The sequence below is a fragment of the Ammospiza nelsoni genome, chromosome 5, assembly GCF_027579445.1.
Source record: "Ammospiza nelsoni isolate bAmmNel1 chromosome 5, bAmmNel1.pri, whole genome shotgun sequence".
Classification (NCBI taxonomy): Eukaryota; Metazoa; Chordata; class Aves; order Passeriformes; family Passerellidae; genus Ammospiza; species Ammospiza nelsoni.
The window spans coordinates 57,067,536-57,211,714 of record NC_080637.1 but is presented as its reverse complement, the minus strand read 5'-3'; the positions used below and the strand labels follow the sequence as shown (position 1 = coordinate 57,211,714).

The following is a 144,179-nucleotide window of genomic DNA, read 5'->3' as shown; positions in this document are numbered from 1 at the left end:
TTTATCATGCTAAAGTGCAGGAACGAAATGTATTTAATTTGTTAAAAGCTCCTCCTAAGGGAAGGGAGGATGAAGGTGAAGGTGAGAAAGACTTTCCCAAGAGGGAGGATGACTTCCCCAAAAGAGGACTCAAGCTCAAAAAGCATGTCCACTCAGCATATCCCCCTCCTAGTAGTCCAATTTCATGCAGAACTAAGAGGCAAACAGTGTTACAAGCCCCTCTGTGAGAGGCAGTGGGACTAAAAAAAATAAAATTAATGATAAAGTGCAATTTACCACTCTTAATTTAAAAACATAAAAAAAAGCTAAGAATTATCACATTGATCCAATACTTACTACCAAACATCTACGATATGTTATCAAGCAACACAGTCCAAATTAGGCTGACTTCCAGTTACTACTAGGTGCTTTCACTGAAAGAGAAAAACAACTAATCTTAAAGAGAGCAGGAACTTTAGCAGAAGATCACTACAAGAACAAGTAGCTAAATATAAAATAATATTTCCCCCTCCAAGACCCCAAAAAAATCCCAATATATCAACAAAAGCAAACAAATTAGCAAGTTATCAAGAGTAAATAACAACAAGAGCAGAAAGAGCTATTCCAAAAACCATAAATTAATCTCCTTCTATTCCCTTAAGCAGGGGCCTTCCAAGACTCTGTCCAAGTTTCTAGAGCATTTAAGAAATGCTATGCCTGGCCATACATCATTGGATCTGGGGTCTGAGATAGGGATGAATCAGCTAGTTAATTAATTTTTAAGACCATCTACTAGAGATATTAGGTGTAAACTTCAAAAAATCCGGGGACTGGATGAAAGAAACCTCAAAGTCTTGCTAGAAGAGGCATAGCGAGTATTTAATAACCAAAAAGAAAGACACAAACAAAAAAATAAAAAAGCTAGTAGCAGTGGTACAGGAGGAAAAGCAAACAGAAACACAAAGACCACCCAGACAAAGTCCACCTCACCTAGGCAAAAACCAGTGTGCAATCTGTAAAAGAACTAGTCACTAAAAAAAGCAATACCCAAAACAAAGACAAAATAACCAACAAATAGTTGCACCCATACAAAACAAATAAAAAAGATCAAGAGATTCCACCCCAGCAAATCCACTAGTTATAACAATAAAACTAAAAAAAATAAAAAAGTAGAATTTTTAGTTGATACAAGGACCACATATTCAGTTTTAAATAAAACTTTAGTACCTATAGAGAATAATTATGTTGTAGTACAAAGAACAACTAGCCAGTCTGAGAAGGCATACTTTCACAAACCTTTAAAATATAAATTAAAGAAACAATGAAATATTTGCAAGTTTTTATATATGCCCAATTCACTTTTTATATATGCCCAAAAACACTTTTAAAGAAAGACTTACTAGAACAGTTACAAACAACCATTACATTCAAAAATGGGGAGGTTACTCTAGAAGTAAATAATCAAAAGTACATACAAATGTTAAATTTAACATTAGCCATTAAAATGAAAGAAGAAATTAGTGAAAAGATATTAAGTCAAGTATTTCCTGGGGTATGGGCTTCTAATATACCAAAAAGAGCAAAAAATACCCCCCCCATAATAATCAAGCTTAAAAAGAGATAGAACCAGTAAAAATTAAACAGTACCACCTAAAAAAGAAAACAAAAAAAGAATAAACTCAATAATTAAAAATTTTCTACAATAAAAATTATTGAAAAAATACGAATCTAATTTCAATACTCCATTTTAGCCATTCAGAAACTTGATAAGTCATATCAAATAATACAAGATTTAAAAGCTATCAATAAGACAACAAAAAATTTATATCCTATAATAGCAAATCCATGTACTTTACTAACTTAACACCTAAGTTAACCTAGTTTGCCTTTTCAGATCTAAAAGATACCGTCTTTTACCTCCCTGTCCACAAAACCAGCCAAAAAAATTTTACATTCACATAAAAAGGCTCTAAAAGCAGGCACAAAACCCAGCTCACATAAACCATGTTGCCTCAAAACTTCAAAAATTCCCCCACTCTATTTAGAGAACAACTTACAAAAAGTGTAGAGTCCTAAGAAGCTCTACAAAAAAAAAGATTTACAGTACATAAATAATCTTCTAGTAACCACTCAGAAGAGGGAGGCATGTGTACCCTAGAGGATAAACCTTTTCAATTTCTTAAAGCTCCAAAGTATCAAAGAAAAAAAAAAAGCACAAGTAAAACAAAAACAAAAGTTTAGGACCTTTCTGGTGTTTCCAGTTTTCAGAGCTGTTAAGGTAGTTAAACCCTCCTACACAACCTGGCTGAAGGCTCATTTGGTGGCTGCATAATCAAACTAGTTGCTCTGTGTATTTCCCTTTTTGGCTTTTGATACTGTTCTTCAGCAGCACCATGATCCACTTCTTCCTGCTGCCAATCTACCTTTTTAAGCCTTTAACAGATCAGAATCCAGCTTGTTAAAACAATTTGTGAAAGCATTTGGTGACATTCACTGCCTTCTTGAAGTCTGCCAAAAAAAAAAAAAGAAAATTAATAGTTACAGAAGCAGTCAGAGCTGCAATGTGGGTAGGAAGTTATTTGTATATATATTTGTATTTATCTGGCTAATATACAATACCTGAGAATCTGAGTTGGCCAGGGCAGCAGAGTTATGTTAATTCTGTTATTGGGAGAATAAATGACAGAGAAAGCATTAATCTTGCTTATATTTCTCTCAAAGACTCTCTGAAGTAATTTTTGTATCCCTTTTCTGTACTTCTTGGGTTTTGGTGGTTCCAGTTTTGGGAGTCCCATTTTTGTGTGCCCTGTGAATGGTAATGGGGAGCCAGGCTACAAATTAACACTCAACTATTACAACAATTAACATTAATTAATAATAGAATCATGGAATGGCCTGGTTTGGAAGGAACCTTAAAGACCCATGAGCAGGGACACCTCCCACTGGACCAGGTTGCTCAGAGCAAGGGATGATCTCCTTCCTAGACTATAAGCACTGCATTTGGCTCACTCTGCTTTCTCACAGTCAGTTGAGAAGAAAAGGAATTGCTGGGTGTGATTCATGGACAGCCTTAAATGTTAACCAGACAGCAATAGATCATGTTGCAAACCAGTTTGCCCCAGTGACTGTAATGGGAGTTCAGACCACTGGCTGAGCAGTTCAGTGAGTCCATAAATCACTGGAGATATCCACAGTAAATCCAACCTCTTGTTTCAAAAACCTGTGAGAGATTAGGTACAGGTTTCATGCAGATTTTCAGCCTTATGAGGAATGCCAGTGAATATGCCTTTGAGCAGGCCTAGATGATCCGTGAAGTACCTGGGAAGCTCTAGAGCACAATATTTGAAACATCTGCAGAAGAGCCTGTGATTCAGTTGATGTAGTGGAATTTCAGAATCACCTTTCAGGTTTTAAGTATCTTTTTCATTTTATTGGTCTCTGTATAAATATCAGAGTCCTTTTTGGCTTGTGCTTGATGGTTCATTGCTGACTTAAATAGATAAATGAATGCATTGCTGTATGGGGTTTTTTTAGGGATAGATCCACCAAATGATGGGCACTGAAGTGCTCAGTTACTGCTTCAGCTGGGGCCACAGAAGGACCTGGGATGGAGTGCGTGGTGAGATGGAGAGGGTGACATAGTTTTCTCTATTCTCTAATTCCCTTCTCATTAATTGTGTTAATGTTGGATCTCACATTTTGCATGAGTCAGGAGTGCTGTAGTGATAAACATGAGTTTCTAGTCAAGCACAAGTGCAACAAGAGAGAGGATGGAAAGAAAATGTGGAAAAAAGCACTGTAGACTCAAGTGAGGATGGAAGAAGGAGGGAGTGTGATGGTTCTGTTCTCTGACCTTCCAGAGATCTCCACGGAAATGATTCTATCAAGTTAAAAAATAAGAAGGCTGAGCTACATGCTTTATTAAAAACACACCAGATTGAGGTGGAAGAGAACACTGCTTATAAAAAAAAAAGAAAAAGAAAAAAAAAAGAGAGTATTTTTGTCAAAGATAGGAGGTGGGAGGAAAGTCCACTAATGCTTTGCAACTTAGTAGTAACAGGCACCCACAGGAGCAAAATATATCTGTGTGCCACTGTGCCTGAGGAGGAATGAATGTGTGAGTGTAGATGTGGGCTAGCTTGGGTATGGAATTGAGGGGTTGTAATCTTTGAAGAGTTGGATGGAAGGGATTGTTCTGCTGCCTATGAATGAGCAAATTAGCTTTTTAACCTTCTGTAGGGTTACTTTTTCTCTTGCCCTTTGGAGCACCGAGCCTTAGTAATCACCAGGTTTGCTGGTGGCTTCTGTGTGTGAGGTGGCCTCACACAGATGAAGGCATTAGAATAATTGCTGGCACTAATCTCCTAAAAAAGGATTGGGAGGGGATTAAGAAAATGTGTTTGGGGAAGTGTAGTCCATGTGCACCATCACAGCCATGAAGGTTAATCTGAAGTTCTTGTTGGGTAAGAGCTGGATGTGATTGGGCAACCAGAAGGACACCCCTGTAAGTGACAAACAAAACCTGCTGAGTTTTCTGGTGATGTAAAATGAGTTCACAGCAAGTAGATTTATATGCAGTTAGTCCCTATCTCCTAAAGCATGCACAACAGATGGATGCAGGCACCAACTTCCCCAATATTTTAAGTGCTCCTACAGAAAATCAGTATTTCTTCAATAGTCACAGAATCACAAAATGGCCATGGTTGGAAGGGACCTTAATGACCATCCAGTTCCAGCCCCCTGCCACGGGATGGGGCAGCCACAGCTGCTCTGGGCAACCTGTGCCAGGGCCTCACCACCATCACAGGAAACAATTTCTTCCTGGTATCCAATCTGAACCTGCTGTCTGTCAGTGTGAAGCCATTCCCCCTTGTCCTGTCACTCCAGACCTTGTCCAGAGTCTCTCTCCATCTTTCCTGTGGGCTCCCTTCAGGCACTGCAAGGCCACAGTGAGGTCACCCCAAAGCCTTCTCCTCTCCAGGCTGAACAATCCCAATTCCCTCATCCTTTCCTCCCAGCACAGCTGCTCCATCCCTCTGCTCCCCTTGGTGTCCCTGCTCTGGCCTGGCTCCAGCAGCTCCCTGTCCTTGCTGTGCTGGGCCCAGGGCTGGATGCAGCCCTGCAGGGGGGCTCAGCAGATTCCCAGGCTCTGTGGCTCATGTACTTCCCATATATTTATATCACTGGGTTTCCACCATTTTCCCTATTGGACTCTTCATGGTTTTCCTTCTTATGTCACCAGTGAAAATAAACTTAATGTTTATCCTCTAAGTTCACACTGCTCAAGGTGTATCAATAATGGCTGTGAAGCTGCTTGAGTAGTTTGTTTCTGTTTGTTGGGTTTTTCTTTGTTTTTTGTTTAAGAAAAAGGAGGGTGCTGTGTTGTGGAATAAGTAAAAGGGGCTTTTTTACCTATCAAGGAATGTTGCTCTCCCCCACTGATGCACAGAGGTAGGAAACAAATGTGGAAGGAGAGGTGCTGATGGTTGGTTGGAATGTTTTATCTGAGAAAGAGCCCAAGACTCTCTTTCTGTTCAGTTGTCCCCACTTCTGCATCACTCTGGAGTCTTAAGGATCTTAATGCTTACATTTTTAGTCTAGGAGTGTTTTTCACAGACATTTGCACTTGCTTTTGCCTAAAGATGTAAACAGCATGGTCTTGAATCCTCTGTGCTGACTGAGAGCCCAGCCCAGAAAATATTGATCCCATGAGAAGTCTTTGGATTCTACTGCACAGCAAGACAGGAATATCAGCTCCTCTGATGCCTCTTCCGTCGTGAGAGAAATGCATGTGGAATATTCCTTCTTGCTGTCTTTTCAACAGATGGAAAGCTCACAAACAGAAAAGCATGAATTTTAGATCTGAATAGGGGGTGGAAAAGTAATAACTCGGACAACAAGCCACAGTCATTGTCATTCCAGGAGTTTACTGTTATTAATTGTCAGCTTCTGTCCCTTTTCCCCCCCCATAATAAAGACTCCAGAAGGCTTTTCCAGTTAGTGAACAACCTGTTCTACACAACAGGGAGTAAGGAAGATGAATTCATCTCTATCTCAAACTTGGATGAGGAAAGAGTGGAACATTTGGTCTGTAGTGAGGGGACACAAGCTGCCTCTTCAAAAATTATCTTCCACAAACTCCAATTAAGTGGAATGCTGGCTTTTGTGAAGTTATCCCTAGGCTGGAAGTGTGTGTGTGTGCATTTTTTTTTTTTTTATTTTAAAGCTGTGAGGTTCATGCCCAAAGCACAGGGTCTTAAAAGCAACATTTAAAAGGTTGAAGCATTGTTTGAGACATGGTCTTTGTTCAAGCTTCTCTTGTTCTTGCTGTCTAGGCTGTATATTTTGATCCTGCTTGAGCGCAGAGGTGGGACCAGATGACTCACTGTGGTCTCTTCCAAATTTACCTATTCTGTGATATTTGTCTGTGCTGGTGACATGACTTCTATTTCCTTATAATTTTTTGATAAGTGACCTTAAGAAAATGTGCTGCTAACAGTCATATCACTCATTTGTCTTAGTCTTTAAACAGAAATTTCCCTCTCTACTACTTTTTCTGTCTGTCCATTCACATCCCTTGTGATGATTGTTTGGCTTGTGCACTTTTCAAGGAAGATGTGGTCCTGGGGCAAATTCATTTGCTCCAATAATCCATTAATATTGCTGGTCCTTAAGCATGGCTTAGGCTTTCTGTGGCCTGTAGTGCTGTGTTTTCACGAACAGAGGGTCTTTTTCTTCTTCAAAAGCATCAGCTGTGTTTCCTGGAGTATCAAATTAGCAATAATTTACTTAGGGAAAACATTGTGAGTTACAAAGAGGGATCATGTCTAATTGCACTGGCCTTCTTCCATCTGGGATTTCACCAGCCTTTTGCCTGTGATCCTTGTTGGATCAAAGCTTCCCTCCAAAGTGGAAAGGACTGGAAAATGGCAAGAGGGAGGAGGATGCCATACAATTCTCAGTATCCTGAACTAAAAGCACCCTGGTGGCATCACTCTGGTATCCTGAACCTGAAAGTCACAGGAGTCCTGTCAATTTAAAGGGCAGCATCAAATTCCAGATGTCTGAAAGGCCAGGCCAGGCACCAAGGTACTGTCCCATGGTTTAGGATAGGCATCCTCATATGTTAAATTTGCCTATAGAGTGATTCCATGGTCTGTTTTGCACCATGAATATAACTGAGTCTAGCAGTGTTTAGAAAACAGCTGTTGGCTTCTCTTTAGATCCTATTTATGCTCTAAATACCATGGACAAGTGCTAGCTATTAACAGGAAAATTGTACTGTGGTTTCTCTGAGCCTTTAGAAGTATGTCAGTGCTCCACCTCCACACCCTTCCTCCCGATTTTTGAGTCCCTCAGCATTTGGACACTGAAATTTTGTGAGTCCTGCTATAATTCATGTATCCTCCTTCCTTAAAGGCTATGGACTCCTACATTTCCAGTCCAAAACAGTAGAGTCCTTCTTATGAAAATCCAAAAACATTGCTAAAAGTAGAGGTAGAAATGCACAGAATTCCAATTCTAGTCCAGCCAATAATGTTGCTGTAAACAAAATTTATCCAGTAACTCTCAGGATATCCTTATCACAAGCTTTAGAGAACTCATGAATTAGCTGTTTAAAAACCAACCAAACCAACCACTGTGGTCCCTTCTAACCTGACCTATCCTGTGATTCCGTGAACTGGTTTTATTTCCAATTCAGCACAAAGCTCAGGACTTTGGGAGGAGGGTGGATGAGTTGAGTTGGGCTCACCTGTCTGCCCCCTGTGGCACCTGCAAGCCCTGAGCTAGCTGACATTACTTCAGTGCAGAATGCTGAGACAAAATCAGAGGATGAGCAAACCCTGGCGTGCAGCCTTTGCATATAATCCACCTGTCCAACAGCACTGACATCATCTCCTGGAGAAGGAACTGAGAGGAACTTCAGTGTAGAAACCTCAGAGGTCAGTATAGCTGTGTTGGATTGGGTCTCCTGCCCCTTGATGGGGGCTGAGATCAAGTTCTTTCACATATTTAGTACCTTTTACATACACAGCAGAAATTTCGTTTGGAGAGAATCAGTTTTTGAAATTTGACTTTGGCTTTTTCAGTGCTCAGTTCCATTTTAGTTCCTACACCAATCCTGCCCTCTTTTGCACATTCTTTGGCAAGATGCAGGAGCTCAGTGCCTGGCAGTGAGTGTTTATTGGCTCCAGAGAAGGTGGGCTGAGGGAGTGCTGGGGAGTGACTGGGAGATGCTGGGAAGTACAATGGGAATGCTCAAGGAATGTGCAAGCACTGCAGAGCTACGTGCATGGTGGTGGTGATGCCTCATGAAGGCTGACCTAGAACAGAGGTTAGACAGAGTTAAAGAATAAAAGTAGGTATTATTAGAAGGCCTCAATAGATCCACCTAGGACAGCACAAGAGCCCAGCCTGTGCTACACCCCAGATGAACCCAAAATTGTCACAAAAATGGATGACCAGTCACAAATTCTCACACTTTTATAAGTTCTGGTCCATTAGCATATTTGAGCTAATCGTATAATTACAACTCTAGCCCATGAAGTCCCATCCTTCTTGTTTTTCTCTCTTCAGTCCACCATTGTTTATGCTCTTGGGCCTGAGATCTGGCTTGCCTGTCCTTGGGTCCCCAACTAGAGAAGGAATTGTTTTGTCTACCTATTCTGTGAAGAGAGCTTACTATCCTCTTATATGAAGCCCAGACCCCTAAAGCAGCACAGAATCTGAAAAATATAAAAGCTAAAATCTGAGGCATCATTGGGGCAGGGATTTCTGAGAGATCCCACAAAAAAATCCTGCAGTAACACAGAATGGGAATGTTGGAAGCGGAAGTGAAGTGAAGTGAAGTGAAGTGAAGTGAAGTGAAGTGAAGTGAAGTGAAGTGAAGTGGAGTTGTCCTGCAGACGGCAGACAGTGGAGATGGATCCCACAAGGTCTTGTGGGACAGAAAACCTTGTTTTTAAAATGAACTGAGCATGGTTTGTTCTAAAAATGATCAAGATTGATGCTACAGAATCCAGCAGAAGGAAGACTTTCAAAGCAAATTAATTAAGCTGGGAAGAAGAAAAGTAGGATGAGAAGGTGCAACAAACATATAGAAGGGCTGCATGACAAATGTCTGCATCATCTGTCTTTTTGCTTTAAATTCTGTCATTTCTGTGTTTTCTCCTGAATACCAGCATTAGGCAAAAGAGAGTTATAGTGTAAGTTCTTGGGGTGGGTGAGTAATACTGTATTGCAAAGCTCCACAGGGAAATTTTGCCTTTGTTGTTTGCATTACCATATTACCCAAAGGTCTTTGGGAATCAAAACATTATTTTTTTAGGCCCTATGTGGCAGAAGTTTCTCCACTATGAGCAATAACTCTATAAAGAAAAAGTGCAGTGGTAGGGAAGATAAGAACTGGAAGCAATACTAAGAAAATCTGTTATGCATATTAATATTGCATAGAAATTTTTGTGGGAGATGAAATTGGATTTTAGATTATTTATTTCTGAAATAAAAAATGCTGTGCTGAATCTATGGAGATAGCTGTAGATAATTTATCTTTCTGAGCTCTCTCTTTTTTTTTTTTTTTTAATTTTAATGCAAGAAATATGCTACTAGTGCAGTTCCTGGACTCTGTAGACAAGGGAATGCTGATGGCATCCTAGAGAAAAATCCTCATGTCACTGGAGGAAACTGGAATTGTGGAATATGCTGGCAAACAGATTTTTTAAAAAGCCAAACAGGGTGGGAAAAAGTTAGTGACTTACCATAGAGCCACTGGCTCTAGGTCAGATATAGGTCAGATTCCAATAGGATACCTAGGCCATTGGTAAAGATTCCTGAAGGGAATGGATGGCAGGTTTTATAATCTTAATTTCAGCACAGCCATTATCTCTGTGGAAAAGCTGCCTTCATAATAAATGAGATTTGTATTTGAGCAGCCAAAATTACATAGTGTTCCATCATGAAGTTCAACTTTCTCCCTCTCCAGGATTCAGGGGATACTGGATTTCTGAGGGACAGACAGAGCAAGAGAGGCTCCTGAAGGGAATGTGTAGCTCCAGAAGTTGTGGTGGCCTGGCTCATGCCATGCACTGCAGTACTTGCAGGGAGCACTGGGTGTGCAGCTCCTAGAATGTGCTTTTTCACCTAAAAGCAGCTTTTTTTTCACTCCAAAAAAGTCCATCTCAACCATGTCTGAAATTAATCTGAGAGACCTTGGTCACAGCAAAGCATAGACATTGTTCCACCATAACTGATCTTGCCTGCTGCTGGATTTGGGTTAAAAGTCAAGCAACCCAGAAATTACATTTATCCATTTTGTTGATGATATGGCTGTGAATTTGTCCCTGAGAAGAGAGGGAATTGTCTTTCCTGCTTATTTAGTTGAATACCCACAGTTCTTTGATTCCTTTCTTTAGAAACAGGGCAGGACAGTTCCTGTAAATTTAAGCATGTCATGTAAAAATCATGAGGAAGTACAGGCAAGGCTTTGTGGCCTGCACTGAGTGGAATTTGATCACTGTTTATTGTATTGACATATTGGAAGAGGTTTTGTTGTCTAATGTGGTTGCTGACTGATGCTGGCATTAATGTATGATTGCCTCGGAAGGTTTCCTGTCTCCACAAGATCTCAGAACACAAAATTATGGCAACAAATTTTAGAGAAATGAAAGGATTGGCTTCATGAAAAAGTACAAAATAAGGCTGGGGTAGAGTTAGATGGTGATGAGAAAATCTTATGGACTCCAGTCTTCAGGAGCTCCCACACTCTGGCCAGAAATCCACAATATAAAAGGGAATTGGGGAATCTATTCAAGGCTCTCTGTTTAAACTCCTTCTGGGCATTGATTCCTTATCTGCTTCCCTTGTGAAATCAAGGCTTTTACTTTATTAGGGGTTATGCCTCGATAAAGCCATATCTGTGGAGGGATATTTTTTTCTCTTTCTTAACTGAAAGCAGTTCAAATCAGGAATATCTCAACAGAGACCCAGGAATAGAGAGTCTGCTGCTAAACCATTCCTGCTGTAATGGGTTCATAGGCAAAACTTGTTGCCTTTTCCACTAATGCTCAGGAGAGGTCATTTGCCTAGTAATAAGGACTCAGAAAAAATGTAGAATGTAATATTACCTTTATTATAATTTTCTGTTTTGTTTGGGTTTTTTTTTAGATGCTACCTTAGTGTGTCTGTACTTATATCTATAGAATATTACAGACTATCGTATAGAAAACAACACCTGCTGCCTAGGGTTGACCCAAAATATCATCTGTTTACTCCTTAAATACAGTCTTTGCAACTTGAAATGTTTTGTATTTAAGCACCTAGATTTGTTGAGAGCTGCTTCAGCAATTGCCACATGAGAGCATTTGAAAAAAAAAAATTGAGGGGAAATTTGACTTGCAAGAAAGTAGATTTGAGGTTAGAAAACAAAGAGACATTTCACCCTACTTAACCTTTCCAAAATGCTTTCTATTTGGTTTGTGTCAGTTCCTGTCTCCAGTAGCTGGCACCTTATCCTTAGAGCATTCCCACACATGGAACAGACTGTGAAATTGAACAGAAAGCCAGCAAAAGGCTTTACAATACTTTAAAAGACCATTTTAAGTGGCTTTAATAAAAATATGCACTGTAGTGACTGGGTACAGGCTCGTTCAGCCAAATACACTGATCAGTGAGGGGTTACATTTGACTGACCCTTCTTTACACCCTTTCATGTCCTATTTTTTCCTTCCCTCTTGTTTTGCCCTGCCCCACTAAACATTCCTTAAGTTCAGTCTCTCAGGTCCAACTCAATGTCCTCAGCCATCCTGTTCTTGTTTCCACCTTCTTAGCAGTTACAAATTCCTCTCCAAAGCTGTGCCTGATGATCCTTGGTGGTCCCATCAATGAGTGCTTTTGTTCTTTCCCAGTGCCTCTCTCTTTCTTGTGCACCTGGCTTGGGTCTCTGCATGTTCTTGTTTACAAATTCCTCCTTCATTTAATATTCCCTTGGATGTGAAAGGTTTCTTGAGGTGATAAAGCAAAGGCCCTCACCTTCCATATGACCTTATAGTGGTGGCTTCTGTCTTGTACTGGAGCTCTGGATGTAGCCCTTGAGTGCTTCAGGAGCTGAACAGGGAGGCAGAACATGTGCTTCCACCATTTCCCCTTCATCACAACTGATTAAACGTGTGTTTAATATGGCACTCACAGCACTGCACAGTATGGGCAGTATTTCAGCATGTTTTTTGCTTGGCTATCTCAAAACCTGTCATCATCCTTGAGACACAATTAATTTCTGAAGCAATGCTCTGGGCAATGATTCTGGTGCTGTCACCCTAAAAAACAACAAAGTCTAATTGTGATGGGAACAAACTTTCAAAAGAGAGTTCAACAGCACCAGAAACTCGCCTGTTTTATACAGTTATAATCTTTTTATTTCGCCTGGATAGAGAGAATCAAGTCCTTATTTCCTTCCATATTTACATATTATTGTTTTCAGCAGAAAATGGCTGGAGATGGCCCTTTTGAGAGCAGTGGTTCAAAGATATTTTCTCATCAGCCCGAACAGAGCCTTAGACTGGCTCTGAATGGGAGAGCACTCCTGAGATTGTTGTCTTTCTCTTCCACACAGATCATAAACCTGAGCTAGAACCACCAGTGCAGATCAGAGATTAAAATCTGCCCTTTGCCACCATGTGCCTGTTAGGGGCAAAAGGCAGCATGCTTTCCCCGTGGAAAGAGAGGCAGAAGTGTGCTGCCAAGCTGAAACAGAAGAAGAGCTGTAATGAGCCTAAAAGAAGTTGGGAAAGTATTAACTTACACAAGTGACCAGAATCTGTAACTGATATGGAGCTGAACAGCATCTGTGTCCTCTCCCTGCTTCAGGGCCAACAAATCTCTTCACTCTCACAGCAACAGCCACACTGAACAGACCTGCAGGAGCTTTCATCACCTCTGCCAATATGTGACCCTCGCCCTGCTGCTCTTGTTTGCAAGGACTCTATTTTCCATCACCTCTCTTCAGGCAGGCTGGACTGCCCTTCATTCTTTTGATGAACTAATTACACCCTTGGATGACAGGGCAGTGAGAGGGGAAGAAATATGGGGAGCTAAATATCATCTTGTGAGCAGGATAAATACATACAAGAGTTGACTTCTGAAAATGTCTCTATTTGACAGGAAGGGGGAGGATTTGACATCCAGCTTTCAAAGCCACATTGCAGAGGAGGGTCAGAATGGGTCAGTCTACTTTCCCTTCCAGGGAAGTCTTCTGGAGCCTGGGAAAGAAAACAAGATATGCTCTGCCTCTGGCTCATCTCGTTGGTTTGGAAGGCTGTGACTCCCTGTACTTCTCCTGCACCAGAACTTCTCTGCTTTGCAGGAGCTAGGCTGGGAGTGTAATTTGTTATAAACAGTCTCTCACTTTTCCAGCAGCCTCCCTTCAAGCCCTGAAAGGCCACAATCAGGTTCTTTAGTCTTGCCCATTTCCTTTCAGGGTTGGGTCAGAGCTCTTTACCTTGGATTAAAAGCATCTGGAAGAATCAGGGTTTATCATAGTCAAATCCACTGTTCCTGTATAATCTCTGTGTCTAATAACCATTCCTGTAATTATCCCAGTCTGTGGGAATAGGACTTTACTGCTGCTGCCCTTGGTCTCTAGCTAGACAACTCTTGTACAGAGTAAAGAAAATATGCATTTCTGAAAGTCCAGTGACTCTGTTGCCCTTTGAGTCTTTAAAGGCATCGATTTCATCAGTAGGATTGGTCTTCAAAAGTGTTTCAAGCATCCAAGAGCATAAAATCCAGAGCAAGACAAAATGGTTTAAATTTGAGGCTGTCCAGGTGCTATATGAAGACTCCAAAGTCTCTCAGATTGCTTAAAGATTGCTTGGAGCTAATTGGTTGAGAGTTAGGTGCCTTTGAGAATCTGAAAGTACCTTGACCTTATTTTAGACCCTACATTCTGAGTTGACACTTGCATGTAAAGCCATTTTGGTCTTCTAGGTGGAATTCCAATAGAAAATAACAAAGCAGGCTGCCAATGATACCTTCAAAGTAAAAGTAAGGATACCTTCAAAGACAGTTTATTTCTTGTTCATTTTCCTATAACTGATAAAAAATTATAATGTTTTACCAGTTCAACTACTTTTTTTTTTTTCATGGTGTATTACTGTCCAATCAGAAGTTTTTTGACAAAGCAACAGTTCACCTGAGAAAAATTTGTTTCGTTTTCAGGAAAAGTGGGACAAATAATTGCTCTGCTTTTGAAACCTTCTCCTTTTGTTAGTGAAGGGTGTATTTATATGCTAAGTCTTTCTTAAATTATTAGGTGCTTATATATAGGGTTTTTTATATGGACATGTCTATGTCTTGCAGCACATTTGGGGGCAGTAATTTTAAAAAGAGGGGTTTTTCCAAGGGAGAGAATTAAATTTGCATTGTCTGACTTTTATTAGCATAGTACTCTATATCTGGCATCACCTTTTCAGTGATAAGACTTCATACCTTTGTCTCACTGTGTGGAGCAGCTTGTCATATGATTTTGTCTTGCTTTAGAGAATCAGAGCTTGCTGGTGCTTCATTTGTACTCTAAGAGCTCTGGAAATCTTTTCCCCCCTTCTAGCTCAAGGTTGCTCCAACTGCATTGCTGATTTTATTCTGTTCTGTTCAAAGAAATCAAAGAGAAAACTTTACAAAGATTTCTTGGTGACTCTCATCCAAAGTTTATGCCCTGTTGTGCTCTGAGTGGGTAGATTCAAGTTTTTTCCTTTATAAATTGAACTGAATCACACCTGGCTGAGGTTATTCCACAAAGCTGAACCAGACTGTTGCTTGTGTGGAATATTGATTCCAACAAGTGAAATGTTCTTATGGAGCTCTAGAAGGTGATCATCCCCAAACCTGAAGGGCTCAAACTTAATTTGAAATTGCTGAATAGAATTTGTGTGATACCATCCCTTCCTGGGGACTAGGAGGAGATAAAGCAGCTGTACTTGCACAATAGTTCTGCAAGGAGGTTAATCTTTCTGGCTGATATATTCCAAGGCTACAGAAAGACTGGATAAGATTGACTTCCAGAGTGCCAGTAAACAAGGCTGTCTCTTCTGGTTTCCACCCTTATTTTCAGCATTTTTCCTTATCAAAACTAGGTACCATCAGACAGAGTCTCTAGGGTGGAGAAGGTAAACAGATTTGTGAGGCATCATCATCATCTACTGTGTTTTGTCATGCCAGGACGGAATAGGAAGAACGAGTGATAAGAAATTTATGTCTTGTATTTTATTAGTCATCCAAGTCTTCAATTATTAGTGCTATGCTAATGAAGTCTCTTTGGATTGTCTGACAGATCTTATGATAAACTCCTTAACAAGACAATAAAACTGGGAGGATGTCAATTGGGTAATTAGCTGATAATCAATATCCAGCAGCTGTGACAAGATGGCAGGCAGATATCAGGCCCTGCTCCAGGCTCTGGGTACTTTGTCGGTTCAAGTTTCAGGGAAGATTTTGCCAAAACAATAATAATTGCATTGTGTGACAAGAGTTGGGATAAAGGAATAGCAGCCTAATAGTGACATTAATTTTAACTGAATATGTAGAAATCCTTTCTCCTACACCAATCATTATGAAGTGGTTGATCTTGGCAATTTGAGGTTTTTCTTGACATGGGCATTAGACAGGGAAGATCTGAAATGCCCTGAGTAGAACCTTAAACTCCTAAATCTCCAAAGAGCCAGGGATATCAGCCCGTTTTACATTAAACATTTAATTATAATTTCATGGATGCAAACCTCATTGGATGGTTCCTCTACAGTCTTAGAGGCAACTGGAACAGGATTTACTTCATTTATGTGTAGACATCAACAGCAAAGACAGACGTAATTCTGGGCAAGATAACTCCCATGATATCCAGAAAGAAGGAGTAGGAGTTGCCTGGTGTAGGGAGCTGTCCCCATTCTGATGGAGATGTGGTGCATCCTGGAAGTCTCTGGTTCTGTTCATTACCTCTGGAGGTTAGGATGGCCACATCAAATGCCTGAAGCTCAGAGAGATGAACCTCACTGTGATTAAACGCATCACAAATACCAATGAGAATAAGAACTTGCTTGGAGGGACTCTGTGTGTGTGTGGCAGATCCAATGGCACAATGAGGTTTTGTGTAATAATACAAAGCTTTGTAAAATTCAGCTTATTCCAAGTATAACTTGGGGATAGAAAAGGGAGAGCATAATTTGTCCACAGAATGGACATTTAAGATCATCTCATTCCAGCCCCCTGCCAAGGACAGGGACACCTTCCACTATCCCAGGTTGCTCAGAGCCTCATCAACCTGGTCATGGACACTTCCACAGATGGGGCAGCCACAGATTTTCTGAGAAACCTGTGCCAGGGCCTCAGCACCCTCCCAGGGAAGAATTTCTTCCTCATACGCAGTCTAAACCTGTTCTCTGTCAGTGTGAAGCCATTCCCTCATGTCACTCCAGGCCTGTGTAAAAAGTCCCTCTGCGTCCTTCTTGCAGGCCATCTGTTACCTTTCACTGCCAATCCCAATGAAGATCCCAACATGATTTCTCTATATGATTTTCCATTGTGTTCCATTGACTTGGGTTAGTGAGAAATATACAGTATTGTGGACAGGATATTTCCTGTGAAAATTAGGACTGAACCCTATTCTTGATTTAACCACCTAAAAATGTGTGGGGTTTTGGTTTTTTGGTGGGGTTTTTTTTGGCAAAATTCATGAATGTCACAGAATTCCCTCCCATCCTAGCTCAGGGAAGTTCAGGGGTTTCTGGACTTGTGTGAAGTAAAAAACAGGCTGGAGGAGACAGGGTGGGCAGGCTGTGCCGGTAGCATTTCCCTATCACGTAGCAGAGGGGGACATTAAAAATGCCTCCTGCAAGTTTCTGCCCTTGCTAAAACCTCTCCTGAGGATTGTGCTGTGCTGCAAAGCATCTCAGCAATTCCTTCCCTGCAGCTTTTGCCAAGCCTGGCTTGCACTGGCCAACTCAAACCAGAAAAAGATGATCACTGCCTTCACAGAACCTCCCAGAGGCTGACAGACCATGGCTTGAGAATCAGCTTAAAAATAGGAAATAAGGGTAGGGGAAAATAAAGAAAAAAAAAACACCCAAAAAATGGCAACCCATCAGAAGCAGTTTCCACAGCTTCTTGCATATTAAAGCAGGTTAGTGCTCCACAGTTGTACTGCTGGAAAAATCTGACAGGTTTGCACTGAAAGACACCACTTAGAAGTGTTAACTTCTTTTATCTTAGCCTTATGGAGCCTTTTCACTGCAGACTATAATGCTGGCTACAGCCTTCATCATTCATTCTTAAAATGTGAGGTTATTGTGTAGCTACATTGGATACTAAGGAAACAGATGGAGCAAGGAACACAGTGAATCACAGGGAATCTGTTCACGAATTTTTCTCACTAAGAGGTTTTTTCCTTACTGAGCCTGCCTTAACATCAGAGCAAGCTCAAAGCATCATCTAAATGCCAGTTCCACTGCTCCCTGGTCGGGATTCAAAGCTTCCAGATAAATGTTGGATTTGTCCGTTTGAGTTGGGAGCCACCAAGGAGAAGCAGCAAATTGTTTCTCACTGACTTTAAGCTGGATCTTTGTTCCTAGTCTCTCCTGAAAGTCCCAGCCTTGATTTCCCTGATGACCTGCAGTATTGTGCATTGTAAACCTCACATGCAGACCTGCTGATGTCAGCCATAAGAAGGCACTCCCAATTCCTAACAGAAGCCATACCTCATATCTAAATTTACTGTAATTCCAGACTACCCATCAGCCTTCTGGCCAGCTGCCTCAGGGCAGGGGATGGCTCTGTGGTTATATAGACAGGGTGGTTGGAAGCACCAAGGGAGGGCAAACTGGCACAATTCCCACAGTCAGAAAGCCCAGACAGGATTTCCATTGCTCTTCAATCAGATAGGATGGAGGAAGAATGTCTCTGATGATCTCAGCTGGGAGCTGATAACCTTCCAGAGCTGGATAAATAATAAATGGCTCTGGTGATGGTTGTCTCTGAAATGTGCTAATAATTTTGGTAGAATGTGCTGGATGGCATGGGTGTATATCTGTGCCCTCTAGGTGATCTAGAGTTTGTCACTGGTGTGTAAGAGAACAGAAAATGAGGGCCTTTTGTGAATCCAGTGGTTATTCCCTGGAGGACATGATCAAGGGAAGCATCACCACCTCTTGGTGTTCTCAAAACAGGATGGCTTTCAGAAAGTAGAAGCTTTAGCTCAATATCTCTCATTGTGTTTAATGAAGAAGCAAATGGATGAAATGGATGAAATTGGAGTCTGTGGAACACAAAGAGATGGCACCATAAGATCAAATGGCTCCTTTGTGCTTACATCTTTCAGAAAATCTTTTGCCTGTATTTTCTTTAAAGAGTTTGGAGCAAAACATTTCTAGTCAGCTTCTGAACTGGTGAAAAAAATAAAAGTGATTTTTTTTTCTTTCTATCATTACCCATTCTGAGAAAAATGTTTTGGCTTGATTTGTTGTCATCTGATTTTCAAGTCCTTTTTTTTTTTTTTCCCCATGGCTCATATTGCAGTAATCTGTACCCTTGGAACAAGATGATCAGAGCTTAATATCTGCCCTTACTGAACTAATCCTCTTGGCTATGATATGTGGCAAAGTGGCAGCTCTGAAAGACTTTGGTATCATCTGCCCTCACCCACTGGGTGGGATGTGGTGAGGAGCTGTGCTGTTTTGCATGGAGTGAGAGCAGAATATTCCCTGCTGTTCTCTCTGCAGGAGGGAAGGACTTTGCACCACCCCTTCAGCTGGAACGTCCTGCTCCTCTTGGCTTACCTCCACACAGGCTGGGGATGGGGGAGAGGGAATACGTCAGTCTTCCCATCCATCTTCAATTCCACCTACATTGTCTTTGGAACGCAAGGTACACTCAAACAATTTTAGGCCACGAGATAAAAATCTAAGGCCTTTTTTCTTCCTCTCTAGCAAGGAAAGGACACCCAGCTTCTACTAAGAGGGGACAGAAATCTGTGTTGGTGTCAAGGCTCCCACTTAGCTGTCACAGGTAGCTTGTTCTTCCAAAAGGCTCCATCTCAGCTGACTCTTGGTGTCTCCTGAGGCAGGAAAAGGCAGAGTTAACACATTGGCAAAGTCAGAGCTGGAATCCTGTTCTGCATAAGACCATAGGTTTGCAGTGTCAAGGGTCAGGAATAGACTGGAGGAGGTGCAGGAAACCTCCTTCCCATTCTTTGCAAGGGGTTGGAATACTGTCCATTTGCTGTGCTGAGGTGGTGGCACAGTGGAAAAACTGTAGCTCTTGGGCTGGGCAGACAATGTGTGATCCTGCCTCAGGCTGTGTGTCTGTCTCTGCTTCTCTGGAGTCTTGGCTCTTGCAGTCATAGAATCATAGAATCCACTGAGCTGGAAGGATCATCCAGCCCAACTCCTGGCTCTGCACAGACACCCCAACAATCCCACCCTGTGCATCCCCAAGAGCATTGTCCAAATGCTTCTGGAGCTTTGGCAGCCCTGGGGCCGTGACCATCCCTGGGGAGCCTGTTCAGTGCCCCAGCACCCTCTGAGGGAAGAACCTTTAATGATATCCACCCTAACCCTTCCCTGACACAGCTCCAGCCATTCCCTGGGTCCTGTCCCTGGTCACACAGAGCAGAGATCAGGGCCCGCCCTCCTCCTTGTGAGAAAGCTGCAGAACTGCTGTGAGCTCTGGCCTCCATCTGCTCTTCTCCAGCTGAACAGAACAAGTGACAGCAGCCCTCCTTTTGTATCTTCACCTCCAGGCCCTCACCATCTTCCATAGCCTGGCTGGATCCCTCAAAAGGAGTTGGTACTTACACAGGCCTGTTGCTTTATGTGGCACTGTTTGAGATATGAAGTGTGCCAAGTAAACAGCAAAAAAGAAAAAAAAAAATGCCTTGTCCTCTCCCTGTTCTTGATCCTTGTAGAATAGGTGGTGTGACAAAGAATGGGGCTTTTCTTCCCTTTTCTCTGTGGTGGGTTTTGGTGATGGCGTTTCTGGATCACTTGACATATCTCTGCCACCTTTGAGACCTTCCCTTAGGATTCATGTCACTCCCCAGTAAGACCCTCTGGAAGCTGGCAGGAAGCAGTGCAATACCAAACCTGTTGGTGACCTGGACAGATGGCCAAAGCCCTTTATAGACCCAAGGTGGCAGGAACTCTGCTCCTGATTTACACTGCTGGAATTTCTGTGGCTTGAATGGAGACTTTCCTCGCCTATGAAGTGATGGGAGAGCCAGGGTGAGCATTTCTCCCCTTCTCTGGCAGGTGGGTGTTGTGTCGCATGAGGCTTTGGTCCCCTGTGTCACCGTAGTAACAGCAAGGCATTGTTTCCTGACAACTGTCAGGGTTGCTAAGAGAAAAGTCAGCAGCTTTGGTAGATGTGACATCTCTGACATCCTCCACTCACATTACATTGGGATGGGTTTGATGGAGAGAAGACAACCTGGTGGCCAAGTCTCATCTCTTTTGACCCGGCTGAATGCTGGATTTCAGAAATAATTACAGTGTCCATAAGGCAATGGAACAGCCTGCCTGGGAGATGGGGAACATGGATCCTCTTGTTTGACATGCTCACCCCATTTAATAACTACAAGTGACACTTACTGCCCTCTGCTAGGAGATGAAATGATTTCTGGGAATAAAAATCATTGTGAAGGTAATGAGTGCTATCACTGGTCTTTGATGCTCTGGTTCCCCGTCCATTTCAGAGGTGGCTTCACTGAGAAAGAAACTTTCCTCAAGCTGTCTGCTCTGACAGTGATTCATTCTTAAAAGAGTTTGCTTCCTAAACCCACCTGTCCATGGGGGGAAAGCTGTGGTTCGAGTGAGACGTGTGTGAGTGCGGGTGGGGGAAGGAGCAGCAGGTTCCCTGAGGTATTACTCCAGCTTAGCTCAGTGGAATTCAGTGCAGTTGTACCAAGGCAAAACTAAAAGCAACACAGTGATGAATTGATAAATCCTATTTGCTCGCATCTGCCCACTCGGAGGCAGAGCTGGGGACATCACTCGCTGCTGCTGCGTGCCAGAGCATGTGCAGAGGGAGCTGTTGTGCTCTCTGCAGTGCTCAGGAGACAGATGGTGGAGCCCACCCATTCTCCACAGAGAGGAGGATTTCTGCAGTGCCGTGGTGCTGGCAGAGGATGCAATAGCACTGTTCTTACATTTCACAGAACTGACGGGTTCAAAAGTGATATTTGATATTTTACCAGCATTCTCTTCTGGAGCCTTTTTTTTTATGTTCCACAGCTGCCTGCACAGCTTTTGGCACAGCACTGATGGTGAATAGGTATGCTCTGGCTGGACCAGCTTTTCCATTTAGGGTAAGAGTTGGACTGCAGGGGAGAAATAATCTTGGCTGTTGTGGTGCTTTTAGGAGAGGAGAACCAGTGAAGTGATGTTCTTATCCGTTCTAAAATTCCAGCAAACCCTCTGTCTTAGCACAGTATGGGAGAGCTTCTGTTGGCTGGAAGTTGGGGCAGATCAGATTAATGGAGATGTCCTCTCTTCCCTAAATGGAAAATAATTGATTTAGCTGTACAAGTGGGACTTGTGACAAGAGAATGAAGCCCAGTATGATTTTGCAGAGGCCATCAGAAGTCCTGGGGACATTCTGAAATGCTCAGTTTCCCACCAATTTCCTGCAGCTGACAGCACATTTGCATTGACCTTGATGACAGTGCCAGCCTGGCAAATGAAAAGGAGATGCATCACTAAGAGGAGAATTAAATTTGCAAGGACTGCCTTGTATTTCATTTTCTGTTACTGCCATTTTTTATCTGTCCCAACTAATCCTTGTGTCCCTAGAAAGCCTGCCCTAGTGTTCCACTTTCTGCAGCAGGAATGGTGTCTGTGCTCACAGCAGGGGTGACTTTCTCCAGCTCTTTTGTCAAATGCTGTCATGGACCCCCTGAGCTCCTCCTTCCTTTGCCAGCTGTGGGGAGTGCGCAGCTCACTGATGTGGAGCCTTCTGTCTCCTTCTCAGAGCAAGGAATCAGCCCTGACCTGACTGGTGCCTCTAGGAGCAGCTCAAGTGGAAGCTGTTCCCAGTTTAGCAGATTCCAACACAGGTTCCTCTGTGGTGGAATAAGGGGGGAAGGTAATCTCTTCTCTTGCAGCTGTCACTTCAGAGATTTTCAACCCTCTGTCTTATATAAACATGAGAGTACCATAGGCACAAGAGGTGTGGGTTACAGGTGTGTGAAATAGCTTCACACAGCCCTTGTGTGAAATGTGATATTAAAGATATGTGATATTAAAATGTGCTGTTAAAGAATGTGATATTAAAGAACCTATCATCTTCTTGATATTTAAAAAAAATGTACAATCTTGGCGTAATTACCAGTGCAATAGTGACCCTGTGGGTACATCCAGATGTAATTAGTGTTTTCTTCTTCTCCTCCCTTCCTTTTTGGTTGTATAAAACATCACTGCAGCTCGTTTTTCAGGGTTGTGTGCTCATTATTTTACAGGGAGTGGCTCTGCTCAGAAGTCTCTACCTGAAATATCCTAGAACGTGTAGTTGTTTCTTAAAAAGAAGGAACAAGATGATCAAGAACAGTCATCTCTAAAGAACTGGTCCAGTAGTCTGAGCAACCTAGAGCTGTTTGGAGTTGCAGAGGCTTAGTGTTCCTGAGTTGCAGGGGAAATAAATGATTGGATACCAGACCTGAGTCCTTGGCTTTTGGAGCTGGGCCAAGACAACTTCCTATAATTAAACTGCAGTCATCATGGGCATGACGACAGCTGGGCATGACCAGGTGATCCAGCAACCTCTCCTGTCCTCCACCAGAGATGAGGATGGAGACGGGACAGAGCGAGAGGGGAATTTAGAATGAATGTTGTGACAGGCTGTGTCCCGCTCTGGAAGAGCCTGGGCTCCTGTGCCCCTCTGCTCTCTGGCAGACTTGGCAAGGTCACGGCAAGGCTGCCCGTGCTCCCGGAGCCTGTTCCTGCTGGCAGGAATGCGCAGTGCCCGCGGAGCTGGGCTCCGGCTCGGCACAGCGCTCTGCAGCCAAGGCTCGATGACTTTGCAGATGCTGGTGCTGCGCACGGAGTGACCTGAGCTGAGCTGAGCCACGATGCAGTCCCAGCCCTGGAGAGCTCTGCCTGCAGGAAAAGCCAGTGGAGCTCAAAGTGGAGTTCCTCAAAAAGGATTTGCTTTACAAAAGGCTTGGGATTGATGCAGCTGGCTGAGGTGAGGATACGTTTGTGTTGCAAAGGCAATGGGAATGTTCTTTTGTTCCCTGTGGAGACAGAGGAGCTTGGGAACCATGAGGAAAACTTTGCCAAGAGCTCTGTGGGTAGAAGACATTTTGTAGCAGCAGCTCCATCTCTGTATCTCCAAACAGACCTAAGTCAGGGAAATTCGAGCACAGCAAAGTCCTTTTTTTGGCAGTATCCAGCAGCATTTCCTCTCTGGAGAAGTCCAGGTCTCTAGTTCTGTGCAGAGAAAATGTCAGGGTTTCATCTGTCTGTCTCCCTCCCTCCTACCAGTTGAGAAGGCAGCACGTACCTTTGTAATAAAGGATTAACTGTGCTATCAGATCTGTATGCCATCCCCACATCCAAGCGCAGTCACACCCTGAGCATAGGAAAACATGCTCACAGAATAAATCCAGATCAGGTTTCAGGCTGCTAGCTTAGCTGCGGCCTTGACTTCTTGAAGCTAGAGTTTTGACTTGCTTAGCAACAGTAAAGCTGTGCTGTGGGTCCAAAAACCAGGACTGGAAAGTGCTGCTTCTGACCTCTCACCTGAAAGACACAGCTTCTGAGCTGGCTGCCACCCTTTGTTTCTCAGTTTTGATTGACAGAGAATCATCATGGAATCCTACAATGGCCTGCGTTGGAAGGGATCTTGAAGATTATCTCATTCCAGCCCCTACCATGGACAGGGACACCCTCCATTATCCCAGGTTGCTCAGAACCCCATCCAACCAGGCCTTGGACGCTTCCACAGGCGGGGCAGCCACAGCTTCTCTGGGCACCCTGTGCCAGGGCCTCAGCACTCTCACAGGGAAGAATTTCTTCCCAATATCCAATCTAAACCTACACTCTTACAATTTTAAGCCACATGCAGCCTCCAGCAAAAGCCCTCTGGTATTTCACCCCTTAAGCAAGGCTGGGAATGTGATAGTTGCTGTGGGGTGGAAGAAAACCTAGGGAGGCAGGGCAGTAGAAGCTTGTTTTGAATCTGTGTCCTTGGATGCCAGCCCTAGGCCAAACCTAAGGAAGGGGACATGGTGACTGGGCAATGTGGCAACAGGAATGGAAAAGAGCTCTGGGCCTTTTCTTTTTACAAGTCTCCCTAGCAGTATTCTGTAAGGACTTGGAGTTCCGTCATCCCAAAACACAGCATTTCCAAGCCAATGCTAAATATGCCCTTGCTTTGCTTACCACAGGCACAGAGAAAAGAGCCTGAGAAAAGCAGTAGCTCCTGCTGCCAGCTCTGGAAAGCAGCAGACTTCTCAGATGTCAGGCAGATCTGAAACATCAAAGGGGCTTCTCCTCAACTAGCTGACCTTTTATTACCCATATCCTTCCACTAATACCCAGCAGATTATCTTTGCCTTGTTTTTGCTGCTGTGTCCCTGACCTGTGGAAATCCTCATGCTGTGAACATGCTCCATGATGGCAGAGAGGTGGAATTTGCAGTGACTGCTCTGCTTCAGGTGGCTCCTCTGTGAATTTTCTTTTGGATTTGTGTGACTGGAACTGCCTCCAAGCGTGTTTCACCACCCGCACACCTCCATCTGATCCTGAGCTATAGGTGAGCACCAGCTCAGCAGACACTGAGAGGGGGTTTAGCCCAGGGGAGCTGTAAATTGCTGTGAGTACAAGGTGGCTGTGCTTACACATGATAAGCTGCACCACCAGACCACCAAGGACAATCACTTCCAGTGGTTTTCTTTCTTCTTTCAGCGAAATCCAGGGGAGTGCTGCTGGAAACAGGTACAAAAATAGTGGGTTTGGGGAAGATGTTGCTGGTAGGTGCTGGATGTAACCATGACCATGAGAGGAGGCAGTGAAGGAAGGCCAGCACAGAGGTGAGAGACCCTGTGCTTCCAAGCACTGCTCTGATGTGTCTCAGATGTCAATCACTGACCTCATCACACGGTTCTTGTGGAGATGGACAATGCTGCCACACACAGACTGCCTCTGTCTCTGGTCTTGGGGCTGTTTGCAGCTTTCTCCTACCTGGGTCTGCTGCTCTGGTCCTGGGCTTTCTCCAAGCACTGCCTCCCACTGGCTTTGTGCTGCTCTCAGTTGTTCCTCTCTTGTGTTAGAATCTGCTGGAATAACCTGTACTGCATGAGCAATTCTTGAAATGTGCATTGAGTGTATCCTTAAGGCAAAGGACAGGCACTAGCAGAGAACCACCAGATTAACACCAGTCCCTGCAGGGATCAAGGGGCAGAAAATGCAATGTGTTGTCCAGGCATTAGGAAACCCTGGTTTCTAGGGGAAGGGGGGAGTGAAAAATGTGGCTGGATGGGCCTTGGCATGCTGGACCAAACAGTGATGATCAGTTCCAGTTTTCCAGAGTCAGGATCCTGGAGGACTGTTGCATCCACTAGCTATCATGCCATGATGTGGAAACCAGTGGCTTGAGGCTGTGTCTGCAAAATTACATGTCTGATTCACTCCCACTGTCCTTTTGCAGCCCTCAACATCCACACAACTTGCAGCCTTCCAGCACCTGAAGGGAGTCTAAAGGAAGGATGAAAAGACTATTGACAAGGGCCTGGAATGACAGGACAAAGGGGGAAAGGCTTCACACTGACAGAGGGGAGGTTTAGATTGAATATTAAGAGTGAGTTTTCCCAGCTAGAAGTTAGTTTTTAATGCTGGACTAAATCCTTGAATAATGAGGTGGCTTCTACAGCATAATGGCTTCTACCGCATCTTTGTTCCAGGAAGGATAGTCAGGTGCTCTACAGACAGCAAATCCATGATGATTTTTATTGTTAACAGAAAGACAGATAACAATGGATTGTAGTTACCTCACTTCTGCCATCTCGTAAAGAATCCGGGAGCTGCTGGATGAGACATAGAAATATCAGGCAAAGTTGTACTTGTAGGCATGAACTGCATGAAAATTAGCCTGTTAACTTGGCCTAGTCCCTTAAATATTATTGAAACAAAACTGGAACAATCCAGTTGGGTCATGCAGTGAGATGTGTGATTTATGAGGGTGAAACCAGCTCAACATCATCTTAATGGCATACTATTAAATACACACTACTAAATTTGATATGTCCAGGAGCACACTGCGTGAAGGCCAGCATTCCCAGCTAATTCAGTGGCTTCCACTGTTTTTCAAACATATTTCATCACCATAGAAAAAGAGAAGAAGCACTGTTTTGGAAGGTTTCTCTGCTGGCTACAGATAAATGTAAAATTGAACAGTCATAGCTAATATAATGTTATCTCACAGAATCTCAGAATATCCTGAGTTAGAAGGGACCCACAGGACCATCAAGTCTGACTCCTGGCCCTGCACAGAACCAGAGCCAGGGACAAGCATGGAAATGCTTAGACTTTCCCTTCTGGAGAAAGGAAGGGCAGGAAATGGTGTATGACTTCCTGTCCTTCATCTACCTAAGTTTCTGTGAGGTGACCTTTCCAATGCTAATTGAGTCAGAGTCTGAGCTGTGACAGGAATAATTCTTGAATGCAAAAAAAAGCAATAAACATATAGACACAGTTCTGAAAGCTTAAATTGCTCTCCCTGATGCAGAGGAATATCTGTCCACTAAGGTAAATGACACCAAACAATGCTGGATTCCTGTCAAAGTGGCAGCTGATGGCCATTCTGGGAGTGTGACTACCAATGGTTCAGAGCTGCCAGCTTTGGCCAATTTGTTTCTGCGGCATTCAGGCAGCAGTTCAAGTTGGCCTCTCAGCAGAGCTCATTCCAGGGACTGAGGGGTGGAAAATCTTTTGTCCATATCTCCACTGCCATGAGCAGGGACACCTCCCACTCGAATTTCTCCCATGCTCTTTTCATGGGAATTATATAAGGACAGGAGCTTATAATTGTGGCTTCCAATTTTCATGCTTCTCATGAACAACAGCCAGCAAGGAGAACGAGCAAGTGGTTTATTGGTATGGGAACTTGGAAAACCCATGGTGTGCACAGCACTCTGCATCCAAGCCAAGTGACATCTGGTGATGCATCAGATGACACCTGGAGTACAGGGGAATTTGTGAGGATCACCACAGCATCCTAGAAAGTGCCCTTGGACCTGCACAGAGGACCTGCTCCATTACAAAGCCAACTACAGTTTCTAGGAATGATATAATCATGTGAAGGGAGACCAGGCTTATATTACCAGCAGCCATCATTTGGAGGATGCAGCTGAGCTGTAAGCAGATAGCATTAGCAGGGTGAGCCAGAGTTCACCTGGGTTACAGGCCTCTGTGCACGGCATTAACGGGGTTTGATGCAGAGTAGTTGGAGGGATGGGAAGCCAGAAATTCCCTGCAGAAGTGGGATGGCCAGGAAGTTCTGTGTCTGAAGCACGGCAGGAAGTGATCAGTCTCTAGGGACAAATTGTCAGAGTTGCTGGGTTGGATCCTGGAGAGATGCACAGCAGGGAGGATCCCTGCTTGCTACAGCAGAACTGGTGTGTGATTCTGCTCTGGCAGAGAAACCACAGCAGGGTCTCAAAGTGCTCCATTTGGAGGAAGGGGTGCCTTGGTAGGGGTGGGATTAGTAGGATGCTGCAGGGAAAACATGGAGATCATGGAAATAATGTCAGCATCAGCAGATCTCCATCCCCTTCCTGCTCATCCTTGACAAATACACTCCATCTAGATTCTCTCCTCATTCCCTGCCCCTAATGGTACAGGGAGAGTCAAACAGTTCTTATTTTATATACCTGCCCTATGACTCCTGAGGGGGAGGCAGTTTGTCTCTCATTAGAACTCTGGAAACATGGGGAAAATTAATTTAAATACAATGTTTTGGGGTCATGTTCTCTGATGGTGCAAATCAACACTGCCTCAGTTAATTCAATTAGCAGTGCTGACCCTGGAGTCATAAATATTGGTGAGTCTCTCGCTCTGAGCTCTGTGGCACAGCATGTGGAAGATTTTTAAAAGAGCAATTTTACACACACACACACACACACACACACACACACACACACACTCACTCCCATTTTTCACAGAATTAAAAAAAATCCTAAAAAAGTTGTCAGTCTTTGGGCCAAAGTTCTGGAACCAAATATCAGCTGTACTGACTGCCAGACTGCATCTTAGAGCAACCTTCACTGGATGCACTCAACTGTCTCATTCAAAGGACCTTTTTCACATTAAAAATCCCCTTGAGTTTGATTAACAAGTGACAAATAAGCTGCTCCAAGTCCTTACAGGAATTCTGAAGGATAGATCAGTGTGGGGGCAGGCAAGGACTTTCATTTCTTCTTAGAGGAAATCCTGCCACCTCCTATGCATGGAGAATTGCAACAGAAGGATTCATATCCACAAAAGAAGTGTTTCCTGTGCATTTGAGATGGCAACAACAGACAGGATTCCCTCTCAGCACACATACATCCTCTACAAATGCATGGGAGTCCCAGAAGGTCTTAGTGTCCACTGTTTTGAGAGGTTTATTATTTTGGGGGAGGGACAGACTAAATTTTAGTTTGTAAGTGCAGCAGGTCTCCTCCCAGACACTGACAGTCAAAAGCCATGAGGACTGGATGTCATTTACTGTAATTTCTCACAAGAAACTGAGGACCAGAATAATCAGTGTCAGGTGCTGAAGTAATAACGGCTTTCACAGTAACAACCTGATTTTCATTTCTAGTTCCTCATGCCTAGCTCACTTGAGCAGCTTCAGATAAATCCTAATTATTGTAGAAAAAATTCTAAGTCAACTTAGTCAAGTGGCAGAAATCCCAGACTGGTAAAAGGGTTGAAAGGAAAGAAAGCAGTCATTTCTACGCCATCTTTCCCTCAAATATGCACATAGGGGGAAAAAAAGGAAATATGATAAATAACTGGTCTTCATTCAGCCTTTACTTGAGAGTTTCCTTGCCTAAATTTAATAGTTGATCACAACAACAAATATCAGCATGAACAATGGCACAATGGCAGTCATGTTAAATATCCAAGTCTGTTTTTCAGAGAAAGGTTTCTGGGGGCATTTATCCTTTCTTTTCCCATTCTCTGTCTCTGCAGTAGCAGAAAATGCAGCATATTCCCCTGCCCTGTGTGATTTTTAGACTGGATGTTGCGAAGCATTTCTTTACCAAGAGAGTGGTGAGACCCTGGACCAGGCTTCCGGAAGGAGTGGTCAATGCCCCAAGTCTATCATGGTTTGAGAGGCATTTGGACAATGCCCTTAACCTTTGGTCAGCCCTGATGTGCTCCAGCTGTTGGACTAGATGATTATTGTGGGTCCCTTCCAACTGAAATATTTTCGTTCTCTTCCATTCTATTCTTGCAGTCATTGTCTTCTCTGTGAATAGGGGAAAAAGAGGGAATGAGGGTCCCAAGGATATGGCTGTTCCCTGAGGCTGTGAGCAGCAGATTTCAAGTGAGCTGGATGCCAGAGCAGTCCCCACATGATGTGAAGGAACTGCAGATCAGCAGTGGAAGACATTGACAGCACTGCAGAGGCTGTAGTCCCAGGACCTGCCTGACTTGAACCTGGGTCAAACCAAATGCATAAGCTGCTCATGAGCTCTAAATCTGGTGTTTAGGTTTGAAAGCCAGAAGGAACTTTCCTTTCTCCCTGCCTTCCCCTTCTCCTGCATGCAAGCCTTTTGCCTCAGTGACTTTGCTGTGTGGGCTGGGAGCAGGATGCTGGGAGTGGGATGTCAGTCTCTGCTTCCCACCCTGCTCCAGGATGGGAACAGGAAGGGTGCCATTGTGGTGAGAGTGCCATCACTTGCCTGTGGAGGCTTCCACTTCCAGAAAAAACAGAACCTGTGTTTGCATGCAGGGCATCTCTGTTTTATGTGTTCAGTAGCCATACTCCATCTGAGTGTGCATGCTGAACAGAATGCTGGTAGTAGCAGAAATTCCATCAGCTTGAGGAGAGCTGTCCCTTACCTATATCCATAAGCTAAGAAACTGAAATGGGGGGGGGGGGGGGAAGAAAGAAGCTTGAATTTTTTCTAGTGTCCATATGTTTTATTGCATGGACTCCAGCAGATCAAGGGATGAGATTCTGCCCCTCTGCCCCGCTCTGCTCAGTCCCCCTGCAGAGTGCCTCCAACCCTGGGATCCCAGCACAGCAAGGACAGGGAGCTGCTGGAGCTAGGCCAGAGCAGGGACACCAAGGGGAGCAGAGGGATGGAGCAGCTTGGCTGGGAGGAAAGGCTGAGGGAATTGGGATTGTTCAGCCTGGAGAAGAGAAGGCTTTGGGGTGACCTCACTGTGGCCTTGCAGTGCCTGAAGGGAGCCCACAGGAAAGATGGAGAGAGACTCTGGACAAGGGCCTGGAGTGACAGGACAAGGGGGAATGGCTTCACACTGACAGAAAGGAAGGTTAGATTGGATATTGGGAAGAAATTGTTCCCTGTGAGGGTGCTGAGGTCCTGGCACAGGGTGCCCAGAGAAGCTGTGGCTGCCCCATCCCTGGAAGTGTTCCAGGCCAGGTTGGATGGGGCTCTGAGCAACCTGGGATAGTGGAAGGTGTCCCTACCAAAGGCAGGGGGTTGGAACTGAATGATTTTAAGGCCCTTTCCAACCCATACCTCAGCCCTGGGTGTCCCTGTGTGCAAGGAGGGCTCCGAGCAGGGCCCAGGCTCTGCTCCAGGGCCCAGCAATGGCACCAGAGGAACGGGCAGGGACTGAGGCCAGGAGGTTCCACCTGGACAGGAGGCAGAACTTCTGTCCTGGGCAGTGACTGAGCACTGAACAGACTGAACAGAGAGGGTGTGGAGTCTCCTCACTGGGGATATTCCATAACCAGCTGGACACAATCCTGTGCCCTGTGCTGTGGGATGGCCCTGCTGGAGCAGGGAGGTGGGACCAGCTGCCCCACTGTGGTCCCTTCCAGCCCGACCCATCCTAGGATTTTGTGATTCTGTGAGTGCAGGTGTTCTCACAATCTGTGTTAAAATCCTAATTTAGAAGCCACTTATAAACTCAATGTTAAATTCTTGGTGTGTTGTACAGAAAGTGAGGAATGAGGGGAAGTCTCCAGAGCACAAAGCTTTAGCTTGCAGTCTCCAGTGAGACAGGAGGAACACCTTCCTTCTCAAAGAAGGTGTAACAGGATCAGAAAACGTGATAGTATATACATTTCTGTGGTGGTCTGAGCTTGTCTAAGGGATATTGGTGTGAATGTCCATCTTGCATGTCAAGGTAAGGACTTTCTAGAAGGGCTAAAGCAAGCTGCTCATTGGAGAGTTGGTGCTGAAAATTAAATTTGGGTGGTGGATCTCATCCCTAGCTGTGGTTTCTGGATTGTTATCACCTCCCTTTTTTCTGATGGTTCCCCATGTTTTTCGAGGGAGGAGAACAATTTGCAGTGGAGGCATGCTGATGTGCTCGACCTCCATTACCAGAAGGTTCATTTTTGCTTTTTATTAAGGACAGGAGTTGAGTGCTCCTTCAAGTGCAACAGTATGGCCCCGGTGTCCTGTGAAACATATGGGCCCAGGAGAAAGGCCTGACCTGAGCCTCAGCTGGTGTCCGCTGGCATCAGACCAGCCCCACGTGCTCAGAGCAGCTGAGGGAGCCTATCTCTGTGTGCAGAGCTAAGCTGTTTGCCTCAAGGGCAGCCTCAGCCAGGCTGAAGGACTTAGGATGAGATGGATGCTTCTGTACTTCCCATGTAGTTTTTTGAAATGTTTGCATCAGTCTACTGCTGTAGCCTTGAGAAAGAGAGGAGGGAAGCCTTTCCTGATGACTCCAGGGGTGTGTGTATCCTTTAACAGCCCCAGGAAGAGAATACTGGCTTCCCATAGTAAGGGCTTCCTGGAGGGAGAAGCTGATCAGCTTCCCAGGGTCACCAAGTCCTCTGGCACTTCTGCTTTGTTAGGATGAGTGTGCCAGGGACACCAAGGCTCGGATGGTCTCTGTTACAGCCCCAATTCTACAGCTGGGGAGAGGCAGCATAATTCTGCTTTACTGCCTTCCCCTGTTTGAAGGCTCAGCCCAGAGGATTTGTTTATCAGCTCTTCCACATGCCACATTTCAGCACGAAAATTCAGCGTGTTACAATGCCAGCGAGAATGACATTTAATTTTAGCAGACACCTCCTTGCTGTGTGTGGGAAGATGGGCTTTGCTGGGCGCTGAAGCATACAATAAGGCTGTTATCGAACATTCCCATGCTGGTGGGAATTAGAAGCAGCAGTTTTAAAAATCAGCAAAGCTGTGCTCACTTTAAACCAGTCTGCTTTCCAAGTCTTCACCAGGGGCATTTTGCATTTGCTGTCCCAAGAGACAAATGGAGGACTGAGGGTCATATTTTCTCTGGAGCCACATCAGTTAATATCTGCTGGGCCCCTGACTGGGAATGCTTATTCCACCAAGTGTGTCAGATTTGCTGCCCTGTTTTGCAGTAACTCATGCAGCGCCTAAAGCAATGCATAAAACCAGGGCTGGATACACCAGTGACCAAGCAAAAAAAGGCTCAGTTCCTTGGGAAAGAAGGACTTTTTGGATCACCTCTACGGAGAGGGAGAGGAAGGGAAAGGAAGGGAAGAACAGCGCGTGAAGGAGCTGTGCAAGAGCGGGTGCAGAGGAGGATGAGTCACCTCCAGGCTTCAGCTTGGGTGGCAAGGGAAGCGCTTCCACCTCCAAAACACCTCCTCCCCTTGCTTTTTCACTGCCTTGCTGAGCTCAGGTTCTGCAGTGACCCCCAGATCTGGGCTCAGAGAAGGACAGTGGCAGTGCCCCAGCATGGGAAGGTCAGGGCAGGAAAGCACAGCACCTCCTGTGGGGATGTCACAGCCCTGTGCCATCAGCAGCTGGCAGAGGACTGGCCACGGGGCTCTGGGTACGTCTGACTCCCTCATGTTTTATGTAGTCACTTAGCACTCAGCACTGGGGGAGGCAGCACCAGCAAATCAAAGCATCTCCAGGTCTTTACACTCACTTTGCTTGCTTCATGTCCCACACAGAGAAATTACCTCACAGAGCCCTCAGCCAAGAGCTTCACAGCTGCATATTGCAAGTGCTGCCTCAATACCCAGCACTGGGGCAGCAAAAGGGATATTTCCCCTTATTTGAAAAATGACACTCAGGCATAAAGTCTCAGCTAATTGTCTGGGCTCTTCTGGGTGCTTTATTTTGTCAGTACAAAACCAAAGCAGTGCTAACTAGTGATTCATGGCAAAGCTGACAGGCATGGTGACTCAACTCCTAATAACACTGGTTTGTCTCCAGAGTTCTGGGGTTGCTGAAGACATCCAACTTTCAGGTGGGTAAATTTAGGTGAGAAGAATCATATCCCAGGAAGCAATTTCTGCTGCCATCTCTTGCCTTCCTCTGCAGACATCTCCAGTGAGAGGTGTCCAGTGACTTGTGAAGAAATGTTCTCTTCACAATGAAGCAGCAGCTCTGAAATGAATATTGTGAAATGTCAGTGGCTTTGCCCATGGACTGATGGCCAGCTTGTAAGAGAGTAATTATTAGACCTGGACTGGGGGATGTCAGGCGTAGAAAACCACAGTCTGAATGCTCAGCTTGTTTTTACCCATAGAAATTCACTTAGAGACAGATCTCAGGGGTTACTCTGAAATCCACAGAAAAGTTGTTTCTGTACAAGCAGAAAATTTGCCGAGCAGAGCAGAGCAGAGCAGAGCAGAGTGATCAGGTGGCCAAATCAATATGAAAACTAGCCAAACCAAAACAACCCCCCCCCAACATGCTATAAACAGCACCATTGTTTTGGAAATACCCACCTCTTATGATTACTTTAGAATAAAAAAGTATTTTTCTGATGGCATTAATCCTTTATGCATAGGTGAAGTACTTTTTCCAGACCACTAACACCAGTGAAGATGTCAGATATGCTATGCTATCAAAACAAATGCACAAACACAGTAGATGTGAATCTTTATTCCTAAATTTCTATTTATTCCTAACTTAAAACCAGCCAGCTGGGTGTCTGTTCAGTAAATCCCAATCTAAGCAATATTACACAAGAGATCAGTCCATGGGTTTTAAAGACAGCTGAAGAAAATTGCTAATATTCATAAATTATTTGCTTATTAAGTGTTTTCTCTTACTAAACTGCTGAAAAGTTTCTTATTTGAACTTGTTCTGCCATTTAATATCAGAAGCTGATATTAAATATGTAGAAACTTCTTTACAATCATGGTGCAGGTTTGTACTCATGGTACTCTTGTGCCACTGACATAATGTAGAGTTTGCCAAATGTGCAGCACATTACAGGCCTCTAGTGGTAGAAATGGAAAAAAAAACAAACTAGCTTAGGATCCATCCTAACTGCAACAGTTCCTGATGGTACTAAATTCCAGTCTTAATAAATTATGTAATGCTTTCTGTTTATAGATTCGGCCTTGTAATTTGCTCACCTGAGGGAAATGGAAATTCAGCAGAGATCAGAGATGTCAATGACAATTCTCTGTTAATCTGAAAGAAAAAAAACCCGAGAAAGTAAACCAAGTTAAAAAAAAAAATAAAGAGAAAAGCACATGGTGCATGGCCCTAGTCTTGCTCAATTAATTAATTAATTTAATTGCAGTAGCCAAAAGAGGTAGAATGCTGCGAATCTGGCAGGTTACAATCATGCCACACCACACCTGCCTGGGCTCCAGACTTGCCACCCTTTTTTCTGCCAGGTCTGCGTGGGCACAGGACTCTGCCACTCCATCTCAAAGCCTGGCTGCTATCACCTCCCTGTCAGATTCAGGTGAGAGGTGTCCAGGAGCATCCTCCTTTCAGCCCTTGCAAAAGGAGCATATCCTCCTGCCAGGGTTGATCTCGCAGCATTTAACATTTGATTTACTCAGCACAAATTTACTTATTTTGCACAAAGCACAAGGCAGTGACTAAGCAATCACCACAGGGTTGTTTGGTGATTTGATTTTGGTTTTCTGGGGTTTTTTTTGTTTTGTATTGTTTGTTTTTAATTACAAATTTTCACTAAGATTACTAATAATATTCTCAAACTCTTCATTTCTGAGATAAATATGCAAACTTATACTACTCAAAACTCTCAGCATTTTACTATGTTTTTAAGGGAGTTAACACTGTGGAGAGGAGTACTATATGTAAAAAAACAGAAAGGTGAGAAGTGACAGAAGTGATTGAAGTTTTTTTTCCCCCTTGGGTGTTCTTTATTGGAAAATGGGGTTTGGTCACTGGTTACTGCATTTTGATGGAGGAGCAGGCAAATCTGAAAGGCTTCAGAAGAGATCAAATGAAACGCTGTATACCTGGGGACTAAAGAGCTGTGGAGGAAAAGCTTAAGGTCATAAAAATCTCTGTATGAGCAAAGACCATGGAAGAAATTATGGCAGAAGAGGGTGAAATTCTGTTGAGGGTGGCATTCAAATCACAACATCCATATTTGGCAGTGAATGCATTCCTTTAAGCATCATCTTGGGCTTAAGCATCTTTAGGCCCTCTCTTGGATCTATGGAAGGGACTTGGTCTACTGGAAACTGTCCCTGTCAATGGCAGGGGTGTTGGAACTGAGTGATCTTTAAGCTGCCTTCCAACCCAGGCTATTCTATGATTTACACTCGCCAGTCCTGTCCAGGGGATATGTGAGTTGGACCATTTTGGTACAAATAGTGCCAGCATTTCTCAAGCATTCCCTCTCATGACCCACAGTGAAAAAATCTTTAATTTAGCACCAAAGTCCAGTTGCAGGGCATCTTGAGTGACATCTCACAGCAGTTCTGCAGCTTCCTCAGAAGAGGAAAAGGAGGGGCAGACCCTGATCTCTGCTCTGTGTGACCAGGGACAGGACCCAGGGAATGGTTGGAGCTGGGTCAGGGCAGGGTCAGGGTGGGTATCAGGGCAATTTTCTCCCCCCAGAGGGTGCTGGAGCACTGAACAGGCTCCTCAGGGAATGGTCAAGGCCCCAAGGCTGCCAGAGCTCCCGGAGCATTTGGACAATGCTCTCAGGCACAGGGTGAGAGCATTGGGGTGTTTGTACAGGGCCAAGAGCTGGCCCCAATGATCCTAGAATCAAGAGAGCCTATGATCCTATTGCTAAATCAACTCTCTGAACAGATTTCTTGCAGCTATTAAATGTTCTCAAGTATAGAAGAAAAGACTGTGATGCCTGAGACATGGCTAAAGACTCATGGCTACATGGTAAAAAAAACCCAAAATCAGGTAATAAAATAACTGGCATAAGTCCCTACTCCACAGTTGAGCCCTGGCATCTACGGCTGATTTCCAGGTAGTTCAGAGAGAATGAATACTTGCCTGGGATCTACACGATATTCTGATAATCCATTTAATTGAAATATAGGCGCCCCAACAGAGGTGATTTCCTCATAGTGCTGAAGGGTGGGTTATTCTATTAATTTAGGGCCACAGCTGGTCTGTCCTCTCTATGAGAAAATGCTGCCATTCATGGGGTGGAAACCTTGCTGCACCCCTCCCACAGTGGTGAAGGAGTGTCACCAGCTCCCCAGGATACCACTGCGACCTCTCAAATGTGACATGAGGCCCTTGTCTCATCGTCTCTTACTGCTGGCAGCTGGTTTTTGGCTAAGACATTGCTCCTGGAAGGGGCTGGGCAGGTGAGGCTGTGAAATCCTGAAGTGAACACTTTTGTAAGCAGACGGAAGGAATCTGTTGGTGACTTGTGTGGAGGGCAATTATGGCACTGCACAAACCAGCGTGGTGACTGCCTGTGCTGGCACTCAGCAGAGTCCTAAATGCATGCCTTTGGAGATGCTTTTCCAAGGGGCAGCTGGAAGCCTCCAAATCTCTCTATCTTTCTTACCTACTTAGCACAGACATGGAAATATCATCCTGGAGCTCAGCAAATTATCCTAATTTCAGTGCACAATCTCTGAAGTCTTAAGGAAACCCATGAGCCATGTAGACATTCTTTTGCAAAAGGAGGCCCCTTTTTCTTCTGTCTACTTTCTTTATATCATTAGTTTGGGCCTTGCTAGCTACAGAGTCATTATATCATATTCTAATTGTCTAAATCTCCTGACAGAAAGTCATTAAAAGGCTTCCTTCATCTGCTCTAAGACAGATGAAGACAAATTGTACACTCTCCATTTTTTTAACAGAGTGTGTGACCTGCATACTCAGAACCAGGTTTCTTTCCAAGGTAAGTGCCTGCTTTGTACTCCATCATGTCTCCTGTGGCAGAGATCAGTGTTTTCCTCTCAGAGGGGTGGTTTGTTGCCTTCAAGCTAGGAGAATCCTCTACCATTGTGTTTTTCCCACAATGGTGTGTAGAAGATTGTGTCTCAAAGCACTGCACAGCAAGAAGGACTAACCCACAAACCAAAGCAGCATGTACAATCAATCCCAATGGATCAGTTCCAAACTTCTCACAGTGGTCAAGATAAAAAGGAAGGATGAAGTCTATTGAAGTACCTTGAGCTAGCCCACATCATCCCTCAGGATTTGGCCTGTAGCCTGGAATTATGGCAAGACTAGTGCCTGTAGGCCAGGTTAACTTTCCCTAGGACTTCATGCAGTTGCAGGAGAATAGAAAGCAGGAGGAAAGGAAATTCCTGTGTGCTACTCTGGCTCATTTGTTGCCGCCTTTACCAGGACTATACTTGCCAGCAGCAGCGATGATATTTACAGTTCTTGTCATGAACAGATTACCTTTCTGTAAGGATTCCTAAGAATAAAACAGTAATTAAACCTCATTATGCCTTGGGGAGTTGCAAAGGAGTCATGTCACTTTTATAATGCAGCTCTGCAGCTGTTTGACTGTGTATGGCACTTCTATTATTGACTGATTAACCACAGGCCCAAGGAATCTGAACTGGAGGAGTCCAAACCACATTCTTTTTCTGCAATAAATTGAGGGAGACTGGCAGTTTTTTCTCCAGTCAATCACCCACGCTGTTTTCAGAGAATCCCAAGATCGTTTGGGTTGGAAGGAACCTTAAAGATCATGCAGTTCCAACCCCCTGCCTTGGGCAGGGACACCTTCCACTATACCGGGTTGCTCAGAGCCCAATCCAACCTGGCCTTGAACAGAGTGATCATGACTTTGAGAGCAATACATAAAATCGAGCCAAAGTTTTGCCCAGTAGAGATGTTTCCATTTTTTTCCTGTGTGGAGGAGTTTGTTGCCTCAGTAAGGATTTTATGTCACTGTCTTTTGTCATGAGTTACTTTAACTCAAGGGGAAATTTTCTATTTTACACATAGATAGAGATTTAGGATGGATCATAACAAAACAGAATCTTTTTTTGCTATTGTAAATACAAGGCAATTTCAGGAAGGTGTCTGCTGTTCTCCACACAGTAATTGCTTTAGAGGACAGAGATCAGAACAATCTGTGCTGCCTATTGGCTCCAAAATACACCATTGGAAGTTGGAAAGTTGAACTGCTCATTTTCTGGCTCCTATAAATATCTGTTCTATTTGGCTTCCAGATCACCAGGAACATCTGTACCAGATCATTAGAGGAGGAAAGAGGATTTTGCATCCTCAATTTTTATTGCTGCCATAAATACTTAGGTAGTCATCGCACAGGGAATCAGACTCTGCAGAGCCTGCAATCTGCATGTTAGACACGATCCAGTGCATTGCAGGCATGGGCAGGAGAAAGGGAGGAGCGGGCAAAATGGGAATAAAAGGTTAAGTGGAAAGAGTTGGGGATACATCACAGTATGGTTGACCACCAGCAATTTGCAGGCATAATTAGGGGGAAAGGTTTGATGATAAAAAGGAGCCATACTAATTTCTGTGGGGACGTTTCTCCAGGTGTAGGGCAGGAACAGAAAGGGATGAAAGCATAGTACCATCCCAGAGGGATCCAGATCAGTTTAATCTGGTGGACACACCTTTGCAGAGGGAGGATGATATGGGTATCTGCCAGGCAAGCAAAAAATAAGGGAAGAGTTGTCCTAGACTTCCAGAATCCCCATGAGGCTAACAGATGTTGATGTGGTAATTCAGAGCATCTGATTTAAAAAGAGAATACATTATTTTCTTTCAGCAGCACCATTACAATTACAAGAACATCCTCTTTCCTACAGTGGGAACCCCAGACATTTGCAGGTGGTCCTGGACAACATTTGTGCACCATTTAATGTCTCTCTTCAGCTTCTGAAGAAGCATCAGTTATGACTGGCTTATTTGATCAGCTGAGTGCACATAGTGGAGGAATATCAGGAACTAGAGGGGAAAACAAAAAAAGGAAAAACAATCCTTATAATCCTTTCTCCAATGGCAGTGGATGTTCAGTGGCAAGTTCTATTAAGTGCTCTCCCTTCAATAGGAACAGCTGGTCAGAATTAATTTCTCAGCTCAGTGCTGTTGGTGGGTTTGTGTGGGAGTGAAATGGAAGAGGAAAGTTCTCAGAAGCACTGAAACATTCAAGTATCACCAAGAGACAGGTACATGGAGATTCTGTATTCCCTTTATTAACTGGGAAAAAAAGAGACAGCAGTCATCAGCAGTGTGCTCTCATTACGTGAGTACTGCACTAATTATAGCAGGAATTCAATCTGTGCTCTACCCATGGCTCCAGCATATTGGAGATGCCATGAGGTCTGGGTTTGGAGATCCACAGGCTATATCTATTGGATAATCAAGTTTGTTCAGTGTTCTTTGTAGAGCTCTAGGAGTAGAACAATATTCCTGGCATCCCTTGGATGTCTAAATGAAGGCTCATTACCTTCTCTTTCTTTTGGCTTCTTACTCCTTTAATGCCAACATCTTGGCATAAAAACCTTGTTGCTACCATGATGCCTAAGGTTTGGTTTTTGGTTTGTTTGGTTTTTTGTTTTTATTTTTGGAATAAGTTGTTATAAGCCAATTGATCAATACATAATCTTAAGCTCATTTCTGGGAGGTTTTGGATGATGCATTAAATTCTGGGATCAGCATTAAGTCCCCTCTCCTTGCCAGTCACAGTACAATTTTGAAATAATGCTGATTCAAGACATGCTGAAAAGACAGCAGATTTTGAGATGCAAGCCAAAAGTTTCTGAGTTCTCTAGGCCTAGGAGTTACTTGGGAATGTATTTTTGGAGACAGGGCTGTTTTAGGCTCCCACAACCAAGACTGATGCTTGGCCATAAAAGCACATCATGAGAGAAGGTTCTTATCTCAAATAAATGATCAAGTAAGTAGGCAAGGCTGACAAAAGGTGGGTCTAGAAGCAAAGAGGACTCAATTCAGATGCCTGTACATAGGCAGGTGTCCAGTGCCACTGGAGATGCCTTAAGATAGGTCTGACGGTAATTTACACAAGAGTTGTTGCAGTCTCCCAGTCCTATGCGCAGAGACAGTCTGCTCAGTAGCTCTGCCAAAAATCCCTTCCTGTAATCTCTTCTAAACCTTTCAAGGTCTGTGCAGTTGGTTGCATGGAGCATAAGCAAGGCAATCAAGAAACAGAATCCCTGTGCCAGAAGCATCTTCAGCTGCTTCACTGGGCCTCTTAAAGGCTTCTTTTAGATGCAAGTTTGGATTTTTTTCATGCACAAGAGCTTTGTGGATTAGACCCAGATGTACTGGAAAGTCTGGTGAGGTCTTCACAGTGTTTTAGTGTTGGCTGATTGTCACCTGAAACCACTGTATTTCCCCAGAAGCATATATAAACTGGTAATTGCATATTAGCAAAACTAACTCAGCCATTCAATTATTATTCTGTATAAATTCTATATCTGTGAAAACATCTATTATTGTTTTCCCCATTGTTGAGAGAGTACTCATAAAGCCAGCTGTCATTTATTTCTGTTGCAAGCAATTGAGAGCTGAGGTAGTTGTTAAAAAGCACGAATTAGAGGAGATGACATGAACCTCCCTTGGCAGCATATTCACAAAGATATCATTTCAGGAGTTCAGAGCTTGCTCTGGAGCACATTTGCCAAGGAGCAAGGTAGTGCTTCATCTGCTGGAAGTGTGGACAATACAATCCTTGAACTTCTCCTGACTCATAAATGTGTTATCCATAAGCAGTTTGTTTAGCAAGAGTCCAGATGTAGATATGAGCTGAGGAAGAGATCTGTGGGTTTGTCACCTTCCTTCCTGTTCTGTGGCATCCTCAGCTCTGATATTTACCTCTCATTGAAGCCAGTTCCATACATAAGTTACCAGTATTTTTTATTATCTGCATATAATAAACTACATCTGAATATCTGCATGCATCAAACACTTGAGCAGCTTGATCCACTTGAATTGCATAGGAAGCGAATTTGATGCCATTCAGGAGTTCTAAGGGTCAGATATGTGCATTTTTTGCCCCATCCCTGGAAGTGTCCAAGGCCAGGCTGGATGAGGCTCTGAGGAAGCTGGGCCAGTGGAGGGTGTCCCTGCCCATGGTAGGGGGTGGAACTGGATGATCTTTAAGGTCTCTTCCAACCCAAATGGTTTTGTGGTTCTGTAATCTGCCAAGTCTCTGCTGTGGGGTCCAGAGCAGCACCATGACATAGCCTGTGTATCCAGATGAGAGTGGCCCCCTGTTCCTTGCCTTTCTCAAGCATTAGAACAGGTCTCCTTTGGTAATCTGTCCTTTTAGTACAGTTCTGGTTGGAAGCAATACCAGTCACAGGACCAAAGAGCAAAAGCTGCACAGTCCAGAAGCCCTCAGGATTGTTTTCCTGCTGATACTTGCTATTGATAATGATTTTGTGGCAATCACTTCTAAACTATGCTGGAGATAGCCAGGTTTTTCACTGGTTAATATATTTTTCCATCTCGATGGAGTTGTCTGAGCTGTCACACATTCTACATAACTGAGTTCCTTATTACTGTGCCTGTCGTTCATATCCCTGCAATCCCCTTTTTTCTTGCCAAATCACTGAATGAAAAACCCAATTCACTTTGGCACTAAGAGCTCCCCTCATACTATTTCAGTGAAGGAGCAATGTTGGAGGTTATTTTTCTACTGAGTTCTTGCTGAAAGTAAAAGTTCTGAGGCTTTTGTGTGCAGTCCCTGCAGAGCTGCCCTTCACAGTTGTGCTAAAATTCATCAAAGGACACCCATTCCTGGAGTGTAAAAGTACCACATTGCTGAGGACATCTCTCCATCTGCCAGCTGTGCTAGTGAACATCTGCAACAGCACCACTGGGAATACTTCAGGAAGAGGGAAGGTTTTAAAAAAATAAAATATGTTTCATTATATTAAAAACAAAAATCCAGTTTATGTGAGCAATTCAATAGTTTGCCCCAAATGAAATTTGTGAAAATTCACTGCAGGTGATTATGTGTTTTCACCAGGGTAAAAAACATTTGATGGAAAAGTTTTGTGTCTGTAATTCTGAGTCTTATACATCAGTATAAATAACTCAACAAACATTACTTAAACTACCTTATGGATGTAATAAAATACAGTCCCATCTACATGTGACAGATAGAAAGCACTGATCTGATTTATCACTTCCATTGATTCACACAGATAAATCATTGAACTCTTTTTAGGACTGGGGCATCAAAAATACAGAAATGAAACCTGCTGGTTCATGAGCAATTAGAAAACTTCAAGGAAAGGTCTTAACAGAAAGCTCTGCAAGAAAGAAAAAAACAAACACCAAAAAAAAGTGTGTAAAGTTCACTATGATTGTAAAGTTCACTATAATTGTAAAGTCCACAATAATTGTCTCCCTGACCCTGGGTCAGCAAAAACCCAGTATGCTACCAAAGGTCAGTCAAACCCTCTTCTAGACTGAATTGCCATTCTAATGCCCTGACCCCCCAAATTCAAAATCTTCATCCTAAATCACCTTTCCCAAAAACATTTGTTTAAATACTTCCATGGTTTCCATAAATTACAGAAATGCAGTAGCTGTCCAACAGCATCAGCATGTGATATCTTTCAATGAAAAACTCCCAACACATGATCTGCCTAATTCCTAAAGCTGCTTTGAAAAGCTAATCTTTGGTGTTTTGCCCTTCAAAAAGGTTTGTTATGGATCTGGTGACAGACACAACACAGTGGTATGAGAATGGTACTACCCTCTAGTTTATTTGGAGTTTGCTAATGATCTGTGCCCACTGGAAAAAGAAGAGGATGTATCCACACCTCAGGTGGCCCCAGGTGACGAAGCTGAACCCCATCACTTGGCTTAGGGCTGTTTCTTGGAGAGTGGGGGCCCAGGGTCCTAGTTCTGCATTGGTCCCCCCACATGGGACTGAATCACTGCAGCTCTCTGCATTTTCCCCCGATGCAGTTGCTGGAGATCACTTGGTGTCTCTGTCACACCTCTCCAAATATTCTCCTGTCATTAAAAACAGTGACTCCCCCAGGGACACAGGCTGGATATGAGGGGATGACTCCAACTGAGTTTTCCCTGCCTTGAGTGACTGAGACTGAGTGAGAGTGAGAGTGAGAGTGAGTGAGTGAGTGAGTGAGTGAGTGAGCGAGCAAGCGAGTTTCTCATTGTTCTCTATCCCCTCATTTGGTTGTCTGGACTTATTTTGAGCACTCAAAAGTCTTGCTGTCAGCCCCTTGTGCTGGTCTGAAGGAGTGCTCCAAACAGACTGCTTTCCAGCTGCGATCCTTCATCTTTTACTGTCTGCAAAGCTGTCATGGCATGTCCTGCAGAAACCTGCAGAAGAAATGCTGGCCCAGGTCCCACTTGGCCAGGCTGGGCTCCTGAGCATGGCACTAAAGGTCAGTGGTTCACTCCTGTGGAATCCCGGGAATCTTCTTCATTTGTTTCCTCCTTCTTTACAGTCCCCTAATCAGATAAACCGTGTGGGGAGAGGCAAGAGAGTGGGGGGAGGAGTATGTGATGTAACCTCTTATTCTGGCTAAGTTGCGCGATAACCCCACGGTGCCTGTGGCTCGCAGTGGGGTTTAAGAGGCACCTCTAGAGGACTGAAGAAGATGGCCTGAAGATTCACCACGGCTGTGGGAGACCTTGCAGGGGATGCACTCACCTCCTTTGTGGAGAGGAAGGCTGCAGCTCCTTGTCTTGCCGGCTCCACCTGCGCCACGAGTGGCTGGGGACAGCCCTGGAGAAAGGGATGCTTGGAGCCACTTGCGCTGCTGCGGTGAGTCTGCTCCTCCTCCCTGCCTTTTCCTGACGGGTTTGGGGGGAAGGAAGGGGAGTGAGCTGGACTGCGTGTGGGTTTTTTTGGGGACTTGTAACCGTGTGGAATCCCTGAGGGATTGACTCTGAGCCTGCTGATAATCGCTGACTAATCCGGGTGCTGGCAGAGTCCACCCGGATAACAAGGGCATGTGGCTCTGAGTCAGGATAGGTGTGACACCTCCCAGGGGTCTCTGGCTTTGTGTCAGAGGAACACCTGAGAAGGATTAACTGCAGGAGAGAAATTTGGGGGTGTCTGTCACTGACACAATGTAGGGCATGGGTGTCACAGTCTGTGAGGAGGGGTCAAAGGAGAAAATGTACTTTTCTCAATGCCAGCAGGAGATGAACCTGGAGGACGCTGCCCCTCTGTATTTGCTAATGGAGAGAACTGGATCAGGTAGCTCAAGCTGTTGAAACTAACTGCAGAAAAGTGTTTTCTAGGAGAACTTCTAAGTGCTTTTGAAAACATCTCCCTACTAAAGGAAAGAAGGGAAGAGGAGGATGATCATAATATGTATGAGTATTCTACTTTATATACTATATTAAAGAATCTATACAAGATAGAACAAAATTAATGTATAAACTGGGGCCTCAGAAAAACCAAATAACCAGCTCTGTTAACACCTCTGGAGCTGCAGCAGTGCTGAATGAATCCCTAGCTGCCTTCCAGCACTGGGAATATCTAATACTACCTGTGGAAAGATGCAGTTATGACACTTGGTGTTTGTCCTCACATGAATGTTGTGCCCACACTGCTGTAGGAAAAAATGCCATGTGACTGATTTCCCAGTGGTACTGGCAGTTCCCTCCTGGATCTGGCAGATCACATGCAGCTGCTCAGAGTATTTTTTAGAGGTGAAAACTCCATGCAATATCAAAATCTGGGAATTAAATAATAAATTATTAAAATTTATAAATAAATAAAATCTGGAAGTTAGATAGCTAATCATTGGGGGGGGGGGGGGGGCGGGCTTCTCTTTCTTCCCTTTTGAAAGGGGACTTTAATCCTGGTCTAAAAGTTAATTTCTGTAGAAAGCAAACTATTATCCTTTCATTAGCTGTAGTTCTTTGTCTAAAGAACCTCCTCATTCCTGACTCAGTCAAGTTAATTTCTTTCCAGAACTTGGGATGGCTTCAACTTGGCAGAAAACTCAGGAATTCTACAACTGGATTCTTGAAAGTGGAGGTAGGTAGAGATGTTGTCTAAAATGGGAATTTCTGCATCAACAGCATGATCATGAAAACCAAACCTAAAAGGAATGCAATCCTTACCCTAGCCCACATTTTCCTAAATAAGAAGATTTCCACTTTTCCTTCTCCATGATCACAAACTTCCCTTAAGTCTTGAAATATATCTCACTGACCCTCCAGTTGGATCATGAAGGGACGAGGAATTTCCCAGTGGGCAAGGAGCAATAAATGCCTGAGATTGTTGAGTCTGGAGTACTAAAGAACATGATTTTTTTAAATGCATATTCATGTGTCATGAGAAAGCTGAGTTGACTAAAGAGTTAATACTTTGGGGGGTTTAAACTCTTTGTGATGCCAGGAAAACCTGTTATCAAATGAAATATTGGCAGTAACCACTCCTCAGTGCTTGAGATTTGGCAGCTTGCAGTGAGGAGACATCAGATTTTCATTAGTTAAAGGCTCAATTTGGTTCCAAAGGGCTGTGATGTATCTCTGGATGTAAAGAAAAGTCACAAAATGCCATGAAGGTAGAACAGCAGGCTTGCAGGAGGAAGACATGAGGCATAATGCTTAGACTTTACATAATGCTCAGTAAATGTTTCATGACTTAAATTTCACAAGAAAGTGTAAATTGTGATTCAGGACTTCTGATGAGCTGCTAAATCTAGAAATGGAATGTCAAAGAGCTCCTAACACAGCTCATAACACCCATCATAAAGAACTGGATGGTTTAGAAGGGAGAGGGACTAACAGAGTTGTCCAGACTGGTACGGCATTTATAAAAAAATTAAGGGGGTTGACAGAGCAGTGATCACACAGCAAAGGAAAGCATGAATGGTATCTGGGATGTTTTTGCTGATATAATATATCCTGGATGACAGCAGGATTAGGAGGAGGTTGCATGACAGAAAATCTCTTCAGTTTCCCTTTGCTGTAGGACCAAAGAGCTGTTACAGCAGGGTAAGTGTTTTGGCATTTCCTAGTGAATTCATGCTTCTTAAGAGAGCCCACTGTATGAGCAGATATAAAAATGAAGGAGTGGAGAATTTTAGATATGCTGAGGATTGTAAGGACAGGACTGAAACACCAAGGACTGAAACACTTTTATTATAAAATTGTAAATTTACACTCCTGAGGAGCCACTGTTTCTTTGGCTGCTCCTGTGCCTCCCTGCACAGTATCTGGGATCACTCCTTTCACCCAGGGAGGGCTCCAGTTCATCCCAGGAAAGATCTGCCTTCCAGTACAGCAGTCCATACCCAAAAATTGGGCTAAAACCTTTGTGCTAAATCCTTTTGGCAGAGTCAGAGCAGAAGGACTGAGGTGCAGCTTTGCAAAGACACAAAGACACCAACTTTCTTTCTGCAGCGAGTGCACCCAAGGGAAGTATTGAAATACAATTAAATATATCCACCCCTTGCTGTGTGGAGGTGCCAGCTGTGGCTGTGTGTTTTGCTTCTCAGATCCAAGGACAGACCCGTGGCCACTGGTTTACTCCCCACTTCCAGTCACCCTGATCTTCACCTCCTACCTCTTCATGGTGGCACTGGGACCGTCCTGCATGCGGCAGCGGCAGCAGCTGGAGCTGAGGGCTCTGCTACTCACTTACAACCTGGCCATGGTGGCGTTATCCAGCTACATGTTTTATGAGGTGAGGAGGCAGGCTCCTAGGTAAGCATCTGAGAAGGGTTTGAATTCCGGAGCCTCCAGATTCCAGGGTTTGAACAGCTTTTGCTGATGGATTCTGCTGAAGGGAGTGGAAGCTGGCTTGGACATGTCCATGTTTTGCCACAAGAGGAGCAGTATTGTCCTGCTGTGCTTGATTTCCTCCCATCCCTCAATATCCCTGCCATTCATGAAATTAACATGGAATTTCATTCATGCTGAATGAATGAATTGCAGGCTGAGAATTCCCCATTAGGCACAGATTTTGTGGAGAATGTGGAATGGTCTCTCATTTCGTCTCGAGTCTGGCTGGTGATGGATCCATCTCTGAGGATAAGAACCACTGGACTAGTGGAAGATGTCCCTGCCAAAGGCAGGGGTTTGGGACTAGGTGATCTTTAAGGTCCCTTCGAACAATCTATGATTTTCCAAAGCTGGCAGTTCTCTTCAGGAGTGCCAAGCACTCTCTGTCTTCCTGCTGCTGAGAATGTTAAGAACTTATTTTTCTGCTTGTTCTTAATGCATAAGCCTTTCTACAAGCCTTTCCCCCCAAGTTTATGTAGGCCACTGAAAAGTCTTTGAGGGAACATGGCCAAATAGGTTTCAAAAACATTCTGTTGCCAACAAATACGCCCTTTTAATTTGTATTACAAGTGTTACATTAACACTAATTGCTTTTGGTTTTTTTTAAGAAATGCTGCTCCATCTGATGACAGGTGTGAAAATTGCTTTTCTGCACTTGATTGTTCAGTTCTACTGGTTATTTGGTCCAGTTTTTGGCTTTCCAGTGAACAAGCAAATGCAACCTACCAGAACAGAACAGAAAGGAGAGCAGAGTCTCTCAGAGAAACTTAGAAGCCTAGAATTCAGTATTCCTGCTGAAGTAGTTTTGAGCCCTCCAGTGATTACACAGTTACAAATCTTCCCAGGCCCAATTTGCATTTTTTGAGATTTCAACCAGGATGTGAAGTACTTTGTTTTAGGTTTTTACCATTTGTCTGTGGATTTTCTGTCAGTACTATAAGACTGAAACCTCACTACCTTAGCATTAATATGTCCATCTTTTTCGGAACAGATGGCACTGAACAGAAATCTGATTTCTATTTGCTTTTTGTCTGTTTCAGTTTCTGGTCACTTCAGTCTTGGCTAACTACAGCTACCTGTGCCAGCCAGTGGATTACAGCCGGAGTGAGCTGGGAATGAGGGTACAGTTCTGGAGAAAGCTTGCCTTAGGCCCTGCCCTCCCATGGCTAGGCAGATCCTTTTGCTCATAAATAGCAATTTGCATGGCTAAGAAGGCTTTGACTCCAGTTTGTTGTTGCCTGTAAATCTATTCCACTAAATTGTCTCCTTCAACAGTTGTCGTGCTTTGCTTTAGTTCTCTAAAATTAATCATCTCAGTCAACCCAGCCATCTAAGTTTGCTCTTTGACCACTGCAGAGAGGGTGATCTTACCAGCTGAAGTATCAATATTGCAAATCAATTATTGAAACAGATGTGATTCTCTGCATGGATTATAAGGATTCTGGGTGATCTCTTTCCAACAAGAAAACTGATTTTTATATCCTCTGCCTTGTATGACAGAAATCTCACTTAACCCTTCTTTTAGCAGGGGGGTTTAGCTAAAACTATTTCTTGGTCATCACAGGGGTTTGGGTCCCACCAGCATCAGCTTTCCAAAAATGCTGTGTGAGTTTTTTCTCTTTGAATTTGGAGTTACAATACAAGCATCGTAGTATCTTTTCAGTTTTTCAATCTTGCCATCTGGACAAAAAAAAAAAAAAAAAAAAAAAAAAAAAGGGACCCCTTAATTTCCCCTAATTTTCCCCATTGCTGCAGACCCCGGGTGGGCAGCTGGGAAGGGATACAGCGTGGTTGAAAATGTGTTGATTTGGGGAAAAGCTTTAACCGCTGTGCCTTGTGCTGCCCAGCAGATGGCAAGAGTGTGTTGGTGGTTCTTCTTCTCCAAAGTCATCGAGCTGCTGGATACGGTAAGGAGGGCTCAGCTCCTCACCGGGTCCGGGGCTGGACACAGATACTTCTTTGGCAGAAAGGGGCAGCGTGCCAGAACTGATGTCCTGGGTTGATCACATTTTGATTCGCTGCCTGTCTCCGTCCCTTGGCTGCACACACTCCCTCCCCAGCACCATTCTTGAGGCTGGGCACAGTGCTAGGGGAGAGGCTTTACCCCTGGCTGCTGCCAGGTGGGTCCCCAAAATTTTAGCTGCTGGTGCCACACAGGTTCTGCTATTGCCTGGCTGGCTGATTAACAGTGGGGCTGAAAAGGAGCTGGACAAGTCCTGGCATCTCTGCTGCCATGGATTTTCCCAGAGCTCTGCACTAAAGGTTTGTGTCCTGGGGGAATTTAAAGTCCACCTCTTTACAGCTTGTCGTCAGGTGTCCTTCTGCACTGTAAATGAACTAAGTGACTGGACAAGGCCTCTGCTTGGCCAGCAGAAGACAGCTGTGTCCTAGCCTGAAATTTCTGAGGTCTCTGGGGTGTAAGTTGACAACCCACTGAAATGTGAATGAACATGTGGATCCTTCCTAGGTCTACTGCCAGGGTGTTGGCTGATCCCCTCTCTGTTTGCATCAGCAACAAAACAGCTTTTTGCCAGTCCTGAGTGCCTGAAAAGCAGATTCACTTTTTGTTGTGTGTGTATGAATGTGCATGGGGAAATGCAGTGACCTGACATGTATTCATCCGGCAAAACCCTTCTGCTTACTAATGCAAATTCCAGGAGGGTTTGGCCATTCAACACAGTGGATTTTCTATGGGTTATTGTCCAGTAGCAGTAAATATACAAGCTGTGTCCCGAAAAGGAGCAGATCCAAGCAGCTGTGAATTGTATGGAAGCTCAGTCAGAGTCTCAGATGTGTCCTCTTTGGACTTTGGGCCCTGAATCCAGACATAAAAATATCTGGGGCTTTGTGGAAGAAATTCTGTCTTCTAGCTCCCCCTACAAGTTCTATTGTGTTTCAGCAGTTTTTGTCAACAGCAGAGGAAATGGATTTGGGAGATTCAGACTCATAATTAACTATTTTTATAACTTTTTACTGTGAAATTTTTGTCTAGACACATCAACTCAAGGTTTTCCTTTGCCTGGCTTCTTTCAGGTTTTCTTAATTCTGCGCAAGAAACAAGAGCAGGTGACTTTTCTGCATGTGTACCATCACGGCTCTATGCTCTTCAACTGGTGGTCAGGGGTCAAATATGTGCCTGGAGGACAAGGTATGCTTGTAAGAAATGCTGCCACAAGAAAACCTTGTGTTTCTCACAGCTTTTTTGGGCCATAGAGGTAGCATTAACAGTGCAGATGGGCTGAATGGCAGGTAGGAAGCTCACCTACTTCCAAAGGCGAGAAAAACACATGCATTTCAGATGATCCCATCTGCTCAGCTTTTGGGGCTGTTTAGGCTGCCCTGTTCACTGCCTCAACCAGAATAAGAGTGTGCCATCAGAGCGGGTCCAAACAGAAAAAAATAACATCCCACAGAAGGTCACTGTGTATCTCCTCCCAGAGCAGCACTCCCTCTCCACTCAGAGGCCCTGGGGCAGCAGGCCAGGCTCTGTTTCCTGCTGTAGCCGTGCCCATTTCTGGGCTGCATCCAGAATGCTGCCCCTTTTTGCACAACTGGAAGAGAAGCATCTGTGTATTAAGCATCTGGGTACCCTGGTAGGCCTTATAAAGATGCTGGGGCATTCTTTTTTTGGGAAGTCATTTTGGCTACACAGCCTTGACACCAGAATGGTGTGAAATGCTTACGTCGGACGATCAAAGTCTCTCCTCTGCCTTTGAAGCCCTTCTCTGTCTCTGAACACTTGATATGGGATGGGTATATCATGGATACACCAACCTTGGCAGTGTTCCAGGCCAGATGAGATGGGGCTTTGGGGCAACTCTAGTGGGAGATGTGCCCTGGGGGTTGGAGCTGATGGCCTTTAAGGTCCCTTCCAACCCAACCCATGCAACGACTCTGGATGCTGAAGGAAGGGAGAAGCGGATGTGCTTCCACAGTGTCCTGGTTTTGCATGGGAGGTATGAGATCCCAGATGGAATGTTCATGCACAGAGGTGGATGTGGTGTGTTTTGGAAGCATCACCATAGTGGCTGTTAGCCCTTCACGGGGTTAGCCTGGAATGGGTCGTGTGCCTTGTTCACCCTCACTTTCTCACTCCTCAGCCTTCTTTGTTGGGATGCTGAACTCCTTTGTCCACATCTTCATGTATGGCTACTATGCCCTGGCCAGTCTGGGACCGCGGATGCGCCAGCACCTGTGGTGGAAGCGTTACCTGACCATCCTGCAGCTGGTAATTAGCTCCAGGTGTTCACCCCTGCCCTCCCACGGCTCAGGCGTGATGGCCTCTGCTGTCTGTCACCTCACTGGCTCCATTTGCTTGCTGTCCATGGAAGGCAGCACGTTCCCAGGTGCCCTCATGTGCCACTCTGAGAGGTGAAGCCATGGGCGACCTGCTTCAAATGCTTTCACAAGACTATCAGAGGCCTTCAGTGACCATCTCAAACTAATTATCCACAGCTTTGTAATAGGAAGGGAAGAGAAAAATTAACAATTGGATTCCTCCTTTTTATGTTGTATATGGAGCAGTGAAAACAGAGCTTGATGTGGAGAGGTAGGGACAGTGGTTCAGGGAAACTGGATTCTCAATAAGGCAGCAGACTGGGGAGCCTTGATTCAGTTCCTTCAAAAGGAAGAGGGTCTCTAGCTACAGGCAAACAGGCAAGTTAAAGAGAAATGTGCGAATTTTACTCTTTCTCTAGAAAATCCCTTTGGATTTTCTTTCCCTCATCTCTGATGAAGTTACAAATCTGGAAAACCCCATGTTTTTTTAAAGATACAGCATAAATGCAATGGTCCAAACAAGGACAATGGTTGTAGGAGAGATTTTTCCACTCAAAGAGAGGCTTTGCAAACCAAAAGTATGCAGTTACAAGGGAAGAGGAAGAGGATATGTGTAAAACACTGGTGCAGTGAAGACTGCTCCAGAATTCTTACTTAGCCTGCATGGCAAAACAGAAAAAGAAAGCATTGCATGAAATAAAAAGGTATTTCTAATGCAAATTATAGCAAAGGAAAAAAAATATTTACTAGCTCTTTGGTACGTAGAACTCATTGCTTCAGGGTATTGAGACAGGTAACTTAGTAAAATACAAAAAAATATTAATGTTGAATGTTTAAATGAATAAAGGTAGTATCTGTATTTCCTCTCTGCAAGTCAAAATACAAATCAAAATAATTATGGGTATAACAACCTGATTACCACTGGGTAAGAGGAAACTACCACCTTCACTTTTCATATTCCAGCATCTCAGTTACTGCATTATGGCAGAGAAATGGGCCAAGGGCAGGAGAGACAGAATTGGTTAAACCTTCAGGTTTGATGGACATCTCTCCTGGTGGGAAAACACTGCTAAACTTGAAAGGAAGGTTCCCAGGGATGTCAGGAGAGGCAAGCAGGTGATCCTGTGGGTTGAGGTGGGTTGAGGACACTGCTAGGATGTTGTGATAGCTGTGATGGTCTCAATGGCCAGCTGAGGTGTATCTCATGAAGGTTCCCTAATCTCACTGCTTCTTTTTTCCACCTCTTCCAGTGCCAGTTTGTGGCCATTGCTGCTCATTCCTCCTACAACCTCTTCACAGAGTGCCCGTTCCCTGATGGCTTCAACACCGCAGTCTTCCTCTACATCCTCAGCCTCCTGGCTCTCTTCCTACGCTTCTACTATCAGACCTACGTCAGGGGAAAGCGGGAAAAGCTGACTTGAAGGAAATCAAAGAGGACAGAGAGCACAGCCTGATGAACATGAGCATTCTCTGCTGCTTGTGACATGGTTCCAGGAAGGAAATATATCTGGGGAGTGTGTGTGAGGCCCATGTCTAGCCTTCAAATATCCCAGGCTAGGGAGAAGAAAGGAATGATGTGAACTCAGGGATTAAGGAACTGAGGAGGCACACTTAATTAAGCTGAGGCCAAGCTAAGCAAAGTAGTCACAAGCATAGCAGGCTTTGGGACACTTGCAAGATAAGGTCTTTTTCCCTTCCATCTTTACCTTGGGGTCCAAGGTCTAGCAGCCAGCTACAACTCCCTGCCTCATTTCTTAGGCTGTAGAGGGTTTCTTTGCATCCACAGAACTATCTCAGCTTGTTGTTGTAGGTCAGGCAAGGTCATGTGCCTCCAGCCTGGAAATCAATGTCCAGGTAGCAGCAGCAGCCAGGAATCCACAGGATGTACACTGCATCCCACCCGTCCTGCTAAGAAAGCTCCTACTAGGCCTGGGGTGGTCCTGATGGTTTAACTTCTTACCAGTATAAGCAGCTCATTTCCCTTTGGTTGCTCTCATACCAACAGAGGATTTTAATGCATGAAGATACTTGGTATTGCTCCTTGTAGATGCCATAATTGAACTAGAAAGAATAGACTGATGTTCCCTTTTCATAACTTTTTTCTCCAATCTGTTATTATTTTTAATATTGTTATTTTTAAATTTTTCTTCTTGTCAAACATAAAGAGTTTAACAACACCACAAGCAACCACCTCCACTACCTAATTGTATAAGAATTAATATAAAATGTATAAAATCAATTCATCGGGTAGTGCAAAGCTGCATAGCTCCATTGATTTTAAGATATCACTAACTGGCTTCTTTTTTTTGCTCCTAAATCAACTACAACTACAATTTGGCACTCATATTCATCTGCAGACTGTTAAATACTGTTGAAGTTCTGATGTGATAGTACTTTGAAGATCCTAATTAAACTACAAAGTGGTAATTATTGATTGAATCCTGCTCAGCTGATTAAAACTGGTACTACAGAGTAGTAGTATTTTGTAAAACACAAAGGTGTTGAAGGAGAGGATTGGAATCAGTGACATGATGCACTGCCATTGCCAAGCCAAATCCATCTCAAATATAAAAAAGTCTAACTCCTCTGGGAATGTCCAGAGGACTAGATCTGGCCTGAACAACAAATGGATGTGCCCCAAAAGACCTGTGTGCCCTTCACCAATCTGGAGTCGAGTGGCTACAAAAAATAAATTCAACTTGTTCTTTGCTGGTCTGTGCTCGCACCCCATCCTTTCCTTCAGCCCCTCCACACACATGTGGAAGCTAAAACAATTTTCTGCCATTCCTCACCCTCCTCCCCTTCACACACAGCCACTAAGGACTTGTTCACACTGTCACAAGGTCACATCATCAGCGTCCTTCCTTTGATTTGAGCAGTCTCTCTTCTGATTGTGACTGGTGAGTATGAGAATCACTGCATCCGTGCTGGGGAAGAGGAATCCACCCCCTTGGTTTTCTTCCTGTCAACTATTTTTTCTTGCAAATAAATTAATAAATAATGACACTTTCAAATACTGGACTTCTTCTTCTGTTAGAATTTTTACTAGCAAATCCCTGGATGAGTCTTTCATTCCTCCCCTTGTTTGGAAAGACAGGAAAACGGGATCTACTGTAAATGTAACATATTCATGTGGATGGTTTCCCCTGGGGGCTCTCCCCTAAATAAAGACTCAGTTCAAGTAAAGCTGTTTCATTACTCTTGTCCGCCTAATGATTCATTTACGGCCCTCTCCTGCCGTCTCGTCCCGCAGCCATGGGAGCTGGACGAATGCCGGCTAGCCGCTCCCGGAGTGGCCCAAGGAGACCACGAATCCCGCCACTCGCAGGCTCTTCGCAAGAACCCCGGGTAGCGGTGCCGTCTGCGGCGTGGGTGGTGCAGGCGAGAGCGAGCCTACGAAGCACTGAGGCAAAGGAAGGAGAGAGCAGATACTCGTATGGGTGCCAAGGCGCTTTATTGTCCCAAGCGGGGCCAGTGACGGCGTCAGGGAAAGACCGTTGGGAAGGCACTGATAAAGGGGATGTATGTGACAGGAGGAGACGCGAGGGAACCAATAAACAAAGCCCAGGGGAGGAGCAAGGGACACAACTGAACCAATAAATATTGCACAGGGGAGGGAAAAGGCTCAGGAGACAAAGATCTTAAGGGATAACTGACATAAAAATTTCTCGAAATAAAGGGGCTGTGGTTACAATGATGGACAGGGAAACTGAGCAGCATCAGGAGGGAGGAGATAAACTTCTAAGGACATAAGGGGAAGGACTAGGGGATCGGTCACCTTAACAGACAGGTCACTGGCGGTAAAACAAGGGACAAACAACTCAGGGACAAACCATTGTGAGGGAGGAACATGGGGGAAACCGAGGGTCAAACCATAATCTCGACTTATAAAAAATAACCAACTTTACAAGAAAACCTGTATAAAACATAAAATGCTACACTCTCCTGCTTAAACTCTCAGTACCTTTGGCCCCCTAGTTTTGTGGTAGAGCATTTCCTGCAGCTGGCTAAATTATCTGTGCTCACAAAGCAATCTAATGCTCTTTTTCCTATACACGAGTAGATTTCAACTTCAGTTTCCCCCTCACTTTAATGTTTTCAGAATGTAGTAACTAAGTTCACTCATAATTTTATACCAGACTAAGCATCACATATTTTGATTTTCCTTGATTCATGACTGCTTAAAAATTAGAAATAAGCACGAAATCTGAATGAGGTTACTCCTTGCTTTTCCAGTCTTAAAATACATGAATTTGTAAACATGCCATTTATCTGTTTTTAATGCAGCCTATGCAGGTTAATTTGTGTTTATGTACGACAAAGCAATGGTTTCTGGAGTGTCACTGGCCACATAGGTGGTAACAAAACATGAAAGTACAAATTTGTCACCTGACAGCTTGAAGTGACTGATCACCCAATTCAGACACCGCTGTCACCACTTGTTCTAGACATGAAACCTTTGATTTATTCCTGTCCCTCTTCCTCACAGCCTGAGTGAATGGCCTGATCTTGAATGAGTAAGAGCTTTTTGTTGGTGTGACTTTGATGGCACAGGATGAAAATGAAGTATTTTCAGTTGAATGATAAGGAGGAATTGATTTTGCCCAGAAACACCATGCTTTCCATACAGAAACAGATCCTGGCATGGAGCACAGCTGTTACAGAAGCATTGATGCAAGCAAAATTAACTTGTGAGGATATTTGCACTGGCAGTGAAGAAAAAACTGCAGTGGTATAGCTGAGAGGCTCTGCAGGTTACTCCTTCAGATTGCCCTTGTTTGTCTTCATTCTCCTGTTTTAAAATCGGGTTGTCCTAATTGGAACTGTCCACCTGAGCAATCCTGTTGTAACAAAAAAACTGAAAGCACAGCTATGTGCTCCGGAAATTTAACAGAGAGGAAAGGCGCCAAATGGGATTTCCCCTCTAAAATCAAGTCCCTGGAATTCAATATTACACCACAGAAAAGCAATGGAAGTCAAAAGGGGTGGGAAATTATAAATTACAAGCTTGGATGGCTCATGCTGTATGGTAGAGTCCAAAGCTTTGAGGATGGGTTGAAAATACCCTGTCACAGCTGGATTTGTGGAAAACCTCTGAGCCAAATGCTGGTTCTACCTATTCGAGTGACAAAGGCTGGAGCTCCTCTGGGATGAGGCTGGCACATCTGTGTGGAAAGCAGCACGCTCAGCTCCACAGCCATGTTTGCTGGGTGCAGGAGCATTATTCAATCCTACAAATAGATGACTTTTGAGGGCACGGTGGTGTGTAAGTCTTCCTCTTACAAACTGTGGGTCATTAAATGTTCGTCAAGCAGTTTCCATGAACAAGATGTAAAGCATAGTGCAAGTAGGCTGCTGAAATGAATAAGCTTGATATCTGGTAGTGCTCAGCATCTTTCCTGCTGTTCCAGGCAATGTAAATTATGGATGTTCTGATCAAATTACTTTTGAATTAAGCAGACCATTTACTCAGTGCTTACTTTCTCTCTGAAGATAAATGAGAGAGATTCTCATTTTAATCAAAACAAAATACAGAAAAGAAAATCAATTACTATTTAATGTTTTTTCCATCCCTGTGTGATGGAAAGTTTCCAGAGGAACTTGGGCTTAAAATTGCAAAGCAATATAAAATGCAGGGACATGGCTGAGTTTTAGCTATTGGATTTTTTTATATACTATTAGAAAACATGGCTAAGTTGTTTTTTTTTTTTTAAGGCAAAATAACTACTCTAAACAATTAAACAAGAAAAATCAGAATACAGTAGATTGCTTCATCCAAAAAATAAAAATCTGTTGATACAGATGTAAACCACCTAGAAGCCAAACATTTAGAAAGATCAGCCAGCCCTATATATAGAACAGTGTGAATGTGCTGAATTCATTAATAAATAGCTTCATGGATTAGGGCTTGATAGATGGAGATCTCCATCCAGATGTTTATTGTGATTTGTCAATGGCCTGGTACTTAATCCTCCTGGACAGGAAACAGGAGTCTTTTCTCTAGGATATCCCCTCGGAACTGTGGCAGTGCCTCCCTCTGGCCTGAATGCTCTCAGCACTGGATGAGGCTGCCAAGGAATTAACCAAGTGGCAGAGGCACGGATTTGCCTTTAACCTTTTTGGTTTCCTCTCAGCTTCAGATGATTTCCTAACCATCTACCACAACCTCGCCGTTTTTTAGTCAACTTATGGAAAAGGAAAAAAGGGAGTCACCCATGTCACCCTGGGGTCCCTGTACCCACAAAATGTGCTGAGGGAGGCACATGGATTCCCATCAGCACTGAGGAGGAGGAGGGCTGTGGGCAGCCTTAAGAGCTTGTTGTGCCCCTCTTCACTGCTCAGCATCGTGTTTTCATTTTTGTTATGCTGCCACTCCCTGTCAGTGACAGGGATGGCCCAAGAGGTAGTATTTGTGAGTAACTGATGTCTCCAAGGTGTCCTCGGTCAGGGTACCAGAGTTTAGTGTGTGTGTGAGTGAGTTTGGGTGTGGGTAGGTGAATGCAGCCCCTGCAGACAGTCCCCATGGCTCATTTCTCATCCCACCTCTCTGTGGGATGGGTCCTTCATCTTGCTGTGGGACGCTGAAGGACAGCTCCCAGCAGCCACACCTGCTATGGAATGGCACACTGGGTGCTGCAGGGAATGCTAGGTTTTGTTGTGGATGTGCAGGATTGTAAAGGACTGATTTCCTGTGTTCAACTTCTGGCTAAATCACAAGTACAAATGTGGACAAATAAATTCTTTTCAGGGACTGCCTGGTTAAAACATTAGTAGTACATCTCAGCCCTATTCTTCCCTAGTCTGCCTGTCATCCTTTCTCTCTAGTACCTTGGCTTTCTGCTGCACTTCAAGAGTTTGTCTTTACACTGAGCTGAAAAAATGAGGGCTATTAAATAAAAATTGTCCTTTAAAATTCCCTGCTTGGAGTAGATATTCCTTCCCCTTTAACATCATCCTCCCACTTTCTCTTGTCCCTTTTCTCTGTTCTTCTTTTGTACCCACACATACAGACACTGTAATAGATTCTCAGACCTTTTAAAGTTGCAAAGAAAGTAGCTACAAGTCACTCAAATGCTGTACAAGTAGCTGCATTTTTCTGATCTATCAATTAATAATGTACATTTTCTTCATAGGGTTTTCTGCAAGGCTTTAGTCCAAGTGAATTTGAGCAAGTCTTCATTTTTCTTTGCACTTTAGCATAATCCTATCTGCCTTCAAATTCAGGATGTGGACACTGCAACTTGATACTTAGAAAAGCTAGAAACTTGAACTAGAACTTAAATTTGGTATGGTCCCTTCCAGGCATTCCCTGCTATTAATAAAGGAATGGCAGAATGGATACAAACATCTGAGAGGCAGCAAGTTACCGCTCTTCTGTACACTTTATTCTGCTCTGAGTGGTGCCCGCCATCACAGATGTCTGAGGATGTTTTCTCCTGTTAATAAATGGTTATTCCTGAGGCAATGTTTGGAGGGAGAATGCCTTGCTGACAGAGCTGGAAAACCAGAATAGTTTTCGAGTGTGCAAGCCCTGCTCTGCTTGTAATCCCTGATATGCACTGGTAGCAGATCAGCCAATCCTTATTGGGGTGCACAGCTGTGTCTGTGATGTGTCTGTGTTTATCATGGGTTTTGCTAGTTCCAGAGGGTGTTATCCTATATTTTGAAGGTTTAATATGTTATCCCATTAAATAACTGTAAATCAGAGGGTCGTTATTTTGAAAGAAGAATTTATCTTCTACATAATTTTGCTTCTAGAAATTACTGGTGTGAGTAAAGCTGTCGTTTATTCACTAGCACACTGGCAAAACAGGTTGGCGATTCTGTGCTCAGTTCTCGGAGATAAAATGCAAGCCACCACTTACAGAAACCATTTAATGCAATTTTGGCACTGCTTTTAATATCTTTGGGCAGATTTGATACACAGAGATAATGTTTTAAATTAGGGGGAAGCCACTAGTCACAGTGAATCTAAGTGAAGTGTTTGATGGAGCTATGAGTGGCAACATAAGGATTTAAGAAAAAATGTCACTGTGATGCCAACTGGAAGGCAAAATGGTCACAAACAATTTTGTTAGAAAACCAGAAATTCCACAAGAGTATATATACCTATAGGTTCTAGTCATACAGTATTTATATATATATTTAGTGTATTTCCCTGCAGACCTTAAGTAGAATAGATGAGTTCATGGCTTGAATGTAGCAAGTAGGATCTCAGCACCGACTGTATTACTGAACTGTAATTGTATCATTGTGTAAAGCTGCTCGCTTCTCTTTAATAAAATGCGCATCTACTGAAATGTTTTAGCCTTGGATGTGGGTTTATGAATGCATCAATGGGAAAAGTGTTTGCAAGTGTTAACATGAAAACAGCCCGGCAGAAATGTCGTTTGCTGGCTTGGGAAGCACCTTTTGGAACCGCACTAATTTAGCGAGAAACTCGAGGGAACAGAAACGGGGAGAGCAAACGCAAAGCAATCCCTTCCATTGTTCTTATTTCGTTGGGGAATGGGGAGGGGGGGACACACGCCGAGAGGAGCCCGGAATCCCCGGAGCTTTCAGTTTTGATTTTCATTAGAGGCGAGAGGGGGTGTGCAGCCAGAAGCGCTCGCGGCGAGCAAATCCACGCCCGGGGGCCGCTCCGTAATCACCCGGCGCGGCGGGGGCGCGGGATGCGGAGCGGAGAGCGCTGTGCCCCGCGCCCCCGGCCCGGAGGGCAGCTCCAGCCCCCTGCCCGGGCGCACGTACTGCCGGCGCCCGGCCTCCCGCACCTCCGGAGCGGTGCCCCCGCCGTGCATCCCCCGCCGGGCACCTGTGGGCATCCCCACGGCCGGGCCCCGCTGGACGCGCAGCCCCTCGGCGGGGCGGGGCGGGGCGCGGGGGCCGCGGCATCCCAGCTCCCCGGGGGATGCTGCCGCTGCCTGCGCGGGAGCGCGGAGCAGAAGGGATCCTCTTTGACGTCAAGCGACCATAATATAATGATCGCTCGTTCATATCCGGGTCCCCGGGCGGCTCCCCCGGGCCGCGCTCGGCCGCGCTCGGCGGCGCAGTGAGGGGAGGCGGGTAAGGCAGGGCAGGGCAGGGCAAGGCAGGGCAGCGCGGCCGCCCGGAGGTGGCCGGCGGCGGCAGCGGCACCGAGGCGGCGAGCGCAGCATGCCCGCCGCCTCAGACGCGCCTGCCTCCCGCCGCAGCTGGTGCTGCTGCTGCTGCTGCCCATGGAGATCGCGCTGGTGACTTTGGAGAACGGCGGCACCACGGCCATCGCGGGCGGCGACGATGCCGCCGCCGCCGGCGGCCGGGCGCGCTGGCGGGGCAACTTGCTGCACCTCGCCGGCTCGCCGCAGCTGAGCGACGGCAAGGAGAACGCCTCTCCGCCGCCGCCGCCCGCGGGGGACGAGGAGCGGGAGCGGCCCCCGCCGGGTCCCCGCACGGGAGGCGGCGGCGGCGCGAGCGGCCCCGACGAGAGGCCGGCGGAGCTCCGCGCTGCCCTCGCGCCCCCGCCGCGGCCGCCGCCCCGCGCCCCACGCCCCGCCGCGGACATGGGGCCGTCCGAGGAAGGGGGACACCGCCGGGGCATGGCCATGGCTGCGGCCGGCGACGAGGAGGAGGAGGCGGCGGCGGCCAACCCGGGCGCCATGCACCATCAGCGGGTGCTGATCAACATCTCGGGGCTGCGCTTCGAGACGCAGCTGGGCACCCTTAACCAGTTCCCCGACACGCTGCTGGGGGACCCCGACAAGCGCATTCGCTACTTCGACCCGCTCCGCAACGAGTACTTCTTCGACCGCAACCGGCCCAGCTTCGACGGCATCCTTTACTTCTACCAGTCCGGGGGCAAGCTCCGCCGGCCCGTCAATGTCTCCATCGACGTCTTCGCCGACGAGATCCGCTTCTACCAGCTGGGTGAGGAGGCCATGGAGCGCTTCCGGGAGGACGAGGGCTTCATCAAAGAGGAGGAGAAGCCCCTGCCCCGCAATGAGTTTCAGCGCCAGGTCTGGCTCATCTTTGAGTACCCCGAGAGCTCCAGCTCAGCCCGGGCCATCGCCATCGTCTCCGTGCTGGTGATCCTCATCTCCATCATCACCTTCTGCCTGGAGACCCTGCCCGAGTTCAGGGACGAGAGGGAGATGCCCGTACCTCTGCCCCCACAAGGTGGAGGTTTAAATGGCACGCCCGGGGACTCCCCACCCATGCAGCCACCCAGTAGCCTGGCTGACCCCTTCTTCATCATTGAGACCACCTGTGTGATCTGGTTCACCTTTGAGCTCCTTGTGCGCTTCTTCGCCTGCCCCAGCAAGCCCGAGTTCTCCCGCAACATCATGAACATCATCGACATCGTGGCCATCATCCCCTACTTCATCACCCTGGGCACCGAGCTGGCCCACGAGCAGCAGCAGCCCGGGGCTGGCAGTAGCAATGGAGGTGGGGGCCAGCAGCAAGCCATGTCCCTGGCCATCCTCAGAGTCATCCGCCTGGTCAGAGTCTTCAGGATCTTCAAGCTCTCCAGGCACTCCAAGGGGCTGCAGATCTTGGGACAGACTTTGAAAGCCAGCATGAGGGAGCTGGGCCTCCTCATCTTCTTCCTCTTCATCGGGGTGATCCTCTTCTCCAGCGCTGTCTACTTTGCTGAGGCCGATGACCCCGAGTCTCATTTCTCCAGCATCCCTGATGCTTTCTGGTGGGCTGTGGTAACCATGACTACTGTGGGCTATGGGGACATGAGACCTGTCACTGTGGGGGGCAAGATTGTGGGCTCCTTGTGTGCCATCGCTGGTGTGCTCACCATTGCCCTCCCTGTCCCTGTCATTGTGTCCAACTTCAACTACTTCTACCACCGAGAGACTGACCACGAAGAGCAGGCTATCCTCAAAGATGAACACAGTAGTGCTCAGGGCAGCACTGTGGGGGGAGAAGTGAAGAGAAGACCCAGCAAAAACTCTCTGAACAAATCTGTTGTGCACTTGGAAAACAGTGAGGAGTTCAACAATGGCACCAGCTCCTTAGAGAAAGCAAATATCAAAGCAAAAAGTAATGTAGATCTCAGAAAATCCCTCTATGCTCTCTGTCTGGACACCAGTAAGGAAACAGACCTGTGAGGAGAGGAGACGGTTAGAGTTCAGAGGGGCAGAAGGATTTTCTGGTGTCAGAAACTTGCTACTATAATTACTCTTTTAGTACCAATTAGTTTTTTAAGTCAGGCTGTACTTTATAAATTGATCACTGTCCTGAGCAGTCCTCCAGGAATACATGTTTTTGTGGTTTTTTTCCATGACACAAAGGGTAACCTATTTTTAAAATAGACTAAGAATAAGCTACACTCCATGATGCAGGAGCTGGTAAATTATGACAGTGAAAAATCTAATTTGTAGAAACTTATTTTACGAATGACCATTGGTTTTGAATGGGTAATTTGTAACCAATTCAGTTTCTCCGAGTTTAGTGTAAAGAACTGGGGGGATGTGTGTGTGGAGAATGAATGGATTGGGGATGGGAGGGAGGAGGTTAAAGGGTTTTGTATTACAGTTTCAAATTGAAATTATTCAAATATATTTTGTATCTGTATGACTGTATTTATGGTTGAAAGGAGATTTCTTATTCCTGTGAAATATGATATCATTAAAGCACTAGGAACATTAGCAAATCAGCACTTTCTGAGTTTTCCAGTAGTGATCAGCACAGATCTGGTTATCTTGTATGTGAAGTGAATTTGGTGCTTTGAACCCTAGAGCAGAAAACTTCTGTTGTTATTGATATGTTAGTTTCTTGTGAGCCTTAAATTATTAAATATTGTAGATATACTTCTTTATAATAATTTTATTAGTTACCTTCCTGTTTCAGAATTTCTAAGTCATTCAGTCATGTGCTTACTGGCCCCACTCAAAAAAGTATGTGCAACTTTTCTTTTTCTTTTTTTTTTTTTGTGGTTTTACAGTTTTGTATCTTTGTTATATTGTTGAGACCTAAAGGAAAAAAAATACACTCGTCTACTGTTACTGGTTTAAATCTAGTGCACAGCAAATCTAAAGTGATCTGAACAGATTTTCAAGTGCACAACAGATCAAAAACATGAGGGAGTGGATAGGCACAATGAGAAAGTAGAATATTGAGTGTAATATCTGCAGAACTGTTTTCATTGTACACTCAAGATTCCTTGAGCGTGTGTATCAGTCGCCTTTATGTATGCACACACCATTTGTGTACACAGTTCTCTAGTTTTAGTTCTCTCAGACTGGGAGTGGATGGCACTTCAGGAGTCGAACGTGGCATGCTGTGCTGCTTCAGCAACCATCGTGTGGCTTTTCTCTTGGACATGGATGAAAAGCACCATGTTTTCATCAAAACACACCCCTGGTTTCTTGTATTTCCAAACAAAACCTTCTCAGTGCTGTGGATTTTACAGTTGAGGTGTTGAGAGACGAGTGACACCTTGCCTTCATCAGGATCACAGCTAACTCTGAAGACCGATGAAAAGTTGCTCCTTTAGCTCAAAGAGCTTTCTTACAATTTCTCTTGCAAAGGACATCTTTGTTTCCCCCTCCAACTTCTGTTGTATTGCTGAAGGATGGTCCATGCCTTTCCCACATCCTGTGGCACAGCAAGAGTAGCAGAGAAGAGAAGGCTTGATTGTCAACATCGCTCAAGGTTTGTTTCTAACAAATTTTCTAATATAAATAAGTGCTCAGTTGGGATTATAATTTATTCAAGTACCTCATCTATGTCCTGAGATAAATTGGGATCAGCTTTGCAGAGCAGCACTCTGACATTCTCTCCCCGAGACACAAATGCTGCTTTCCTGTCCCTGACCATGCTCTTTAATGATAATGCCGAAATGCATGATGTTTTTTTCTCTCCTAGTCAGTAAAATAACTGTCAAGCAAGTCATATGTTTCATTAACAGAGTGCTCAGCACAAAACCCAGGGCTGAGGGGAAGGAATTTGAATCTCATAATAGAGAGCAGCATCTTTCACATCAATTTTCGAATTTTAGATGTTGGTTTCTTGATTGGTTTGCTTGTTTAGTTAGATGTGGAATGAGGTGGTAATGTGCTGAGGAGCTGTCTAAAACAAGACTGACAGGAAAAGCATCCAGTGCAGTTGCACTCCAGACTTGGGGAGCTCTCCAGTTTGCCTTGGTAGGAGCTGTTGCACCAGAGGGAAGTGAAGAATGAGCTCTTTGGTGAGGATGAATCTCAGCTGAAACAAAGTGGTGTAACTCTGCTGCACATGCTGAGACCTAGGTCACTGATGGGCTTAGAGTAAGGCTTTTTGCTCAGACAAGTGCTTTGATTTGCTCTCGGTGATCATATCCATCTGACTGGCCTGAATAAGCACCAAACAACTGCAGTGAGTCTTTCAGGATAAAGTTTTGAGGTGATCTTGCTGAAACTACTACCCTTCCCTGCCTGACCACCAGAGTGTGGTCTTCCAAATGAGTGTTGTGTTGGATTGGGCTGTTGGCTCCTCTGAGGAGGGGCACTGTGTCCACACAGCCACCTGTTTGGAATCTTGTGTAAGGATTTTAGGGATCTGGATTACATCTCAAAAGTGCAGCAAGCTGATAAAGGTGAAAGTAGATCAGGGCTATGGGGGCATGGGTCAAGCTGATCTTGGTGAGACAAAGGGAAGGTCTGGTTTTCCCCCTCCTTTTTTACTTTTCTTCTTCCCACCATTTGTCTTTTTGTTGCTTTCACTGAACTGGTTCTCTCCTCATGGAAGTACAAGTTCAAATGCTGCCTTCTCTTCCTGTAGCTGCCTGAGCTCACTCATCTGATAGGAAATTAAATTCAGCCTTCTGTTGGAATATGCTATGTTTTTCCATAACAAAACAACAGAACTTTCCAATAGAAAGAAAACAAGTCATTCTCAAAGTATGGTTAAAAAATTTTGCTTGGCTTGGGTTTCTAACATGTTAAGCACAGTTCAGGCAAATTTGGTATTGACACCTTTACAAATAAATATATATTATTTCTATTGGCTTATAAGGCAGTAAAGGATTTGCTTTCTAATGACAGGTACTGTGCCAAGCACTGAGTAATGTGACCAGGAACATGGTCTGAAGCCAGTTCAACAGAGCATTTAGCACAGACACATGCTTAAACCAACACAATTTTCAGGAGGTGTTTTAGATGCACTGATTTTTATGATTTTGAGGTTTGAGATCCTGAGTTGGACTTGGATGTTTCTTGTGGGTCCCTTCCAGCTCCAGGTATTCTTTGAATCTCTGATGGTTATTTAAAGATAAGTTATAAACAGGACTGAAACCTTGAAGCCATGGATTCCCCTTGGATTTTGGGGTAAATATGTGGGTACATGTTACAGTCACTTAATGTGCTGATGCAGATTTGTGCTGCAGAAGAGTATGAGTGTAAGAGAAAATTAATCCCTCCAAGAAGGCTCCTGGAAATGTGAGAGAGGAAGAGAGTTTTCCCTTCCAGGCCCATCACAAGAAGGAAATACAACCTAACCACTATTGATTTTATGTTAACTGACCTGCAATGAACAGCAGGCTGAATCAGACCTCTTCGCCATATCAAAGGCATCAAGAACTTAATGAATAGCAAATCATGACAGACGTCAAAACCCCAAACAAACCCAGCCAAACAACAAACCAACACTTTTTGGTAAACTCTTTTGGCTAGGAGCTGCAACAGAAAAGCTCCCTCACCCCACACATGCTGTAGTTATTAATGGCTTGTCCTCTCATGTGGGACACTGTGCACTAAAATGCATTCTTGGGAGTGCTGAAGTGAATGTTCATTTGGGTCACCAGTAATGTAAGTTTAATTTGCTTAGCCTGACCCCAAGGGGAGTCCACATTTCCCTTCTACTTTTCCATCATCCTAAGAAAGGATAAAACAGTGCCAAGCACTTATATAACACCATTCATCTCCCGGCACTCTGTGAACAATTGCACCACGCTCTGTGTGCAGGCAGGGTAAAGAAAAGGCTGGGGAGGGGACAAAGGCCTTTCAAAGGGGGACAGGGCTCAGAGAGGCACAAATAGGAGTGGGTTTCACTGGACTGAGAGGTCTCAAATGTGGATCTCAGGAAAGAGAGATTCCCCCTGTGGTCTCTTGCATGGCTCTGTGTGGCTCTGCAGGCAAGGACTGGATGCCAGCAGCTGTGCACCATGATCCATCTGGTGGGGTCACTGAGCACAGAGGGGACTTTATGCTGCTCTGAGCAGCACAAACAAATCCCTCTTTTGTGTGCTCTTTTCATTTGGGCTCTGTAAGGACAACATGGCACTCCTGCTGGCTGTTCCCTGGCCTCTCCAGCTGCACACACTGCTGGTCTGGTGGAGGTGGTGCTGAGACATTCTCCAGGCACTGCCCTTCACCTCCCATTAGGGAGCAAAGCATATGTCAGAGCACTCTCAGAGGGAGACACTTGCGTGCACAAAAAGTGTGGCTCTTCTGAAACCTATCTCAGAATCACTGAGGTTGGAAAAGACCTCAAAGGTCAGTAAGTTTGACCTGTGTCAGATCACCGCTTTGTCAACTGAACCAGAGCACTGAGTGCCATGTCCAGTTGCTTCTTGAATACCTTTGAGTGTGGTGACTCCACCACCTCCCTGGGCAGCTCATTCCAATGCCTGACAACCTTTTCTGAGAAGAAATTCTCCCTCCTGGTCAGAGTTAGAGAAGGTTAGAGAAGCTGGTGCTGAGGTCAAATGAGGAGAGCATTTAGTGGCATGTGACAGTGCCACTGAGCTGTGGTGAGGGACGAGCTGCCTCGATGACATCTGATCCAGCCATTTAGCAAGATGCCATGAACAGGAGTGGAATTTGGCAGGGGCCTCAGGGTGATTGCTGCCATATTTAGGGAATGACAGAAGGAGGGCTTTAAGCACCTGATCAAGACTTTGGCCTTGCCACTTGGCCAGCGGTGGGATTGGAATGTTGTGTGGCAGGCAGGGTGTGGGGGAAGGCTCAGGAATAATGAGGCTGATTCCCCTGCAGGACAGAGGGGCAGCAGGGAAACGGGGAGATGAAGCTCTAACAGCATCAGCCTGCCTTTGGTTCAGCTTTAGCCATGTCACTGAATGACTACCAGCCTCACTCCTCAGCTACAAATGTCCAAAAAATGAAATAGAAAAGGTATTTATAATAATCTAACCTATGACCAATTAAAATCATTGTTCCAAAATTATTCTGCCATGACTTATGCTACAAACAGCACCACTAAATATTTTTTTAGACTATGCCATTTAGTCTTTTCACTGGTTCTGTAATGTTTGGGTTTTGGTTACTTTGTTTGTAGTTTGCTTGTTTTGGGTTTTTTTTTTGTTTGTTTGTTTGGTTGGTTTTTTGTTTTTTTTTTTTTTACTTTCTTTCTTTATGCATAAACTGGTCCGTAGTTCTTCTGATCACCTTGTTAAAGTTCTGTTTCTCTGGCCTAAATTTGGGACCTCAGGGTGCTGGCACCCTACAGTGGACCTCGGTCATGCCACCTGACATCAGTGTGTCAGCTCATTACACTGAATTTCTCCAGTAATTCTGTGGGCCCATTGACCAGAACATACCTAATATTTGTATGATGAAATATTGTGAAAAATGTGGTTATAGTAGCCATTGAGATAATGTGAAATAAAAACCTTTATGTTAATTGGAATAGGAAAAAAATAAAGCTGATAAGGAATTAACTTGAATTAGAAGTTTTGAAGAGAAATATCAGCTTATTTAAAGAAAAAGAAGTCTTCAAAAAGACAGAAAGCAAGTTTAGATTGGATATTAGGCAGAATTTTTTCCCTATGAGGGTGGTGAGGCCCTGGCACAGGTTGCCCAGAGAAGCTGTGGATGCCCCAGAAATTACCTGATCTAATAGTAAAATGACTGTACTTCCTAGAAGGCAACATAGTGTTTTCATTAGAGCTTGGGCTTCCTAGCCCACAGTTTTTATGGTTACTGCAGAATTAATAATTTTCCAGATAGAATTTAAAATTTACCAAAAGTCAACTGCAAGTTGTCTTCTGTATAAATAATTCACAGTCATTAGGGGGATATTTCTAAATAAATCAGTTTTAACACTTGATTGACAGGAAGAAGAGAAAAAAGAAATATATATCTTATTTCTGTGCTTCAGTTGTGGTGTGCCATGGAGATTGTAAGTTGCAATATTCTGGAAAACAGATGTGGCTGTCTTAAAATTGACATTGGAAAGAATGTTGCTGGAGAATTACTTTGGATGAAAACAGGTAATAATTTCCCTCTCAAGACAGTGGTTGACTGACCTTCTCCAGTCTTCTGATAAGGCCAGTTTGGACATAAATGTTGAAATATAAGGTCTCTTCTCTCAAATCTCATGTCCAACCCTGGCCAGGAATAGTGGTTTCCTCATTCCTGTGGGTGAGGAATGCAATGAAACCTTGCAGCTCTTCTCATGACAGTATAGCTGCATAATAAATGCTTATCTCAGGGTTGATGTTTCCATGAAGATGCTGGAGGAAAAGATGGGATTTAAATGGGCTACATTGGTCTGAGGGTGTAGTATGTATAAGGAGCAGGTAAAATTTCTTCCTTTGCATGATTTCACTCCAGTGATGGTGTCCTAGCACACAGTAATCCCCCTACAAAATATCACAAAATCCATATCAGGGCTTGCTTTGCTCTCTTCAGTTAGTAGGGATTGGTTACATTATACCATACTTAATTCTCTCAAGCAAGTTCAACACATTTAAAAATTCTTCCTCTTCCTCCTCCCTGTTTAAGTATAGGTAGAAATGGCTGTGATTGGAAAAGTGAAAAATTATTTTAATTATTTAAGCAACATAGACTTCTAATTCTTTTTTCTGTCTTGTTTAAAATGATTTGAAAATCTAATGGGGTGTGATTGAATGCGATTCATTTAACAGGAATTTGCAGAGTAAATTGTATGAGTTTCTCAGTTCAGAAAACACAGTAATTTTAGAGGCAGTGCTGCACAAGGGGGTTGTTAAAAGGAAGGCTATTGTGAAAATACACGGTGTTTTATTATGCAAGGGAATGGTGCAAAGAAGCAGGGAGTCTGGAGGGTGGGTGACAAAGCTTGTTCTGGGAAGGAATGCCCTCTAGCTTAAGCTTAGCCTCTGTGCTCTGAAGGAGAGAGCATTCCTTTAGCCACAGAGGAAGCAAAAGGAAGAGCAGGAATCCGCAGCTGAGGTATACAAACATTTGACTGGCTCCCACAGTTGTCTCTGCGGGAGAGATTTCAGCCACTGGGTAAAATACCTGCACAGTACCTTTCAGGATCATGTTTTAAAAGTCTGCCCAGTTCATTGAAGGATACAGGTACCTGCCTTCACGAGAACGTGCTGAAGTGTGGATCTAAGGCAGGCACTGGCATCTTCCTGCAGGCCTGGCAGAGTAAGTTCCAGTAACCAACAAAATTTGGGTCAGATTCCCACTTGTCTCCCAGAGTATTTCCATCTCAGTGATACATACTTACAATGGAGCAGAGTCTGAGAAGTGCAGAATTCTGGAGCACGAGAGAGAAGTCTCTCTGGAAAGCTTGGAAACGCTGGGTATTTCAAAATAGCATTTGCACTGCTTCTTGCTAGTGGAAAACGGAGTAGCTCTGTTCTTAAAAAGGAAGCTGGATATTCCACTGAGGGGGAGATACAAATTCTCATAGACATGCTGACTGCATCTGTATTAGAAAATGAAATGTGCCCAGGACCATTCCCTGGCACTGAGGCCAGCTGGCAGGAGACCAGCTGAGCTCCTGCTGCCAGAGGCTCGCTCTGAAACAAGGTGTTCGGCACTCAGCCTGCTGGGCTCCTTCCTGCCCTTTGCTCTGCCCACATCGTGCCTAGGAGCTATAAGTCTGTACCCAAGCCTACCCAAGAGAGTGCTGGGGTACAGACTTACCAGCGTGACCAGGAGCCTTGAAGTGCAGTTGATTGTGATTAATTGCTTGGGAACATTCCCTCAAATTCCAGAGAGGTGGCAGGTGTAAATACAGCCCTGCTTTGATGCCTCTTGCCCTCAGATAATTTTTGGGGTATCTTAAAAGCTTTACACATTTCCCCCTATTGGCACATTCTTAAACAATAATCAGTCTCTGTTCACTGAGAACAGTTATTCCTGCCAAAATCTGTTCTCATCTAATTCTGCTTCCACCTGCACTCATCTATATGCAACTTTAACTAAAAATCACCACACTCTTCCAGACGCACAGAGAGGAGCACAAGTGGATCTGATAGTGGGAATGGGATAGTGTTGCTTTGGTTTTAGGCTGATTTTCCTGTTTGCCTGGCCCTAGTGTAGGCTATATCTTGTGTTTCAGTCACTGCATCTTCTAACTCTGCTTAGCATTGCAATTGAGGCCCTGGTGGCCATCCATATCCCCTGGTCTTGCTGTCCAGCAGGATGGACCACAAAATGACTGGAAATTAAAAAACAAAACAAAACAAAACAAAAACCACATAAAAAAAAGGGGGGTGAGGACACTCTGCATTCTAGTGCTGAAGAAACCAAGGACCACCCAGCACAGGCAGAAAGTGGGCCAGCATTAGAATTCTTCTGTGGCTTCAAGGTGAGCCTACATACCACTGGTCCCCAGAGAATGAAACATGAGTTAAATTCAGTCAGAGGGAGAAGAAAAAGCAAAGTTCCTACTTCCTTCTGCTAAAGTAGAAGTAAACTTCCATTTAAAATCTTTCCTGTAGTCATGGGTCTTGAAAGCTCTAACTGCAATAGTTTAAGATGTCAATGCTGTCAACCACCCTAAGAAGATGGTAAATCACTCTGAAGGGACCACTAAGGACAAGTGAACCTATTGATGAGATTTTTCCTTCAGCAGATGTGTGGGCACATGGTTTAGTGTGGGTGTGATGTAGAAAAGACCAACAGAATGTGGAGGTTGGAATGCTGAGGTGCACCACCTGGGAAAAAGTGATAGAACTTTTTGTGCCAGGGAATCACTCCTTGAGGTCTGTTTCATCAAGTAAGGCTGAAAACTCTGTTTATTGTATTTATGTGTTAATATTTAGAGACAGGACACATAGTGAAAATGCTTATGTAAAAAACATGAAGATTTGCAAGAAAGCAAAAGTGTAATTCAGATGCCAAACACATCCTGGAGGTGAGCAGATGCAATCATCATCAGAGCCAGTAAAGAGAGGAGGGCTTTCTAATTATTTCCCAGAAGTACAGCAGTTGTAAAGCCATTTTTGCAGCATTCACGGAAACTTATATTTGAAATATCTCAGAAGCACACCGTGCACTCTGTTCACTCTGTAGCTGCATTTAGTCCTACTGAAGGCAACTGGATTCCATTCCAGGAATCCTGCTCAGATAGACTTGAGCTCTGCAGTCACATCCTTTGTTTTCCTTGACTCCTGACAGCCCAAATTAAACAGAAATCTCTCTTAGCAGTGAGGGAATGCTGTGGGCACAGTGTGGGAACAATATCACTTCTTGCCTGGCCTCAGCGTGGCCAAATGGCAGCATGACGTCCTGGCTACATTCGTCCCTCAGGCAAGGCAGGTGATGCTGGGGAGGGGTGTGAAGGGTCCAAATTTGGAAGAGAAAATAATCAGAGACTGATGACTGGAACAAAATGCTCAAACCAAAATGCTTTCTCCCCAGGGAAGCTCTCCCACAGCCAGATGCAGTGTTGTTTAGCAGTCTGGATTTCATTCCAGGACTGCACGTGGCTCTTAAGGTCCTGCCTGAGACTTTTTTTGTCTGATGTTGGGCAGCAAACCCAAATAAACAGGAAGTCAGGCCTGAACAGGAATATCACATATCATCCACTTCTCATCCCTGTAAAATCCATCCCCATTCCCTTGTCTGATTTTCTGATTGAATCATCATGGCTGTAAAATCACACTGTAAAATTTCCTCCTCTGGTTTGCAGAGAGCCCAGAGGAGGAGCCAGTATAACATATTTGGAATTTGTCTTCCTTTTTAGAAGAGGCTTGCATTTTGGGTAATTTTTTTCCTGGGCTAATGTACATCTGATATCAGACTCCCCGATGAGAATGGTTAGACTGGAGCTGACATTTTTAGAAATATGTGCGAATGGAAAAACATCCTGGGAGTGCTGCCAGTGGCTGATTTTGTACAGTCTTAGTCTCTGTTGGAGAGGAACCATGAGCCAGGTACCTGTACTGAAAAGAAGCCTTGCTCATAAAGTGTCTTGCTCAGGTGTGTGCCAGACATGCCTTCTCAATTTAAAGAGAGGGCAGAAATTAATTTCAGCAGGCTGTGACTCAGCCAGGCAATATTCAATTCCCCTTTCTGATCAGATGACAAATAGCCTGTTAGCATCTTCCCCCAGAGGGAGGTACAATGACCAGAGAAGTTCCTGGCAAAAAATGGATTTTCCAAGGTTGAGCTGTGAAGTGGTGCAAACAAATCTGCCTGACCTGTGGGTGTTCCTTCTAGTTGACTGGGACAAGACAGCTTAGAGCTGAGCTGGTTTGCTGCGAGCCAAACCTGCAGCTTTCTAATTCCTGGTGAGCTGGTGGAATTTGGAGGATGAGTGCAGCTGATTCATGGTGCTGCGAATGTCAGCAATTTTTATAGGCTTTGTGGGGGGCTGGTGTTTGCTGCCTCATCAGAGCAAATGCCTTTTTGGCAGGTGGCAGGCTCCCACTGAACTAGCAGGGGGTGGCACAGGGGCTAGGGCAGCGCAGGGTGGGCACTGAGGGCGCAGCATCAGCTCGTTACAGACAGACGGCTCCATCTCTAGCCCCCGCTGAGCTGCTGGCTCTGCGTCTCAGGGGGAGCCTGGAGCTGCTGCTCTCCGCTGAGGCCAGTGCTCAGGGAGCAGCTCTGTGTTGAGCCTGCCCTGCTGCCTGGCAGGATCAGAATGTGCTGAGCCAGCCCTGGCTGGGTGCTCCAGAGAGCCAGCACAGCTCTCCTCCAGCGTGGTGGGCTTATCAGCCATCCCAAGGACAGTGGCAGGGTGCTTTTGTGCACACCATCCTTCTCCCATCCTGTCCTGGTTTAGGGCAAATTTGGGAGGAAATGTCCAAAGGGGCTCCTCTAGAAAGCAAATTCAAGCAGCCACTTGTCCAGCCAGTTCAGGAAAATATTTCCTTGGAGAAAAGTGGAAAAACCCTGTTTATTTAACAGGCAAAGCATTCACCAGCACAAAAAAATTGTACGATGTTAAACAATAAAATGTCTTGCCAATCTGAAGAGATGACAAACTCAGCTCACTCAGTCTCTTATCATCCCTCCAGTGCTGGAAATGCCGTGGCCCAGCCTGGCCCCATGGGCCACAGGTGTGAGCTGCCAGTGCTCTTCTGGGTTTTCAGTCAGAGCAGGTTTTAACAGCTCCAAGAAAAAGAAAACCCACAGTCCAGGGAACTTGTCTGCCTCAGCTAGCTAAACACTAACTAAAAGCAATGGAGAGCTCTGTCCTGCTGTCTGTCTGTGCTGCAGAAAACACAGTCCAGGAGAAGGATGCAGGGGAGCAAGTGCAGTTCCTGAAAACAAACTGTGCACTTCTTCTCTTCCCCCTTCGCTCTCAGAACCAGTCTAAAAGGTGCAAAACTAATTTCTGGGCTAAACAGACAAATGGGGATATGAGCATCATAAAGTCACCCCAGGACACATCCCTGTCTCTCTTCTGCAGGCTCAGCAGGCTCTGCTTCGTCATCATCTCCCTGCTGATTTCCATACTCCAGGCTGAGTGGATGGGGCTGTGCCTGGTGCTCCTTATTGAGCAGTCGTCTTCAACATATTTATCAACCACCTGGATGCAGGAATTGAAAGCATCCTTCAGCAGAGTGACGCCAATATGTGCCATAGAGTATGTGTTCTGGCCCTGGCAGGGCTCCAAGGCTTGGTTCGTGTTGGGGACAGTTCCCCACACAGGGACACCGTGGCTTAGTGGTGGCCTTAGCAGGAAATTCAGGTACAGCTATTTTCACACACAGTTGGCTCTGCGGAACACTGCAGAAATAAGTTTTTATTTGCTCTGCAGACAGCAGTGGACTGAGCTGGGTTTGGTGTGGAGAAGGATTTGGTGGGTTTTTAGCCACTCTTGTTCACCAGTAGCTTTTGTACTTGTTAGCCATTTGCAACCAGCTTTCACAAAAGGACACCGGCCTTGAAGAAGATAAGGCTTCTTCTTTTTACAGCTTTTGAAAAGGTAGCTGGCTACTTGGGGAAAGAAAGACTGGAATTATAACTGCTTCTCTTAGGAAAAAGCTGTGGCATGACCTGTCCTAAACTGTTGCTCTGTCAACACAGGAGAGACCGTGGTATGTTCACAGACTTCTCTGAAGTGCTACAAATGCCAATTAGATGGGATTTACAGCAAGAAGCAGAGTTGTGCTTAGAAATAAGACAAATGGTGCCTTGTATCTTGAGGCAGAGTTCCTTCCTTCCTTCCTTCCTTCCTTCCTTCCTTCCTTCCTTCCTTCCTTCCTTCCTTCCTTCCTTCCTTCCTTCCTTCCTTCCTTCCTTCCGACACTTCCGACACTTCCTACACTTCCGACACTTCCGACACTTCCGACACTTCCGACACTTCCGACACTTCCTTCCGACACTTCCTTCCTTCTTCCCTCCCTCCCTCCTTTAAATGTTGCGAAAGAAAACCTTGTACTTAAAGCTCGTATCCTTTTGTGCTGCACTGCAGTGGTAAGCTTGGAGGGGCAGGAGGAAGAGAGGGGAGGCTTTACCAGGGAAGAGTTCATAAGAATGGATCTTTGTTTACATTTTTAGGCTGTGGCCATCATGGAATTTCTGGATTAGACCCTTCCAGTCATGCCATATAAAATGTGGCTTATAGCCCTCATGTATTTGCTCTCTGTGAGCAGTGAAGCAGCTGGGTGTTTTAAAAAGAAAATATAGGTAGATATCTATTAGCAATGTGTGACTTCTGAAAGGAAAATTTATCTCAGAGCTGTCCTTTGTCCTCAAAACTTTGGCTGCTGAAAGAAGTGTCACTTCCTGGTCCCTTAAGGTGGGAGGGTTTGCTGAGCTTGAGGGAAAAACATCAATTGGTTAAAGTATCAGCTTGGGCCTTGTTTCTTCAGGGCTCAAGTCTAGGGACGGTCCTGTTCAGTTATTTATCAGTGACCTGGATGCAGCATTTGAACACACTGGTGGCACCAAACTAGGAGGTGCTATTGACTTTGTACCAGGCCAGGAGGCTTTGAGAGGTTGGAAATTTCGTCTGTGAGCCATGGGATTAAATTTAACAATAACAAATGCTGGATTCTGCACCTGGAACAGGGGAATGCTGGGCAATATACACTGGGAGAGGAGTGCTCAGACAGTTGGGCCTTTCCAACTGAAAATAGTCTTATTTTTTGTTCTATTTTCTAAAGCTGTGAGTCACCCTGGAGAGAGGGGCAGTCATCCTTGATTGATTCACATACAGGCAAATCTGGGTGAGGATCAGAAGGCATTTGATTTGCTGCCATTGTTAAGAAAGGCTGTAGAATTTTGTCAGTGATGGATTTCTGGTGAAATCTGTTCAAAACCAGTGATGAAATGCTCACTAGACCAGAAAAAAATCAACACTTCTGACTTTATGTCATGCAAAGCACAAGGTATCTGTACCAAATAGGTGGGGAAGAAGAGCATCCTGTTTGAAATCTGATTTTTACATTATTCTTATGATACTGTGCAGTCTGAGTCATGACTGTGTTGAACACACAGCCTGTGTTGAACACTCAGCCTCTCTCAAAAAGCATCCTGATTTTGAAAGGTAGGAACTGCTGCAGAAGAGAGGCAGAGACCCAAACATCCTCGCCTTGAAGTCAGTCATGGCTTACGCATCTACAAAAATCTTCAGTGAAAGCCATGTAGCTTCTTTATTTTCCCTTTATGTTCTTTTACCATGGTGAAATAAGTGTAGCCGCCTGCTGCAAAACAAATAGAATGTAATCTGCCATTTTTATCTTGACCATTTTGAAATAGTCTGTTCAAATAGCTAAAGAATGGCATGCAGGCAGTTTGTGAAATCATTTTGCATGAAGGGATTTCAAAAAGCTTCCCCAAAAGCTACCTACAAGTTATTAACTCACATTTGGGGACCATCTGCCCAGTGGCTTTTCAAAATAATGCTATAAAAACACAGGCTAAAAGCAAGAAATGTCTTACAAAAGCATATCTTCCAGAAAAGAAAAAAAAAAAAAAAAAAAAAAAAGGAAAAAGAAAAAAGAAAGGAAACGGAAAAAAAAGAAAATAGAAAAAAGAAAAGGCAAAATCCACCATAACTGAGCTTTATCTTTTGCTATAACTACATGTTAAATCAAATTTGGGAACAGAAGTGTATCTGGGGCTTTGCTACAACACATGTATGTTCTGAAAATCATCTTGTAGTTCCTGTTGCAGAATTTTGACCTATTTTGTTCCTGCTACATTTGTTTGTGGAAATTGCAGTGTATGTAAAAGGGACATTACTGTAGCTCTTCAGATTTTACAGGCAAGAATTTACAGCAATTTTTCTTCTCTAGAGAATGACCAGCACGAAAAAAGGAGAGGTTTTTTTTCTAAATCTGTAAAGTTTCACCTACATGGGAACACTTGGGAAGTGTGATGTGAATGGCAATCAGAAAAATATAGTTCTTCATTACAATGACTCAAAATGTTGCACACACCTTTGTGGATAATCACATGTGGAATAAGGGTAGGCCTGACTTATGTGTAACTTAGTCCACTTTGGAATACCAAAACAAATTTAATCTCTATTATTTTAAAGAATTGCTGTGCAGGGACTAACCAGGGCAAACATGGCTTTTTCCTTGGTAGACAGTCCCCATATTTAAAAGTCATCTCAGAAGTCAGGGAGGACACTGAAGTCATTGCAAACAGACATGCCATCTCCATAATTTGTTGTCCACACAAGGGAACACTTCAACAAGGTGCTGAGCAACATTTTTTTTTGATGTGCTGCATTCCTTTTATCACCTGTGAGTGTTGAGGGCCATCGGTATCAGCCATGGTGAAGTACAGGTGGCATTGACAGTGAACTGTGCTGCTCAACACCACTTGTTTCGTAGCTGTTACCAAATGTCATAGGCATTGAATGAAGAATAACTTAATTCTAGAAAGGATGAAAAAACCTTTACCATTCTTAGCTGCAGAGCACTAACCCCTGGGATCAATCCAATAGGGGGATGATAAATATCCATACAAAAAGGATGAGAAAATTGAGGTTGTTCAGCCTGGAGAAGAGAAGGCTTTGGGGTGACCTCATTGTGGCCTTGCAGTGCCTGAAGGGAGCCCACAGGAAAGATGGAGAGAGATTCTGGACAAGGGCCTGGAGTGACAGGACAAGGGGCAATGGCTTCACACTGACAGAGAGCAGATTTAGATGGGATATTGGGAAGAAATTGTTCCCTGTGAAGATGGTGAGGCCCTGGCACAGGTTTCCCAGAGAAAAAACTGTGACTGCCCCATCCCTGGAAGTGTTCAAGGCCAGGCTGAGTGGGGTTTGGAGCAACCTGGGCTAGTGGAAGGAGTCCCTGCCCATGGCAGGGGGTTGGAACTGGATGATCTTTACCAACCCAAACCATTCTGTGATTCTGTGACTGGAATTTGGCCCAGAGAGATGCCCACTCCACCCTTACTTGATTCAAATTGTGTTTCGACTCTGAAGACCTAATCTGCTGTAGAATTGAACGGATGTTTTGCAACTGGCTTCAGCAGACAGAGAGAGGATGAAATAGCACTGGTGCTGATTTTGGTAAACTTTCCCACTGCTGGTTGGATGCAGCAGGGGTTTGTCTGAGCCCTGTTTTTGAACTGGTGGGAAAAAATCTCTTTTGAAAAGGATCAGCATGAGGCAGTTATTCCCCACTGTCAGCTTGCAGCCTAAATTATGAATCAATCTGTTTCTGTGGTCTCTTATGTAAGGCTGGGTATCACTGTCTGTCCATAATGCTTAAACTAGGAAAAATGGAGCTGGAGAAGGTGGAAACAATTCTAGGCAAATGGCACTTTTGTACTTTGCTTAAGAAAAGGATTGGAAGTGCTGAACTGATATGTAGAGACCTTTTGTAGATTCACAGCATGCCAGATTAGTGCTTACTATTTGAAAAGATAGCTGGAATAGCAATCTATTCCATATTTTTATTTTTTGTAATTTATAGTCTGGATATTTCCTTCAGTGTCCTGGCCCTTTGGAATCCGGTTCAGTTTTTGGCTTCTCTGATTACCTGTGTCACTAAGTTCTGTAGCCTAATTACATCTTTTGTTAGAAAGTAATTCCTTTTCCTGCTTTTAAATTTTTTGCTGTGGATCATTCACACATCTCCTGTAAGGCTTCTTAGCCAGCTTTAAGTTCCAGCACCTAAAGATGGATCCTAAAATGGGCTGATCCACACATTACTGTAAAGATGGTATTTTCACTTTCACTCTCTTTTTCTCATACATCCTGTCACCATTACAGCTGTGACTGCACCCTGTGTAGTTAACTCAAGCCTTCACTTTGCAGGTAGTGAAACTCTTCACTGGTGGCCTCTCCTAGGTGGAATTTAGAGCACTGACTCTAAATTCTAAGTGGTGGCAGCCAGGTCTCTTAAATATTCACTGTTGGTTAAGTTTTAGCCTGATTCAGATTTAAATTTGGGCTGGCTTCTTTTTAACCAGCATCACTATAAATACCCAGAATGTGTTTTTTCAGAACTCAGACAAAAATTTAGATCTCTGTGATACATGTGAGGATTTTCTCTTACATGTTATGCAGCTGCAAATTTAACTGGCCATTTTGCTGCATGTTCACCCAGCTTTTTCCTCTTTCTCTGAAGAATCTCAACATTTCTTTTACCCTAACTACCGTAAATTAATTGATCACTGGTAGACTACTCTGTCTCATTTCTGTCTTTCCAAGAAAAAATAAAATATTCAGTGGAACACAAGCACCAGGTAGCCTTGCCTGGTCTTCTACCATGATTACACCAGGTGTGTCCCTGAGAGGAGACATTCAGCCTTTCTTGAAGCAGTTGCAGGCTTTACAGGAACAAATCCCTTCCAGTACCTGAAGGGACAAAGATGGAGAGAATTTTTTTACAAATGTAGTGTCAGAACAAGGGGCAATGGCTTCACACTGACAGAGAGCAGGTTTAGATTGGCTGTTAGGAAGAAATTGTTGCTTGTGAGGAGGGTGAGGCCCTGGCACAGTTGCCCAGAGAAGCTGTGGCTGCTCCCAGGCACTTTGCTGAAAAATCTTTTATCCCTTTTCAGTTTGTGAATGGCCTGGTTCTTCCTACAGGCACCAGAGTCATTAACAAGGCTGTCTCACCATGCTGCCCTGTTAGTTCTGCCAGCCTCCATGAGTCACAGCAACACCTCCCACAAGCAGCACCTGTGCAAGTCACACACTGTCAGACTCAACACTGCCTTGTGCCAGCCTAAATTTGCCTTTGTAATAGGCAAACCTGACCCCATGCTGCATTTCAGGAGGGCATTGCTGTTGTTTCAATAAAACCTGTGTTTTTCTGATGGCAAGGTGCTCCTGGTCTACATTCCCAGTTCACAGAGCAAAAGTCTGTGCTCACACAGCCTGTGTGGGAGCAGGAACAGAGGAAAGGCAATGCCACAGAAAGATTGCTCTGATACTGCTGAACATACCAAGGCTGGTCTAATTAAGCTGGAGGTGAAGGAGTTAATATAGGCCTTGCCATGGCAGCCAAAGGGTGCACTTTAGGAATTTGCCAATATCTTACTCAAAACCAGTAAGTCCCAGTCCTGACACAGTAGAAGACACTTGGTTGGTGGTCTCTCATTTTTTCTTTTTCATGGGGGTCAGAACTGAGCTCAGGGCTCAGTTTCGACATTTTGGATAGCACAGTTCAAGTGTAGGATACTGATCTCTGCCAAGAACTTAAAACTGAATCCAGCCACCACAGAATCGGGTAGTTCCTTAGGAAAGTTTGTTGGACTTGTCAGTATTGACACTGGATTTCAGATGTATATTTGCTTAATTACTCTTTTGATAAAACCCCTTATTAAGCAAGTCTGCTCTCCATCTGGTGCTGATCTGACTTAAAATACAGCAAGATTGGCAATTCAATTTATGGACAGGATAAGTATAAAATTTGCATAAGTCAGTTAATACTAGAAAGTACAAAATTTGTAGTTTCTTGAAAAAGCAAACTGTGAACCTTTCCTCTTAGGACAGAAACTCTTTGTGAGATGGAGAAATATCTCACACATTTCTTATGACAAAATATCGAGTAGTGATATTTGGGTTTTTCAGATTCCTTTCCCATTGATTCTTGTTCTAAATATAGAACTATACTTGTCTTGAAACTGGTGACACGTTGCGTTCAAGTCAAAATTCCTGCTCTCTAATGATGTGGGTTTATTTTTAAGGCTTTAATCTTACATCAATAATTTTAAGTGCTTTTCAGTGATGCTCTGAGTGAGCAACTACCATCCTTCTTTGTTGTTTTCAGTGCCAGATGACATTTCTATCCAATGGTAGGCATTCATTTGCCATGAAGATTGAGTTCCAGGAATGCAGTGTATAGATGTGAGGCAATTTTGATCATTGCTCTCTGGAAATCATAGTGATTATATGCATTTTAGTAGTTAGTTTACCCTCTGGATTGCAACTCCTTCTTCTGAATCATTAGAATATTTTTTTTCCTGGAATATTAAAAATCTTGTTTAAAATGAACCACCCTGCTCTAGCTTGTAGGAGCTGCAGGTTACCATCTGTGAGAGGTGGCAAAGAGTTCATCTCCCATATGATTGAGGAAACCTTTGCCAGAGAACTCGGGATTGAATCAGAAATGTTTCCATGAAAAATGTATCTTCCAAGCACCTAACATCCTCCAGAAAAAAAAACAGTTAATGGAGAAAGTCCCTTGCTTTGCTCTATTCCATTTGGCAAAAGTGTCCCTGCATATTCTTTTCCTTGTGTTTGGAAAAGACTGGGAGGAAGTGCAGAGACCAGCTCCACGTGAATGAAAAGCTGCTCTTTGCAAGTCATTTCCTGACTGTTCTGAGTGATGGCTTTCACGGAATCCTCAGGGCTGGAAGCGACCTCTGGAGCTCATCCAGTCCAATCCCCTGCCCAGGCAGGGTCACCCAGAGCAGGTGACACAGGAACACATCCAGGCAGTTGGGAATGTCTCCAGATGGGGAACTCCAGGCCCTTCCTGGGTAGATGTTCCAGTGCTCTGCCACCCTCAGTGGAAAGAAATTCTTCCTTGTGCTGAGATGGAACTTGTGTTTAGTTCATGGCCATTGCTCCCCGTCCTGTCATTGAGCACCACTGAAGAGAGCCTGGCACCATCCTCTTGACATCCTCTTTGAGATATTTTTATGGCCTTTCCTGACCTTCTGTGCACCTCAGGTGATAAGACAGAGGCTGAGAAGTAAGATATGGAAAGGGTTCCTCTGGATTCATAGAGTCCGCTTAGAACAGCTGCAGACAAAGACAGGTTCAGGACAGGAGATTGCAGCTCAGGACAAACTTTACTCTAAAGGACTGCTGACAGGTATTTGACAGCAAAACCTTTAGTATCAAGGAGCCTCTCTGTTAAACAGAAAGCTCACAGGAGGACACTGCTGCATTAACAAGATTTTCTCTGGCTGCTCCAATTCCCTTTAGCTTTTTTTTTTTTTTTGTAATCATCTTTCAAACTGCAGCAGCATTTGTTGTCCTGACGTGCTGATTCCAGTGTTCCAGTGGAAGAGATTTTAGTGGAAGCTTCTCCTGCCGTGTGCCCAGGCTTCATTTCAGGTCAGTAATCACATCCTCCTCAGCCTCTCCTGGGGCTCTCACATTGATCATCCTCCAGCTGGAAGAATTTTCTGAGAGGAAGGGCATGACTGTTGTGTTGAGGTCACATTTCTAGACTGAGGGTGGACTGAGGGAAGCTTCTGCCCTTTGGATTCGGGGGAGACCTGGCATTTGGATGTGGTGTGGGTGTGCAAGCTGTCAGCCTTCCTGCTCCATCACGCTCATCTGTCCCCCTCCGGGCAGCCAGTTATGCTGGGGAGAGACAAGAGGAGAGCCAGAGCATGTGATGGGTGCCTTGAGCTGGTGTTTGGGTTCTGAGCAACAAAGTCTCTGCTGGATGAGGCTGTGTCACCAACAAAAGGCTCATTGACTGTTCTGAGTCATCATCAAGAGTCCATGTGAAGGACTTGAGTTGATGTGAGGGGGTAGGAAGTTTGCCCTGGGACAAATCTGGAGAACAAAACATCCACAGAAATAAAACATGCTTTATGTTTTCCAGTGTTACCTGGAGAGCCAGATGGGAGCAAAAAGAAAAAGCAGGAGACCAGGGGATTTAAAAGCTTGTGAGAAAGGGCTCTTTGACATCTTTTGCTACCTTTTCCTGGGAAAGCTGGAATAACACTCTCAATCAAAAGTGATCCTTCTGCTAAACTGACTCTAGAACCATGCTGACACCTACCTACCTTCTCAGCAAAAAAGGGCATTACTTTGGCTAGATACATTCAAAGGTACTGGAGAGCCCATTTCTTCAGTACCTGTATGAGGGGAATCTTGCTACTGAGTAGAATTTCCACAGCTGAGTTAGGATTTTATTCCCCTTTCCCCAGATAAATGCCTTTTTTTTGGTAAACACTCTGTGGACAAGGCTTCTTTGGCACCTTTCAATAAAGTTCATTTTTTGAAAGTGGCAGGGCAAAAGAGGAGGAAACATGTAGATTGAGATTTATCTGTTATTTTTTAGTATGAATATTTTTTTATGGTGTCCAGTTGCTGCTTGAAGTACTCCCTCTAGCCTAGAGAATATTTGCTTGTTCACATAAAGAGCGAACCTTCTGTGCTGTTGGCTTCTGACTGGTTTGGAAATGCCCTCAGGAAGATGGAGATGGAAGTTCAGATAGAGGGAAAGGAGGGAATTTGGATTCTTGAGCAGGGGCTGTCATCACTCCATGAAGAGGTAAGAGAAAATAATTATGCTTCCTCTGATCAGCCTCATTTCTGGGAGGATGTAGAATTTAGGTTCCTAACTGGCAAACTCCGTGTTACTTCTGGATTTAAAGAGAAGCCAGAGTCCAGGCACTTGGGGAACTGAATCCCTTGGGAAGTGCGAGTGCAGGATTCTACAGCAGGAGACTGTACTGGGGTTTTGATATTCTGCATTTGGGATCACCATAGCTGTATGTGCAACTAGTAAGGATTTCAACATCCAATTCCTCCTGTGACCTGGCCTTCCCATCCCACATCAGGGAATTGGGGTTTGGCCTCAGGAAGCATCAACCCTGCTAGTGAGGCATTGAGGACCATATCCCTGAGGTGATAACCAACAGCCATGTAAGGAACAGCTCTTTTACTCATCTTGAATTACATTCACCTGTCTCTCAAGAGCCTTTTACCCCCTCACAGGTTGAGTCCTGTACTTTTACTAAAGGCTGGTGCAGTGCCAGCTATCCATGAGATTGTCTGGAACTGGGACTTGTATCCAGACATGTCACTAAGGCTGTGAAAACAAGGATGAACTGCAACCCTTACAAGTGCTGAAGACAGTTTGCAACAGCCAGAGGAGGTGTGTGATAAACCAGTAAATTCTGCTGCCTCTCTGTGTTTTCCAGAGTAACCTGGAGCTCAAGCAGTAGTGATGTTCTCCAGACAGCTCTCCACGGCTTCCCTAAGACACCAGTGAGCCACGAGACTGAGGCAGAAATTCCAGTGTGGGGAGGGTGTGAGTCATGAGATGGTGAGTGAAGGAAATAGCGGGATAAAAATAACAGAGCCCAGTGTGATGCAGAATATTAATCTCCTGCCCTGTGTTATCCTCACTTGTACTACAGGCAGCACTCTGCTGTAGTATAGATGCTCTGCTGCTCAAAACAGATCCCTCTGTGCTACGCAGAAAGATTATGGCTCAGGATGCCAGATTGCAGGGACTCCTAATACTCATGCCCTCAAGTTGGCTGAAAATTCTTAATCACGACATTCCTGCTGTAGAAAATACGTAATCAAAGAGCGTCAAAATGCTACATTCATATTTTTCATGTTTACATGGAAATGTAAATTTCAGTTAATTAAATTTGAATTTCAGTTAGCTTGACACCAGCTGAAAAAATTATTTATTCAAAATTTAAATGACTGAAGTCCATTTCATTTTCCAACCTTTTTTTTCCTCTCCTTCTTCCTTCAAAAGGAGAAAAGAAAGGAGAAGAGTATGAAAATACCATGAAAAACCCACATAATACTCAAGTTTGATTCTAGCTAACATAAATCAGTAGGAGGAAAAAAGGAAGAAAAGTAGAATTGGTAAAATAAAATAAAAAAAAGAAAGCACCAAGTATTTTATTTTGAGATGTGAATCTCTCTTTTTCTACTCAAATCTGCCATCAGATTTGATAAGCCGGGTTCCGAGATCATTCACAACCAAATCAGGATCCCTTCTAGGGAGCATTTCCATCTCAGCCACTGTGAGGTTTCTAACCCAGTCCCCTTGACATTTCCTCTAATCACTGGACAGTGATCTTCAGAGAGCTCTTGGGAGCCTAGGAAACCTCTGATATTTTCAATCCAGCCCGGAATCTGGGCACCATAAAGACAGGAGGAGCTTTTCCTGTAACTTCAAAGGTGTCAACTCTGGCACTGAGGCTTCACTGCAGATTAACATCTGGGGAGCTCTTCTGACAGAAACTGCCTTTGGTATTTCAGAGTGGGGAGAACTGTTTATTTCATTTCACACAGACTCACTTCAAAACCTTTCCAAAGGATTTAATTTTGCTGGTTTTTTGTTGTTTCTTTTTTTTTTTTCATGTATGTCACCTTTGGGCTTAAGTTCACTTTCAAGACTGTAAAACTTTACCAAAACTGGGGAACAGCCTTCTGAGACAGGCAGGGATGTGGCTGTGTGGTGCCCATGCTGCAGGACCCACAGAGTAAATGACGAATATTTGTAGGGCTTTCTCTCCTCCTTGCCCTTTCAGGGCTGCTCTATGAAGCGAAGCGTTTACACACACGCTGAAAGAAGGCACTGTTCAATTATGATGGATTTAAGGGGGGTTGTGTGTATGTGTAAAATCATGTAGTTAAGGTGTGCAGTTATGGCCACAGTACTCCTTGCTCCCTTTCAGACCCCATTGAAACCTTCTTTCGTTCCACTGAGCTGAAAAATTCCTTTGTTTCTGCTTCTTTCTTTTCTATTTTGTCTTACAGAAGCTGCCTGGGAAACTGCTTGGGAATAACTTTTCTGGTTTTAAATATTCTTCTTAAGCAATCTCCTGTTATTTTTTACTTTTATATTTCCATCTATTTAACTTATTCCCGCATACCACGTCTTTTTTATTTTCCAATGCATAAAGAAAGAAAGATTTATTTTGGAAGTTCTACAAAAATGGAAGTCATTGTAATCATTATTTGATGTCCTTGGAACACACTTTATTTACTATTTGGTTTTATTAGGACATTGTTCAAATGTAACTTTAAGCCCAATAAGGTTTCAGGACTAATCTCCTGGGAGAGGATATTTATGGTCCATATTTTCAGAGAGGGAGAAGTAGTTCTATTGGAAGTAGAAAAAGGCTTAAGTATTTAGGCCTTGCTTTAGCTCTGAAGGCAGGGGAAATCTGCAAATGGTTACTTGACCAGTTAAAGGAGAGGGTGGCATGTGCAGATGCCCAGCTTCAAGGGGCACTTGCATTCCATGTGTGCTCATTCCAAGCAGAAACATGGGCCTTAGATTGTGTGTCTTACTGCAAGGGAACTGACCTATTTTTCTGGAGAGGAAAAATCTACCATAAAAATCTAATTTGCAAGGATTGTGGGAGTGGAAACAGAGCTGGTTTTTTTTTTTTGTCTCTAGGATATTTGGTTATGCAAACAAATTGATGAAGGAGAAACTTCCAGCAGGAAAACTGTTGATGGTGCTCAGTGTCACTCAATTAATTGTAACACTCTTGAAAGGGAAGTGAAATAATGGTGAATCTTTCAGAGAATCAGAGAATCATCAAATGGCCTGGGTGGGAAAGGACCTTAAAGATCCTCTAGTTCCAGCCTCCCACCATGGGAAAGGACACCTTCCACTTTGTTCTAAGCCATAATTTTGTGTCCAGTGTAGAGCCTAATGGCTTTTCCTCCTTAATTAATGCAGCTTTTTGCATGACACTGTCCTGATTGCCTTCCTCCTGCAGACACTGACCATTAGGAAGACACTGCTGCAGAGTCTGAAACCAAACCAGCCTATTCCTTGTTCTCAAGTCATCTTCAGTTAGAAGCTGCTGAAAAACTTCCTTCTGGATAAATAACTGTGATGTTCCCATCATCCCCAGAATTGGATTCCTTCACTGAGATTGCTGAAACACTGGTCTGCTCCAAGGTTTCTCTCATAGAAGAATAGTTCGTCTTCACAACAGGAGTGAGAAAAGTTTAAATGCTTTAGGGCTCACTCTCAGGCACAAGACTTTATTATTTGAGCTTTTGTTTGGAAATAAATTGAGTTCTTGTCATAGATTGGGCATCTTATCCCCTGCTTCTTACATATCAAACTTTCTCATAATTCTGGAAGAAGATTCAAGTGTTTGTTCTCTTTCTTTTATTGGCGCGCACTTGTCTTTATTTATTTTGTATTCTTGAGATGTGCTGCATCTCTGGAGTTTGTATTTCTACTTTTACCATAAAAATGCTGTACATACAAGTCTAGAATGCATCTGAAGATTAGTCTAATTTTTCATGTGACTTTGACTTGAACATTTTTCTGTTTATGTTTATATTGCTATTTCAAATATATTCATTAACTGTATTCTTTATGCCTGTTCCCCATCTCTCTAACTCAATAAAATAATGTCCCCATTCTTCAGAACCATGTCCTGTGTGTGTGACAGTGATAACAGTTTCTGAATAATGATGACTGATAATTTTAAATGTGCTAATCTATATTTATATCTATTTCTATGTCTATATGTGTCCGTCACAGCCTGAAATTCTTCTGATGTGGGATTTGAGACGGTGAAAAATTACCAGCAAGTGGTAAGCTCAGCTCACGAATAATTCTTCATAAGTCTTTTTGGACTTGAAAGGTAGATTTTCCTGCTCCATAAAGGTTTATGTTCTTTATTTCAGTTCTCATCTATGGCTAAATTTAGAACTGATATTACATGAATCAGTAGATTGTCACCCATTTCACCAGGAATTTGTGTGAGGACAGTACTTCCCTGTGCAGCTCTTGGAACTGGATGCTGTAGGACCTGGCCCTGCCTTGTGAGAGTCCTTTAGGCAGACTCTCAGCTGGCATGAACCACCCTCATTTCCTTCACATTAGTGGAGCTCTTCTGGTTTTGCTCACTGAACACCTCAGAGTTTACCTGCATTTAAAGGCAGCTTGTTTCTGTGAATCACAAACTTTTTAAAGGAATTTGGTTGGGTGTTTTTGTAACCCTCTCTACTCAGGAAAAGAGTACCATGACCTAGGAGATCTGTGGGCTGATGGAAGCCTTAGGCCTTTAACTAGAGAACTTCATCCTTGTCATGTGGATCTTCCCATTCCTTGCAACTCCCCTGATTTTCTTTTGCTGGATAGATCCAGTGAGGTGCTCAGTTCTGTGCTGAGGCATAGTCTTGAATGACGTGAACAGATGCACAAATGGATGCAGGACTGAGGCTTTAATGAGGAGATTTCTGAGTCTGGAAACAGGCTTTGATCGTAGAGTCAACTTATCAAAATTCTGAGTGCTCTGAGCATTCATGGACATTAAAGTCCCTCAGAGCAAGGGCATGAAACCATTCAGTGCCTCTCCTGCTTTGGGGAGATTCAGCTTTTTTTTGGCTTTTTCTTTGGAAAAGACATTCAGTGCCAGCAGAAACTTGAGGCCATTGTACAATGCTGTCTTTTTATTGCTGTAATATTCCTTTGGGTCTCAAAGGTTTAGTGAAGTCAGTGGGAAATTTTCTGTCATTTTCAGTGTGTTGGGAACATGTCCTTGCTGCAAGTAAGACTCCATCAAATACTGTTTACAAAACAAAGAGAGAAGGACATTTCTGGTCCTTATCTGTTTAATGCTGTATGCCAAGCCTCTGTTGAGGATTTTAAATCATAAAAATTGCAAAATATCCCATTTAAATAGAACAAAGGCTGAACCAACTCAAGCTATGGGCTATTTAACACAGGGAACGGGCAATAGGACCTCCAGGGAGAAGCCTGAGGATTGTGAGTGGTGACAATGGTGATGGGGACAGGTGGCTTCTCTGACCTACCTACACTTCCATCACTGAATTGAGTGGAGCTCTATTTTCTCATGTCCACTAGAATGACAGCTCCTGATTCCTCTTACATCCTGGGGGCATAGTATACATATCTAGACATCTCCAATCAGAAACAAGATTTGTTCCTGTAAACAAACAGCTGGGGCTGGCTTCTAATTAAGGTTTCTATTAATAAGGCATCTTCTTTAGGTGAGCTACTGCTGCTGTTTTGCCAAAGGCATCTTCACTGATTTCTTTTCAGCTTCTCCTTATTATTAGAGCATAGGAAGCAAGTCAATGGTTTATTAAGCTTGAGTTTCAGACTAGGATAATCAAATAATTTTATTCCATTTATCAGCTTTTAATTTGCAATAAAAGATTAAATTTAGATGAAAATATCTTCAGCCTGAAAAGGAGATTTTGCTTAGAAGTTGACTGTCCTTAACCAGCACCTAGCTCTTTGCTTGAGCTTTGTGCCTGTAGTTACAAGAAAAAAGATCCAAGGTAAACACAACAGAAGCCAACTAATGATAAGAAGAGTGATGGACTGAAATCCACCGAGTTGAAGGTGGTGCAAAAACCTGTCTAGGACCGGATTCTTAATCCCAGGATCCAGTCCCATCCCCTTGTGAGCATGTTTGCAGCAAAAGAACCTTACAGAGCATGTGCCTGCCATCAGCCTGATTCGGCTGCCAACGCTCTGCTGAATGCCAAGTTCATTCATTATTATTGCTGGCTTTTCAGGAGGCAAGATGAGCAAAATCAACATCAATCTCCAACAGATGGGACTAGGGGAGGGCAGCTGCAGGCATTTGGTGCACTACATACGGCAGGCGAGCGCACGTGGAATCCTCTGCCCCCAGAGCTCCGGTGTTTCCATTCCACGGGCAGCAGGAAAATACAATTATCTGAATTAACTGCCTGCAAATCCCTGCACTTTGTGCTGCCCACTCGGGAATTCAGGCAGGACCCAGGAACACTGAGCACAGAGGTGCCATTCCTCACGTGGCAGCGGGGGAAAAGCACATTCCTGCCTATGTGAGATGAGCAGGGGCATTCCTGCAAGCCTCTTGCCTTTTCTTTTTTGTTCTTAGTAGCTCATTCTGTTTTGTTTTTCAGGCTGGCAAATGAGATTACATAAAATAAAATGCAGAGGAAACGTGTAAACAAGATTACTAGGGCAAAACAGCGCCTCTCAGCACATTAACTGCACTGGGAGATGTGAGGCTGGGGCAGGGCTGGAAGCAGTTTTTGCCTGGGTACAGCAGATGCAGGCAGAAAATATTAATTATGTGCTCTGAGAGAGCTGTTCTCACCCTGTTCAGAGTGCAGACAAACTGACAGTGGGAAAGAAGCCCAAAGAGTTCAAATTGTTAGGGGTATTTTTATTATTCTTTCACCCCAAAACATCGTTTTGAAATCATGTTGGATTTTGACAACTTTCAAAGGATCTCAGCTGTCATTTTGCTGTGTGTCATGCATGGACCCACACACACTTGGCTCTGTGGCCATGACACAAGAGCTGTCATAAGATGAGAAATCTGATAATAACCAAAAATATTTTGTTGGTGATATAGAGAGGATACTTTTGGTGGGATTCTTTGCTCTTGGTTTAAAATGCTCGGTTGTTGATGCAACTCCTGTCTGCCCAGTCTGTTTCAAGAGCTGTGAACTCAACTTCGGGAGCTCTGCAGAAGGAAGGGGCCACAGGAGAAATAAAACTAGCTCGTGTTTAAAAAAAAACAACATAACCACATCACGAAAAATCCTCCACCTTTCTGCTTGCTGGCAGAATCTCTGCTCCCTCCCACGCAGTCCCAGCTGGAGAGCCTTTACTTGCAGCAAAGCCACTCTGGTTATGACAGTCCCTTTCCACTCACTGCTCCCTTTTCTTTCTCTCCTAGGGAGCAGCAGCTGCCACCACAGCCCCTCTTTTCTGCCTCCAAGGGGCTCCCCACTTATGTAATTTGCAGAAGGCAAAGGAAGAAAATATTGAATAGATTCTAGACATGGTCAGGCAGATTTTTATAGTGGCAGAGATTAGCAGGTCCAGTGCTGCAGTGAGCATCCTGCTTCAACTTCAGGTGTAGTCAAATCTTTCACCCAGGCCCTGAACCTGCCTCACACACAAAGCCAGGGCAGAGGAGCTCTGTGCTCATGTGCTTCTGGGTTTAAAAGTGCCTTTCAGGCCAGAGTTGAACCTGGTATTTGGAGTGAGGCCAAGTTAATGTGTTGGGGGGAATGTGGCTGGGTGGGAGCTTTTTTGCACATGACTGGCCAAAATTGGTCTCTTTAGCAGTGCCAGGATCAGTGCTGCTGCTCAGGGGTCATCTAGGGAGAGTGTTCCCTTATTCCCTCTCTGCCAACCAGGGGAAGGAAGGAATAAGTACCTTGAGCAACCTGGTCTGGTGGAAGGTGTCCCTGCTCAGGCTAGGAGGATAGAATGAAGTGGTCTTTAAGGTCCATTACAATCCAAACCATTCTGTGACCTTTTTAAACCATGCTGAATCCTGGCTGAATCAAGGGCCAGTAGTTTCTGTAATTAAAGAGCAAAGCTCAAAGCAGCTTTTGGGAAGAAGATGGGGTAGAAGGCACAAATTTTCCTCTGCTCACTCTGGGGTCTGCCTCATTCCTGCCCATCGATGAGATGGATGCCAGTGTAGAAGCTGGGCACAGATGTGTGCTTCAGTAGCTAATGAGGTGTGACTGCTTCCCTTCTTGCTCAGGAAGCACAGCAGAGTGCTCCTTTCTCTGCCACAGGCTGTCCTCCTGGACATCTGGACAGGGATTCTAACGCTCAGGGAAGGAGAAGTGTCAGAGGGTGAGGAATGAGCAGAGCAGCCTTTGGGGACTGAAGGGGCAGCAGCAGCCTTAGTGCAGTTTGTGTGTTGGCTAAGGACTGTTTTATAAATGGAGCACAGCTATCATCCCTCAGCTGCTTGGAGGTTACAAACCTCTCTGGAGGATAACCAGTTATTTGGATTGGCTTAAACAGGACAACTCACTGCAACAGTGTGGAGCCAAGATACCTGTGTGAACACCTGAGCAGAGAGTCACTAACAAGACTGAGAAATCCCATCTGTCAGTGAAGAATTTGCCCAAAACCTCCTGATTGCCATACCCTGGTACTCCATGAGTTTCACAAAATCATGGGATGGCTTTGGTTGGAAGCCTTAAAGCCCATCCAGTTCCAACCCCCTTCTGTGGGGGACACTTTCCACTAGGTTGCTCAGAGCCCTATCTAACCTGGCCTTGGACTTTTCCTGGGATGGGGCAGCCACAGAAACAGCTCTGGGCAAGTTTCTTTCAACTCTTTCTCTCATTGACCCTGCACAGCTCAGGCTGACAGGTGAATAGGGTGTAAGAGCTAACCCTTCTCTGTCTGGTTACAGAAATTTTTGCTCAGGTACACTTTGCTCTTATGCTAGGAAAATGATGGACTAGAGATCTCCTTTCAGAGCCTTCCCAATGCCATTCTCCATCCTCCATCATGCATCCCTGAGCCCCACTGGCTATGCAGGTGGAGAGTTGGAGAATTCCCAGGCTCAACACCACACCCAGGGTAATTTCTGGGTTGCTTTAACTTTCCTTGATTTTTCCACTCTTTTTCTGCTTCATTAGTGTGACAAAAAACCAGGCTGCTCGCAGCACATATTTGTTAGACATAGCAGGAAGAGTACAGATCTTTAAATGTGAGGGACATGGTTTCCTCAGTAGCTTTTTTTGCCCTGTTTTGCCAAACAGGCACTCCCTGCTCAGCCTCATTGGGAAATTGCCACAAATAAAGCCCATACTGAAAAGCTTCTAAGTACAAATAACTATGAATAGTCCAAGAGTCCATAGCTGTCTGTGGTGGTTTGACATTGACAGGAAGTCGGTTTTCTGAGATATGCTGTGGTCACCAGTAAGTGTTCAGATTTTAATATTGGCACTTGGTTTGGTTACTGAGATTTAGACAAGCTTCTGAGAACACACAGGGGTTAAAAGCGGAGCTGCTTTCTTGGAAGGTTCTCTTTGGATTTCCGGCGGGAGAGAGTTCGATTCCTCCCCCGGCCCAGCTGCTGGGCCGGGCGGGGAGGGGAAAGCCACGCGGCCCGGGCGAGGTGGGCTCGACCCTGAGGGGGCCAAGGGTGGAAGAGAGAAGTACCGGGAGGCACCGGGCAGCCCATTCTCCTCCCAGCCCTCCTTGGAGAGAGAGAGAGAGAATAGAGCCGTGCTGGGGACTGTTATCTTGAAACGTGGTGTCATGTGCTGCCGCCATGACTTGGCCTGCAGCAACAAAGTAGGGGAGTGAGGAGTCCAGCAGTTTGAAGGAGCTTTTGACCCTTTGTAGACAATGAAAACTTTACGGAACATTAACCCTTCCTAGACTAGAGATAAAAGTAGAAGATGAAGAAAGAAATGAGCAAGTGATGAAGGTCTAGGCTAGAGAGAGATGTTAGAAAAATGAAGAAGATGGAGTAGCATTTTTTGCTAGACTTTTTTTGTATAGCTATAGACAGAACCATGTTTCCTTGTGATACAGAGACTGCGTCCAGGGAGAGCAATGCCCCAGAACCAGGAAGGTTCAGCGTAGGTACCACTCGGCCCCTGGGGGTGAAAAAAATATGGGGGGGACAGATGTCCCAAAGTTGAGACTGTGCCTGTTTTTTGGAGTGAGACAAGGCATCCTTAAAAGAAGAAACCCTAGAAGCAGCCCTAGTCCATGCGCAGTGGTGAGAACACTGGGCATGGAAAGAAGATGTCACGATGGCAAATGATCTCCAGGCAGTGCCACATGTGACAAGAAGCCCATAGCACAAAGAAAGACTTCTTCTCTTAATAAACTGAAGATAAAGTATTCTAAAGAGTGGTGCCAGACCAAGAGTTAGTGATTCAAGAGATGTATTGTATTAGAATTTGGTGGGGAGAGGAGGAAAATGCTTTTGTAAGGTTTTCATTTTCCTTGTGTGTTTTTTTTTTCTTTCCTTGTAGTTTAGTTATTTTCTTGTAGTTTAGTTGATAAAGTTTTCTTTATTCTGTAAGTAGGAGCCTGCTTTGCTTATTCCAAGTCACATCTCACAGCAGACACCAAGGAGAAGGTATTCTCATAGAGGCACTGGCATTGTGCCAGTGTCAAATCATAACACTGTCCCAACTTTTCTTCACTTAAATTGGTGTTTTGCTAGGCAAGGTTTGAGATTCTGGAAGAAAAAACTCTAATATAAAATAATTTTTTTTCTTTCTCTTTTTTTTTTAATAAGATGTGTTTAACGCACTTTGCTACACCAGAATGAAGTGCAGAAAGGCAGCTTTTATCACTTACCTTTGATCATCTAATAGGTCTTCTGTGAGGAATATGAGCAAGAGCTGGTGGGAAAAAGAAAGAGACAGGCAACAGTTAATGGCAGTCTTTAAAACTGACCATCCAGACTAGTGCAGCTGAGTAAATGTGACAGCTAACACTCTGACTTCCCTGGCTCTGTCCATATGAATTGCTGGTAAAACTTCCCTTCCCTGAGATGAGCACTTCAGAACTCCATGGTAAGCTTTGCCATTCTCTGTGTTTGCACTGATATGAATCTGAATAAAAATTTCTTCTCACCACTGACTTTATTCACGATATAAGAAGGTTCTAAGAATAAAATCTAGCTAAGCATCTCCTGACTCACCCTCAAAAAAAAAAAAAAAAGGAAACTCAGGCCTAGAAGGATCTTTACAAGTGGTTGTGTGGTGAAAGAATGTTCATCTTTTTTATGGTACCCATAATTTGAGGATAGGCATGAGGGGAAATCGTTGTCTGGAGAGATATAGTCCAAGGAAAAGCAGAAACACTATAAGAGAATGGATGGGACATGGAAAAATAATGAATTCTTTTGCCATGGCTCCAGGCCAAGAAGATGGAATTGCTGATAAGCAGGTGAATCATGTGAAAATGAGGTAAGATTATTCTCTTATTCTCCCCTTGGACACAGGGAGTCCGTTCTGAGGAAGGTGCTTTGATTAAATGGAAGTTGTTTCCAGGCTACACAACCTCCCTTCCTCTGTGTACAAATGAGCCCCAAAGATCCATCCTAGCCAATAAATGTACCAAATTCCTAAAGGAACAGGCTGCTAGCAGCCTTATAAGGAAGGTATGAAAGGCTTGGGGAAAGCAGGTTGTACAGGAGGGAAGAAAGTAATAGGGAATGACTTAGGAAAAATACCAAACCCTGAAGCTCCAAAAATTCAGTGAAATTAATCTCCCAAAGAGAGTACTCAAGTCCAGCAAGTGAGAACAGCCCTTAGTGACCAGCTTGAACCTCCCAAGATATGAGGATGGGATGAAGTGAAAATCACCCCCATTTCTGCTCCTTCACCGTTATCCTATCTGCTTGGTGCTGGAAATGTGTCTCTGTTAGTCACAGAACAACTGCACATAAGAGAAGGGGAAAGAAGGAAAATCTGCACTGAGTAGGATTCTGTGACCAATTGATTCCATGGCCACTGATCCCAATGAATTTTAACAGGCTGATGCCAGCACAGTGTTATCTTTCTTCCATGGGGTGAAGTGATTTCATCAGGCTTTCCCTTTCAGTAAAGGGCCTGACTAAAGTGATGGTGATATCTCTAAACGGGATTCTGATGGTAATATCTCCAGTGAAAAACCTGCAGGATGTGCAGGAAATTTCCATTCCTCTTTTGTCTCAGGTAGCCATGGCACGAGAGCAGTTTTTGTGACATTTCTGAAAGAAATGTCAATAAATCAACTCACTCAAGGGCCACATTAGCAGTGTAACCACTTTTTAAAAGAGTCTAGAAATAATATAAAGACCTCAGCTCTGTTCCAACATAAAGTTATGATTGTGAGGCACACCAAAGTGTGTAGGACATAAAACACAAACTGTTTTCAGAAATACTTCTGGCTTTCTCTTGATGTAGCTTGATGCATAAGAGCAGTTTATAGATTGTCACTTGTTCCAACACTTAAAACATTTTTTTTAAGTGTTGAAGGAAGAATTTCTGTTTTTTCTAGTTCTCTTTTTTCTATTTTCCCCCTTACGTTTTGTCCCAAATTTAGAAGTTAAAGTACTTAATGGAAATAACTGAAAATTTCAAAAGCTCAAACTGAAATGTTTTATAAACCAGCAATTTTTGTCCTACCTGAAATGGCACAGAGTGCCATGAATAGAATAGATAGGAAATTACAGTTACCTCTGAATAATATTATTTGTAGAAAGTGTCATAGAAAACAGACAAGAAGGTGAAACAAATCTTTATTGCTCTGGATGAGATGTTTCCAGTCACCTAAACCATGTTATCCAGCAGAACATTCTTATAATTTTATCCACTAACTCCATTTTTACTCAAAATCCATTAGACACTTCGCATTTTCCAGGGAGTTAAAGGCTGAGAAAACCACATAGGTGATCAAGATAGAAACTGACAATAAATAAAGTTGAATTTATCTGACTGTGGAGGATGATCTGGTCTGATGTATGTGGTCATCTTTCTGTGGCTCCCATCCAGGATTCCCATCAGCCTGTTTGTGAGTTTGTCCTTGTACTCCCAAAACACCTCTAGCAATCCATCGGAAGGTGTGGAAAAACAGGTCCTGCACTAAACACAACCCTGTGCTGAAAGAGTGATGTGAAAATATGAAGAATAATCTGTGTGGAGGATAGTTTTATATTTCTAATCCCCATTCTTGAAATGACAATCTTCCTTATTTTTTTGCATATTTTTTGTTATGTAGTCCTTTTGTTCTATTTTTGTTAAGGTTTGATTAAACCTTTTTTAATTTTCAAAGGGAGCAGTTGTTTTTCACATACCTGAAATTAGAGCCCATATCTCAAAGTGTGTTTGTCAATTTAATCATACAAGGAAGAAAAGTATGGAGCAGCAGATGCTTGTGAGAGACTTAAGAATAATGAATAGGATTTTAAAAATACCAGCCCTACTGAGGTAACAACTCTGTTGTGCTTCAGCCTGGTGCAACAGGCCTTGTGTTTGTTTCTCTGTTGCCAGAAAAGCTTAACGGAGATTAAGGTTTTTATCAGTACTTGAAATTTTATTTTGATATCTCAGATTCCACAGACCATAACTCAGGGAAATAATACAATTTTCTTTCAGTAGCATTGATCCAGTTTGGATCTCATTTTATTTGGAGTTGCAACAAGTCAGAGGATTTATCTTAGTAACAAAATGAGGCACAGAAATGCCTTTGCTATAGATAAATTAAGATACAATTGTATGATTGCATCTCATTCCTTTACGTAGTTTAAGGTTAAAACAGTCTGGCACCAGGGCAGAGCTCTTATAGTGAACATTTTTTACGAAGGCTCCATCATCCTCCAAACCTCCAGCTTTCCCAAAAACCTAGTCTCTGAACTTTGGTAAATTTGGTAAAATATTTTGCTCTCACCCTTCCAAATGTCCTTCAAAATATGGGATTTTTTTTCTCTTGGTTGTAACTACTTATCCTTTCTTCTTAAAATATAAGAAAAAGATTTTTTTTATCTGATTGGGTACTTTGCCAGATTATTGTATGCCATGAAGTGCCTCTGTCTCTGTGGATTGTTCTTTATTTGCTCAGAAGTTTAGGAAATTATTCTTTCCATCTCTGGCTGTAAAAGTTAGATTGAATGATCCTGGTTCCCTACTAATGTCTGGTGCTTAAGGTGGCCCAATAGTTCTTTTTATTTTTCCCCACACAGGATTTAAATTTAGACTGTTCTCCACCCTAACACTTATCTGATGATATTCATATGCAAGATGAGTGTGAAAGACCACAAACTTGCACTCAATCAAAGTGCAAAAGTAAGGACATTTTTCTTCATTTGTCACACTTAGAGAAGTTTAAGTGCTGGTCTACAGATAAGTCCACTCAGTTCATATTAGGTAAGTGGGAGAAGATTCCAGGCCAAAGAGATTGAACCACTCACCACATGATAAAAACTTGACCTGACAACCCCAAAATCTGCCCTCACATCAGTGACCTCAGTGGCTCTTTCCCCTTTCCCTCCAGTGATTCTCTTCATGCTCCATGAAATGTGCATTGCTTTGACAGCCAGAGCACTGAAAGATGGAAAACAAATATTGCAAATGTGAAGTTCTTGACTCACTGAGTTGATCTCCCAAAGGAGATGTTTTGTCCTGTATGGGGTCTTCAAACTTGAAAACCACAAAATAACTTTATAAGAATTTGTGACCAAAAAAAAAAAGAAAAAAAAAAAAAAGGAGGTTATTATTAGATCTCTAATTAGCCCTCTAATTTCTGATTCCTTTTTGTCTTGTTTGCTGTCCTTTGCTCCCACAACGCTCTATAGCATAAATCAGGTGTTTGAAACAGCTCAAAGCAGTTGTGTTTGCAGTAGAAATTTTGCTTCTAATCACATGCAGTCCATACTGTTTGCTCCATGTCTTGCTGAAGATAAAAGATTTTCCTAAAAGCAGCTGCCTGGCTAAGAACAGAACAGGGAAAGCTGAAATTCCAGGGATTAAATTGGATTTTCCCATGCAAGAGCATGTACACAGTGAGATTTGCCAGCCTGTTTATTCCTCTGTAGAGTCCAGTGAAGACAGCTTCAGAAGATCCCAGATAACTCATGTACCAGGAGAAGTTACTTCTCAGTGATGAATCCATACTAAATTTATCCCAATTCCAGAGCAGCAGTTTATAGTGCTATAGTTTATAGCAGTTTATGTTTTAAAAAAGAACCTCCTTTCCTTGCCTTCTGAGACTTGAGTTTCACTTGGGAAGCTTCTCTCAACAGCTCTGGGTTGTTTTGTTTTTTTTTTTTTACCTTCTCTTTCAAGTAAAATCATGAGCTGCTGAAAGGTTCCAATGAGCTTGCAATTTAAGTTCTGTGGGATAGCAGGGCCCTCCAAATGGTCTCTGCAGAAGTGGCTCTTGGCAAAGGCAACACTCCTTTTTTATTTGGTTTCCTCTGTGAGGGTGAAATCCCCACAATGAGGACATCTGTGGGCTGGAGAAGGAAGGTTCTGTATAATCCTGGGAGATAAATAGTTAAAATATTATTAATCTGAAAGTGGAAGGAGGGAATACAGACCCTAATGGGTACATGAGATAAATAGCAAGGGTGCAAACTTGGGAATACAATGAGAAAGGCAGACAAAAAGAAGAGGATGAGGGACATTGTGTTCTGCTCTCTGAGACTTCAGGGATGCCACTGAAAGGAAGATCTGCATGGATACAGGATACAAAAATAATTATTAGGAAGAGGCATGATAGTCAGATAACATCATGATAGGAAATCTGGAATGACTCACTTGTAGTGTTTTTATTCCTCAGTGAAATAGGTGGAAAACACACAGGAGAGCTGTAATCACAGATGTTCTCATCATTCTCAGCTCGGAGTGTCCAGCTGAGTGTAAAGAAAGGAACCTGCAATCAGGCTAAGCATACAGCTGGGCTGATATCTTTCTAATAGTCTGGTGTTTTGGGGGTATTTTTGAGGCTTTTTTTGTTATAAATAGTTGCCAAATTCACTTTGTAAAATGGGTACCCAGTAGCAATAGCTGGAATGTAAGATGGTTCTGCTTGTTTTCCTTTGAGACTTTAGCTTGCAATCAGGTCACTGTAAGCAGACCTTTTTGGCCCATGTGGAGTCATATTGTTCCCTCCTCCTACAAGTTGCCTGATTTGGATGGATTTTGAAGATAAAATTATATCACATGTAGGCCTCAGGTATAGCTTTTCAAATTTCCAATGTTTCAATGTGTAAAACAGTTTTGGTGGTTCTATGATAGCTATGGATAAAAAGGGAAATATTATTTTCTGGGCTGAAGCAGTTGAATTCCAGATAGTGATATCATAAATTTCAATGGACCTTGGATACATGGGTTCAATCATGGCATTGAGCACCTTCAACTCCCCAGCTGCAGAAATCAATCCATGACAGGGACAGCTCCAGCTTCTTCTTGCCCATGTTTAAAAGCCTTTCCTATCTCTACAAAATATGTTGGCCATAAAAATGGATCAATCCAAGGAGGCAAAACCCCATTTTTTCTTGTAGATGAAATTAAGTAGTGTGAGAATTGAGAACATCAAGTCTCAAGGAGACTAGCTCCTGAGTTTGTGTTATTTATCTATTCTAACAGTGCCAATCCCATGGAAAGGAAAGAGCTCATCATCTGCAACCATATAAAATAGTGTTAATAGTTATGTGCCAAACACACATTTGCTTCCAACAGGATTTTTCCAGTGGTTCCCATGTGTGTCTATTAAAATGTGTCTCAATATCAGGAGTCACCCAGGTATTCCAGGAGGAAAACAAAACAAAATCCTAGTTGAAACTGAATACTGCTGGCCATGTGCCTGAGGTTGCCTGTTAAAGCCAGAAAAGAGATAAGACTGAAATAATGTGAGGTAAGGATTGATGATGCAACTTCCCTCCCTCATTTTAAAAGGAAATAATGACCTGTTGGATTCCTGCCTTGCTTGCATTTAAATACAAATGCTTTCAGTCTCAAGATCTTAAGGGTTGCAATCTTCTGCACAGAGGAAACCATCTTTAGTTTAGTGATGAAAGGAAACAGATGGTCTCTCCTTTATGCACTAATCTTCCTGTATGTTTCAGAAAATTAAGGTCTGGGAAGTGGAGTTGAGGCGGAGTGAATTCTTCTCCTGGGAGAGAATATTCAACAAAAATCACTTCAAGTAGATTCACTTAAAATTGTATCTCTTTTTATGGATAAGTAGCTCGCAGGCACATTGCCTATTGCTTTTCCAGAATATTAACAGCTTGTTTTAACAGTTCTCTATTGCACAACCTCTTTGTAGCCATCTTCTCTCTTCCCAGTTTCATCTGGGTTGCACTGTGACAAAGCAATGTTGTCTCTGCTGCAAGTTCTATGTGGTTCACTACCAAAGTGTTCTTCACTTTAGGGTGAGGAAGGCAGATTTTCATCTGGGATTTGGTCTCATTCTTCTTCTTGTGCACTTGAGAGGAAAGACTTTCAGAATTAAATGTGTATCTTAAGAAATTTTGGGGAAAATTTCAGAGAAAATGTTATCTGAAGAAATCAGTCAATTATGGATTACTTTGTGTCTAATATATTTATTATCACTTAATGTTTAATCTAATAATGTACAAGTACAGTATCAGACTTCCAGTGACCCTACAGGGAGACTTTCCTGAGTGAGACTTTCCTCTGTTTCCTGAGTTTTGTGTTAGTGGTGGGGTTTTGGTTGGTAATTTGGTTGTGGTTGGTTTGGTTTGGCATTTTGATACGTGACTTCTTTAAAGAACTGTCCTTAAGGTCCCCTCCACAGAACCACAGAATCATGGAATCATTAAGGTTGGAAAAGACCTCCAAGATATCAAGGCCAATTTCTGACCTTGTCAACTAAACCAGAGCACAGAGTGCCACATCCAGTCATTTCTTGAACACCTCCAGAAATGGGCACTCAACCAACCGCTGGACAGCCCATTCCAGGCTTGGCAATTGTTTAAAATTGGAGAGCAAATTCAACTTTGGATCACGAAATAGAAAACTGGCCAGAAATTAGGGAACCTCAGGGTTGTATTTGCCTTGTGAAAAGCAAGCAGTCTGTACTTGCTGAGAAAGCACCAAAGGAGGAATTCTACCTCCCAATTTTTTTCAATTCTCTGTTCAGAATTAGTGAGCAGTGTAGGTGGAGACACTGAACCTGTGGCAGTGGATCTGAGAGGACACATGAGCCTTCTCAGTCATGTATTGGTCCTCAGAATTCTTTAGGGTGAGGCAGCACAAAGTATCACAGATCATTTCATGTTATTGTGCCATGGGAGATTGAGTGACAGTTTGGAGGCCAAAAGGTAACTCAGAGATATTTCAAATATGGGACAGGTTAGTAGTGATGTTTCTGCTACTGAAAGGCTCAGCATGGTGGGCTTTTTGTCACTACCAGCAATGTCATCATCAGGTGTAAATTTATTTTGATATTTGCAGGCTGGATCCATGGGCCCAGGCCAGTGCTCTGAGATTCCACAAGGCCAAGGGCCCAGTCCTGCCCTGGGTCACACCAACCCCCTGCAGCTCCAGGCTGGGGCAGAGGGGCTGGAAAGATGGGAAAGGCCCTGGGGGTGCTGGGGACAGCGGCTGGACAGGAGCCAGGCGTGCCCAGGGGGCAGGAGGCCAATGGCACCTGGGCTGTGCCAGCCATGGTGTGGCAGCAGGGCCAGGGCAGTGACTGTCCCCTGGGCTGGCACTGCTGGGGCCACACCTCAGATCCTGGGGCACTTCTGGGAACCTCAGGACAAGAAATGGACATGGAGGGGCTGGAGCGTGTCCAGAGAAGGGAACGGAGCTGGGGAAGGGGCTGGAGCACCAGGAGGGGCTGAGGGAGCTGGGGGGGCTCAGCCTGGAGAAAAGGAGGCTCAGGGGGGCCCTTCTGGCTCTGCACAACTCCCTGACAGGAGAGGACAGCTGGGGGGGATCAGGCTCTGCTCCCAGGGAACAGGGGACAGGATGAGAGCTGTGTCTGGAGAGGTTCAGGTTGGACATCAGCAAGAATAAGAGTATGCAGGTAACTTTGCTGATAAATATGCCATATCTAATAACATAGAATGATCCTAACCTCTTTCATGAGTAGTAACTGTCTACCACCCTAGGAGAAGCATGAAAGCCCATAAATATCTGGAACTCCCTTGAATGAAGGGGGGAAAAAATCCTCTTTCTATACTTGAAGCTTGCCAAAGCTGGAGGTAAAAATCTTAAAAGGGGGAAAGTGACAAATTTCCCTCAGCAAATGTAGAAACAGAAGGGGAAGTTACAAATACTTGCAAACTGTCAGTTCTTGCTTGTCTACCCACTTAATGGAAATATGAAAGCTATGCTGAGGAAAATCAGAGCAAACTTTCTGCTGTATTTTGACAGCCTTTTTTTCTGAGGATGTTTCTGATTTTTCACTACGTGTGCAGGAATAATGAGTCTCTATGGTCACAGGAGCCTGTTCATATTTCCTTACATGTTGACCATGATCATGTGAACTTTAGGAAAGTTGTAGTTATTATTTTAGAGAAACACTTCCACATTTTCAGCCTCCTGATTTTAATACTAACAGGTGACAGGAGGAATTGGTTAGTTCAGTGGTATGGCCATGCTGCAGCACGAGCTGATCATGTTTCTTCAATATTTGATACGATGAGGCATTCCAATGCCTTCCAAGCAGGGTTCTAACATGCAAATGCACACACCATGCAAATGCACACACCATGACTCGAGAATTAGCACCGAGATGGCAAAGCCCAGTTTCAAAGGCCTTTGCAATTAAGTTGACCAAGACTTACTTTTCTTAAATCCAGCTGTTATGCTTCACTTTAGACACCTTTGTTGCTGGTTCTAATGAAAAACATTTGCAATGATATGTGATACAACCTGCTAATGTTCTGCAGAAGTGAAAGGTAAAAGGCAGGTGTAGGGTATCACTTAAGTGATTTCATAAATTAACTTTAATATGACCTGTGGTTCCTTTGCCGAATAACAGGTTAGCAAATGAATTTGAATATGTATTATTTGTAAGATGAAAGCTAATGTTAGCCTCTGAATGGAAACCTGACAAGTTTTTATTGAGTAACAGTCTTCTTATTATTTCTAGTGAATAATTCATGTCCTGAAGGTGGCTGTGGCAGAAAGACTGCATCACCGCACATGAGACAAAACCAGACATTTATTCCACACTTTAAGGTGTGCATTCAGATAAGAACAAGACTGAAAGCCTAATTCTCATTGGGGTTCAGTAATTCACAGCATCTGGAAGCAGCTTGGTGTGGAGCAGGCCCTAGGGAAGACAGCAGGGCTATGAGGCCAAAATGTTTAAAGGTCAGGAGGATGTAGTTTCCTACAGGGATAGCACTCCCCTGCTTAGGGACCTTCTCATTAGCCCAGGGATAAGGGTGAGGAGATTTCCTTCATGCACCTGACACAGCCTTTCAGTGTAATGTGCTCTATTGCAAATAACCTCCTGCCTCCTAGATATCATTTAGTGTAGAATTATTGAATGATTTTCTAAATGTTATCAGGGAAATAAAATGCTGTTAAAGCACAGAAATAGTGGATTCTGTTGCCTGAAAGCACCCACTGAAACTAATGCAGTGAGTGAGACCAGTTTTTTATTCAGCAAGTAAAATGTCAAATTAAACACAGCTCTATTGATACACCAAGAAAAGAGTTCTTGGTATAATGCCAACATCAATAATTATAAAGGGGAGACAACAGCCTAAAAGGCATGGCTGGCAGCGCTTTTAAAATATTTGTCCTTGGTGGGACCAGAGACTGATTTAGATTAAATTTACGTTCCAAAGAAAAATAATATCTCAAAGGGCATATCATAAAACTTAACTGGTTTATTTGTTGCAAACCAGATCAAACAAAATACACTACAATAAACATTTATTAGTTTTTAAATGGCAAAACAGCGCTGCAGTCAGATGAGTGAGTTGGTTCAGTACACAGTCAGTGAAGAGTTAGGGGATCAAGGGATGTGATTCTGCCCCTGTGCCCCTCTCTGCTGAGCCCCCCCTGCAGGGCTGCATCCAGCCCTGGCCCCAGCACAGCAAGGACAGGGAGCTGCTGGAGCCAGGCCAGAGCAGGGACACCAAGAGGAGCAGAGGGATGGAGCAGCTCTGCTGGGAGGAAAGGCTGAGGGAATTGGGATTGTTCAGCCCGGAGAGGAGAAGGCTTTGGGGTGACCTCATTGAGGCCTTGCAGTGCCTGAAGGGAGCCCACAGGAAAAAGGGAGACTCTGGACAAGGGCCTGGAGTGACATGACAAGGGGGAATGGCTTCACACTGACAGACAGCAGGTTTAGATGGGATATTGGGAAGAAATTGTTTCCTGTGAGGGTGGCGAGGCTTTGGAACAGGTTTCTCAGAGAAGCTGTGGCTGCTCCATCCCAGGAATTGTCCAAGGCCAGGATGTGAAAGGTGTCCTTGCCCACAGCAGGAGTCTGGGATTAGATGATCTTTAGGGTCCTTCCAAGCCAGGCCAATATTCTCTCTTGATCTTTCTGGGTTTCAAATCTCTGTCAGTGTCTGTGAGCATGTGGCATGTTCTAGACAGTTCTGCATGTTGAAGAGAAGAAATTTAAATGGACAGATTCTGTCTCAGTTATGGCTCACCTCTTTATGACTTATCTCCAAAATGAAGCAGGTCCTGTGTGGGGAGGGCAGACAAAAGGTCTCCAAGCAAATATTAGCTATTAAAGTCTATTGAGTGGAAATCGGCCTTTAGTTTATGGAGTGGTCATGCGCTTAGACAGTTAAGGCAGAGCCTATTGCCAGTGGGTGATCTAAACATTTTCTGGCAGATCCTGAGAGGAATCACTGTGACTGAGGTTTGTGAAAGAAGAAAAGACTCATTAGTTCATTCACCATTCTCCAACCAGTCGTGCACGAGCCCATGGTGGTGCAGAGCACAAATATGGATTGAGCTACATTGAACATTCATAAGTGACACTGGTGACAAGTACCTGGGACAAGGCAACTTGTCCATAAGAGAAATAAAGTTTATTGTGACTTCCTGCTGCTCTGGCTCAGCAGCCTGTTTGCAATGAAGAGAACACATTGCACAGGCAGGGAGCTCATCTCAGAGGCAGAGAGAATAATGTCCCTGGATGTGATGGAGATAACTCAGGCCTTTGGGACCAAGTCCAACAAGACTGCAGTAGATGATCTTTCCTAACCATTATTTGATAGATCCACACTCTCAAAGTCATACCCCTCCAAGGAATAAATCATCATTATCCTTTCAGAGCCAGTGGAGACTCTTCCATGCAGAATGCTTTTCTAAATGTATTTTGTCAGACTTTTGCTAAGACAGAAATTTCTAAGAAAGACAGTTTTCAAGGGGAGTTTCTTGGAGCTCTCTTATAAAACAGCCCTCTTAAAACTGATGTACCTCAATTTTGGGAGAGAAAGCTGTTCTGAGAGTGCTGCAGCAATGTTTTTTGTTTTCACCACTATTTTGTTAATAACTACACTGGCTTCAAACGATCTCACATTCCTTGATACTTCTCAGGCAACTTAAAAAAATACTAAGTTAAAAGAAAGTATTCTGCACCAAGCCATTGCCTGCTCTGATGTGGTGACAAATGCTATTTTGGGAATACTATATCTCTGTCAGAGATGTCTCATTGCAATGCATAGGTGTAATAACCCATGGAATCCTCTCCTTCTCCTACTGGAGTCAGATCAGTCCTGAACTTTATCCACTTTTTCAACTGGCAATCACCTGATCTCACATATTGTGCTTGTTCTGAACATTAAAAGAACAGTCTGATCCACTGTCTGAAGTTGTAATAATGGCAGAAAGGATTTTTTTTCATGATCAGATGCTCAAAAAATTATTTTCAAGTCTTAATTTTCATTCAAAATAGGAAAAAATATGTCAAAGCACAAAGATTTTATGCTGTCATTTTAAATTAGTGCTCTAAAGTTCCAAACGTCACTGTCTAAATAGTAAAAAAAAATCCAAAATATAATCTCTTTCCAGGGGTTACATTTGAACTTGTAATACACTTTTATAGTAATGGTGTCTTTATGCTTATCAAATATAAGACACTGCCTACTTACTCCAGATAAGAAGTTTTTCTTATGCAGCCACAATGTTCTGTTATCCTTCACTTTCCATGTTGTGAAATTACTCTGCAAGTGCACAAATTTTAAGGAATTATTTACGATTGTCATTTGTTTGTGTCCTTTTCCAACCCCCTGTGAAAATTTTTGTCTTTCTACCTACCACTAAAACTGGAATTTCCCTTGAAAAATTTCAAATATCCATAGCATCATGCCAGGTCACATCAAGTCACCCAGGCTTTCAAGACATAACATCAGCCCACACAATGTGACATGGTTGCTGCATCATGTCACAACTCTTCAGGGATATTATAGTTTTTTAATAAATTATTGTGGAAGTTACCATGGCTACAAACCCTCTTTATTCTCTTCAGATTTGAAACATTTCTTTATATATTGGCTAAACCACTCTTTCCTTCCCAGCAACAACATGAGTGTTTCAAATGTGCTTATTATCAAGTTTCAAGGATGAGGAAACTCCTAGCATATTTCCATGTGGTTTTCATTATTTTGTTGATTTTTTTTTTAATCAGCTGTGATTTCTTTCCTTGGGATAAATGCAAAATGTGAAAAAAAGGATTTTATTGCTATTTAAACAGCACCTAAGAGGACTTAGCTGCTGTAGATAAGGACAACTCCAGTAGACTTGTGAAGGTCAAAGTGGGCAGTGTCTGGAGTGGGAGGCAGTGCCCTGTGAATGCCACTTGTCATTCCTGCTCAGTAATCCTCATATTTTTCTTAGAGTTGCCAGTGGTATTAAGCTGGAAGAGCTTGGCAGGACACCCTGTGGAAAAAGCAAGACAAAGAAGCTTCATTTTCCACCCTAACACTGGGTAAGATTTGGAAGTTTTATCAATGGGTTTTATTTCTGGAATTCTAGTGTCCACTGTCAGCAAGCCCCAAAGTCTGGTGGTCTTTCCAAGAAAGTTTGTAATTCTCTTCCGAATTTGTAGCCAGATTTTGGGTGTTTCAGAGTCTGTGGAGGAATACAGCCTAGGAAAATCACCTCTGCTAACAAGAAACTTTCTCTTGAGTTTTGCTCAAATAAAAGCAAAGACACATCTGGGTTCATCTTCCCCTTGTGTAGTTCTGGAACACCCTTTGGCTGGTCTTACCAGGCTAAAAGGGAGAGAAACATATTTCTCTTTTGCCTTTTTGCTTTTTATTTGTTTTTAATAATTTAGATTACATTATTTTAATTTCCAGATTCTGTTGAAAAGTTGATCTTAGTTGTAAAATACATTACTTTAGGACAAGTTTCTTTGCTTGCTTTCTTTGTTTCCTAGTTGTGATTTTTAATATTTCCCAAAGAAATGAAAATGAAATTTGTTGGAATTTGACCAGATGCTGTTTATCATAATTATCTAATATCTGTATTATGAAATGTGAAATCTAGGAATTCAAAATCAAGGAAAATAATTCTATCTGTTCCCTTTGGGGATTTTGCATATCATATCTTTATACACATTCTATTATTGGCATATATTTATTATATGCAATAATTACAATAATATATTGCTTATTAATATTTTAACTACATATGCTTTTGTATGTACATATTTTGAAGTGATTTCCTTTACTGCTAGGAAATCACTAGGACTAATTGCTAGAAAAGTAGCAGTTGGCAGGATGGAAGACCTTGATGGACATGTTTTAATAGAAAAACATCTATATTAAGAACCTTTTCTCTGTACTTCCTCAATTATATCATAAAAATGAAACAAATGTCAGTGATTAAAACTGTTTAAAAATAAATCTTTCCTTATCAAATGTGCATGCAAAAGTTAACGGTCTTAGGGGAGTTAAGGCTCCCATGTGACCAACAGCCACTCCATTAGATAGATTTGCATAGTTTTGTACACCCAGAGTCAGTGTGCAATTGATTTATTAAAAATATGGATATTGATCTAGTACTGATATCCAACTGTGATGGACAAAGACTCTCCAACAGTTTAGAGTTAGAACGTGTATGTTTATTGCAATGCCTGGCAGTGTGTATGCGGGATAGCTCCCAAATACACACTGTGATTCACAGGTGGTTACAGAGTCCTTTTATCCATACAAGTATTGAATACCCAAAATACAAATACATATTCATAATTTTGGTACATCCCATTCCCCGCTTCATATGGTAATTAGTTCAAAAGCTACTAAGCATGTGTAGTTTGTTTCTTTAAATGGGTCAGTGGTCCCTTCCATGGGGAGGGGTCCCAAAATGAGGAAGTAAATGAAGTCTTCCTAGTTCTGGCCATTCTACCTTTTCAATGCAAATATGACAAATGAACCCATTGGTAGAACTCCCATTCCCCATCTTCAGTAGTTTCAGAACAGAGGAGGCCTACAATTGTCTTATGTTCCTAAAAGCTATTTATCAGTTTCTATATTCTTCATTATAAACCTAGCTAACCAAACATTATGTTGACAAGCAGTCAATTATTAGTTAACTACTAACTCTTAACTTCATCAAGGCCTACCCATTTATTTTGATTAACTCCAATAAAGCTTATCTCTAACTAAAACCTCAGCTCCTCTAAAATCCCTAAATTCTTTAAAGTTTATGTCCCACAATGTCATTTTCCTTTGCCTTTTATTGGGTTTTTCCTGTTATTTCCTGCAAATTCTCATGACTAATCTGTTTATGAGGTGGCTCTTTTTGCAGCCAAACCTCATTCCCTGAATTAATTAGACTTTGTGAATCAGTGGGGGTGATGGCACCTGAAAAGAAAGTCAATGAAAGTGATGCAAGTAGACAATTTAAAATGTCACAAAAGGGTGACCAATGGTCTGATTTTTATCCTTTGGCAGTCACCTCACAGTGGGTTTGAAGGGACCATTTTCAGTTGGTTTATGATCTGTGCCAATGCTCTCCCTTCTGTAATTTTTGCTATCCATTTCAGAGGGAAACTGAGATGGGCCAAATTTAATGCAGGCTTTACTGGAAACTGAGTCCTTTAATTTCTAATAACCACTCTATCTGAGTATGTAGTGATTTAAGATTGTGTAATTTTAAAAAAAAAGAGAAACATTATTATTCTCCATTAAGTATTTCTTTGGTTTGTGAGCAAAACATAATTCTGTAAAGAAAGAGCAGAGGGAATGAATTTTATCTTTAGACTGTGATTCTCCTCGTGAAGCAGCAGGACAACCTCTCCCACACAGGAGTTCAGTTATTCCTCCAGGATTCCTGTTTTCCATAAAACAGGATCCTGACTGTGATGGTGGTCACAAGGGTTGCAGGTGAAGAGAGAGGCGAGAATGTTGACCTCATGTTCAGAAGGCTTGATTTATTATTTTATGATATATATTACATTATGACTATACTAAAAGAACTAGAGAGAAAAGTTCTCAGAAGGCTAGCTAAGCTAAGAATAGAAAAGAATGAATAACAAAGGAGCTCTCTCCAACTCTGTCCCAGAGAGAGCTCGGTCCTTGATTGGCCATTAATTGTACACATCCAACATGGGCCAATCACAGGTGCACCTGTTGCACTCCACAGCAGCAGATAACCATTGTTTACATTCTTTTTCTAGGGCCTCAGCTTCCCAGAAGGGAAAATCCTAAAGAAAGGATTTTTATGAAAAGAAGTCTGCAACATCTGACTCCTACCCTCAAACTCACCTCTTAGACATTATTGTATGCAGCGTCATGAAAATGTGTTGATGATGTGTGCAGCTCTATGAGTGTCCATGTGAACACATGGATGTCAAGATCAGGGACAGAGTGACAAAACCCCAGGAAAATTATCTTTGCTTGGTATTTCTAGAATTCCAGAAATCATTTTTTTTCTCCCCTGTGTCAGGGAGCAGCAAGGGCGAGGCAGGTGGGAGTAGCACTCCCATTCAGTGAACAGTCCCACAGAACCAAACAACATCAGAGAGGACGTGGAATGACAACCAAGGTTCTTGGGTCAGGCAAGAATCCAGTGATTGGCACTGGATTTTGGGCACTCAGACAACCAGCTGAACATAAGCCAGCTGTGCCCAGATAGCCAAGAGGTCAATGGCACTTGGGCTGTGCAAGCCATGGTATGGCAGTCACTGTCCCCTGGGCTGGCACTGCTGGGGCCACACCTCAAATCCTGTGTCCACTTCTAGGCCCGTCACTGCAAAATGAACATTGAGGGGCTGGAGCGTGTCCAGAGAATGGAACAGAACTGGGGAAGGGGCTGGAGCACCAGGAGGGGCTGAGGGAGCTGGGGGGGCTCAGCCTGGAGAAAAGGAGGCTCAGAGGGGCCCTTCTGGCTCTGTACAACTCCCTGACAGGAGGGGACAGCTGGGGGGGATCAGGCTCTGCTCCCAGGGAACAAGGGACAGGACAAGAGGAAATGGCCTCAAAATGTGCCAGGAGAGTTTCAGGTTGGACACCAGAAAGACTTTTTTCACTGAAAGGGCTGTTAGACACTGGAATGGGCTGTCTAGGGAGTCCCTGGGATGTGGAGTTCCCATCCCTGGAGGTGTTCAAGAAATGACTGGACATGGCACTCAGTGCTCTTGGGCTGGGGGACACGGTGGTGTTTGGTGACAGGTTGGACTCATTGATCCTTGAGCTCTTTTCCAATCTTTGGGATCCTGTGATCCCCCACATATTTGCAGCAGCAAGGCAGGGCTGAGATCAAAGCAGCAGATGCAGGCAATGACTGGGACACAGGGGACATGAGGCAGAGCAGAGGCACTGCCACTGCGCAGCCGCACCCAGATGAACCCCAGCTGCAGGGCGATGGCCCTGGGCTCTGGCACTTGTGTGCTTCCAGCTTCCAGGCTGGCTGATACAGGACCTACCTCTGGGCTCCTGACAGTGCTGTTTGGTTACTGTGGCCCTGAGTAGCATGTAGGCTTTCACTGAGCTGTAGTTTCCCCATATGCACCATCTGCTCACTGCTCCAGGACCTCTCTGAGCCCAAGCCTGAGCACCCACCTGTGGCTTTGGCCAGGTTAGAGGTGTTCCAGCACCCAGCCCCATCATGCTGAGTGAATTTTCAGGGCTGATCTTGATTTGTTTGCACCATCAAATAAGCATGTTGCTGATTGCAGCCACTGCTCAGGAGCTTATGAGTGGCTGCAGGGCAAATGCTCCCTTGGCAAACACAACTCTGAGCCAAGCAAGGGAAAAGGTCAGGCTGAAGCTGCATGCCACAAAATCAGGATGCTGCAAAGGTGGCTCTAAGGGAAACCTTTTAAACCAAGATTTACAAACATTATACTTTCCACCAGGATCTGATTTCCTGGTCCTAGCTCAAAGTCTGGCCTTCATAACACTGGCTGCCTCTTTTTCTTCTGCATGTATTGTCAAGCTTCCATACAAGATCCCAGGCTACAAACAGGTGAATAAAACTCAAATTTGCCAATACCTGCTCTTGGATTTGTGGGGGCTGACTCCACCAAAAGCAGCAGCACAACATCTGTGCCTCCAATGTAGCAATGCAGAGCACTTTGTGCAAACAAAAATAATAGAAAATAATGTCAGAACTGTGCTGCTGAGCTCTTCAAAGCCATTCAGATGATTTAATGGTAGTGAAAAAAGCTGTGTCAAATGATTCCCTTGCTTATCTGACAGCATCTAGATATGTCAGACATCCGAGCTCCATCACACGAGGCTTGGTGCTCTGATAATAAATATTACTTGCCCCAGAGCTCTCTGCATGTCCAGGGAGAGATGAGCTGCCAGGAGGGCCGCATGGAGCTGTGAACTGATTGCGATTAGTATAACGAGCAGCAGTCATGGAACACCAGCTGTCTGTCCTTCATCTAGAAAGGAGCGAGCAGGGAGTAAGCTTTAAAGAGATATACCAAGAAAGACATGGAATGCTATTTACACATTGTGACTGGGAGCGTTCCCCATACATAGAGGGTAGAAAAAAAAAATTGGGAGGAAATCTAACAGACAAGACAGGAATTTATATCTGCAAAGGCAAAGGCAGGAATTGATATTGGCTGTGAAATCTATAACTCAGATAACAAACTGAAGGTTTGTTATCTGAGTTTCTTCCTTTTTGACCGCAGAAAATTTTTCTGCGTCTCATTTTCTTCCAGTGTAACATGTACACCCAGCAAATACTCCAGCTAAATCATTTCCAACCTCTGGATTGTTTGTGGACTCTTAAGTTTCTTTGCTTTGCTCTTCTTCCTAAATTGCATGCCAGTTTCTTGTCTTAATTACCTGAGTGAAGGAGGTTAAATACAATAGCAGAAAGTCACTGCTGAACATTCCAGAGCATTTTTTAAAATCCTGAATATCTGAAGTGCATGGGATTTCCATTAATAAAGACCAAAGTGTCTCTATAACCAATGTTTTTTTAAAAAATGCACAATTTTTATCTTTGTTGACTGATTAAAATCCTCTCCAATCTCCTCTTTCATTTACTCAAAAAATATATGTATGTTTTATTATCCAACTAGCATGCCTGTAGCAACTATCTGTGTCCTAAAATACAAACAGCAACAAAGTTAATCTAGGATGATATCCAGGATGAGGGAATAGAGTCTTTGGCTGTAAAAGTCAGGGGTCAGCTGTGACACAGCATGGACAAGTCCCCCTGTCCCCTGTTGCTGTAGCAATTGGACTGGTGTGATGCCAGAGTTCAGGTCTGGAGATCCTTTGTTGTTTTGGTAACTAAAATTTATCTTCATGCCAAATGATGTTTCCTTTGGCCAGCAGGATAGTTTGTGTTCTGCCACTGGCAAGTTTTTTTGCTGTGAAAATAAACTCTGCTGCTAGTTCATCAAATGAATTAGCTTTTGCCTCGATTTCCAGGTTTTTTTCAGGCCTCTGGCATGACTAGCTTTAACCTTCTGATGGTGCTTGTGTGATCTTCAACATCAGTCTTCTATGATAGTTTAGATGAGATCAATTTGCTTGTCTTGAATAAATTGGCAGCTTGCACTTCTCCCCTCTTTAATGGCGAAAAGACCTGTTCTCTGTGTTCTTTCCCCCCAGATTTCAGGGAGGTGAAAGGCCCATTGCAAGTTACCCACAGCAGGAGCCCACGTGGCGCCAAGAACCTCTGAGTGACACTGGCAGTGCTCTGTGTGCACCTGTGGCCAGGATTTTATAGGGTTTTAGAGACTTATGGGGAAAAGGAATAAATCCAGCTTCTGTTCTTGGGGAGGAATATGATGTGGAGTTGTGGGAGTGCAGATGGTACAAGGATGGTTGGAGGTGGTTTTTGCTTTTCCAGCTGTGGAGAAAGTGTGATTCTGTGTTTTACGGCAAAGAATTTCATGGGAAAAGGTTCTCTTCTCCCTCACCCCTCCCTGTTTGCCCTATAAGCACAGGGAGAAAAAGAAGGTAGGGAGTAAGGCAGGGGATATTTGTGCTTGTGGAAATAAAAGCTGAGGTTAACTGTGCTTTTCTTCATGAAGTACAGCAAACAGCTAAACATTGGTGCATGAAAAATTATTACAATTTCTTTCTTTTTATTATTACCATCATCAGAGCTTCTCTCAAAGCCATACTAAGCACAAGTATTTAAATATTAGGCTTTTTTAAAAGACTGAATCAAAATATCTGGAAGCAAATTGTTTTCATTCTACCCACAGTTGTAAATTTAACAAGACAAGGTCTCCTTTTTCCCCCTTTACTGATCTTGACAAGTGTTTGGCTGAATGCAGAATCACGTTCCTGGCAAACATCATTGTGCCACTCTAGCCTCTTCCCTGACCCCATCCATCCCAGAACAGCTGCTTCTGCAATGGACTGGGAGGACTTTTATTAGTGGTGGGGAATTTTTATGCACTTTATTGGCCTGTACACACCTTTCACATGAATACAGAAGCTTTTGAGGCCTGTAAGATGAGCTGAGGTTTAGAATCACAGAATAGCCTGGGTTGGAAAGGGACCTTAAATAACATCTCATTCCAGTGCCTCCTCTGCCACAGGCAGGGACACCTTCCACTAGCCCAGGTTGCTCAGAGCCCCATCCAGCCTGGCCTGGAACACTGCCAGGGATGGGGCAGCCACAGCTGCTCTGGACAACTGTGCCAGGGCCTCACCACCCTCAGGGGGAACAATTCTTTCCAATATCCAATCTAAACCTGCTCTCTGACAGTGTGAAGCCATTGCCCCTTGTCCTGTCACTCCAGGCCCTTGTCAAGAGTCTCTCTCCATCTTTCTTGTAGGCTCCCCTCAGGACTGCAAGGCCACAATGAGATCACCCCAAAACCTTCTCTTCTCCAGGCTGAACAACCTCAATTCCCTCAGCCTTTCCTCCCAGCAGAGCTGCTCCATCCCTCTGCTCCCCTTGGTGTCCCTGTTCTGGACAGGCTCCAGCAGCTGCACATCCTTCCTCTGAGGCTATCCCAGAACTTTTTAGCCCCTCAATGAGGTGTTCTTGGAACCTGGATAACTTGTACCTCAAAGTGCAGCTTAGTGCAGCTGGCAGGTTTTGAACCTTTCATTTAAGAACTGTTTAGGTGAAAACTTTTTAAAAGTGTGCAAGGGAGGGGAGTTTAATTGTTCATAGCAGAGGCTGTCATGGTCTTTGGAGAGCATGTCACTGACCCTTTATAATTCCTGTAAATGCTCTTTGGACTGTGAAAGCATTTGGGTAACAGCCAACACTTTGATTGTGAGAGTCCATGGAAGGTCATGGTATTATCCAAGGAATATCTGTGTGCCTCATGGAGTCAGGTAGGAGAGGGCTGGGAGCCCCCTTTGCTCAGATAGTCCTTCCCAGCTCTGTAAGTGCAGGCACAACCTTGTGATTCTTTCTGCTACCATTCTTCACCTAGCTCACCCAAAATCTGGGCTTGCTGGGAGGTGCCCTTCAAAATGTGCTGCACAACTTTCCTTTTCTTAAGAAGGGTCAGTGCTAGTCCTAAGCAGCTTGGCTGTGGTCCTGTTAATTAAGTAGCTGTCACTGATTAAAAGGATGAATCAGCAGGAACTTCATTTGTTGCTGGCTGAGAGCATCCAAACAGTAAAGCTGCCAGGATGTGTTTATTCCTACATATTCCTATGCTGTCCCCTCCACGTGACACAGCCCTGTGTGGGGCTGAAACAAGTCTGGACTCACAAAGCTGACATGAAATGTCAATACTGCAAACCATTTCTGACATGCATGGGCTTATCCTAATCCAACTTAAGGTTTATGCAGACCCAGTCATTCATAAGTCCATCAGTCAGCCAGCCCCTCATGTGTGCCCTGAGCCCCTGGAACAACACAGGGCCATCTGTTGCTTTAATGGAGGATTAATTTCTAGGAAAATCCAGTGCCCAGTATCAAAGCTGATATGCTTACATCCATGTTTGGCCAATTTTTTTAGTATTTTTATTCTGGGCAGGACTTGAATCTCAACCGAGATAAATAATGTACATGCATATCCTGAGATTGAGCCAGCATGTGCAGTTTTCAGAGCAATGAAGTCAGATTTGCTCAATCTTGTGACTTCAGGTGACGGCTTTGTCATTTTTTGTCCTGAACCTGTAGATGTGTATGGAGATCATCAGGAATTGTGTCTTTCTGAGGAAGAAAAATCATGCAAAAGCAATTAAATGAATCATAGGCCTGGCTTGGAAGGAACCTTAAAAATCACCCAGTTCTACCTCTCTGCCATGGACAGGGACACCTTCCACTAGCCCAGCTTGCTCAGAGCCCCATCCAGCTTGGCCTGGAACACTTCCAGGGATGAGGCAGCCACAGCTGCTCTGGCCAGCCTGTGCTAGGGTCTCACCACCCTCACAGGGAAGAATTCCTTCCTGATATCCAATCTAAACCTACTATTTGTCAGTTTGATCATGATTCAGTGAAACTAACGTGACAGGTAAATCTATTTATTTACTTAATCACTATTATTTTTATCAGCAAATTAGAATGCCAGTACAGCTAAACATAAAATGGTTGTAGGAGGACAATGAGCAAGCCATTGTCCGTGTAAGGTAGGGGCCTGCACCTTCATTAAGTGGCATGATAAACTTTTTGGGAAGTATCTGTTTTCTCCAAGCTTTTTATTTTTCCTCAGGGAAAATGGTATGTTTAGGGGCAGGCCCACATTTCTGTAGGTTTCTGTTGTTTTTCTTCACCAGCCTTTACTGTGATAACTTCTGCCCTGGTGGTTTTCTGTGTATCTAATATACAATTCTAGCTCTTACTCAAAAACTGTCTAGGTGGCTTTGAGTGCTGAGTCTCTGAGAGCTTGGAGCTCTGGCTGGTCCCAGGGATTTGAGCTGTACCTGAGCACTCCACCTTCAGGAAAGTTTTAGCAGGATCCAGTGTTAGCACACGAACCCAGACAATACTGGAATAGTGCTCACATAGGCCCTTTTCCCTTTATTCTTCATTCATAATACTCAAAATTAAATAGTTTCTCCAGATTTGCTGTGTCTATTTTAACTGAGGGATTGAATGGTGTGACATGATTTTTCTTGGCATGAAATCCAACAGAAACTGTTCTCTTTCTCTTCCAGAAACAATCCCCATCTTTTCTTTTGGATGTCCTCATTTACAGCTTGGCTACAGCAGTAGATGGAAAAGCTTTTAACTAAGAGCTTGAGTACTGACTAGGAATAAACTTCTGTTCTTCCTCTTTCTCCATGTTGTTCTCTGCCTTTTGTTCTTGCTTTTCAGTCTTTCAGAGAATCATTAAGGTCAGAAAAGACCCAAAACATCATCGAGTCAAACCATTGACCAAACATCTGCAGTTCAGCCAAATTATTTCCTGTTTTTTTCCATCATTTTATCTGCAATAACTTTCTTCCCTCTCCAGTTTCAGCCACTCTCCTGCTCCTGTCTCCTCTATCTCCCAATTGTTGAAAAGTCTGTGATCCATCTTTCCTCACTGCAAATGAATGCAGGGAAAAATGCAGGAATGGTTCTCAGAGCAGAAACTGCACAATCCTATTTGCAAGAATCTCCAACTTGGAGAACAAAACAAGGCACAAAACTTAGGAGAAGGCCAATGGTGTTGGAAAGAAATAGAAAACATTTTGTTCTGTTTTGTTTTTAATAGGAGATAGGAAATTGTTGAAAGAGTTTAATATGGGAAATAATATTAATAACCCAGGTTGTTATTTAAAATTATAGTTAATGATAAGGAGTGTTGTAGAAAGGATACTGTGTCCTACTTCTTGGCCCAAGTTATCTCAGGAATCAGAATAAATTCATTTAAAAAAAAATCCCCTAAACTGAGCTTATATTTGATTAAAGGGGCAGTTGATCAGACTAGTCTGATCTATCTCCTTTGTTTTAACCTATCATAAGCAGATTTCTTTCTTTGCAAACCAAAAATCCTTCTGCAGCAGTCTGAATTAAGCTCAGTCTGAAAAGTAGGTTAAATTGATAGAAATATAACTTCATTTTTTTTTAATTGAGTGTTTTTAAAATAGGGTGATACATGCTGCTTGAATTAAATTAAAAAACCAGAGAGAGGAATCATGAGAACCCAAGTATCTGTGAACTGGGAATGAGAATGCTGAGAACAGATTTGCTTTGCCTCGATATCTTTAAACACTTGTTTTTAAAATATTCTTCCTGAAGCTATCGAAACAATCTCTTTTACTACAAGTGTATGGTTTGTTGTGCTGAGACACAAACAGGAAACTAATCGGGGGTTATTTCATTTATCCCTGTCAGACAATACTGATTGCCTGACAGTGCTTGTATGAAGGAAGGAAACCCTAAGGGAACACAATGCATATCTTGCTATGAAATCCTAGACCTCCACATAAGAATGAAGAGACATTTTAACCTCATTACATTCTTTAGATAATCAGCCCTGAACCCCTATGGCTCGACCTACCCTATTGTGGTTTTTGCACCATCCCAAAGTGTGGAATGGAATGATTTGAAAAAAATCAGGTACATTAATATTTAATGTTATATAAAAAGTGAAGATTGTCTTAAGAACTTGTTATTAAGATATTATTGTATCTTATTATATACTAAGATACGTTCTGTCTCTCTCTGCTCAGTCCCCCTGCAGAGCTGCATCCAGCCCTGGGCCCAGCACAGCAAGGACAGGGAGCTGCTGGAGCCAGGCCAGAGCAGGGACACCAAGGGGAGCAGAGGGATGGAGCAGCTCTGCTGGGAGGAAAGGCTGAGGGAATTGGGATTGTTCAGCCTGGAGAGGAGAAGGCTTTGGGGTGACCTCATTGTGGCCTTGCAGTGCCTGAAGGGAGCCCACAGGAAAAAGGGAGACTCTGGACAAGGGCCTGGAGTGACAGGACAAGGGGCAATGGCTTCACACTGACAGAGCAGGTTCAGATTGGATATTGGGAAGAAATTGTTTCCTGTGAGGGTGGTGAGGCCCTGGCACAGTTGTCCAGAGAAGTTGTGGCTGCCCCATCCCTGGCAGTGTTCCAGGCCAGGCTGGATGGGGCTCTGAGCAACCTGGGCTAGTGGAAGGTGTCCCTGCCTGTGGCAGAGGAGGCACTGGAATGAGATGTTATTTAAGGTCCCTTTCCAACCCAAACCATTCCATGATTCTAGGGTGTTAAACCCACAGTTTTTCATCCTTTCCTCAACTCAGCACAGATGTCACCCACGGAAAAGGATGTAAATAGGATCTTTCCCTTGAAGTGCTTGGAGTTTGTCCTCTGAACCAGAGATGGTTGAACTGCAAATCGACCTTGATCAGAGAGCTGATGCTGCCTCTTTGCCAAGACATGACACCAGTCTATGGGGGACTCTGATGATGTTTTAGATGGACAACAGGAAATGGAGGCTGATTAAGACCTGCCACTGTCCTCTTTTAGTCACAGGAATGGTCTCCATCAAAGGGATTTGATGGGGATTACAACCTGGTCTAGAGGAAGGTCTCCCTGCCTGTGCCTGGGAGATTGGAACAAGATGATCCTTAAGATCCCTTTTCACCCAAACCAGTCCATGATTCTGAGATGATTCTATGACTGAAAGCAACTCCCTGAGTTCAGCAATAATGAAGTCAAAGCCTTTCATTTTCCTCACAGCTTGAAACAAAACTGCTAGGTCCTGTGGTTTGCAGCCCTCTCCTTGTGTTTTACACACCCTGAGGAGCAAAGAGAAGGCTGAAAGAGGGGGTCAGATAATGGGAGAAAGGTGGGGAGTTACTTCAGGCTGCAGCCTGAGGAGCTGCAGGGCCACTCAACTATGTTGATCTCGGTCTGGGGCCCTCTCCTGTTCCGTGATCCACACACCACCATATCCAGAGGATCGGGCTGATGTGCAGGGTTTGTTCCCCTTAAAGGGCTGAGAGACCGCGGGTGGTTTTGGCCCCATCTCTGCTGGTCTCTGCCGTGAGGGCATGGGGCATCCCGATGTGAGAGGCAGATGCCGGAGCTGTGGCTGCCTGGAGCCAGGCTGGGCGGCTTGGACAGGATTAGGAGCGGGTGACAGATGCACAAGCTGGCCTGAAGGCTCGGAGCATGGCTGGCCAGGCATAAATACCACAGCTTATACCGCGGGCTCGGGGTCTCGCACGGCTGGATGTGCGGGGAGGAGGAGCAGGTTCAGACCCTCTGCAGGAAAAGGGAGGAAGGTGGCAGATGGGTTTTAAGCGGGGAAATATGCATATCCCCGATTTAGGGCTTTGGTTCAAGGAGAAAGAGCCGGTGTTACAGCAGCGTGGGGAACTTCTGCGCGGGGAACGCGCAGCAGGCTCGAGGCTGGCGTGTGAGGATTTCCGCAGAAACGCGAGGCGTTCCCGTGCGCACACCCCGGAGCTCAGCCCGCGGTGTGCCGGGGCCTTCGGAACCTGGCGGGTCCCGACAGCCCAGGGGGAGACGCCGCCCGTGTCCAGGGATCCCGCAGGCGGGCCAGGCCGTGCCAGGCCTGTGCCAGGCCTGTGGTGATCCCAGCAGTGCTGCTCCCAGCGTGGCCCAGGGCTCGATGGCACCCCCCAGCAATAGCGAGAGCAGCGGGACCCGCCGCTACCGCGGGCAGCCGGCGCCATCTCCCGGTGTCGGGATGGAGGGAAGGAGGGAGGGAAGAGAGAGAGAGAAGGAGGTGGAGAACGAGGCAAGGAGAAAGGCAGGAAGAGAAGGGGGTAGAAAGAGAGGAAGGAGGAGGGGAGGGGAGGGGAGGGGAGGGGAGGGGAGGGGAGGGGAGGGGAGGGGAGGGGAGGGGAGGGGAGGGGAGGGGAGGGGAGGGGAGGGGAGGGGAGGGGAGGGGAGGGGAGGGGAGGGGAGGGGAGGGGAGGGGAGGGGAGGGGAGGGGAGGGGAGGGGAGGGGAGGGGAGGGGAGGGGGGAGGCCGGGAGAGAGAGCATCTAGTTCTGTCTCACAGCATGTTAGCCATAGTCCTTGCTTGGCTCCACAGCTGTCCAGTTACTCATGTTCGCGACAGACACATTACTTATATTCTGGGCTTCTACAGGAGGTCTCTTGCCTTAGAGGGACAGGGAAAACAGGCAGCACCTTTACCTTTAGAAACTTGCCCCAAAAATAATTGAACATTTTCTCCGGGTGTGAAAATACCCATATGAAGGTGTTCAGCATTGCTAGGTGTACTTCCTCCTCCATCTGCCCTATGCTAACCTGGTTCTGTTTTTATGCAAGACATGAAGTGGATGAACTATGATTCTGCAGCAGACTGAGTTTAAAAAACCACTCCATGAAAGCGCACTACACTACACTACACTGTAGTAGGCCATTGGTGTATATATAGCCATGGTCTTTTTCTTTCCTTTGGGTTTATTTGGTCTTTTTATTTTCTCTGGGTTTGTTTGGTTTTGGTGGGGTTTTTTTTATTTGTTTGTTTGTTTGAGGTTTGTTGTTGTTGGGGTTTTTTTGTTTGGTTGGTTTGGTTTTTGAGTTTTTTCCCCTTTTTCTTTGATGGAGATTGAAGAGTCAAAAAAAACCTTCTGGTTTTCCTTGCAAAACAAGTTGTATGTCTGTGTAGATTCTCAGTTTGGGCAGCTTCACAGAATCCCAGGATGGCTCGGGCTGGAAGGTGTGGGGGAAAGGGAAAAAGATTATGAAGTTGGGACATCCTGGGACGAAGCAATCAATCATAAATAAAACATACCTTTTGTTCCAGAAAGTTCCGGGTTCCCCACCTTTCCATTGGATCCCTCTCTAAAGACCTCCCTCACCCCGTTCCCATATTGGTGTACCCCAGTCACCTCACTAGAAGACCCGTTCTGTAACCCCTTCTTAGTGGTCAAAGGGCACCCCCGAGCGCGCCTACTCCTTCCCCCTTTATAAACCCTATTCCCGCCCGGGTTCGGGGCTCGGCACCTCAGCTCTGGTACCCTTCAACAGAGCCGTGCCCCTCTTTCCCTCCCCGCCGGCACCCTCGGACTTCCCGATATTAAAAAACCTGTTGGAATTATACTGGAGTCACCGAGACCTCTCTGTCTAGCTGAGCCGTCTTAAACATCCGGGACTGTGCGTGCGAGTGACCGCGGATGGATCCCTCCAAGGCAACAGATGCTGAGGAGGGGGCCCGCCGGCACCCACCCAGATTCGGGGCTCCCAGCAGCTAGCTGGACCCTGAAAACCTGCAGGAATGGACCACAGTGGGGCAGCTGGTCCCACCTCCCTGCTCCAACAGCGCCATCCCACAGCACAGGGCACAGGATTGCGTCCAGAGGGGTCTGGAATATCCCCAGTGAGGAGACTCCACACTCTCTCTGTTCAGTCTGTTCAGTCCTCAGTCACTGCCCAGGACAGAAGTTCTGCCTCCTGTCCAGGTGGAACCTCCTGGCCTCAGTCCCTGCCTGTTCCTCTGATGCCATTGCTGGGCCCTGGAGCAGAGCCTGGGCCCTGCTCGGAGCCCTCCCTGCACACAGGGACACCCAGGGCTGAGGGCCCCTCTCAGCTGGGGCTCCTCTCCAGGCTGGACAGCCCCAGCTCCCTCAGCCTTTCCCTGCCACAGATGCTCCAGGCCCTGAATCATCTCTGCAGCCTCCACTGGCCCCAATCCAGGAGCTCCCTGTCCCTCCTGTGCTGAGGAGCCCAGGACTGGACACAGCACTGCAGGTAAGGCCTCACCAGGGATTTGTAAACTGGGAGCTTCCAGGAGCCCTCAAATACAGGACTATTACAGCTTTTATTTATACCAAACAGACCTGGAGTTAAGCCTTAGCAGCTGCTTAGGAGAGCATAGCAGAGCCCCTTTTGTTTTCATGGAATCATTTCACTTCTCTGATCATTCCAGTTCCTGGTCATCATAACACCTCTACTGCAACATGGAGCTCCACCTCTGGCTTTGATTTGCAGTCACCCTAATTCTGAGATGTTTATAAATGCAGAATATTGTAAAGGTCAGTTTTCCTTGCAAACTACTCAGCAAGGTACACAAAGTTCTGCACCAATGTTTCACTGTGTGATTTTAGGTGTAGCATAAATTGAGTTGTCATTACCGCGTCACACATGTGTTTTTGGTGGTTCTCTCTGCTAAATGCTTGAGCAGGAAAGTTTTGCAGAGGTTAATGATTTAAAGGTGGCAGGTATGATTTCTCCAGTTCTAAACGTGGAAACAGTAGTAAACTGCTATTTACTGGCATGGAGAAATAGCTGGAAAACTTGTACTCCTCCAGATCTCAACCAGAAAAAGAGGAACTCTAATGGATCTTACAAGAATTGGCTGTGGTTTTCTCTCATAAAATTTGCAGTGTATTCTGTCAGGAGTTGTACTTCTTGACAGTGTTAGGGATTGCTGCAGTTCTGACTGGAATTTGAATGCTTGCCACAGCCTGTTGAGCAAAGCAGTTGTCTGCACTACCTTTGTCAAGTTTGTCTTTTCATTTAATATGATTTTAATTTTAAAAACAAAGGTGAAGTCCTGCTGAGACTTCAAGTAGAATACATTATATAGAAGTAACTAGAGCTCCTGAGTCCTTCAAGCTCTTCATGTGTAACTTGACATGTTCAGTGTGGAGTGATTTTTCTTCCTTCCCACACCACACTTTCCCAAATGGGAAATGGCTCCCGGGACTCCAGGGAAGGAGACCCACGAATATGATGAACCTGAGTGGTCAATGATTTCAAATTAGGGTGATTTTATGTCTAAAACAATACAGAAAATTCATCTTTGCAGACTTTCTACTAGGTGGGACCTCTAAAAAGCAGCTTTCAAAGTAAAATTCTGTTACAAATGATCAAGTCGTGAGCCAAAATTAGCAAAAATTTAGCAAAGGTTTATTAATTTGTCTGTGAGACCAAAGTTTGGTCTTCAAAACCACCACAGCCAAAGAGACAGCGTCGAGCCTGGGGTTGATGCCGGGTGAACACGGATCTGACCTCCCGAGTGTCGAGTGTCGCTGCTTCTTGCAGTGAGGTTTTATGCAGTTTATTGTGCCTGAGGCAAAGATGACTGAATTTCCTTTGTGTCTCTTCACATGCATTGCTGTTTCTTTCCATGTGCAGAGCGTCAATACATGGGAAGCCATGTATTCAGATGCATCAGGTTGGCGCCCGCTGACTATCTTGATAGATGCAATCGGCAGGGTGATAATCGCTCTTGGGTGGCTCCCAACGACTCAGGATACCGGTGATCATCGTCCTGGAAGCTTCTATTCTTATGTTAAGGCGTCGCTCGTTATCTTAACTTGTGTCCGGGAACTCGTTGAATCTAAATAAGACAGCTGTTCCCGGCCGGGAGGGTCAAAAGACATGCTTTGGATTTCACAATATTTTATACCATACATTAGTAGCATGAATTATCCCTACCATATATTACAATTCCAATCAGAAAAAAAATCCCAACAACGAAACACCGCAGTTGTATAGGATGCAATATGAATAACAATGTTTGACTAGTTTTTGACAAATAAACATGTAAATTTCTACTTCTTTCTCATTCTCACTCTGTTCTGAAACATTTCACCTGCACCTGTCATGAGAATTCTTAAATGTAAGCACTTTATATTTCTTCCACATTTAGCATGGCAGCTTTACACTTTAAAACATTTACTGATGTCTGTCTTTATTTCTGAAAAAATGCTGATTAAGAAAACTCAGATGTTTACAGAAAAGTTTAGCTTTGGAAAAAATTCAACTACATTGTCAGTTAAAAGTTTTAAGATGGCCTGTGCTACGATTTAACAGTTCTGAGCCTTTTTCATTGTGTTTTTTCTTTTTTTCCCTGCTTGAAACCACTTTTGTGTAATTAATTAATTGTTTAAAAATATCTTTACTTTGAAATCTTTGGATTTTTATCCTAATTCAGGAAGGAAAACAGTAAAAATCACTATACCAAATAGTGAGTATGATAGGAAACCATTTCCCATCTGCAGCCATGGGCACCTGAGTCTGTTGGCCCAGATTTTTGTTTTATGGCTGCAAGTCCTTATACAGAAAAGTCTGGATCAAGTCAGGGTTTTGCTTTATTTAGAGGAGAAATATGATTTGATTGCCTGTTGTCCCAGGACAGTGGCCTCTCAAAAAGGGTGTTTGAGGTTTCCAGCAAGTGATTGTTACTGTTGTTCCAGACTGAGTCACCTGAAGTACTCTTTTACAGACTTAAAGAGGTCTGTGGGATGATGAAATGAGACTAATTAATTTTTCCTAACAGATCCCATGAAGGGAAAAGGAGGTGAAGGCATCAGAAACCATCTTATCCTCTGGAGGTGAAGAAGGAGGATCTATATCAGGAGTATTTGCTGTCTTTTCATTCCATCCATGGTGATGGATATTCTGAGTGCACTGGTTGCAAATATGAGCCCTAATTTTTCACTTTCCTTTCAGATCAGGATTGTTGAAGGGGGGATGCAGCTTTTTCAGCCTGTTTATATAACTCGTGTTGGTGTCATACCTTCTGTTCCCTTTTCATCTGTGAAAGGATGGGAGGAATGTGAATAAAAAGCAGGGCCATATTTCCTGAGCACATTGACCGGACTGGGCAAATCATCCTTCAGATCATGTTACTAATGTAATTCAGCAAGTTTTTGAGCCTTCCCTGCTTCTCACAAACACTTTGAGTTTGATATCCTTTTTATTGGAGACGTGTTTCTTTTGTAGCGTCTTTCTTCAAAATCCTTGCATGTTCCCCAAGTTCCTTCTGTATTAATTGCCTCTTATCAGGAATTGAGTGTGCTCTGGGGGGCTGTTTGTCTCTGCTCTTTGTTAGTCACAAAGTATCTGCTGTATTGGTTTTCCATCTCCGGAGTCTCTGAGGGCTCCTGGGAAGTACATAAAATATAAAATTACCCAGCTCTGTCTTTAGATCATGGTGATAGTCCTCTAATCCCAGTGCACAATATCAAGGTATTTTGTTTTATGCAGATGAATGTCACCCCCTGAAAGAAACCAAAGATTTGAACTTCAGCTCAGTGAGTGCAAGCTCTCATCCTTCCAATTCCCAGTGATAAATTTGTGCTTAGGAATTTTGAGGGGAAATTATTTACCTAACAAGCTGGTATCTTGCCAGAAGATGTGGTTTGGGATTATTTGCCTCCAAAGGTCTGTGGGGGAACACAAATTTAAAAGATTCCCTTAGGAATTATTACCTTTAGAAAACTTATTTCCTTATTTTCCTACCCCACAGATGTTCAAAGGCCCTCTCTTTGTTCCCTGGAGGTCCTGCCCTCCATGGGTCACTTTGACTGGCCCAGCAGGGATAGGATCTGACCTGTGTTTCTGAGCAGGACACTTGGGATTTGGGGGGTGCTGAAGAGGTGAGTGATGGACATGGGACATGTAGGGCATGAAATTAAGCCAGAATCCTGTCGTGCTGCTTTGCTATGCTTGTTTATGTAGGGGCCTCTGTGGAGATTTTCTTGTTTCCATTCTCTTTATGGATTTGATTTTTCAATCAATGGCTCCATGCTTCTGAGAATTTTCATGTTTCTGAGTTAAGAAGACCCAATGTCCCTGCTGGTCACCACATTGTGACATTTCTTTTCCTACAACCTGGGATAAAAACATAGCTCCAGAAAGGAGCTTATTTTTATTTGTTTGGGTTTTATTTGTTTGTTCATTGGGGGAGGGGGTGGGGGTGGGGATGGTGTGGTGGTGTTTTGTTTTGTTTTGTTTTGTTTTGTTTTGTTTTGTTTTGTTTTAAAAGATATTTAGCTGGATTTATCCTGAGAGCAGGCACAGGCCCCAACAATCCTTTCCCATCTGTTCACTTTCATGTGCCCATGCTTCTATTTTTGAAGGAGGGATCACCTCTCTCTTCTGTCTGGATATCTCTGGTGCTAGTAAGCAGTGATAATTCTGCAGCTCTACAACAATCCAGAAAGTTCCTCTTCAAAATAAGTAGCTTTTCTCCCAAGCATGAGGAGTACTTAAATGTCCTTGAGACTCTCCTTTGTTTTCCCCTCTGCTTCAGCTATATATTTATTTTTATTTCTGTATCTTTTTTGCAGCTGCCAGCAGAAGCCTTTGCAGCCTTGAGTCTTGAAAGTCAGATGTTGGTATTACGAGTCCTATTTTTGCTCTGAGTACTGGCAGGGCACCCACAGGCAATCTGAGATGGCTCCAGTTCTTAATGTCCCTTGTTGTCGTGTCTGTGCTAGAAAGAACAGCTCTTCCTCTTGACTAACTTTCCTGTTGATTTTTCTTGTTTTCACATGAGTTCTTTTGTTGTGGACTACAGCCACTCAATAATAATTAACAATGCCAATAGCAGGCGCTTACAGCCAATCTTCTCTTACACTCCCTTCATTCTAAGCAGTTCTGGCATAAATATAAATAATATAATTACAGTGTAATCTATTTTTGGATGAAGTTCCAAGTACCGCTGAGGACTTCCTAGTGGGAGCAGGAAACAGGAAGCCAGGGACATCCGTGTTATAAAGAAGCAACACCATCAATACTATCCTATTGAAAGGAAATGTTGCAGTATCAGTCCCTATGGAATTGCTGTTTTCTCCTTAAATGTCCACCAGTAGTGGGACCTTCCTTGGCAGCCTCTCGGTGGTGTGAGTGCAGTGCCCATAAAATTAGATTGATCGGGACATCATTAAAAAGTGAATCCTGCAAGCAGGATTTTGCTGGGATCATGTCTTACTCTCTGGCCTTGGCAGTGACTTTTGCTACTGATCTCCTTTTGAGATGACCCCCAGCCTTCAACACTCAGTGTCTGGCTCTTTAAAGGGTCAACCTTCTAGATATATTGGATTGTTTTTATTGGTATTAAAATTAGAATAATTTCCCATAGGAAGCTGACCAGATGTCCTCATTTAATCAGAACAGATTTTTTTTTTTCTGTGTAACATCCAGCTGTCCTATCACCTTTCAGAGCAGACTCAAATATCTCCCTTGACTTGTATCTGAGATCCCTGAAAGCTGTCAAGAATTGCTCACTCATAATTGCATCTCTGATCCTTCCATCAGGAGTAAAACACAACTCAAAACTCAAGGAAGTATCGGTTAGAGCTCAGAACTTCTTTAATAAGAAAAGGAGTTGACACTCTTATTGCAAGGGAATTCTTCAGTGTAGTTGCCAGTGTAAAAGATTTTTAATACTTTTTTATGAAAGTATTTTTGGGTTATCTTTTATTTAGCTTATGCACTATTTTCTCAGGCTGTAGGAATGCAGTCTGACAGAAAGTGTATGGGAGAATAAATACACATACTGAAGTGCTGGAAGGCTGGTTTGACTTCAGCTTGGCAGTACAAGAAAGAAATATTTCCTTAAGAATGATAGCCACTGTTGAAAATGAGGCTGATCCACAGACCCTGAGTAGCATGGAAACTAAACACTTGTCTGCTAACAGCATAAACAGCACAATTCAGTTGGAAGGATGCTTGAAGATATTTTTATTCCAGTCATAAGACCCTGGTGCATTGTATAATATTTTTTATATTCAGTATTTTTTTTAATTTTTGGTTTATCTGTTTTCACCAGAATGGAATAAATGAATTTAGGATAAACTGTGCTTTCACTTTTTGTGCAGTTTTAATCAAAACATGGTATTTGATTCATAAAAATTCTTGGTGCACATAAACCTCAGGCTGAAAAGGGGAAGAATAGGGTGCATAATCATGGGCAGCTCCCAATGGGGTCGCTCCCTATCCCACAGAAATCTGCCACTCTGCTCAGCTACTTATTGCCCACCATAATTATGACAAATCTTTAAATCCTTTCAGTTGTTACTGAAAGGTTGAGATGTCCTGGGGGCTCATGTCCCAGGATGTCTAATTTCTGTTTGGCCAAATAGCCCCAGTGGGCGGAATATGGATTAGATTTAAAGCCTCAGGGGACTTCCCACAGCAGTACCTTATTTACACTGGAATGGAAAAGTACATTCTTCCATATGGGAAGAGATTTTTTGATAAAGTGTGTTGTCTGTGTTGTTTGCAGTACAAAACAAATTCCTGGAACAGCTAATGAAAAGAAAACAGGCCCTCAGTTGTTAGGAGTGCAAGTGACTTGGTGGGTTTGATTCAGCCCAGAAATCCAAGGAGATTCCTGTCAGTGAGCAGTCTGAGCAAGGCAGCAAATTTTTTTAGACACTGTGGTTTGCAGAGCACATTACAGCTGCTGTACTCTGTGAATAAGGTTGGACTTGATGATCTTGGTGGTCTTTTCCAGCCTTGAAGATTCTATGATTCTGTGATAGTCTGACACTCAGAAATGTGGCCAGAGGATGGGTGAAGGCTCAGCTGCTCCGCCACACAAGGGAGGGCTCCCTAAAGGGACACTGAAGCCTTTTTCCTTGGAGACAGGGAAGAAATGTTGTTCCAAAAAACCTCTCTAAACAAAGTATTTAGTGTGTGGTGGGGAAAACAAGAATGTTCTGGGAAAAAAAAAATCTAAAAGGACCTTTGATTATCAAAGAGCAACAAAGGCAAGGGAAGAACATTGTCCTGTGGATGAGGAGTCAGTCATGGTATATTTTAAGCAACCAGCAATAGATCCTTTCATAACTAAAAATAAATATCTGTGGATCTCCTCCAAAATCCGTGAAAGCAAATGGGATTATTTTCATTGACCTTTTCAGTTGGAAGCCATAAATAGATGTTTTTTGTCTTTTTGCCCCTTTTGCTGGAGAAGAACAGGACATTTTGGATTTTATAGCTCTTTTCTAGCTGACAGACTGTGTCTGCTGAGTTATGCACAGCTAGATCTCTCTACACTGCCAATCTCAGGAAAAACAGTACTGCTGGAGCTAGGATGAGCTGAGAACAGGTGAATCATGCAAATGGCAGCCTCCAACATGGCTGAGGAAAAGAAAATATTTTTGTACAGATAGAAGGGCAATTGGGGTAACTGTGGTGTCATTGTGAGGGGTCAGAGAATTGGGGTCATTAAGGCAGGAAAGGGATGAATCTCCAGACACCTGCTTTGACGTTCTTTGTAACTTATGCTGTGAAGCCGTGCTCAGCAATGAACCTGGAACTTGTGGCTGGGCAGTAAGACATCTGAGAAAGCTCCTTCCTTGATTTCAAAGCAATGTATGTTTGAATGACACAAGGTGTCAAAAATGACCAAAAGTCACTGAATGCCATGTGTGCAATCCTGCAGGGTAGATCCTGTCACTCAGTGTGTTTACAGAAGGCTGCCCACTCCGCAATCAGCAATCTCCTGTAGTGTTGTAATATTTTTAGTCCTCCTTGTCCCAAAAAACTGTGCAGTGACTTTAGTGCCCATGCACTAACAGGCCTAGGCACACAGCAGCTTGAGCAGAGAAAGGACAGATCCTGTGCTGGCTTCTCAAAATATTGGCAACCTTCCTGCTTGAGGGTCTATCCCAGTCCTCCCACGTCCCTGCATTGTCTACATGGATGGCTGATCCTCCCTGTAAGAGGTGCCTGGAAAAGGTTTGGATCTATACACTGCAGTCCCTCACCTACTTGATATTTCAATTCAATTGAATTGTGAATTTTATCCCTCTGGAAATATTTACCACAGTCCTGGTACCCTGGCCCATCTCCAAAATATAGAAAACATCTCCAGTCGTGCCTGAATCTGACCATGTGGCTGTATTTGCCTTTAAAATCATTGCTGAACTGTTCTACTGACACCACTTCATTTTTTTCAATGCCCTTTCTGTCAGAAGCAAAACATCAGCAGCAATGACAGTTCATGAAGCAACAATTTGTAGGGTAACTACTTCAAGCTCTGTATGTAGTTAATCTCATCTTTTCCATATTCAAATCCAATTTTATTATCTATTTTGTTTGTGTGTTTTTTATTTTTCTTCAGAGTGATCTTTTAAGATCGTTTTGATTAGCAGGAGTTAAGAGCACGGTACCCAAGAAAACATTCTTCTTTGAAACAGGAAGCACCAGGAAGGGGTGAATGCTCAGGGTCTTACATCAGAGCATCTTTGGCTGAGTGATGAGGGTTGGACATCCAGGGAATTGAATTTGGTACCTGTCATAGTCTCCCAATGAGTTAGCAGGACTTGTTTGTCCAAATGCATTTTTGAAAATCAAAGGTTATATTAGTTTAGATAAAGCCTTGGGCATTAGTGTTTAGTGGAAGATGTCTTTTTTTAGTCTCTGGTTATGGCTTCATACTTTGAAAGCTTTTTTTAACTCCAGGGAAAAGAGTTCATTAAATACATATTTCTGGAATCCACCAGTGGTTGCTTTTGCTGGAGGTGAATTCAATGTTCCTTTCCAGTCTCTCACTTTTTAAAGTTTCCTACAGCCTGAGAATGAAGAGAGTATTCAAACGTTTATTTAGTTATTTGTCCTCAGAAGGAGGTGCTTTCAATTTTCATTCAGCTCTTGTCTCAAGCAATTATTCAAAATTGGGGGGCTCTCCTATGTCAAGTTACTGCTTATTCAGGAGAAGCTGAATTAGTGATGTGGCATTTTTTACATTAGGACCCAGCATTTTAGGAGAAACATGCTGTGCTATGAAGCTTATTCTAAAAGTGTTAGCAATGCAAGAATTTTCTATTAGGAAGGAATGAGGATCCAGGCCTTGGGAAGGGTATTGTAGCACTTTTAGGATGGATTATGGAGATCTAGCCTTACATATTGACTTACTTGTTCCCTTGTCTTATCAGATACCATGCCACCTGCTCAGAAAGCCTTGCTTGCAGTTGAGCTGTGCCCAGCAACTTGTTTTGCCTCTCATTTGGATAATGCTTTAATCACTCTACTTCTCAAATGGGGGCTGTAAAGCACTCAGTGATTTGCTGAGTTCCTGATGCTGCCAGGGCCACTTTTCTGGTTCAGTTAATTTACTTCAACTGGTTTGTGAAGGCTGCCCAGTAACAATATTCTGGTAACAGGAAAGAATGAACAACTCTCCTTATTGTACAACACTGAGAGAACTCTCAGTTAGTAGTTAAACTTAACTCTCAGTTAAAGTAGTTAATGACCCCTGTAAGGTCCAGCACTGATTTGTAGCACCACCTTCAGCAAGCAGGTGGTGGTTTTGGTTTTGTCTGTCAAGCTAGCCCTTCCCAAGGGAATCATGGATGCAGAGCTCTTGTGACCTTGGTAGGTGCTAGAGGCCACCTCTTCAGGATTAAAGGGGTGGGTGGGAATCATGGAATTCTAATGAACACTGACTTGTGAGACAACACTTGGAGGCTTTTTGCGAGCCTTTTGAACTCTGGCCAGCCCTGCTGGTCATGCTCCTGACATACCTCCGAGCTGATTCCATGGAGATTTCCTTGCATTTGGTGTAGAATGCCTGCTCTCAGATGGTGTTTCACATTCTCATGACTTCAGCCTGCCTGTTCTGAAATGCCAGTGTGCCTGCTGCTCGCTCCTGTGCACTCCGGTGGCTCAGCAGTGCTGTTCCCTGCCTGGCGTGGGACTTCCCTGTTTCTCAGCAATACAGGGTCAGCTTAGCTGTCCTGAGTCTCTGTGTCCTGAAAGCCTCTTTCCTCATTGCTTGTCAAGCCACACCTGCCTTTTCTTCTCCTCTTCCTACCCCAGACTTTCTCTCTCTTTTTTTGTGATGCTGTTACACTTTAAGTCTTCACTAGGACTCGATGCTGAAGCAAAGGTGGTCAAAGGAGGTAAAGAAAGGATATATTCATTCAATTATAGGGACTCTCTAAACCAACAACAAAACAAAAGGAATACTTATCACTGTAGTTCTCCTGCAATTTTGGCATGGCAAAAGTGGTTCTCTTCTCTCAGTCAGAGATAGATTTTTCACAGCTTTAACACCAAATTTAATATGTCCTTTAGGATATGTGATTGCACAAAATGTGCTGGTACTTTTCTGCTGGAAAGACTGTGCTCTGTGCAACAGTTTTTGCTCTGACTCAAGTTCACAGCCCTCAGGAAGCTCTAAGTGGAAGGAAGGCATATTTCCACATGAAGGAAAAGGAAATAAGCACAACAAAGAACTGAGAGAACTCAGTTTTTCCTTCAAGGACAGTGCTTAAGTACTTTGATGTGGTACCAGAATTTCTTCTTCATGAGGGAGGACATATCAGCCAAGTCCCTTAGTAACTTACCAAGTGTCCTTCCTAATCAGGTTTTCCACCACGCATAATTATTTACTGTACCTATCTTTTACACCCCTGTTCTGTGAGCGAGATATTCTGTTGCAGAACTTTCTATTTAATGCTGGACTGCCCCGGCTCATGAGTGAACCTTCTCTCCTTACCTCTGAAATGCCTCTGTTGTGTTTGTTGCACATTTCCTTGTCCCACTGATTTCTTTGGGTGGACAAGCTGAGGCACCAAGGGTAACATGTGACTTAAGACACTGCAAGGAGACAGTGGCAGATGAAGAAGTGAAAATTACACAGGTCTTGTCTCCAACGCTAAATCAATGAGAATATACACTGTGTCTCATGCCACAAAAAGGTGATGGTGAGACACATGAGCTGCTACCATAAAAAGAACAATTTAGGGTGTGTATATGTTATAAACAAAAATTCAGTTGATTTTTTTCTGTGAGAAAAAAAGTTACCACTACTGCTGGGCTGCTGCCTGTGTTATGGTAATTACGGGTCGTTGTCGTTAATGGTTGTTTTTGTATTAGTAAAAGCCCTGGCTGGGGCGAGGTAATGGCCCTTCTCCGAGACAGTAATGGGTGGGGACCTTCCTGAACAGTGAGGAGAAGAGACCTGGGGGGGGGGGGGGGGGGGGTATGCGAAGTGACTCCAAAGACCAGAATGCTTTGTGGGACCCCGACTCTAAACGCACGGAGAAAACCGCCAAAACAACGAGCCAAATAAGAGTTGAGAGACTGGAGTGATGTCTGGACGTGAGGAGCCGAGTGCTGAGCCTGCAGAGATGCGGAGCACCTTCGGAGTCCCTCTCGCCCTGACCACAGGAGTCGTCCCCGGCGGTGAGACTGGGCCGACTTGGCGGGGAGGACTAGGATCTGACGGGGACATCATGCCCTATAGATTTCCGCGAGGACTGGATACCCTAGCTCTGCTCCTAGTGGACGGAGCTGCGCATATCCTCCTTCTCTGAGTCGCCGTGGGAGACCCGACGGGGACTGCAGCCCCGCGGAGCTGCCCAATCGTGAGCCGATCACTTTTAATAAAGGCATTAAAAAAGGAGAAGAAGTGTCGTGGCTCTCTTTGTTTCATATATATATATCCTGACATTTGGAATGTTTTCTTTCCATATGTAGGAGATATAAGTGTGATTCTAGCTCACGTATCCAGGCTGTGATGTGTCAAATATAAGAGGAAGCTGCAACAGTCTGATGTTGAAATGACAGTGAATGTGTGGGAAAATTGTGGGAACTCAGACCTCACTGCTGAGATTACATTTACTCCGTGTACACACCATGCCCTTCATTATACCCATTTTTATATTAATTTTATCTCTTTTTTCCAGCCTGTGATACAGGTTATTGACCTTTGAGACAGAGTAGAGATCCATTCTGAATTAGGTGAAGTGTCTAAGAGAGGTGAAAAGTCTGTGAGGCCAAAGCTGAAGGAAAAGTCAGATGCCGGAGACAGCAAGACGACAGAGAAAGAAAAACAGAAATGACCACAAGGTCAATTTGCCCCCGACCTAAGAATTCCTTTGATAAAGGAGAACTGGCGATAAATGTCACGCGGAATGAATATGTATGAACCTATTGTGAAACTGTATGCATATGCATTTGGAAGGGGGGATAAAAGGAGACCTGAGATCTTCAGGGGCACGCATGCCTTTTGAGGAGAATTTTCTCCGTATGCGTCCGGCGCCGTAAATAAACATACCGGGCTTTACAACTTTTATAAAGTTGTGAGGTTTCTTCTTTTCTCCAGAAAACACCTTCAGCATTCGTACAGACTGATAACAAAGGATAAGTAAAGTACAGATACAAATAATTAATCAGTACCACCTATGCCCATTGCCCAATTGTTTATTTTGCAAAACATCTTATTCTGTAACATGACAGGTATGGTTTCTTTTGCTTTGAAAGTAAAGTGCTCTAGTGTTTAGTGCTCTGAAGCTTTAAATTCTCATTTAAATGCTTGTCTCCTGAAGGCCACATTCTTTACCCCTTGATGCAGAGACTTTGTCCTCTTTCACCAGCTGCTTCATTTTTCTCTTTTCTTTTGATCCTTTTAGCTGGAACTTTCAATCTTCAGTCTATGGAAGAACAAAATTCTGGCATTAAACATAAAATCATATTCCACCTTCATTTCTGAATAGTGCTTATTTGATTCAAATAACTTTATTTGAAACAAGGAAGAGAAAAAATATGATACTTCAGATAAATATTACTGGGATCAAAGGAGCAAAATAAAATAAGCCTGTATTTGCTACAAACCCTGAATTTTACTTGTTTAAAATTTTCACTGCAAGGGGTTTCCTTTGTGATCTCAGGCCAATCATCTCATTTGTGCTGTGATAGCACAGGATGCCTTTCTTTCTCCTGGTATTTTCTATTCTTCTGATGATTTTGGACGAAAATAGGCTGTTGTGCTGTGACTGTGTTAACTTCATTGACTTAGGAAATCCTGTTTAAAGATTATTCTGGCTCATCGTGAACACACAGATAACTCCTTGCAGAGGTGTAAAAATTCAATCTATCCCACCAGTGTTAGAAAGACAGAACATATTGGCATCTCAGTAAACCCTTACATTAGAATTTTAAATAGAATTTAGGTAGTTTGTTTTCTGAAGTCCTGGTTAAAAATCTTTAAACACTCTCAGCCTTAATTTCCCTAAAATATTCATGGGATTTAGAAAGCCTAACCTGTAAAAGAGGTTCTGTCATGCACCTGAAGAGGTACCTGAGTATCTTCAAGAAACTGGGACCGCATCTCTCTTTGGTAAATAATTCCTGAACATGTGACCTGTGACTCTTCCCCTCATCAGGGGCACATTTTCTGGGCACAACAGATCCTGGATGCTTTCCCACAAAACTGGGAAATGGTAATGGAAAACTGGGTAATGGAAATTACCCAAAACTGGCTAATGGGAAAGAAATTGGCCTTAAAGACACTGCAACAACAAATATGACACTGAGGGAAATCAGTCCCTATTTACAGCGTGCCATGTTTGCTGTAATTCACTATAAAACATTGATCTTTCTTGGTGTAAATATTATCCCACAGAATATTAACAGCATATCCAGCCTTGCTTCCTGCTGTTGTCTTGTTGATTCACATTTCATTGGTTCCTTGCCTTTCTCTTCCTTGTCTTCCTCCTCTGGTGGAAAGTTTGGATTTCTGCTTCCTAAATGGGCTGGATGCATTGGAGCCCGACTCTCTGCTATGCTATGTCAGTTTTCCCAAACTCTGCATTCCTTCTCTCCTGGTTCCCACTGCCCTTCTGCCTCCTTCTGCCAGATGCTGCCTCATTCTGGGCCTGACTTGAGGATATTCTGTCTGATTTGCATCCCACAGCTGCTATTTGATCTCAGTTCTGCTATTTTCCCCTTCCTCCCCCTGCTAGTTTTGATCTAGTTCCAGAGTTTCATAATCTAATTCATTTGTTCTGGTAGACCTTTAATTTCTTCATCTTTTATTAGGCCTAATGGGAATTGTTTTCTCGCTTTGGAGCTTAGTGATGGCTTCTTTTCCCATTTAATATGTCTAGGCTGCCAGGCACTTGTATCAGACTGCATCTCAGCCTCCAGCAGGCCATGGTTGTCTTCTGGCTTTTCCCAGCAGTTGTTTGGCTCAGAACCAAGAATGCAGGAGTGCACAAAATGCTTGTGTGGTGTCTGCCCCTGACAATGGGCCACAATTACCAGCTCACTTCAGAGATTGTCACCCTCAAAACTCTGCCTTTCTCTCCATATGGCTGGACACAGTTCATTTGTGAGGTTTGCCTAGGAGACAGGCCAGAGAGGTTACACCTCCTGCAGCAAAAAAAAGAGCAAACCCTCAGCTGCCTTTTTGCCAAGTTCTAATCTCAGGAATCCAAAGAGCCATCCTGGTTCTGACTTAAAGATGGCAAACCCTGAGAGCAGCTGAGGACATGTAGAGGCACAGGGGCTTGGTTTCCAACCCTCTTGTGTCCCAGTTAAATGTGTGTTTTTTCTCTTAATAAGCCTCACCTAGGGCTCCTAGGTACTGGTGTAACACAGGTGTAATATACAAGGAATTGTAATGAGTAACTTCTGCTTGAAGGAAAAGGATGGCGACTACACACTTGAAAAAGTTGCATTTTGAGTTGCATATTACCCAAAGGAGATGTAATTATTTAGGTGTCTTGGAGTTCTTCAGAAATAGTGTGGTCTACTAAGAATAGTAGGCCAATAATAATTAGGTGTAAGTATTGTTTGGACACATGACAGGAGAAAGCAGGAGTGGGACAAGGCAAGAAGGACACACTAATCACATGAATGATGTGTTTTTTAATTTTACCCCATATAAATGCTATGGATTTATCTAAAGGTTAATTATGTGCGCTTGGAGTTTTGGAAAAAATGAGACCCTGTTAATTTTTTTTTTTTTCCCAGAGAAATGCAGGGAATATGGAGATTTCAAGCTTCTTTACAAATCAGTCTTACATTGATGTCTTGCGGGTGTTGAGTGCTGCCCACACTTGGGTAGCAAGGCCACTGTATGGAGACCTCAGAGCAGCCTTCTGGTATCTGAAGGGGCCTCCAAGGAAGTTGGAGGCTTCCATCAGGAACTGTAGTGACAGGACAAGGGGGAATGGCTTCACACTGACAGAGAGCAGGTTTACATGGGATATTGGAAAGAAATTGGTCCCTTTGAGGTGGTGAGGCCCTGGCACAGGTTGCCCAGAGCAGTTGTGTCTGCCCCATCACTGGCAGTGTTCCAGGCCAGGCTGGATGGGGCTCTGAGCAACCTGGGCTAGTGGATGAATTTCTTCCCAATATCCAATCTAAACCTCCTCTCTGTCAGTGTGAAGCCATTTTACCTTGTCCTATCACTTCAGGCCCTTGTCAAGAGCCTCTGTCCATCTTTCCTGTGGGCTCCCTTCCAGGAGTGCCACAATAAGGTCACCCCAAAGCCTTCCCTTCTCCAGGCTGAACAATCCCAATTCTCTCAGCCTTTCCTCACAGTAGAGGTGTTTCATCCCTCTAGTAAACTTTGTGTTTTATTCTGTGATTTTGGAAAGCAACATTGCTGGTTTTAGCCGGGGTAGGGTTAATCTTATTCCCAGTGGCTGGAATGGGGCTGTGGTTTGGATTTGTGCTGAAAACAGAGGGGATAATACAGAAATGTTTTTGTTATTGCTGGGCAGGGATTGCGCAGAGCCAAGGCCTTTTCTTCTTTTCCTACTGTCAGGCTGGTGAAGGAAGTTGGGGATGCTTGGGGATTTGGTAGGAGACACAGCCAGGACAGGTGACTCCAGCTGACCAAAGGACATTTCTGAGCAGCTGACATCATGCTCAGTATATAAAAGGGAGGAAGAAGGAGGAAAGTGGAAATGTTTGGGGTGATGGCTTTTTGTCTTCCCAAATATGTGTGATGGACGCCTGCCCTCCTGGAGGTGGTTGAACATCTGCCTGCTCATAGGGAGTGGTGAAAGAATTCCTTGTGTTAGTTTATTTGTGCACACAGCTTTTGCTCTTCCTGTCGAACTGTCTTTGTCTCAACCCATTAATTTTCTCACTTCTACCTTTCTGATCCTCTTCCAGATTCCTGTGGTGAAAGGGTGAGTAAGTGGCTGCTGGGTGGGGTTAAACCAGAACAGGAAAAGGGTTAAGGGACCTTGACATGCCAAGGGCAGATCTGAAATAAGGCTTTGCGCTCGGTGGAAAGAAACAACTTTTCCTCATTCAAATAGTTGCATTCTGTTACAGGTTTGTCAGAACAGTTAAACAAAACCCATAATTTTTGTGTTTGGAAATCTTTTGTCCCTCATTTTTTATTTGTCCCTCATTTTTTTATTTGAAGGGGAGGAGGAAGGACTTCAGTGTCCAGGCTCTGGCTGTGTAGAGGAACAGGTTGTGGGAATATGTGCACACTCAGTTCAGCCAGGTATCCCCATTCTTTTATAAGGATATAGGTACATGGAACAACCAAGATATCCATCAAGGCCTCACAAGTCCTTTATGTTGTCAGTAACAGTATTTTAAACCAAAACATTTTTCATTCTTAGTAAAGAAAAAAAAAATCTTTAAATCACAGTTCCAGTGAAAACCTTTCCCCAAGTTATCACAATTTAGTTGTGTTTACTTGGTACAACCTAACCTTTCCTAGCAAAATTTAGATGTCTGGAGCAAAACAAATCATTCTCATAGAGTATTGATGAAAGGAAATCAATTAATTTTAAACAATCTGTAGCAACGAATTCTCTGGACAGGGCCTGTGCAGTCCTGATCCTTACTCACAGGATTAAGTGTTTTGTTACAGTTAAGTGTCAATGTTGTGGCCTGAGAGGAACAATCTGTGCTTGGTTTGATAACTATGGGCTTTCCTTTTGTTTTTCTCTGTGTGATTTGACATATCAGACTTCCAGCTCCTCAAATCCATTTCCCTCTCTAAAGGTCTCTTGTGTTCAGCACCCTATGGAGAATTTTCACTTTCAGGAGGTGCCTGTCTCTAGCCATTAAAATAATTTAGACCCTCAGGATATCTCCAGCTTTTTTTCAAGCCTTCCCAAGTGCTCTTCCATTCTTTGGCTCAAGTCTTGCAGGTCCTCCTGAGTATTTCCCAGTTTCGTATTCAGCTTTGGTTCTTGGCTCCAGGTATGGTAGTGGATTGGCACACAGAACTGAGGAAGGTGGCACAGCTTTATCTTGTACAAAAGAGTTCTTAATTTGTAGCTTTGTTGTCTGGAATGATTTAAAAGGATAATTAATTCAGCCAAAGGTCTTGAACACAGTTATAGCCACATTTGTATTAAACAAAGAAACTCCCCCTTACAAAAAATGAACTTTGTGTGTTTTGTAGTCCTATTTACTTCTCAAATGAACTTTCTCCTTCTCATAATCTTATTCAGAGGGTGAAACAATCCTACTTAATACATTCTACACTTCACTTGTTCTGTCAAATTGAACAGGATTTGCGCTGAAATTCCCTGGAAGTTTTCAGAAAAGCTGCTTTGAGCTCTGCTGGTGACAAGTCTCAGCAAGGCTGATGGGTGATGGTAGCTCAGAACAGCTCTGTAGGTACTTGAGACTGTTCTTGGAGAGTGAAAAAGCTTTGAACCCAGCCTCTCTTGTTCTGCTGATCTTTTCCTAGAAGCCCAAGACAATTCAAAATGGTGAAAAACATCTCTGAAAGTAACTATTACTTTTTCAATTACCTCCTAATCTATAAAATCATTGAAAATCAAACAAATGTATCACAAAGTTCAGATATTCTAATCAATAATTTGAGCAGATAACAGTCACAATTGCAATTGCCTGAAAATCAATCAATTGGGAAACTGGGGAGATCTGTCCCTTAGTAAAGACATCAAATGAATATAATCATGTCAATAATTATGTAATGAAAGCAACAGGGCATGAAGACAGATCTGTAAAACACTAATCTTTAGAGAAGACACTTTTTCATTTAATGCTAAACCCTTGACAGAAACATTTTCAGCAAAATGATTGATTGAATTAATTAAACATTCTTAACATCAAACCCAAACTTGTTTACCCAAGGGTATTTGAAGCAAATTTAGACTTCTGGGTCTCTATGCATCGAATATGATATGGTTGATGTGACCTCTCTCAATTTACTTGCTTTTTGATCCTGTACTATTTAGGTGACTTCACTTCCTCCTGCAGAGTACAGCATGGTTTTTGCCAGATCTTTTCCCTGCTAGATGCCTGGCAATTTTGAAAGCAGGAATTGCATAGCTTATAAGTTTAGGAAATAGTGACAGATGTCTTTTTCATAAGAGCTTGTCTGTGTGTGCTCAGACACATGCTTAGAGCTTCAAAAATGGCAGAGAGAACAGTAACAGGGGATAGTCCAGCCTGTAGAAAAACAGGAAAAAAGACACAAATGGTTCCTTAAACTCAGAGGAGAGATTCATTCCTTGAGTTGCAGTCTTTGGATGTTTTGGGGGCAGGCAGTCCTCAGACATCACCTGTTCATGACTCACCTTGATGGCATTATTTGCAGTGCCCAGGCTGGTTGAGTCACTGCTTCATCTTCTCTTCCCAAGTTCAAAAGCAGGAATCACTCTGTCACTGGCACAGTGGCCTGGAAAAAGGAGCACCATCTTCTGCCTTCAGCTGAAGGCAGCTGAGCCTTCAAGGCAGTGATTGTGACTTCTGCTGCCCTGCAGCCCCTCAGCCCAAGGTGTGCCCAGTGAGCCAGGAGGTGCTGATCCCTACAGCTCTCCCCTTTCCCTTTGTTGTTCTGCTTGTCCTCCTCATGGGCCAGCTGGGAAAACCTCACTGAGCCTGGCAGCTGCTTTTTAACATCCCTCTCACAGCCACAAGCCAAGCAGGCTCTGAAAATAAACAAGGAGTGGGATAAACAGGAGGTGAATTTGCGGAAGCTGCCTCAGCCCCCAGCTGAGGCACCACTTGACACCCATACAGTCATTTTCCTTCACCCACATTTTCAAATTTAAGGGGCTTGGCATGTTCTGGATTGTGGCTGATTGTCCAGTCAATGATTGTTGCTCCTTATCCGTGCTTTTACATCTCCATACATTTTTAATACACACTTGTTACTCCTAAAATAGACACAGATGTGTTTTGGGAGCTGTCACAACCCCTGTTTTACCAGGCAATGAATCAGAGAATTAATCACTTGCAGCTTTTGGCAGTACAGGGATTTAGAGTCACTCCTATCAATTTACTAACCAAGAAGCAAAGTGCTAGCCACATAAAGTTCACACAAGGTAAAGGAGAGTAAACCATAAGTGAACACTTATGGTGGTCTGACTCCTCTGTAAATTGTGAGTTTGATGGTATGTTAAGTAAACGGACCTCGGTTACTGATTTTTTTTTGCATAAGCAGAGTACAAATTGTAAAATGTTATTTAAAATATTACTGTATTCATAATAGACTCTGACTGTAACAAACCAGTGTGTTAAATGAAATGCTGCAAGGATGAATCAGTACAAGAAAGAAAAAATTTTGTGTGGATTTTTGGATGCAGGACATACAGGACTCACCTTTTGAAACATTATGGCTTTTTAGGTTGGCTGAGATTTCCTTTTCTGAATTGCTAGTCAATCCAGAAGGACGTTTCCTAATATTTATTACTTCAGTCCCCACATTTTTAGCCCTATTTAGAATGTAAATTAGTTCTCACTACAGCAAGTTATTTTACATTACCAACATTACTTTTGTTAACAGCTGAATGCAAAACCCTTTTAAGTTCTTGAGCTTTTCTCACATTAAGAATAAGACATTGATTTGCTTCATCTGGTACAAAATAATTCCTTCCATCTCTACCCATGTCATGGCTCAGTGATGCTGGGATCATCCATCACAGGAAGAAAGGAGCATTTCCTTCACAGGCATCTCCAATCACTTTTCACTCTTTACAGATCCTCCCCTGATACTACAAAGTACCATGCCAAGGCCCCACTGTTGTGGTTGCTTCAAACTTTTTTTCTGAAATTACTAAATTGATTTTATGTGAGTAATATCACCTTATTAGTCAGAACAGTATCTTTTACATTGATGTTTCCAGCTAAGGGCTCAGTTAAAGGGCATTTCACCTGCTGATCCAGCAGCCTGGATAGAAATGGGATTAAGGTGTGAAAGAGGAATTGCAAAGAGGGAGATGCTCAAGGAAGGGGTTCAGCCATCCTGTTTAATGCACTATTGAAGGCCATGAAATCCCAGCAGGCTGCAAGTGGATGGAATTGGCCTCTGCCTTTCTGCAGCTTCATGGTGAAGGCAGGCTGTGCTCTGTATTGAATTTGACATCTTGAATTGTCCCCTGTGGTTGGCAGGGGTGGCTGAGCCGTAGAGGGCACACTCTACTCCCTTTTCCCAAGGATCCAAGATGTGCTTCTTTCCGTCCTCCCCCACCTTTGACTGCCTTCAGAGCTGATGTAGCAGCTGCTGCCCTGGGTGTGCCCCAGTGGGATTGGGCTGTCCCTGCGCTGATCCATTTCCTTCCTAAGGTGGAGATGGGGTGCTGAGCTCCATGAAAGGTAAAGGCCTGTCTGGCCTAGAGGGCACGGCTGCCAGCCCTGTGTGTCCTTTCCCTGGTGCCCCCATCACCACCCCCACTCAGCTTTTCACGGCCACTGCAGGCATCTCCATTACTCATCTGAAGTCTGGGAAAGAAGGCAGTAAACAAAATTTGATCAGGAGGTATGGGATGAACACCTACTTTCCCAAATGCATTGTTACAATACACAGGAGGCGGTGGGAAAAAATAGATGGGACAGAAATGCCTGTGAAAATTATGTTTCCTTTTTCTGTCTGCTCCAAGGAGATGTGAATACCCTGGTGTGGTGCTTGATCACAGAGTTTAGCACAATCTTTTTAAGCTCTGTCTCCTAACAGCCTGGCCTTTTTCATATCAAAGATTGTGATAGATGAATATATGCAATTATTGACTCTCACAATTAACAGACAAATACTATGGATATAGGTTAAGAAAAGTTTTATAGATGTTTTACCCCTTGTGTTGTTATCAAGGGACAGCCAGGGCTTAGACATTTGGGAGGGTCGCCTTGTCACTATGGGGACATCTGACCTTCAGTCAGGATTTGAGGAAGTAAACTCCACCATTGGACAGCAAAGCAGGAGCTGATGGACAGAACTTTGGGAGGGGCAAAAGGGTTAAAAGGCAAAACCTCCTTTGTGTGGGCAAGCACATGGTGGGGAAAATCCTTTGCTCCCAGCACCATAACATTTTCTCTATTCAGTCTTCTGTCATATTTTTGATAAGGTTTAATAAACCTTTCTAAATTTATGAAAAGTGAGTAGCCATTTTTCACAAAGATATAACCATTTAACAGTCTGCCTGTTATCCTCAGCATGAGAGTACAGGTACATTTGTAGCCATGGCTGAAGACATTTTACCATTGAATGACCACAAACTGTTCCTGCTAATACCATATTTTTACTCTTAACATTTTACAACAGTATGGACACAAGTCGAATCCCAGGTGCTCACGGCCCATCTGCAAAGTTAGCACTATGCAAATCAAGTTTTCCTACAGAGAATGCAAGGACTGCTAAGCCACAGCTCCATGGGACACTTGTCTTCTGAGGTCCACAGAAAAGTGTTCAAGTCTACCTAAAGATGCTTGAGATGTGGGATTTAGTGCAAAAGATGGCCACATCCCTTCTCTGGCCTGCCTTTCAAAGCTAAAAGGAGTCACACGCCATATATCATGCTTTGTCTCATTTCTCTCTTCCTCCATTTCAAGGAGTTGTTACTTAGCAGAGAGAACAATTTCTAGCTTGGCACAATTTTTGTGTTCTCTCTCAGCTGTACCCATCCTTTGCTTCTTCTTTGAGCCCCAGCAGAACAGGCCCATGTGTTTGGACATGGGGTGTAGCACAGTGGTGCTCTGCTCTGTGTCACTTGGCACTTTTATCCAGCTCTCAGAGGTGCTGAAAGTGCTGTAAGCACATGAGGTACCCCACTGACCTCATTTGTGCTTGTTTCCTGTTTCAAGACTACTTTTTATTGCCAAGTAGTGCAAAAAAACCCCCCACATTAGAATAAATGAGATGCAGGTCATAGATTTATGGATACAATACCACAGCTAACAAAATTAATATACCACATAAATGAATAAATAAATTAATGAATTAATCTAAAAATACCATTTTAGTTCTCCTGGTGGAGGATTATGTGCAGATGAGGCCCAACAATATGCTCTTTATGACAAATAGGCACTTCTTTTTCTACCTGTAAATTTACAGCACTTTGGACCTGGTCTGCGTGATGCTGATTTAAACTGGACTGGTGAAACAAGCTCAATATCTATGTGATTAAATGAATGCATCTCATGCTGTCCCAGTTTAATGGAATTTGTTTTATTTTATCTTGAGTTAATTAATCTGAGGTCACACCTTCAAAGGGCTGAAGTAAAGCTTTGTTTGTTTGTTATTGTTGGTTTGGTTTTTTGGATTTTTTTGAGATTTTTCTGTGAACATTTCACAATGTTTCA

General features: G+C 43.7%; 2 protein-coding genes across 2 annotated transcripts; both read left to right on the top strand.

Moving 5' to 3' along the window:
- The first annotated feature begins 44,060 nt into the window (after positions 1 to 44,060).
- LOC132073835 (elongation of very long chain fatty acids protein 4-like) lies at positions 44,061 to 53,030 on the top strand. Its single transcript, XM_059473094.1, has 9 exons — positions 44,061 to 44,099; positions 44,582 to 44,654; positions 45,261 to 45,326; positions 46,795 to 46,982; positions 48,121 to 48,201; positions 48,931 to 48,987; positions 50,114 to 50,228; positions 51,181 to 51,308; positions 52,609 to 53,030. The coding sequence occupies exons 3-9, from the start codon at positions 45,269 to 45,271 to the stop codon at positions 52,777 to 52,779; spliced, it is 798 nt and encodes a 265-aa protein (XP_059329077.1). The 5' UTR covers positions 44,061 to 44,099; positions 44,582 to 44,654; positions 45,261 to 45,268; the 3' UTR covers positions 52,780 to 53,030.
- Positions 53,031 to 60,573: 7,543 nt separating this feature from the next.
- KCNA5 (potassium voltage-gated channel subfamily A member 5) lies at positions 60,574 to 87,056 on the top strand. Its single transcript, XM_059471985.1, has 3 exons — positions 60,574 to 64,000; positions 83,830 to 83,954; positions 86,389 to 87,056. Exon 1 carries the CDS (start codon positions 60,574 to 60,576, stop codon positions 62,452 to 62,454), a length of 1,881 nt encoding a protein of 626 aa, XP_059327968.1. The 3' UTR covers positions 62,455 to 64,000; positions 83,830 to 83,954; positions 86,389 to 87,056.
- The last annotated feature ends 57,123 nt before the right edge of the window (positions 87,057 to 144,179 follow it).

Coding starts and splice junctions, on each gene's coding strand:
- LOC132073835 (XM_059473094.1), top strand. CDS start 45,269: ATGGCTTCAACTTGGCAGAAAACTCAGGAATTCTACAACTGGATTCTT. Junction 46,983..48,120: donor CCAGCTACATGTTTTATGAG/GTGAGGAGGCAG, acceptor TGTCTGTTTCAG/TTTCTGGTCACTTCAGTCTT. Junction 51,309..52,608: donor ACCTGACCATCCTGCAGCTG/GTAATTAGCTCC, acceptor CACCTCTTCCAG/TGCCAGTTTGTGGCCATTGC.
- KCNA5 (XM_059471985.1), top strand. CDS start 60,574: ATGGAGATCGCGCTGGTGACTTTGGAGAACGGCGGCACCACGGCCATC.